Source organism: Aythya marila, assembly GCF_965140915.1.
Source record: "Aythya marila genome assembly, chromosome: 13".
Lineage (NCBI taxonomy): Eukaryota > Metazoa > Chordata > Aves > Anseriformes > Anatidae > Aythya > Aythya marila.
In genome coordinates this window covers 7,564,766-7,707,574 of record NC_139054.1, presented here as the reverse complement: position 1 = coordinate 7,707,574, position 142,809 = coordinate 7,564,766, and the positions used below count along the sequence as shown (strand labels likewise).

At 42.9% G+C, this 142,809-nt stretch overlaps 4 protein-coding genes across 10 annotated transcripts; 2 read left to right on the top strand and 2 right to left on the bottom strand.

Annotated features, from left to right (window-relative positions):
* Positions 1 to 2,332: 2,332 nt before the first annotated feature.
* On the top strand, positions 2,333 to 21,641 carry HPRT1 (hypoxanthine phosphoribosyltransferase 1). The gene is made up of 9 exons (XM_082771176.1): positions 2,333 to 2,477; positions 4,404 to 4,510; positions 5,947 to 6,130; positions 11,458 to 11,523; positions 12,552 to 12,569; positions 14,500 to 14,582; positions 16,725 to 16,771; positions 18,817 to 18,893; positions 19,534 to 21,641. Exons 1-9 carry the CDS (start codon positions 2,451 to 2,453, stop codon positions 19,579 to 19,581), a joined length of 657 nt encoding a protein of 218 aa, XP_082627302.1. The 5' UTR covers positions 2,333 to 2,450; the 3' UTR covers positions 19,582 to 21,641.
* A 50,922-nt stretch (positions 21,642 to 72,563) lies between these two features.
* LOC309883253 (PABIR family member 2-like) lies at positions 72,564 to 82,145 on the bottom strand. Of its 2 annotated transcripts, none has more exons than XM_082771175.1 (10): positions 81,638 to 82,145; positions 81,340 to 81,418; positions 79,956 to 80,012; positions 79,539 to 79,582; positions 79,406 to 79,460; positions 79,079 to 79,180; positions 77,738 to 77,826; positions 77,130 to 77,191; positions 74,419 to 74,515; positions 72,564 to 73,326 (listed from the first exon to the last, which is right to left on the bottom strand). In XM_082771175.1, the coding sequence occupies exons 1-10, from the start codon at positions 81,751 to 81,753 to the stop codon at positions 73,176 to 73,178; spliced, it is 852 nt and encodes a 283-aa protein (XP_082627301.1). In that variant the 5' UTR covers positions 81,754 to 82,145; the 3' UTR covers positions 72,564 to 73,175. The 2 variants fall into 2 exon arrangements, with proteins under 2 accessions (XP_082627301.1, XP_082627300.1); XM_082771174.1 differs by having other exon boundaries at positions 77,130 to 77,194; positions 81,638 to 82,141.
* A 2,442-nt stretch (positions 82,146 to 84,587) lies between these two features.
* LOC309882972 (P2R1A-PPP2R2A-interacting phosphatase regulator 1) lies at positions 84,588 to 102,209 on the top strand. 2 transcript variants are annotated; one of them, XM_082770547.1, is made up of 10 exons: positions 84,588 to 85,052; positions 88,163 to 88,241; positions 93,231 to 93,287; positions 95,166 to 95,209; positions 95,289 to 95,343; positions 95,765 to 95,857; positions 96,383 to 96,471; positions 97,170 to 97,231; positions 98,182 to 98,278; positions 99,453 to 102,209. In XM_082770547.1, exons 1-10 carry the CDS (start codon positions 84,937 to 84,939, stop codon positions 99,610 to 99,612), a joined length of 852 nt encoding a protein of 283 aa, XP_082626673.1. In that variant the 5' UTR covers positions 84,588 to 84,936; the 3' UTR covers positions 99,613 to 102,209. The 2 variants fall into 2 exon arrangements, with proteins under 2 accessions (XP_082626673.1, XP_082626672.1); XM_082770546.1 differs by having other exon boundaries at positions 84,592 to 85,052; positions 97,167 to 97,231.
* A 5,788-nt stretch (positions 102,210 to 107,997) lies between these two features.
* On the bottom strand, positions 107,998 to 122,192 carry MOSPD1 (motile sperm domain containing 1). 5 transcript variants are annotated; one of them, XM_082770798.1, is made up of 6 exons: positions 122,173 to 122,192; positions 116,513 to 116,770; positions 116,253 to 116,328; positions 112,808 to 113,037; positions 110,730 to 110,891; positions 107,998 to 108,335 (listed from the first exon to the last, which is right to left on the bottom strand). In XM_082770798.1, the coding sequence occupies exons 2-6, from the start codon at positions 116,664 to 116,666 to the stop codon at positions 108,304 to 108,306; spliced, it is 654 nt and encodes a 217-aa protein (XP_082626924.1). In that variant the 5' UTR covers positions 116,667 to 116,770; positions 122,173 to 122,192; the 3' UTR covers positions 107,998 to 108,303. The 5 variants fall into 5 exon arrangements, with proteins under 5 accessions (XP_082626924.1, XP_082626922.1, XP_082626925.1 ...); XM_082770796.1 differs by lacking the exon at positions 122,173 to 122,192 and adding an exon at positions 121,769 to 121,921; XM_082770799.1 differs by lacking the exon at positions 122,173 to 122,192 and adding an exon at positions 121,769 to 121,920 and having other exon boundaries at positions 112,811 to 113,037.
* Positions 122,193 to 142,809: the final 20,617 nt, after the last annotated feature.

Genomic DNA, 142,809 nt, shown 5'->3' with positions numbered 1-142,809 from the left:
TTGTCCCTGCCCTTTGTCCTGCTTTGCTTTTGCGAGGCAAATGTCATTTTGGTACACCTGGCTTCCTCTCCCATTTGAACCATAAGGCCAGAAAAATAACGTTGCACAGTTTCAATTACAAGTAAAAGTGGAGAGATTTCTCTGTGGCCGTGATGAAGACAGAACACTTGCACACTAAATTCATATTTTGATAAACACTATGTAACATCTAGTAAAATATTCCTTTCTGATTTTTCACTTGATTAAAAATGTCGGTGCTTATCTCAGGATCACAGTTTGATATTCCTTGAGTTCTCCATTTTTGCTCATTTTGTCTGCACAAACAAATCTCAGTTGTTAATCTGCTGAAAAATCATTGTGCTCTTTGCTTTTTTAGGAGGCTTGTCTTGTGGAAAAAAAAAAAAAAAGCACAGATAAATTCTGTTGATTCCTTCTTAGTCACCCATCAGCAATGGCAATGGTAGGAGAAAAAATGGGGTCACAGAGGGATTGATGAATGGACAGTGGGTGACCTGAAGATCTAACTCAAAGGACGCTACTTCAAGTGCAAGTGTCTCCATATGCTAAATGCTGAGTTGTTGTCTCCAGGTACCCCACTGTTGGGGTATCATGGATACCAAGCAAGGTTTTAGTAAGTCTTTTAAAAAAGTTACATACAGCCAACATTCATGCAGGCCATGATTTGCCAGGCCTGAGCTCTGAGGTATTCCTGGACGGTTAGAGAGGATAAAATAATTTAGAAATCAGGAAACCACTCAGAGACAAACCATTATTTATTAAATTATTTTGCCTTCTAAAAGCTGTGCGTTCCAGAGAAATCACAACGTTGGCTCTCCAACCTTTTTGCATCATCTAGCTAGAAAATGTGCAGCTTCCAGATACCGCCAGATCACCTCCCTTGACCCTGCCCTGGAAACATCAGTGGCTCCCATACCAGTAAGAACAAAACTGGTCATCTACTAAATCCATTGCTGATCTCAGCTAACAAACTTCCTGTAATATCAGCAAATATTTCTGCTTTTGTAAATCTGTTCTTCCTTCCATAATGGGGTGCCAGCAGGAATGCTTAGGATCCAGAAATGCGCTGGTTGGCAGGAAGAACAAAGAAATTGCTCACCCAGAAGGGCAAAAAAGGACTAATGCTTTCGTCCGCTTGGGAGAAGTTGCACAGAACTTATGCCAACAACTTTTGCACGCAATCAGAAAGATGCCACTGGATGTTACTTTTAATAGCAGACGTTAATATCAGTCATTAATTAGAAACGTCTTCAGTAACTAGAATAAAAGCAGATCCTGAAACACTCCTGTGGTTGAACAGTCTCTTGACAGATACTGCCCGCTGTCCAGTAATGTCAGGCGCTCTTTGAACTTGACAGGGCAGCTGCTGTTTTTCCCAGCCTTCTGGAAATAGGCCAGCTGTGACATGTTTCTGATACTAGCTGGGTGTATTTCATTCTGCTGCCCTAGGCAGTTTGATAAAGGCTCCTTCCTCCTGCTCCAGAGCTAACCCACCCAAACTGGAGCCGAGCACCTCGCTGCAACGAAACTGCACTCGCTAGGGTTCCTGCCTGTTTGCTTCATTAAGATCTGCTTAAATTGTTTCATACAAAGGAACACTCAAACTGATTTCTGAGCCCAAAGCAGCAATGCTAGGTGTACATCAGGAGTTGTTTGGCATGAAGAAACATTGCCATGGCACTGTATGAATAAAGTTATTTTTAAGAATCATTATCTTCCTTGATACCAAGTCTTTATGCAGCTGAAAAAAAAAACTTGGTCTCCACCCTTACAGAAAGCCTTCAGCTGATATGTTGCTTAAGCTAGAATAGTAGAAACCATGAATTTCTGTGTGCACTGCTGCATTGCCCTTCATTCCAGACCTACAGAAAAAAATGACACTTTTGTTACTATTTTTTTCCTTCCCATATGAGATCAGTGGAGCTATCCAGGCATTTCCATTCTTATAATTTGACTTCAAGATCAATTTTTCTCCAGGCAGTTAAAGGCAGCAGCACCTGGAGACCTCGCTCAGCCTCCCCCTCCATCCCACGGAGCTGCGTTCAGTGAGGAACCTCCCCTACCCACCCCGAGGCGACGGGCTGCAGGGGACCCCTTCCCACACGTGTCCCCGTCCCTTTTCTCGGTGCAAACGCCGCCACCACCGCCCAAACCCTAAACCCAGGGTCTGTGGGTTCCCCGCTCCCGTAGGCCGGCAGCAGGAGGGGGCCTTGCCCGCCGGCCGGGGGGCTCCTCACAGGGACCGGGCCCCGGGGCGGAGCGGGCGGCGGCGCCGCGGCCATGTTGAGGGCGGGGAGCGCGGAAGGCGGCGCCGGGGCCGCTGCGGGGCGCGGCGCCTCCCCGCTCCCCGCCGCTCCTCGCCGCCCGCAGCCGCACCGGCCCCGGCCCCGGCTCCGGCCCCGGCTCCGGCCCCGGCCCCGGCGGGCCGCGCCATGGCGACCCCCAGCCCCTGCATCGTGGTGAGTGCGGGCCCGGCGCTGCCTCCTCGGCCTCCCGCTGGGCCCCGGCGTGCGGGAACGGGGAGGGGGGAGGCGGCTGCGGGGAGCCGGCGGGGGCCGCCCGTCCCCGTGGGGCGCCCCGCGTGGAGTCACCTTGAGGAGCTCGGAGCTCCCGCTGCCCTGCACGGCCCTGCCCGGCCCCCAGCGCCCCTCCTCGGCTGCCGGCTCGGTCTCGCCTCCTGCCCGGTGTCCTGCCACAGGGCGAGGTGTTGGCAGTGCCGGGGCGCTGCTTGGGCGGCTCGCAGTTGGGAGAGCCGGGGGTGCCGCCTCAGAAAGCGCCCAGAAATAACTTCCACCAGAAATAACTTCCACCAGGCACCGACCCGGCGTGGCACAACTTCCTATTCCTGTTGCTCCTCAGAGCGCGCTCAGGAGATCATGCTCCGTGTACTAAAACCCGAACTGGGATGCCTTTTGGAGGAAGAACCCGCTGAGGGTGTATTTTTCATCATCACTGTGCTCTGCTAAGAATCCTTTTTTTATTATTATTTTTTTTAAACCCAGCCCCGGGTGCCGTGAGCGACAGCGGTAGCGTGACACGCATGTGGCGCCTCGCGGCCCACGGCCATGCCTGCCGTCAGGCTGTGCCTTTACTTTCTCGCTAAAAATCCATCTGTAAAACCCACCGAACAGCCCGCTCCGTACCAAACGTAACCTGCAAGGCTTAGTGGATGTGCTAGATGTAATTATGGGGCTGAACCGTAGGAAATTTCCGTAGCTGCTGAGAGGGACCCAGCTCCTGACACGCAGCAGATCACGGGCTTGGTGCCTGGCCTGCTGCGAGCACGGGCTGTGCAGGGGCTGCTGTGGCTGGGAGGGCAGGCCTGGCTCCCGGCCGAAATCCTCATTACTGCTTGCGCAACCAAAAAACATGTAAACAGCTGGCTGATCACAGGCAAGGTAAGTGCTTCCTTGGGCACTGAAATAGAAGAGTGACCTGCACGGGCAGTGGAGCTGAGGTGGATGCTTACCATGCCTGCCCTGCTGCGCTGCCAGCAGCAGGCTTCGGTGTTCCCTACAAACTTCTTTTTACACTGAGCAGCCTTCAGCTGCATAACCAACAAGTGAAGCGATTCAAAACATACTGTCATTTTCAAGTGGCAGTGGGGCTAAATTTCAGGGAGTTTTTCTTGGTGCTTTTGTGACAATATGCCCCGAACCGCAGCAGTGGTTGTATAATTACGTACATAGGCAAACCCCTTGTCCTAATTAATACACTCCTGCTAATGTTGCAAGCTGTTTCATGTGGAGAATCTGCCCGTGCGGAACAGGTTGCTGAAGCAGGGCTTTAATTTCTGATTCTGAAGATCTTGAACCTCCACTGTTTCCAGATCATGGTCAGAGAAGGCTTGTTTCATAGGCACATAACTTGTCCCATTAACGTAGCTGTCTTGTCTTGAATTGACAGCTGGCTCGTGTGTTTTGTTGTGATTCGGTGTTGTGGAGATTTGGAAGATGTCCCTGTTACAAGGTCTGCTTGCTTAGTTGCAAAGGCAGGTTTTGCATTACACTGCTGAAATCAGAGATGCTGAAAAGCTGAAAGCTGCTTGATTCTTGTTTATTTATTTATTTTTAAATGAAATAAGATTATTTGAGGTGTAGTAATTTCATTTTCCCCGCTCTCCAATGGGGGGAAATGTTGTTAGGGCTTGAAATCATTTCCCCTCCACATCGTGCTGAGCGACAGCTCATGTAGCATTTCAGACAACTCTTGTGAACTGTGGGTTCTGCAAGCTTCCACTTTGTGCTCTGTTCAGAAGGAAAATAAGGTGATCCCAACGAGTGTAATGGATTTGGTAGTTCATTGAGTAAAGCAAAGGATTGGCAGTTTCTCACTACAGGCTTTCTATAAGACTTTGTAGAAATCTCACCTTATTTCCTTTTCAGATTGGCGATGATGAACAAGGTTACGACCTGGACTTGTTCTGCATACCTAAACATTATGCAGATGATTTGGAAAAAGTCTATATTCCTCATGGGCTCATCATGGACAGGTTTGTTTGACTTCAGACAGCACACTGCTCCAGCTGATTCCATGACACTGGAAAAAACAATCTTCCAGTGATAGTTTTGCTGCCTGGTGACTGTCTAAACAGATTACATTTAATTAGAGACTAAGAAATACACATGTTAATTAACTGTTTCTTGTTTGGCTTCAAAGAGTTTGTACGTTTGCAGTTACGCTATTTTTTGGAAATTTGTCAATTCTCAAAGAAATTTGTGGTACGTAGCAGTCTGTGACTTTCTTTACAGTGTTTCTTTGATGTTTTACTTAAAGTAATTAGAACACACTATTTGTGCTAGTTCAATCTAAAAACAGTTATAGTCTCTCAAATATCTTTAGGATGTTAATAAAAGTAGATTATTAATCACATTATGATAAGACTTTTTCATGTTCATGTGGTAGATAACTAACACCCGATTTTCCCCTACTGTCTGCGAAAGACATTAGCCTTTGCCAATACCAATCTGTCACTTGTGGTTGCTGAAATGTGTGATTTTCTCTGGAAGTTTTATCTCGTGATGAGAAATGGGTACATGAACTTATAAGGTGTTTTTGTTTTACTTTGTGTTTGATACTTGCCTAATTCCTTTTAACAGAATGAGCAAATTCAGTGGAGGAGTTGCTGGAGACACAGAACCAATGAAAAGTGGTTCTGAGTAGATTTTGTGAATAGGAATGCTTCTAGATTTTGCATGGTGCTGTTTGATCAGATTATTACAGTATTTATAATAAAATGTTTTTTAACTTTACACTGAAAGACCCTATATAGGAAAAAATTGGACAAAGTACAGGTCATTAAGTAGCTGATGTAAAGTTTAAGATGGCAGGCGTTCTCTGAGAAACCTGCTGTCAGCTGCTACACTGTAAATACATACCATGCTTTCTGAAATAAATTGCAAGATAAATTTAGAAACAATGATCACTGAAAAACTGTTCAGTGTTCTCTTGCTCTGCTTTATTGGCATTATATTTTGCAGTCAGGACAAATTTATTCAGCAAAACATAAAGCTATAGTTGATAATTTGAGAGTTTTCTTGCTGTCTTTTTGGTTGTGCTGATTTATTTTGCTCTTTGCATGGAAGCTGAACCTATCTTTAGAAGAAGAAAACACCCTTATGTCTCTTATCTGACGGTAAAACAATTCAGGGTGTTCAGATTTGCTTTGGCTGAGTATGATGTATGAAAACAAAGAAGTTTGGCAGTGTTACTGTTAGATTAACCTTGGAAAGCAAAACTTTGTTGACCAATAGTGGGTTAAAGTGACTGAAGTGGTAGGCAAATATTTCCGAGCAAAATATGCTTCTGAGTTCGCATGTGTTTGCTGTTGTTGTTTGCAATACAAAATACTGCTGCCATAGTAAGCAAACTAAATGTGTTACAACAGCTAACTCTCTCTCTTTTTTTTTTTTTTTTTATTTTGTATAGGACAGAGAGACTGGCACGAGAAATTATGAAGGGCATGGGAGGACATCACATTGTAGCTCTCTGTGTACTCAAGGGTGGCTATAAATTTTTTGCTGATTTATTAGACTACATCAAAGCACTGAACAGAAACAGTGACAAATCAATCCCCATGACTGTAGACTTCATTAGGTTGAAGAGTTACTGTGTAAGTATCTCTGCAATACCGTGCAATTTTTCTGTAAATTTGACTAACTTCAACTTAACAACAGGGATGATTGAGTATTGTCACTAAATATTGCAAAAGTTTTGCCTAAGTACTGCCCAAATTGTGCTAATTTTATGCAAATAGTTAAGACAATTAAGAGGAAAACAGCGGTCACAAGCTAACTTGTTCTTTGTCTGTCTTATTTGATCTGGTTTCTTTCAGACTTTATCTCCTCAGCCCAGTAAAATCCAGAGCAAAGAGACCCTTTCCATGTCCTTTACTTCTTAAACAACTTCCTCTCTGCCCCCTGTCCCTCCTCTAAAACCGTGGTTCTAGAATAATACAGAGGATAGTCCTACAAATCTTATTACAAAAACTTAATTCTAGGAATTTTCATTTGGCTTAGACATCACTCACCAGATAGGAAGACTTGAAAACTGCGAGCATGGTTATAGTTGGGTTCCCTACCTCATCTTTTGTTTGGCTCAACTGAACAGTGTATGAAATGAATTGCATTTGGTCTTGAGGAAATACTAGATTCAGAAAAACAGATTTATGGTTAGCGGCCACTGAATATGGTGCTACCTTTTAAAGCCTAGGTCTAGGTTGCCTTGGCTTTATGCTTTTGGAAAAGAATTTATTTTCATTTTGAACACAAGTATTTAACTTTACAGGGAAATGGAGCATGAGGTTCTCTGTAAGATTTTTATAAGGGAAGCATTAGATTACATTGTGCAGGTCAAAGGAGGAAGCAGATGTATGTTAGTACTGTATGCTTCCCGACTCAGCAACAGCCTAGTCTCGTGTTTTCAAGACAGTATTTGTGGGTAATTTAGATTTCTTCCATAAGATCACCTGTAGTGTGGAAATAATTAAGTTTTTTGATTTCAATTTATGGTGTCAAAATAAATTGCTTCTTAAGGTCATGCTGTTAGTTCTGTGTCTCAATGACCATGTTTTCCAGTCAGTAGTATAAGCTACTTGTCGTGGTTGTGGAGGAGTGCCTGCTGCAGTAGAAAAAAATAGATTACTAAGTTGGAAACTCAACTGTATTCATTTAATTAAACCAGAGATAGGGGTACTTGCAGATTTAGGTTGGACTGTAGAAGAGCTTCAAAAATGTGCTGCTGCTGCTGAGCGATCTGTAAAAACTTCACCTCATTGAGTGGCAGAGCTCAGACCAGTCAGAGTTTGGCCAGGCCTGTTTGCAGAAGAGCTGTGCCAGCTCCCGAGGTGTGTGTGCAGTGATGTCCTGGGGCTACCTGGAAACCACCGTCATTTCTGCAGAGCGTGCTGCAGTGACTCAGCTGCACTCTTTTAAGAGAAGGCAAGGCCAGGCAGAAAGGGACATGCCAGCCTTTCGTTACATCTTGCAAGGGGAGAGCTGCTTGACACACTTTCTTTCTGCTCCCCACAAAAGAGTCAGGCTCCCTCTACCAGTCCATTCAACCACAAAGCCACTACGTGCCCACATACGCTGTCTGTAAAAGCCACAACAGAAAGGTGAATGCCTCTATTAGAGGATAGTATTTGAAAGAATAGGAAATAACTCCCACCTTTTTTGGCGAGGAAATTTGTATTTTCTGCTTTCTTCAAGGAACACATCCAATAACTTTGTTGATTTATTTAAAATATAAAGGACTACACCCTTTTGCTCTCTCCACCTTCCAAGTAATTAGGAAGAAACTATGGGATAAGTGTTGTGAAACACCTGGAAAAAATACTACATTGCAAAGCAAGGCTTATTGTACAGCATGTTTTCATTGTTCATCTTTATGCATTAGGCATGTATTGGTTCTGCTGCTTTTATTTTTTACACCGCCCCCCCAAACTGTAGTGCTTTTATATTAATAGGAAACTGAACAGCAAAATAATTATGGAAGTTTTAATTCTCTTTTTGCAGTAAGAAGGAGTAAACAAAGAGAAAAGCGGAGAAATGTACACAGAAAGGAGTGTAAGCAGAATGTGTTCCATGAGGTGTTGGCTTCAGGGTTTTGGTTTTGTCAGCCAATTCTGTAAAGGAATGTTTTCTTGTTCTATATGACCGAGGAGCTCCAGTTACTTGATGGCCCCGCTAGCAGATTATTACGAGCATTTCATTTCTGTCAACTCTCTTAGGTAGTTATTAATATCCAGACTTACGTTCTTTAGATTGCATAACTTGATAGACTGGGTAAGACTGTCCTAACACAAACATGCGTGTAATTGATTCACTTAGTTTTCCATTATTAATGGTGCTGGAATGTTAAATCTGCTCTGTAGTTTTCATTCGTGCTTTACTAAATGGAGGAGTCAGCATTCTTAGTGATGGGAAAACCATCACAAACCATAATGGACAGTTGAAAGTAGAGCTAGCTCTCTTGTGATTGTTTTTGGATGCAATTACTAGATCACGCTGCCTGCCTTTACAGCCTGGGTAAAAGATGTTAAAAATACCATCGTTGCATAAACAAAGCAGCTGAACTCGTATAATGGTTCTAAAATTGATGCGATTGATGTTCTATTCCTATTTGAAATTGATCATTTAATATTTTCAAGCTTATGGGTTGGGTTATTTGTTTCATAATGCAAAGTTCATACTATGATTGCACCCAAAAATAATTCTCTAAGAATACTGAGATGATGAAGCTGTGATTAAATGTTGCTTATAATTCCTGCTTTCGGAGTCCTTACAAATGAGTTTTAATGATCTGGCAAGCCGTTAAGAAATTGAAAGATAGTGTTTGTGAACAGAACCAGATCTCTGTATTCTTGACAAATAGTTTGTTTTTCTTGTCCTAGAAGAATGGCTTTTCACCAGTTTCCTGCATGTAAAGTTAGAGTTAAGCAAAAGTTGCTTATGTAGTCACAAAGGGCAGCCAAAAGACAATGGACGTGTTGCATTGTCACTCAGGAAAATCGGGCTTTTCGGAGGAGTACTGCAGCTTTAAGGCAAAATCTAGTTAGGCTGGTTGAGACAGTATTCTGAAAGATCTCCTGTTAACTGAGCCTTATAGCAAATACCATGAGGAACTTAAAATGCCTTGTCAGGGGTTACGATCTTGCAGCGCGTTATTATTTTCCAGCAATGACAATGAGGCAGTGAAAACAGATCTAAACAGTAAATCTCTAATGTGTTAAATCACAAAGCATTAAAGTCTTACCAGTACTGAAATCAGAAATAATGCTCCTGAAGATAATTAAAGTGTTGCTTAATTATTAAACAAAGTTCTTTCCAACGGAAATCTGGTTAAAACCAGTGTTGGAAATTCGTTAACCATTTTTGATCCTTTAATTGCTCAGAAACTCAGTACCTGCATAGGAATGTAGGTTTATATGCCAGTGAAGGTTTATGTTTTGTGTTAAAAAATGTAGCAATTTGTAGGGTGCTTGGTGGGAAGGAGAAGGGCAGATTTTGTTGGTTAGATTGTTTTTCTCTGCTGATCAGTATACTTGAGTATGCATAACCCACAAGGTTCTGTAGTGATCTGTAGTTCTGTGTTGTTATTGTTTGATTATAGCGTGTTGCTTTGTAGCCAGAGAGATCACCAGGAAACTGATCTGCATGCATGTACTGAGAGGACTGGTCTATCATCTGCGCGTGTTGTTTTAATGGAACAAATATCTGTAACATCTTTCTCCATCTTCCTTCTGTAAGAAATGGTGCTTTTTACATCCTTCCATGGAAAAAGGATGAAATTCTTCTTAGTGTAGGAATAGGTAAGAGAGAATCCTGCAACATGAACAAGGAAAAGCTTAAAGCTGTCATTTAAGATAATTTTAAGATATGATGAAACAGGAAATGCCCCTCAGCATTATAAACATGGTGCTTAACTGAATCCCATTTTCGTGATTAATCTAACCAGTATCTCTGGCATTCAGTAGCAGTCTGCTATTTACTGGGTCAAGCAGCAGACATTTTGGACATCCTATTTTTGTACTTTTTCAACACAGTGGTATTGGTTCTGTTCACTATAGTTTTCCTTAAAACATGGGGTAAAACTGTAAAGGCACTTTTTCTGCTTTGTGCTTGCCTTTTTTTTTTAGTGTTTTGTCATGGGAATCTAAAATAGAAAGTATCTGTTAGTCTCGTTATCTGCTTTTACATACCTAGAGCTGTCAGCACTTCTTTATCCTAGAGCATTGACGTCACTGTCCAAGGGATTTTAATACATTTTCTCTTTACTGTAATCCGAGTGTTACTTATGGTGTGCTCAGTGTGTGTTTCTCTCTAAACCATTTACCCCTTTTTTGTGTGATAACACTTCTACTTTTTGTCTACAACTTGTACAGTATGAATATGTGTGTCAGAGAAAACAGGAAGCTGTATGTGGCTGTCTGTTCCCCTGTGGTCTCCTCTCTATTGTATCTGCCATTTTGGGGCGTGGGGAAGGAACTGCTCTTTTGCTGCTTGTCTGCATGGTCATGCAGTAAGGTTGGGCTTCAGACTGAAGCGGCAAAATAATAAAGGTTTTCTAAAGGGAAGATATGAAGTAAAGAGCTGTGAGAATGAAGTTTGAAAAGTGGTATGACCCTTCAAATAAATGATTAACTTGTAGGATAATGACATCATCTGTAAGTAGCACAGTAATGAGTATAGCACAATTAATAAGAACTATGAGACAATGTCAAGGTTTAAAGTCAGCTGAATGACTTTAAATAAACTGCAGAGATCTGGAGGTACCCCAGGAGTTGTTTTTAACTTTCTTGTATAACAAACAGTTCACTGATGCTTACATCAAAGCCTAGTTTTACTAAAGCAAAATGCTGTACTTTAGTGATAGGATTGTGTAGCTGTGTCGCTGTTTAATTACCACCATGAGTAATTTATCACTATTTGTAAAATAGGCAAACCCAAGCTTTTCTGGCTATTCTTATAGCTTATATTTCTTGTTCTTAATCTGTGCCTTGTTTGCTGGCTATTTCATTGTTGTTATGATTGCTTATTTTTATTCAGAGTAAGGCTTTCTAAGGCATCAAAGTTTAAAATGTAAATTACCAGCTATATAGCAGCATACAGCTTGGAAACTTTTTTTTTCTTGTTTTCCATACCTTTAATGAATATGTAGGAAATAATATTTTTTTATATACACGTGTGTATATGTAATGGTCACAGATGAGAAGTGGTGACTGTATTTATGTAAATATTTTTTCAAACAATCTTTTATCTGAAATACCATCTTTCAGTTTGATTACTTATAATTTCTTAGTTAATAGATGTTGCTGGTGCAATGTTTCTGAAAGCCTTGGTATTTGTGGGTTATGTACTTTGCAGTTTTGATATTTATTAGAAGAAAAATTACTTTAATTCTGGTGATACTAATGCTTACCCTGCTCTTTCTTACTAGAATGATCAGTCAACTGGAGATATAAAAGTCATTGGTGGGGATGACCTTTCAACCTTGACTGGAAAGGTATGGCACATTTTTAAAAGTATGGCACTTACTAAAAAAAGTATTTTTAAAGGTATGGCAGAGTTTAAAGCAACCCCTTCCCCCCAAAAAAAAACAATCCTAAAAAAAACAAACAAAAAAATAATAATAATAATAATAAACTCCACCAAAGAACCAAATAATTAGAGTTTTAGAAAGGAAAAAAAAAAAAGAAAACTAATGTTTCATTTAAAATATTCACCATTGTAGAGTGGTGGGGTACATAAGCCCCACCAGAGCCATCTTTATGAAGCATTATGAAGCATATTTTATGAAGCATTATGATTTTCATAACATATGTGTGTATATTCACTGTCTTCAGTATAAGGAAGTGTTAGATTTGTTTTTCTACATTGCCTAAGAATAGTCTTGTCTTGGTTGTTGTTAACAAAGTACCTTTAAAAGAGAGTAGCGTTACTTATTCACTGTGTTGGTGTTTCATTGCAATAGTGAACGGAGTTGGTACTGTCTAGACATGTAACTTGCAGGTTAGGAAATAAGGGTCCTGTTACAGGCAATGAAGAGATGGAAATGCAGAGAATGTAAATTGGGAATCTGCTTTTCTTCAGTGGCTGTGTAGAGATCATTGAGCTAGATATCTGTGGGTGAAACATGGATGCCTCTTGTTCTGTCAGAACACATGGCTTTCCCCTTCTGATTACACTTAAACAGTCTCTGTCCCATTTCAGTGTAAGTGATGTAGGTGTGTACAAAACAGTACCTAACTTTATAGCATGACATTCTCTGCATTATAAGAATTTAAAGGCCACTTTGTACTCAGCATGAGTTGTTGAGGCAAGTCTCATTGTCAACTAATTGTCATTAGAGCATCAGAAATGTTAACTAAATAGTATTCACTGTTACATGTCCTAACATACATAAATCATGGTACAAATATTTAACTGCATTGAAAAATAAATTATTAAGTTATAGAAGACAATATATGTAAGAAATGCTGTATTCTTTAAATGCTAATTGATTCTTCTTTTTTTTTTTTTTCTTTCCACCAGAATGTTTTAATTGTAGAAGTAAGTATTATGTTTCACTTTGAAGTTCTAACGTGTGACTGGCAAAAGACCTCAAACAGAAGTTGGTTTTAAGTCAGAAATCCTACAGTTCCTAGTTTCAAGGTTTTTAGTTTCTGACTCTAGGCCTGAATTATGCAAGTGGTCTCTGAATTTGAAATGACCTGTGTTTTGAATTCTCGCATAGCATTCAACTATACCAAATTTAACAAGGAAAATATCTGTGTAAAATTGCTTGCTCTTTGCATTTGATTTCAGTTTTCTGTGATTCTGTCAATTCTTAAATGTCTTTTTTAAAAAAAAATAATCTTATTAAGAAGTAGCCTGAGCAAAGTGGTACTAAGTGTGTTATTGTTCTGAATTTATAACAGCAAACTAGGAAATTAAACTGGAGGGGTAGAAAGGAGTTCCTAGGAGGAATATCCTAAAATACATGGGAAAACAGAGCTAAGGCAAACATCTCTGTGTACAGTTTCTTTAGAGACATGGAGAATGTTGATTCCTAATTTGCATTTTGATAATGCTTAATTCCCATTTCTCTATCTTGTCATGGTTCTTTGATACGAGGTACAATACACTTCAATCTGATTTCCTAGTAGGTACTGTTGCTTAAATCTTGCTTCCATACCTCTTTGATGAACGATGTTGCTTACATTCAGTAAGTATGACTTTTACAAAGGATGATCTAGAATAAGATCGCTAACTTGAGGATGGCAAAGCAGAAGTACTAAACAGGAAAAATGATTGTATAGAAGTAATAATGTCTTCAGACTCCAAATAGTGGAAATGGCTTTGTTCATAAGCTATGGCAACTGATTCAGCCACCAAATGAAAGGATGTTTCCTTCTGTCATTAAATGTGTTTTTTTATGTACGTCTTTTTTTAATTTGAGAAGGTTATATTATTCCACAGGAAACACTTTTGAACTAAACTGTTTTAGTTCAGTTCTAAAACTCCTACCAAACTAGTATGTATACAGCAGTCATCTGTGTGACCGCTGGCGTCCTTTGAAGTGTATTTGCTTCAGATAGGCAGATGCATTTAATTATGTATCTGCTCCATTTCAGATGAATGTATGTCTTCAAAGTCCCAGGCAGCTAAGTAGGTTAGTTTCTCATCTGTTCAGTGAATCATCTCTCCAGTGCCTTATATTGTGCCTTATATATAATTATACATTGTCAAATATGAACCCTTTGACCAATCACCATTTTAACTGTCAAACAGTGGGGGAAAACAAACAAACAAACAAACAAAACCAAAAACCATTATTATAGGCACCAAAGCACTTAGGTTTTCCATACAGAATCCCTTTGATGTATAAAAACAAACAAACAAAAAAGAAGAAAAGAATCCCATCCCTTTCTGTGCAGGGGATGGGATTAAAATGGTGTGTCAAACATCATTTTAGTGTATATAAATAGAAACTTTAGAACTGCACCCAGATATTGCCAGTGCAGCTTCTTTGTCTTTGGATCTTTTTGGGTCTGTAATATAAGTTGCACTTCTTTTTCCTGTAATTGCATTGATGGATTGTTCTGAATATTTTCCCTTCTTATTTTCTTTCTGTTGTATACATCTCTCTCTGAGTTCAACTGCAAGACTAATGTTACATTTATAATACTGGAATTAAACAATGTTTGTCAAATAGCTACAAGGAACACAAGCCATAAACGCTTCAGAGGAAGCCTAGAAGGTCATAGTTCAGTAACTGCTTTCAAAGTAGTAGTTATCCACAGTTTTGACTGTTGTGATTACTTTATTGAGCATAATTGCTTAAGCACAATATAGCGTTATGTATCACCTGTATTTGATTATGAACATTATTTTGTCATACTTTTGTGCTATTACGGATGAGCAATTTCTGCAGTAAAAACTTGAAAATGCTACTCTGAAATTTTGAATATTCTCACTTACATGACACTTTTATTTTCAGGATATAATTGATACTGGTAAAACAATGAAAACATTGCTGTCTCTACTCAAGCAGTACAATCCAAAGATGGTGAAAGTAGCCAGGTAAACTTCTAAATGTGATTATTTGTGCTGTATTTCAACTTCAGAATGACACACAGTGAAATAAAAAGATAATATAGAATATATTCCCATAGAAGAGAAACAGGAAGGAACATTTCTACAGGAGTCATGTATGATGGAGTTCAGTATTTGTTTAAACTCAACTTCTGCTTGTTGTGGGAGCATACGTTCATTAAGGCTAACAGAAATGCTCTTCTTTCCAATCCTATTGCTTGAAAAATATCAGTGCATCAGAAAGGGATAGCTTGTGCCTGTTCAGTACATGTGTTGCCTTATATTCTAGTAATATTTATGGGGTTTTACCACTGATCTTTAACTTAGGTTTAAAAGTATATGGAAGAATTTAAATATTTTGGGCATAAAAAAAAAAACAACAACCTCTCAAGGTGGCAGGGGTATTTTCAACACAAATTTAGTTCATGAATATAAACTTTTACTAGAGATTGGGATTTAAAAAAAAAGTCAGTGGTTGACATCTATGGACGTACAGTATCTGAATGTGTTTCTGTTTGCAACTTCATTTTTTTTCAGTGGTGTATCTGTGCAATGGAGACCTTTGGTCTGCCAGCTTTAATTGTAGAATTAAATTAGTTTGCACTAAACATTACCGTTTATATAGAGTATATAGTGTAGCTGAGCCTCAGAGGTCATTCTGTGAGTCACCCAGCCATATGCTCTTTTAGGCTTTTCTACTTAGTTGCATCTTTAATCAGTTAGTTATGAAATATTTTCTAATTAAATAACTTACAATTAATAAGAAATGTTGAGGGTAATATTAACCAATATCAACATTCCTCCTACTTCTTTTTAAATTGCATCTTTTACGCTCCTATGCTGTGATTGTGTATTTTACAATAAAAGCATAATGATTGCTGGGGATTAGAGATAAACCAGAGCTGCGTGTAAAATCTAATCAGTTGTGTTGCCATAACAATGTCAAGGCAGTTGTTAGATGTACTAGAGCAGCTCTTCTTGATGATAATGTGGGGATGACCTGCTGAAGGTGAGGTTTTTGTTTTTTTTTCTCTGTGGCCTGCTTAAATGTACCAGATTTTAAATATTTGTCACTGAATAGTACCTTAACGCTACAGTGTACATCACAAGTAGAATACAGTATGAACAAAGCCTAGCTTCGAATTGTTTAAACCTGTTGCAGTTTGGGTCTGCCAAAGACCTGAGCATGCAAAACGTGATCATGCTGGATAGTTTTAAGTGTCATGCTCTTAGATAGTTCACTTGCCTTTCTTTTCTTAATTTTGTTTTCTTTCTCTCTGACAATTAAGCAGTTGTAGCAGGGAGATGTGAATTAATGCTAATGTGATTTTGGGTTGGTTTGATCAAGTCTTATGCCAATACTCAAATTAAGACTCTCAACTAGAAGTTTCAGAAACTGAATGTCTAAAGACAGAGAAATGTCAGGATGATGGGGTCATCTTCTAAAAGTGCGCAACTGAATAATGAGTGAGTCAAATTAAACTAGCAAGGTATTTCATTCTGCTACAGTACCTGCAACTCTGTATGTCTGTGCTTTTTACACCTCTGACTATTAATTCTGTGAAAGTGGAGCTGGTTTATATCAGCTTATGATCATCAAAACCAATTACATTTTCTGTATGGAGGTAATTAGTACTACCAGTGGAAAAACAGCTGAGGACATGTTGCACAAGTGCAATTGAGGTTACATTTAACCAGCTGAACTTTTGCTTCATAACACTAATGCTTTTGAAAAGAACTCAGCTGGTCTGGCTAGATCCCAAGTTGTCACCTCTTTACCTGCGAGCTAAACCGATTGCACATGAGGTTTCTAAAAACACATAAAACCTAATTAAGTCACTTCTGGCAATGAAAATCCTTCCAGTAAAATATCTTACAGCCTCTTTCCTGCAAACATTTTGTTTATCCCTTAGGCTGTAAACCATTCATGATTCTAGGAAGTTATGAGTTTGTCTATGTGATCAGCTGCACCTGCAAATGAATAATATGTTTAAAATGTATATAGTTATGCTGTCAATTATGCACATGTAGTCTCACTGAAGTGGAATTCAGCTAATCTTCGTAACTGTTTCATATAATTGAACCTGGTGTTTTTCCATGTTTCAGTTTTACATTGTTTTTATTTGACAGTTTGTTGGTAAAAAGAACTCCTCGAAGCGTGGGATATCGGCCAGACTGTAAGTGACTTTTTGACACCCATTATCAGTTTTTAAAAATATGTTGTATATATGTTGATGTATTGTGTACTATTTGGTCAAAGTCCAAGGGTGTTCCAAGTAAGTTTTCATGAATGTTTTTTGATTTATTTTGCTCTTATTTGGGAAGTTTAAATATTTGGAATGTATTTTGACAGAGTTAATACAGATTTGGTCTAGTCCTTTTTTTCTTAACTTTTTGTGGCATTTTATTATACAAAAAGGAAACTTTGATATTTTGGTCCAAGTTAATCCCTCTTCATATGGAAATTCTCCTAGCTTGCATGTTAATCAAATGGTTTGGTCAGCAGAATCTGCTGGATTCATCTTTGACACTTTGGGGAGTGTTCCAGGTCCCTAAACATAGCCACCCAGCGCCACTCGGATGTCCCCAGAAATGTAATGGGACCACACAGGGTAACAGATCTGATCAAAGTTTACAGTGGTAAGATGTTCAAAATAGCACAAACCCAATCTTGTTTAAGCATCTGGATTACTCCTGTCATGTCTTCTTGTCTGTCCCAAGACCGTAAAGGAAGGAATAGCATCCAAAGCACACGGGGGTGTCAGTGATAGCCCCTCTTGGCTTGGAAAGGGCCACGTGTGCTATCCCTGTGCCAGAGGTTGATTTCCTGTTCATGTGGACTGTGTGCTTTCACAATGGAAGTGAAGTGAGTTTAACAGAATTGCATCCTCTTCCCCCTCCTTTCCAAGTTTGCACAGTATTCTTAAATTGAAATTTCTCAGTGCCTTGAAAGCTTAATTCAGGTGTTTTCCTCACTCCAGGATGCCTCTCTTTCCTGAGATCTTATTATGGGTTTAGCTGGGTTAACAGTCTGCCTTTCTGAGCATCTTGCAGCAGATGACTTGTTTTGCCATCTGTCCAGAGACGACCTGTTCAGTGCAGAACCCGTGAGCTCTGAAGGCAAGAGACAACGCAGCAGTAGTGCTTGGGCCTGCCTTCTACCCTTGTATCATGAGGCCAAGTAGACTCTAAACATTGCCTTATTTTTTCCAGAAGCGTACACAGTCTTTCACTGGAATTGTGTGATTTATCTCCGTTTTTTTCGTTACTGAGCCTCGCTGTAACCAGGGAGAGAGAAACAGCACAGCTCGGGAGTCTTTCATTTTTAGCATGAGAGGAGAAAGCCTTCTGGAAACGTCCCTAGGTTGTCTTACAGTGTGTGTGGATGGCTTGGACTGATACTTCTTGACTATCCAAGGACTGTCCTGCTAGAGCCATGTCCACTTGGACAATCTATGGAACAGCTGATGCGTTTTTTTTAGGCAGCTTCTATGGGAAAAAAACTGAAACAAAACACAACAACAAAAAACCGCCGGCTTCTGAAAAGTGCAAGTGACACCATAAATAAGAGAGCGCCTTTTACCTTGTGGTCTTCACTATTCTCTATACCAAGGGCTTGGCACTTACAGCGTGCTGCTCTGCAGAGCTGTCCCGCAGTCAGAGTATGTCCTGGTACACCAGGTTGTTGTCCACGAGCAGCCAGAGGGGAGTGAGTTTTGTTTGGGCACTGCCTCAGAGACAAAGGACCGGTTCCCCTGCAGTAACTCCGGTTCCTCCCGGTGTTGATGTGTTCCATGCTTACTCTCCCAGCTCTTCACAAAGAGCCCTGTTGGACTGGCACATCTGTAGTTTTGAGGGAGCTCAGAGCTGAACCTACCTGCTCGTTATCCCAGAGGTGACCTTACTTATAGCCGTGCCCAAGGTGAGGGCGCACTCACACAGGTGCCGCCTTTTGAATGATACTGTGAGGGTGACAACAAAATAAAATGCTACTGCTTGGGAACCAGTAAGTAAATCTATTTCATTTTGTTTTAGTTGAATTAAATCAACAAATAAAGTTAGAACATTAACTAGATGGAATATTTATCTCGGGATACTTGAATGGAAGAAATGAAATATTATGCTTATATGTCTATAAAATTCTAGATTCTCTCTGTAAAAAGATCTAGTGAACTCTAGGATGTTCTTTTCTAACACACTGATGACTTACGTTCTTTTTCAGTTGTTGGATTTGAAGTGCCAGACAAATTTGTTGTGGGATACGCCCTAGATTACAATGAATACTTCAGAGATTTGAATGTAAGTAACTTTTCCCGTATGTTTTTGTCCATTTAAAACTAGGGAGGAGGAAGGAAGGGAAGTCTCCTTGCATCACTCTTTCTTCTCTGTGTTAATCACAGCTCATGTGCAAGCCTGTTCCGTTAGTGATGCAACGACGAGAGCAAAGGCTAGACCAGCACAACAGTGTTTCGGAGCTCATATGAAACTAACTTTTGTTTTGCTTCATGCAGAATGGAGGCTACGCATCTCCTGTCAGCTTTGAAATAATGTGGCAGTTTGTATGAAGTTTCTTATCTTACCAGATACATCTGCAAGAAATAAGTGCATTTCCTTAGTTACATCAAAATTAGAGAGGAGAGACCTTGGATGTTGAGATGTTTGCATTTTATGCTAGGTCATTATTAATTTTTCATCTGGGTCTCACTAACCTTATAACAGACATTGGGTAGGAGAGAGAGGAAGTCCAGTGTTGAGATCTGTAGACAAAAAAAAAAAAAGAAGCTGTGATATTGTTTATGCAGAAAAACTTCAATGCTCTTCGGTACTGAAATGTGTATAGCATGCTTTTATTTTTTTCAGAAGTGCATTATTGAATACATCTGTAAACATCATCCTACATGACTTTCTAACAGGAGCTTTTTATTTTGTTTTGTTTCAGCATATCTGTGTGATCAGTGAGACGGGGAAGCAGAAATACAAAGCATGAAAGCATAGTTCAAGTGCTCTGATAGCAGAGCTTTGAAATGTTTTGTTTACTGAGTCCTATCTTTCACAGGCTTCAACTCTGGTACACCAGCTAAAATTGTAGAATTATCCACCCCCATTGTCATATGCTTACTATAACTTATTGCATGTACAATATACAAATCTTGTCTTGTTCATTTATATTTTAGAAATGTAAACAATTAGTGCAATTCTGCACTCCTTATTTTGATTTGCACTATGACTCTACCGACTATTGCTGCCCCTGGTTGGGTTGTGCTGTTTGTGAGCTCCGGAGTCTAACTCTTGCAGTGGTAAATTGCTTAAACCTCATCAACCCAGAACTGAAATAGTTCAAGTACTGTAAATGTAAAACACTTTATGATAGGGAAGTCTATTAGTAATATTTTTAAAATCTGTAATTTAAGTTTTATATTTTCATGCACAAATGTGATTGTGATTAATGGATAGTTGCACCTTTGGGTGTTATAAAACATGAGGAGCAGCCAGTTACAGTATCTGTAATCTCCAAGGAGCTGATTCAAGTCTCCTGGAGTTGCCTTATCACTGTAAAAGTCCGGGTAAAAAAAATCTTTTTTTAAATTTTTTTATTTTTTGAGCTAAAAGGAGATGGAATGACAAAGCAGAATGTTTAAAATCTAGTTTAAGTTGAGCTGTTCATTTCTTTTGGATTTTTTTCTTTAAAAATACCCATCAGACAGTGAAATTGCCTTTTAAATTTAAACAATTATAATATATTTTTGAAAAAGTATTGTAATGTTTACTTTATAAGATCTACAAAACAAAGTACTTTAAATAAAGGCTGTCTCTTTAAAATAAGCCCCATACATCTATGCCACTCATTCTGTATATTAAAGTGCTCTTGAAATTTTCTTAGTAATATTTTTCATAAGTGTTTCTGACAGTGAAGGCAGACTCTACATTTGTTATCTTTGTAGAGCCTTTAGTCAGTATTGTGCCATCTACAAGAGATGATAAAGGCCCGAGGGAAAGCTATCGAAATACTTGCATATTCTATAACCAAACTGGATTTCAGAGAAAATGCACTAAGTAGTGTCTCGTGTTCTGTTTTGGCAAAAATGAAGAGTGAAGAATATGTTCATTTAAATAATATACAGGGGTGGGAGGGAACACAACCATTTTGTAAGTAATCTTTTGGGTTTGTTTTATTAACATCTTGTTCATGCTGAGTTTAATTCTAAACACGGCAGCCCACCTTGCACATTTTCCTTCTGCCATGGTGTTCCATCCCTTAGCTTACACAGTACCTGTACTTCTGCACGTGGGTTCTTCCACTGCGTGCTAGGATTCAATGCTGGTCAGTGCTTAATACATAACGACAGCCTGTTTTTTTTGACAGCCTGTTTTTAAGATGTTTTCTGGTTTTGAAGTTTGGGTTGTGCTTTTGTACTTTTCCAAGTACTGCACATCATTCTCTCTCCATGGTGTATTCAGTTACAACTGTAGTAGTTTGCAGCAGACCTGAAATATGAATAATTTACATGATGTAATTGAGACCAAATGACCGTGATGTGTTGGAGATGTAAATTTGTATTTGTAACTCAAAGTTCTCATTAACAAATATGATAACACTGGTTGTGATTATACTATACTTCTGCAATGATCCAGGTTAAGGTTAATGTTCCAAAGAGCTTTTCTGAAAGCACTACAAAGACTGTATTTCTCAATGTTTGTGTGTATGCTTATCAACCTGCGCTGTACCTGGGAATCCCTTCTGGAAAATATATGGTGCATGTCTAAGAAGAGGAAGCACAAAAGCAACACAGAAAAATATAAATCCACTTAAGAATTCTTACATCCATTAAGTTTTCATTAGGTGGGGTTGAACTTAAGGTCTAATTATAAAAAAGTACTGTTTTCTCCTGCCTTCTTAATAGTTCCTACTTCACAGTGGATTTCAAAATTGATTGATGTCATCTACACATTACACCAGAGAGGTGGCATAAATGTACCTATTCACATGTGAAACGGTAAGAATTGATGATGTTCAATATCTTTTAAGACTAAACCCTTACGTGAGTTTGTCCTGTAAGTTTTCCTATCTTGGTTAAGACCAATTCAAATGCTGTGATTTGGGAAAAGCAGGAGAGGTTGAGTTAGTCATAACAAGGGGTTTATCTTCCAAAACATAACTGGACGAGGGAAACTACCAGCCTTTTGGGGTAAGGGTTCAAACTGCATGAACTTGCAGATGGCGTAGTCACAGCTTGAACGCTGGCAAGATATTCCAGTGGGACCTCTTGAGCCACACTAACCACAGGAGTGAGACTGCAGGATACAGGATTGTCTTCTAACAACATTGGCTGTGTCTGATAGAAAAGTTAGATACTCCAGAAAAAAAAAAAAATACTGTCACCCCAGAGGGTTTCCTTATTCAACAGCTTTTATTATTGCCTATGAAGATTATTCGGAAAAGAAATATCCCCCTCTCCTGCCCTTGCTAGAATAGTCCTAACCTGTTGCAGCCTTTTACAGAAAATGTCTCTGTACTACATGAAGATGAATTTTCACATGAAAAAAAAAGTTGAAAATGCAATTGTTACTTCTTATTCAGTAATTTTGGTTAAAAGACTGGGGTTTTGGTCATACCTTTGCAAGTTAAATGCAAGCTTTTTGCAGCCCAGACGTATATTGTTAAAACATTATGAAAGCACGGAGAAAATCTTGTATTTGAATATTTATGTGGTATTTGAAGCTCATTATAGTTCCACATTTTATGAATCACAAATGTACACTGGAAAAGTAATTTTGATTATTTATAGGCTTTAATATACTGTTTTACCCTGTGGCATCTGGAATTTCTGCATGTTTTGATTCTAGTCCGTCACAGACCATTAACGCTGACTGACGCGGCACCGAAGTGTGTAGCTTTGGTCAGAGCATTCATCCTCCTTGCTGTACATTTGCACAGATCCAAATCTAAGGGACTCGAGGCAGAGCTTGGAGATGTGGGAAAAAGGTTTTTATGCAAACTGTGCTGACAGTTCGCTTTTGGGCGGGTTGTTTTGGGTTAAAGAGAAATCCCATTGTGGAAAATGTAGACAAATGAGGATCTTTACATTGCCTTGTAAACGTATGTCGTGGCTGATGGTGTGTTGGTGGTGTCCCGTTGTCTATTACGCTCTGGAAATCCTGTCAAGCATGCCTTGATCCAGCAGTGAAGACCTGGCACTACATACGGGGAGCTGGTTACATTAAAGGACTGCTTTTGCTGTGTCCGACTGGTTTTAATTCCCATTCAGGTTGCACCTTGCAAGATCAGATCTCACCTGTATACGAGTACCTTATAGCAGATGAGATGTCATGGTATGTTTTTTTTTCTTCTTGTAGCATTTGAGCGCTTGAAATTTTTAATTTTTGCAAGCAGCTTTAGTTCAGTAACTATTCTGATGGGGAAACAGTAGCTTAACTCTGTAACGTGCCAGTCCCCAGCAGGTTATCTGTGCAGACACAAAGTGAAGAGGCCAGGGCAAAAAAAGCACGAAGGTTCAGCATGGCCTTGGCAGTGAGTTCGGCCTCTAGAAAGGGTCCACAGTAGCAACTGCCAGGTGATAAAAGCTGGTGCAAGGTCTGGGGAGGGGAAGGGGGTATATTTGAATGGCTGCAAGTGCTACTTCTGAAAACACTTCCCTCCCATCTGTTCTGCTCTTAAAACACCAACTGGTGGATGGAAACAGAAGGTGAAAATGATTACAGAGCCGCTAGGAGAGGCAGGCCTGTTACGGTGAGTAAAACGAGGCAGGTATTTATCTAACATGATTATTGGGGGTGTCTTGTTTCTAGAAACTTAATTTAGAGCTTAGTTCTCCCACAATATTTTGCTATGCATGGCAGCAAAGAAAGCCTATTGCACTGGTTCCACCCCTGCCTCACCTGAGGCTGCTGATGCTGGTGTGGCTCTGGGTTTGCTCCCTGAGCCCTGGGACCCAGCAGGGAAAGTGGCCGCGAGCCCTGGTGTGGTGTCTGCATGAGCACCAGGTGTCGGCTGGATTCCCCTGCGGTGCTGAGGGCTAACACCCTTCTCCCTGGGAATGGGGTTCCTGGGTACTGGTGCAGCTGGGTGCTGGCACTGCCTCACCTGCTCTGCCATCGGGGTGGCCGCCAGGTCCGGGAAGGGTCCGAGCAGTGATGCTGATGCTGCTTGTTCCTTTGGCTGCTGCCTACCGGAGGAGCTGGGATGTGATAAAACCAATCTTATGGTGAGGGGGAGGTGGGGCGGGGTGTCTGTGTGTACGTGTACAGCTCCTTTCCCTTAAATGCCTTGCCCATTTTCTCTTCCATTCACAAACTGCGACACACCAAGCAGAGAAGATAAACTGCAGCAGAAATACACGTTTCAGTGTAAGCTCGTTATGCTTGCAATTAGAAAACCAGATTGTGCTTTCTAGTAAAGGAATAACCACCAAAAAAAAACCACTTTGCTTGTGGCAGCTGTGTCTGTCTGCCATACAACCTAGTCTCCTCCTTGCCTTCACTTATTTCCTAGCAGTTGGGCACACTCAGATAAATTTTTTCAGTATGAGGAAACTGTTTCCTCTCATCAAGCATAAGCCGTGAGAACTCCCGCTCTGCAGTTTATAAATGAATGTGTGCTCAATGTGAATTGTATTTTGAGTAACCGTCAGTAGTCTGTTACTTGAAGAGAACATAAGGATGATTTTACGTGAGAAATTCCAGCGAGCAGTGTAGTGTTATACTTTGCTTCAGAAATGAATGGATTGGAAATAGCATTTGTCTTCCATTTGGTGAGCTTGTTGCCAAGAGCCCCTGAGTCATCAGGGCACCAGAGCCATCGTTTGCTCTGCTTGTTGCACGCCTGCTTCAGCAACCTCACCGCAGAGCAGGTGAGCAGGGCTTGGTTTGCCAGGTGCTTGGGACCTTTCTTGTTTAATTTAACCCGAGATTTTGTCCTTCTTGTGCCTTTGAATCACAGGTACTGGATACTTCCCACTGCGTGACATACACTGTGTACATGGTTAGCATCACCTTAGTCAGTTACTCTTGATAAAGGAGACACACAAAGCATTTCCTCCCTCATGGTGCAAAGAGCAAGACCTGAACTTATTAACATTTAGCACTGGGAGTTGCTGTTGTGCAAGGCACTGCACAAACACGTACTGAAGCCAGTCCTGGCTCAAAGCACGCTGGAGGAAAGATGAGGAAAAGCAGATGAGGTGGGTGGGCAAGAAGTGCAAGGAAAGCAAGATAATACTGGATACCACAATGAGCTGCTAACCTCTGCCAAAATTCCTTTTGCATCAAAGGAGGTGAGCAGGAAAACGCTGAAGGTAGATAAGGTGGCTTTTCGGGTTGCTTTTTCAGTGTTTACAGGAATCTGCAACACCTCATTTGGCTCCCACCATGCTGCCTCTCTAATGGCAGTACCTGGTACTGAGTACCCTCACCCTGACTGCGTGGGAGGGTTTCGGTCTGGGGGAAATTAAAGAGACTGGCGTAGAGGCGTGTGATTAATGAGCTTCTCTAGCATCTGCCTCCTAAACCCAGCGGCCACACAGAGGTGCGACGTGCTGCATAGATTTACCTACCACAAGGAGCTGCAGCCTCTCAGCTTGCTTGTAAAATCCCACCAAAACCAGTAAGGAAACCCAAAAGCTTTTCCTTAGCAGTGGTCACAGATGGTCCTGCTGCAGCAGAGTTCATGTTTTAAAAATCCTACATCTCGCTTTGCCCAGTGCAAACAGAGGAGCTGCTGAGCGTGCTGCTGCACCACGGCGTGTCCGCACACCTGTACCTGAGCTGCCTGCGGTGGGACGAGGGCCTCGTTGCCTCAGCTGATGACGCTCTGCAAGCGCTTCTGGGGCTCACCAGCAAGCGGGTTGTGCTCAGCTGTAGCCTCACGTCGACCTGCGAACACCTGGAAGACAAACTTTTACATCAAGAGGAAGAAAATCACAGGGGCTCCCCCAGCCCCTTGCCCTGGGCTGTCCGCATCCACAACCAGCACCATCCCGAGGCTCCCAGCGCAGAGCAGCCAGGGGCTCCCGAAGCACCGCTGGGAGCCACCGTCACCGCCACCGGGAGCATCCCCAGCCCCTTCCCCACCACCCCGGCAGACGCCCCGTTGGCTCGGCGTGGCTTCTCGTTTTGGTGCTCGCCCGCTGCGCCGCGCTTCTGCTCTCCTGGGGCTGCTGCTCGGCTCCTGGCGAGCCTGAAAGCAGCGTTTGAGCAGGAGCCCCCCCCCCGGCAATGGGGTGGAAGCCTCTTTTTGCAGCCGAGTAAAAGCAATCCGGACACGACAGAGGTCTAAAAAGGAGTAAACCTGATTTTAAACTCTTGCACTCTGCACAGAAAATGCTAACGATGTGAAACTTTTTTTAATCACGTTAAATATCGGATGTAAAATTAATAGAAGTAGAGAGACACAAAGTAATCACTTCACTGACCAGTCGCCCTGCAGAACCAGTTACTCATTAAGTTGTTAGCCACTGCTCCTGAGGGAACGCAGTATTTTACACGGTGATTAAGGGCTCGACTTGTAGAAAGCAGGAACCAAGCGTTTTACAGATGCAAGTGAGGGAACACAGATGCCCGACGTGAAGCGGGCTACTTGTATGTGCAATCGTTCTGACTCCCACCCGCTTGCAGGCACCAGCACCAGGGGAACAGGTCCCACAGAGGGTTTTGAAGGCTGCTCATAACCCCGCTCCCCTCACACCTTCACTGCGCCAGGCGCGGTATTTACGTGGTGGCGGAGAGCTTGTGCCGATCTCCCAGAGGTGTCAGCGCCCACTGCACAGAGCAGGAGCCACCGTTAAGCTGTAAATCAGCAGGTGTGCATTCCCCTGCCGTCCCCCTGCCCTTAACTGTGATTTATTAATTCCTAAAAATAGTTGAAAAAACGATGTTCTGGGATACACAGGCACCAGCACTCCTGATAGCACAGAATTGGAGCTATTTTTTCCACCATCACCTCTGGGATGTGCGATCCCATTCCCACTGCAGCACATGGATGCCTCAGCAGGAGGGGACAGTCCCAAGAGGACCCCGCAGAGCTCACCCTGACTGCCCCTTGCTGCCAAAAGGGCTAGGGAGCTCAGGGTGTTAACCGCCAAGGACAGAGCTGGGGAAAACTCCTTTTTCCTGGGGCTCGGCTCCCTCCAGAAGATCTCTCTGCTACAGGAACACCTCTGTGCCACCCACCAAACACTTCCCCCAATGGCCCAAGTGCCACCAGGCACCGCAGGGAGCACTGAGCCCAGCTTTCTGCAGGGCAGGGACAGCTCCCCCCACCTGCGACTTCCCCCCCGGGAGCCCCAATGCTGGGGAAGGCATTGCAGGGGGCTGAGTGGCTTCCCCGCGAGCACCTTTGTTCCCCCCCTTGTCAAACCTTCAGCTTCCCTCCACCCCAAGGTGGTTGCCAGCCCTTGTATCCCTCCCCCAGCTGCCAGAGGCAAGCACCCAGGCCCAGCATTATCCCTTGTCCCTCTCCAGCCACCCCCAGGCCTCCCTTACTCCCCCTGTGAGCAGAGGGGTGCCAGGCGTGGCCCCCTCCCCCTGCACAGCCCCAGTAACGACACCAAGCCCTCGTTCGTCGCTGCCTCCGCAGTGGTTTATTGGTGTGGGAGATGGGAGCCCCCCCAGCAGCAGGGTGGAGGCACGGGGAGCGGTGCCAGGGAGGCACCCCAGGAGCCAGGGACCGATTTCCAGCCTCACTAAAGCAGCAATGCAATACTGGAGAGCAACAGGCAATCCCAAACTCCAGTATTTACGTGCTGCTAGAGCACTGCTGACAGCTTTTCCATCCTAGCACCTCTCCACGGCCTCCAGATCCACCCCCTCCCTCCCAGGACCCCCAAAAACTATGGGGGAGAGTACCTGGCCAATCCTTTTGCTGGGGCAAAGGCTGAAGAGCAGGAGCATTACCTTGAGCAGGGCTTGAGGGGTAACACGGCAGCCGGAGGCATTATGCTCAAGCCAAGATCAAGCCATCCCCGCCCCGAAGAACAAAAGGAGCTGCGAGTCCTTCTGCCTGCAGGGCCAGCCCCACTGAGACACACAAATGCAGACTCACACGGCAGGTATTTGTAGCTGCAAAGATGTGCACGTCAGCACCGAGAAGACTTATCTACACATACCTGTTCAACTGAACTAAAGAGATACATGGGAATGCGTTAGCTTCCACATCTATGATAACCAGAAGCTCACTTTCTTGTCTTATCCTTGAGGTAATGAGGCAGCCCAGAATGGTCTGTATCTCCTTGTCCCTACAAACCATGATGTGCTGCTACATCTCCTCAAAGCCCACTGAATGTTGACATTCCAAATGGTATTTTGATTTTTTTTTTTTTTTAAACATAATATAAGGTACTGAAGAACACTCTACAATGAAGACATTTAACGTGCATGCATTACCACCACGGGACTTTTTTTTTTTTTTCCTTCACAGGTGCTACCATAAAGTCTGTAACTATAAAGAACAAGCAGTTACACAGTGCAAACAAACAAACAGAAATCAGCCATCCCTCCCACCCCCCAACAACACAACACTTGGGTCTTGGCAAATCTACACTTTCCGATCTAGATCTGCTGCTTTTGCTGCTGTAAAGATCCTGCAGACCTTTCCGGCCCTTCCAAACACTTTCTCTGGAGATGTCACACTGTACCTTCCTCTTAGCAGCTGCTGAACATTGTGTGTTTTCCAGGAGTTGCAATGCTGGTATTTAAATACACGTTCCAACAGGGCAAACCTGTTAAAATCTCCTTAAACTACTTTGACTTTTGAGAAATACCCTCCCCCCCCTTTTTTTTTTTTAATTAAAAAACCACTATATTATGCTCATTTACTATTTGAATGGATAAATCGTATGCAGCCAGAAATTAAAGATACTCTGAAGCTTCATCACCTCCCCTCCCTGTACCTGAGCAGAAACCTGACAGCGCAGGGCAGAGAGCAGCTCTAACTCTGAAGCACGGAGCCGCCAGAGGCCCTTGCAAGTACCCATACAGAAGCCGTGCAGATAGCCTGACATTTTTGTGTTTCCTTTTGACTTTTTTTCCAGTTATGTGACAACTTCCTTCAATTCATTTTCTTAAAAAGCAGCATCACAAAAAAAGAGAACAATGTCAGAAATGACGCAATTAGTTCAAATCCTCGTGCCGTCCCTTGCAGTAAGCACGCTGGTTATCTGAGTTCCAGTTTGTCCACCTCTCAGTAGTCCCTGCCTTTTTAGCAAACTTAAAAATAGGAATTTCAAAAGGTTTCAGGACCTGTGCCAAATTATTTCAAATTTTAAATTAAATATTTGCCAATGCAATTTTTTGCCAACAACTCTTTTTTCACCCACTTCAGTGTCCTCAATACTGATAGCACTAGTTCCAACTCTATAAAGAGCAACCGCTATTTACTGCAAAGCAGCTAACAAGTACCCAAAGTCAGACCTGTACAAGCCAATACAAAACAACCCCCCACATAATTTTACCTTTTTTTCTTTAACACTTTGACATGACCGTACCTGTGTAGTCTTATTTCTTTCATCTCTTCAAGGGGCTCAAAAAAACAAAAAGCAATAGTAAACAAGTTCAGTTTTAGTATTTCTTTTGACTGTGTTTGGGGTTCACCTTTTAACAAATTTCTATTTATATATATATAAACACACACAAAATAAAATACACATGTATACATACACATGTATACATATATAGACAAAAATAAGAAAGTTTCTAGTCTAGTTTGACAAGATGGTGCAAGAGCTCTTCAAGTAAGGATGAGTTTCCCCAGGTGAGGTTTCAATACATGCCCAAAGACGAGCAACACACACTGAGCACCTGGAAATTTGGGACAGGCAATGAAATATGTATCTGAGAAAATGTGTGCGTTTTTGCCATGACAGAATAATGACATGAAGCAATACTAAGCTCCGTGTTTGAATCACCTCATCTCACGCTTGAGCTTTTTTTCAGAATGTTTCAAGCTTGCTTTGTGTTCTGGGTTCTCACTATTATGTCAGGACGGCAGCCGACTGGAGTTTCACCTTGACCTCTCCCAGAGGACCTGCGCTGACCCAGAGGGAGGCGGATGCTGCGAGTGCCTCTCAGCGGGCCAGGCATGGGTGCTGGCACTTACCTTCCCTACTCACCTGTGAGTGCTGACACCTCAACTGCTTCTGCAGGGCAGTCACTGCTCCAGCAGGAGCTGGAAAGCAACACAAAAGGTTTACGAAATGCTCATGCAAGTGCCGTGCGTCGGGTGGGGGCACCAGGCTGTGGCTGTCACCTCACTGAGGTCACCTCGCCACATGAACACAGCAAAGGTTTGGGTGGGCACAAAGTTAGGGGGAAAAACAAACAAACAGACACCAAACAAACAGTTCTCCACCTCCAGAGTTGCAAGGAGTGTTCTTCTTGGAGACTGCACACAAAGTGCACTAATGACCCCAATGCTGCAGGGACACGGGTGACACCAGCCCTGCCCTGCTGTGCTGGCAGCCCCAAACACCAAGGGAATCACCCCCAAACGCTGCATCTCAATGCAAAGCCATCGTAACATCTCTGCGCCTGCAGTTCACGCGCCAGCTATTTCTAGAAATCAAGACTTCTACCTGTCAAATATGTAAGCCTGCCACCTACGGAAGTTTAATTAAATCTTCCAAATAACTGGGAAAATTGAACATGCAGAAATCTATTAACGCAGTTCACAAAACAATGCAATTTCTGCTTGCCAAAATATATTGGGCAATTAAGTAAAAAGCCCCCCCCTCCCCCCCCAAAAAATAAAAAAATCCTAAGCTCAAACACACAGAGATTCACCCTGAAATACAGGGATCCCTTGAAATGTAGTTTAAACCTTCCTTACAACACTAACAAAATAAGAAAAAAAGAAAAAAAAGAAAGAAAAAAAAGAGTGTGAAAGAGCACCAGGGGAAAGGAAAGGAAATAAATATATGAGCCCACGACAGGACAGATTTGCATACATGCCCTCACTGACTCACACCCTCTCCAGGGCTAGGTAAGCTCAGAGACACGTAAATGTTAAATATTTCCTATATACACACTAAGGACAGAAAAAAAATAAAATAATAAAAAAAAAACAACTGCTATTCAACACTTTTTTCAGGAGACATGTACAAATAAATACTGAAATCATTGTTCTCACTTAAAAAAAAAAATAAAAAAGCATTTACTATTTTACAAAAAAAAAAATAAAATAAATCATCTCGTTACAGCTGAAGGTCCCAACCATTGATTAGTGAGATGCTCACAATTATAGTAACAAGATGAAAACAAGGCGGCGAGTAGCACCGCTGAAACACTTCGTATCTGACTGGATCTGAAAAATCACACCACTTTCATTCCTGCCTTCGTTTGAACAATGAAATTTAAACAAAGTCACGTCTTAATATTTACAGATGTGGCTAATAGCTGGAATCGGACCCGCCGTTTGACCGACAGCCACCACATGTTTCCAGCTATTACGTTTCCGATACAACCCGACTCACAGAGCAGCCGAAGCGGAGCTAAGGCTGCGTGAAGAGCGACGACGACCAGGCAGCACGAGCAGCCAGACGCGGGAGCTGCACGCAGCGAGGTTACTTTCATTTGTACGGGTGCCTACAGCGCATCTCCTCTCCCGGGTGCACAAATGCCACATGAAAATCCCTGCTACAGGTGTTTTGCTCAGCTAAGACTTCTTACTGGGCCACAAAAAAAAAAAAAGCATAAAATATATACATTTTAACCAACGTTCACGTGTCAAACCTGGATGAGAGCGGGTGATTTCTCATGCACTTTATTTAAATTATTTTTCCCCTCACTGATCTGCTCAGAAAAAGGGTCAGAGAAGCAGCTTGCATTTCATCTGAATTACAGCCTAGGAGAGCCACACGTGAGCTCCAGCAGCACGTACCTCTCGTGTCAGCCCGCGCCGCTTCGACGCGCCCTTGCTCAGGGCAGAACACCCGGAGCCACGCTGCAGCTACACCGGGTGAATTCAGTCCATGCAAAAAACAAATTCGTTAATTTTACTCGACCCGAAACTTGACCCAAACTCTGTTCCTAGCAGGACTGACCGCGTTTACCAAGACGGGCCTGGTAACAGGAGGGAAAGCTCCTGGTGCTCGCAAAGGCCTGCAGGATCCGACTTCAACTTACAGTGCTCCAGAAAACCAGTAAAATCCACAGTAAAATTCCAGGATCCACAGTTTTTTCTCAGCACTGCTGAGGAGAAGAAAAGTATGATGCTTCTTGTTACTCCCAGTTTTTGCATTGTCATCTCATCCAGTTTTAAACAACAAGGGACAGATCTGGAAGCACGATTCCTATAAAGTTTATTTGTTAAGAACAGAAAAAAAAATAAAATTGTTTTGTCAGATGGACATTAATTCAAAACATAACAAGCACACAGTAAGTTAACTTTTTTTTTTTTTTGGAAAAAAAAAAAAAATTGGTTCATTTTGCCTGAAGCATTACTTAAACCTTCCCTCTCGTACTTCATGAACGTTTACTGCCTCAGCAGCTCAGTTTTGCTGCATTTTACCCCAAAACGGATTAGCCGAGCGCAGGCTCCCGCAGCTGACGGCGAGCCGTGGAGCTCTTTGGGTTCCTTCAGCGCACGAGCTGATGAAACTTGGCAGAGGGTCCCTCACCTACCTACAGCCACGCACGGCACGCGAGCACGACTTCTCATTGATTTTTTGAGCCGCTTGTGTTTCAGCCTCAGAAAGATAAAAAAATATATATATAAAAAAAATAAAAAACAACAGCAAAAAAAGCCCAAAGCCATCTCCCAGCCCGCCCAAACGGCGCGGGGCGGCTGAGGGAGCAACGGCCGGGACATCCCAACGGCCGGACAAAGCCGGGTGCAAGAAGGGAAAAAGTTATAAAAAAAAAATAGAGAAAAAGGAAAAGCTGGGTCCTATTTTTTGGGCTCATTTCACATCGGTTCGATGAATTCCTTTCAACTCGTGTCACCGGTATTTTAACCGTTTCTCCGTGTTTTAGCACTTCAGGCTGCTCCTCACGTGCGGCCGCTCGCGCTTCAGCCCCCACCCGAGCCCCGACGGGGAGAACCGGGGGGGGGGGCTTTTCCTTCACCCCCCCCAGCCCCGAGCAACCCCCACCGGGCACACAACTAAGAAGGGGGGAACCGGGGGGTGATTTTGGTGCCCGGAGGGGGGATTTTGGGTACCGGGGGGGAGAATTTGTGTGCCGGGGGGGGGCTGTCAGGGCCGGCCGGGGCGGGCCGGGCGCGCTCCCGCCCTAACGGTCCTGAGGCGGAGTGGGGGGGGGGGGGCGCCGCCCCGCCCCCCGCTGTCACTGCCCCGCTGCGTCACGGCCCCCCCCCAACCCCCCCCTCCTCCCGTGACCCCCCCCCCCCCCCCTCCCTTCCCTTCCCCATTGCCTTTGTGCGGCGCCGCCCGCGGGAGGATGGCTCCGGGTGGTAGGGTGGGGGGGGGGGCGCTGTTTGGTGCCGTTAAAAAAATTAAATAAAAAGTTTTTTTCCGCCCCCCCCCCCCCCGCCTCAAAGCGGCGCGGCCCCCGGTGCCACATGGGGGGGTGGGAGTGAGGGGGGGCAGCGCCCCGTTGTTGCAAACCCACCCCCCGGTTTCTGCTCGCTGCCCCCCCCCCCCCCCCCACCCCGCAGCCAACGCGCCCCGGTTCCCCCCCCCCTCGCTGCTGTGCCCCCCCCCCCCCCCACCGGGTTGAGCCGTCGGGGGGAGGGGGGGGGGAGCGGGCAGCAGGAGGGAGGAGGAGGAGGAGGAGGAGGAAGGGGGGGTGCAGGGGCTCCCCCCGCGGCGCCCCGTCCCCGCACGCCCTGCCCGCCCTCCCTCCTCACCTCCGAGTCCACTCGAAAATGGCGCCGAAACCGAAAAAACTTCGCAAATTTCATTGTAGGCGTTTGCAAGGGCTGCTGGGAGCGGGGGCGGCGGCAGGCACCGCCCGACGGGGCGGCACCGGGCGGGACGGGGCGGCGCGGCCACGGCACCCGGAGCCGCTCGGGGAGGGGGGAAACCGACAGAAACCCCCCCAAAACCTTCCCCAAAGACCCCCTCAGAGCCCTCCCTTGGCCGGCTGGGCACCGCATCCCGCAGGGCTCGGGGGCTGGGGGCAGAGCCCCGCGGTGGTCGCCCCGCTGCCGCAGGTGAAGGGGAAGCCTGGGGAAGGAAACGCCATCGCCATCAAGGAGCCTTTAAACAACCCGTGTTTGTCCTGTGGGGTGTGCGCTGTTATTTTCTTAATTATTCCTGGAGTTCTGCCTGCCCCGTCCACCTAAGGGTTTTCTCAGATGGCAGAAACAATTGGTCCCTTTTTTATTATTATTATTATGCTACTAGATACACATCCCTCGTAAAAAGGCTCCGTGCATCCCATAAACCCAAACGGGACGCGTCCCGCCAACAATCACACCTCTTCAGCCAGGCATCCTCGCTGCTGTGCTCTCTGCCCCTCTCCCCGGTGTCACTGTTCACTACCGCCGCTCGGCCTTGCTGCCTGACTGCGTTTCGGTGTCAAAGCGAGAGGGATCGAGGCAGTTTTTTAGCACCGAAGCCCTCCCACTCACCCCCAGCGAGTACGCAGAGGTCTGAGCAGATGTGGCAGGGAATGAATGAGCGGGGAGATTCACCTACCTCTCACATCTGCTTGTGGGTGGCCTCTAATTAATTTGGCTTCCAGGCTCAGCCGCGAGGTAGATGAGTTAGGAAGTCTGGCCAGGAGTTGTCTGTTTGAATCACACCTATTCTACAGAGAGCTTCAATGTGCAGCTTTGTCCGACCCGCACCCTTGCACGAATTAATTAAAAAAAAAAAAAAAAAAAGAGCCCCACACTTATTGGAATGTCAAATATAAATGTCAGCATTTCAAATGAAATGGTATCTTGGGAGGCTCCTGCACATTTAATCAGCCGGTTGCACCATCTATATCGGGGACTAAAAAGCAACAGCGAGAACCACGAAAGGCACTGGCTTAACATCAGCAAAAGTGTTTGCCAAGCTTGGATTATGTCACTGCTTTATGATCTCGCTTTGTAAAGGGAGAATACTCTTGGGGAGAAAGGACTCGGCATGCCGGATCTACAGCAAGAGCAAAGAATGAACGCTGCTCGCGGGGACCGGGGGGGAGGGAGAGGGATTGCGTTTGCTGTGGTATTTCTGCAGATGGATGCTCTGCGCCCGCCTTCGTGAAGCAGAGATGCACCCTGCAGATCACTCAGGCTGAGAGCAGAGCCCGAATTACCCGGCGAAGCTGCGAGCTGCTTCCCCCAGCTGCCCTCCTATGTGCGCACCTGCCCGGGTGCTGCCGCCGTCAGCCCCGCGGTGGTTTTGCTCAGCAGAAGGTGACAACCCGCCAGCAGGCCCGGTGGCTTCCCCTCGCCCACAGGGTACACGTACCCAGTGGGGCTGCAGCTTGCCGAGCAGTCAGGAATCGCCGGGGTGCCTTTGTGGAGGTGGCAGCTACGGAAAGCGGGCGTCCCGGTGCTGCAACGCGGCAGGACTTGTGCTCCCAGCAGTGGGATGAGCCATGGGCACCTCTGCTGTGCTGCCACGGGCTCATGGCAAAGGCAAGAAGCTTTCTTTGGAGAGACCAGCTCTGTGTCTCTGGTACCAGCCCAAATAACAGGCTCACCTTTGCTGTTTTGCAAATGGGAGAAAAATAAAGCGGAAAATTCAGATGTTGCACACCCTTCAAGGACTGCTGGTGTTGCGTGCAAAAAAATACACTGCCCACCTTGAGCTCTCTGCTTCCTTCTTCCATAAGCTTCTTCCTCCAGTGTTTTGGTCCCTTGCAGCCAGACTGAGGGGTTTCTTTGCGCGTCTCCTCCAAACGTTGTTTTCCTCTGACTGGTGGCCTTTTGCACCAGCCTTGGCGTTTTGCAATTCCCCAGCTTCGTGCATGGTGTGGCATCGTAACCCCAGCCTTCCGTGCGCTGTCAGTGTTTGTGGCGGCCTCGGCTGCGAGCAGCAGTGTGCAAAATGGGTGTGGTGGCTGTGCCGACGGCTTTTTGGCAGCAACTCCTTCCTTTGCTTGGCTCTGAGGGTGCCCGGAGCGCAGCCCTGTCTGGACAGGGATTTCGTTACCCGCCATGCAGACTGCCAGCACAACCTTGTCATTGCAATTTGTCACACATACTTGCTATGTGTTTAGTATCTCGCTGAGGGCTCGTTCATCTAATCGCTACTTGTCTGGTGCAAGGAGCGGCTTCACGTTCGCTGGGTCCTCAGCCACCTGGCCCCGTGCCATGCTGTCACCTCGCCCCGTGCTGTGCAGTGCCATGCCGTGCCATGCCGCCGGGCCGTACTGCACTCTTGAAGGCAGTGCTGGCCTTGCATTGCAGTGAGGTGTGACCCGGCAGAGCAAGGTTTGCTACCATCACCCTCCCGTTTTCCACTAGAGGGGGTTTAATTTTTATAGAAAATGCCTATTTTTGTCAAAGCAGTAATTTTAAGAGATTTTTGTTGTTGTTCAGGGACAGCCTCTGGAAACCTTTTGCGAAGGCACCAACTCCTCATTCCTTCTCCCCATGTCATTTTAGTTATTTGCTCTATTTATTTACTGCAAAATTTGCTGTTTTGCCTGACATTTTTCGGTTATCAAAATATTTTGATTATGTGCAGGGGAGGGGGCGGGTTGATGGTGCAGCCGACATTTCGGTAGAAAATTGCCTGTAGCTAATAGCTAAACTCAGGGCAGGGAAGAGTGAGAAACTCCAGCCTGCCCTTGACAAACCCACAGCATCACAGCTCCAGCCTGGGCCCACACAGAGCCCCAGGGAAGCCTGGACCCATTTCCCTCAATATTTGCCCCTTTTGGGTCTGAGTGCCCAGCAGGAGCGGGAACATCAAGTACAGCGAGCGCGAGGAGAGGCTCAGCAGAGGACACAGCACTGCGTGAGACGAGACCCGAAACTGCTGCGGAGGCTTTGCGGCAGCGTGAGACGGGACAGACGCAGGATACAAAAAGCAGAGCTCGGCGGGGCGGGAGGGGAGCTGCGCGTCAAGGTCGCTCCGAAAAGGGCTGGCGTGCTTTCTGCTTTGTTTCCTCTCTCTGTGAGAAGCAGAAGTGCTTCTCCAGAGGGCAGATGTGCCAGCGCGTTGGCTGTGGAAATGGCTCCTGCCTGCACCTAGTGCCAGGCAGCTTTCTGCCCTGCCAGGGGAGACCGGGCTGGGGCTTTGCCTGCCCTGAGGCAGAGCCGGTGCTCGCTGCAGCGCTGTGGGCCCTGCTCCACGGGCACCCAGCCGTTCGCCCAGATCCTTCCCCTGCAGGTCTGGGTCTGCCCTGCTCAATCCCCTCGCTGCTGCCAAACCTGCACCATCTGGGCAAATTTCAGCAGCTTGGGCACAAAAATAAAATAGATCGAGAAGATCTTGGCAAGTGCCGTCGGCGGAAGATGGGCTGACCATGAATGAAGTGCAACCTGAAAGCAAAGCGATTCTCATGCAGCCCAAATAGCACTGTGAGATTATCTACTACAGCATCTCAGGCTTCTGGATACAAAGCTGTTAACGGTTTTGAAGATCAATATTTATTCAACTGGCCTGTGATAACTTTGTCTGCTATTGCAATTTTCCTGTGTCTAAACAGTCTCGTGTTATTTCCCTAAAGCCGGCAGGTTTAAAACTATTTCTGACTTGTGTTACCAAACTTGTAATTTGTCATTAATATGGCATTCTGTCAGAAAAGCAGTACTGTGGGCATGTGTGTGTAAATATTGTGCTCTCCTGGCAAAGCAAAACGTTGTGATAGCATGATATGTTATTTAATACAGAGCTGCAGATTAGGCAGGAACATTTGCAATACAAATCAGTCCTGACATCAGGCATTTGCAAAAGTCCTTGTTATGCTGATACAGTAGGAAAACTGATATTTTCAGTTGAATATTTTTTTTTGTCGTGCTCCTTGACCATCCCATGGACCGCTGCCATATGACACATACTATTAAATTATACCATCCAAGAGTTATGTTGTACAACTCAAGGCAATAGCCCCAGGAGGCAGCCCTTAGACACGTAAAGAGTCTGTGAAATGGTAAGTTAGTGGTTGTCTTTTGATGCCTTGGCTCTCCTCACAGGAAAGACAGCTTGGCTCCTGGCTTTTTACCTGGAAGACATTAATTCCTAAACACCAGGTCCGAGGACTTGTGAAAAGAAAACCCAAGCAGCAAAGACGTGCACCTCTGGTAGCTGGCATCCAACCAGCTATTAGGAAAACACGTTTCTCTGAGATGCTGCTCACCCCATGGACTGCTCCTGGCCAGGTGCTTCCAGGAGATCCAGCTCCATTTCCAAAGCAAACAGGTCCGTGGCCAACCCAGGAGCACCAGGAGGGAGCTGAGGAGGCTCCTGGGCAGGCCCTGCCCCCCAACATTAGCTAGCATTTGTGGAGACCAAAACCTCCGTGTGGCTTAGAGAGGGGCCGCACTACATACTGCCTTGTGAACACACTTACAGCAGCACCGTTTGGGACAGAAGACCAGACACTTGCCTGCCACATCTGGCCTATCTCCAGTGAAATCTAATAGCAGCTTCATGCTTTCCATCAAAACTGCAAACAGCAGCATTATTTGTAGAGGAAGAAGTAGCATGAGGAAGCAGTTGCTTAACACCATCCCTGGGTGTCTATCCTTGAAAGCCGCGGTCATTTCTGGGACCTGCCGGGGCAGCTGCTGCCGAGCCCCCCGGCAGAGACGGCTGTAGGTGCCGGGGAAGGAGAGCCGGGAGGGAATGCAGCAGAGAGGGAAGCGGCAGCAAAACCCGTCTCACCCAAAAGGCAGGGCGCCAAAACGAGACCACCCAGAACATGTTTAATTAGTGCTTTTCCTAAATGAGTGCTGCTCCCTGCTCTCAGCACAACATCAAGTTGAATGGGTGCGGTAACGTTGCTCTTGCTGCGAGTGTGAGAAAGAAATACATGCAGGCAGCCGGGAAAGGACGCGGGCAGCAGCTGTGAGCTGTGTCCACGGTGTAGGGTTGATCCAGCCCTGCAGAAACAAGGCCACACATGCATTGACAGCCATGCTGGACACCTGGGTCCTGGGGCTGGCAGGGCAGGCAAGGTGACGTCCTCTCTGTTTTCCAGCCTGTAATGAGGGAGAGGTGGCAATGGGATGGTCTGCCTGAGCCACCACGTTTTGTTTGGTCCTTTTGCAAGACTGCGTCTGGCAAAATATTTCAATTTAAAAACAACAACAGAAAGACTTCAGAATCTGGCTTCTGGAAACAGGATCTACATTTCTGCACTCCTTATAGAAAAGAAATCCAATTTTGTTTTAAAGAAAGAGTAGTTTTAGCCTCTTGGGGAAAATACCTAACTGTAAAAAGGCAGAAGAGAAAGCCCAAATTAGTTTCATGATGTCAGTAAATGATACCATGAATTGAGAAATCCATGAGTTTCGCTGAAACCAGTCACGGTTTCCACCTCCCCCTGCCTCTCATCTGCTCAGCAACACTTTGCTCAGGCCTGGGGGGTGGAGGGAGCCAGAGGAGTGCAGGGGTAGCTAAATATTTCCACATCTGGTTTGGGGAAGATTTGGAAAAATAATTTCACCATAGAATTAGCTGCAGTAATGAAGTTTATTTGTTTCTCTTGCTGTACTGCAACATCTCACAGCTTAGCTGTAGCCACACTCCTGCTTGCAGAAGGCAGAGTGCCAGGGGCTGCCAGGCCTGATGCTGCGAACTCACCTGCACCTCGGAGAGGAACAGGGTTTGCTTCCTGAAGAGATAACGGGGCTATTCACAGCCATGGAAAAACTTCTGCTGTTCCGTTTTATCAGCCTCTCGCTGGGAAGGTTTTGCCATCCAAGCCCGAGTTCTTCTGCACTTTCACTTACTGCAACACTGTGGTTTCTTGTGCTGAAAGGAAAGCAGCTGTTGGTGATACCAAAGAAAGTTAACATGGGAGACAACTGCATGTGTTTAACCATTTATTTGCGTCTACAAAAATGCTCCAAGAAAGCAGAGAGATCTGTTCTTGAACAATGAGGGATTTCTCTCAGGAGTGTACTTCGCCTAATGAGCTGTGCAAAGCCAAGGGGCGTATGACGACTCTTCACCTTCAAAAAGTCCCATGGTGTGGGTTGCCAGGTGCACCCATATCGTCTGCTAAGACTCTACACAGGTCACTCGGATGCAGCATTTTATCTCTGCAGGGGCATTGGCCAGTTTGCAAAATGCATAAGCAGCGAGTTCCTGCGGCTGTGATGCTCAGGGGCCGAGGGGTGAATGCTGCTGGGTGCCTCTTCCGAGCCTCCTGCGGGCCTTTCCCTGGGAAAGGCCATGCCGAGGGAAGGCATCAGCACACTACGAGACTTCTGGGCAGGTTTTGTTTTTTTCCAGCAGTTGCCGTCTGCAAGCTGGAGCCAGAGCTCACCTCCTCGCTGCCGCCTCTGCGTCCCCCGGGGAGGGCTGTGGGCAGGGAGCCACCGCACTCAGGAAGAGGCTTTGTTGCGGACGGAGCTCGGCCATTGAATTCAGCTGGTCACAGAGAACCCCACACTTGTTTTCAAGATTTATTGTTTGCTCTGGAAAGCAGCTCTGAGCCTGTGCACCCTGGGCTGGACCTGGACCCGAGGTGGAGATGTCCAGATGCTGGGGTGGTGGCGGAGAGGCCTGGTGTAGTGTGGGGCGTCCTGGGGTGCCGAGGTGGTGGCAGGAAGCAGAAGGAGGCTGCATGCAAAGAGCGACAGCATCCTTTTTATCTGTTGCTACACCCCTTTGTGTCCTCTCCCCCTTCCCCTGCCTCCGAAGTGCCCCTTGCTTCAGGCTGCTCTCTCCCCAGGCACGTTGTGTGCATGGCCTACTGGCACCAGTGAGCAGGGCAGCCTGCAGGGACAGGGATGGGGATGGGACCTGGGGCTCTGAGCTGGGGCAGGGGCTGCGTGGCCCCGTCCTGAACCAGGTCCCCTCCTGGGATGTCTGGGGGAGGAGGCCTGCGCCATAAGCAGGCTTTACAGGGCCTCCGAGAGGTGCCTTGGCAGCTGTCATGTGCTCGGCGTGGAGCGCAGCTCTCCCACCTCCCTCCCTCCCTGGCAATAACTGTTAGAAAGCAGCCTTGAAACAGCAAACGGCTTTCTAATAAAGCTGGCAAGTACTGCGAAGACAGAAAGCGTCAGAGAACTGCATGTGATCACGGAGAGCAGCCTGAGCTGCCCTCACACCAGGCCTTGCACTGCAATGCTTCGGTGGCACGTCGCCGCTGGTGGTGGTGGCCTGTTGCATGGGTACTGTGGAGGTGTTGGTGCAAAAAGCTGCACTTTGCCTTCTTAAAAAGGAGTTAACTGATAGAGTGGCCTGTCTGTGCCCATGTGTGCCTATTTAATAAAGTGATCCATGCAGCACCAGTCCTGTTTGCTCACTCTTCATCATTGTTTTGTTGTTAGCATCACTCTCAGTAGCGTTATTTTAAGCTTTTATTTTGGAGGGAAGTTTCCGAGGCTGCTCCTGAGAACGTGTGGATCCCATCTGGACCTGGCCCTGCTCTGCCCAGTGCAAGCCCAGCAGCACTCCTCTGTCTGGCCAGCAACGGGGACCTCTCCCTCACTGCAGGTGGGGTCTGAGATGTGCCCTGGGGTGCTGCTGCCCCCGGGGAGCAGGGGTGGCCCGAGGTTTTGGCAGCACTGGAGCGGTGCTGGAGCAGTGCGGGTGCGATGCTGGAGCGGTGCCGAAGTGGTGCTGGCCGTGCCAGGCTGAGGACCAGCAGAGGGAGCACAAGAGTGCAAAAATCCCACCTGGGAGCTGGGGGGAGAGAAGGGCTCAAGCTGCACTGGTGTGCACTGGTCCACTGCTCTGCCCTGTGGGTGGCAAATCGCTGCTCCCCGGGTCAGCGGGCACAGTGGGACCTACAGGGACAGCACCTAGCAGCAGCGGCGATGCTGCAGGCTCGTTAGGGCACATTTCAGGTCAGATTTTCTGCCCCCCCTGAAATTCCAGCTCGCTCTTCTGCAAGTCACTGCAGCAAGCAAACCCAAAGCTGTGCCAGGTGCTGGGGTGGTGGCAGGGCAGCTGGTGCCCCCTGGGCTGTGCACAGAAGCTTTCAGCATCGCTGAACCTACTTGCTTTTGGAGCCCGCTCTGTGAAAAAGACACCGTGGTGAAGTTCACAGGGTTATTTTTGATGGAAAAATGTATTTGAATGAAAACAGAGCAGCTATCCAATTGCAGTCAAAGGATATGGCAATATCTGTGCTGTGGGCTGGTGCTGCCTTTCTTGCTGCAATTCTCTTTCTCACGGAGCCAAAGATACCACGAGGCTATGGTTTACACCGGGGCATCTGCTCTCAGTTAGTATTTGCATCCTTCCTGCCTTCATGCAATAGAAGTCTCTGGCTGCTTTCACATCACAATTCCTGCTTCTTCAGTATTTCTATGTGGTGAATCCACCTGGGAGTGGAAGCAGGAAGAGGGCAGCGATGGAAACAGGCCATCACAGGAGCTCAGGAAGGAAAAAGGCAAGTAACGTCTAATGCATCACTGCTGGGGTACGGCTCTGAGGACTTGTTTCACTTGCTTACTGAAGAAGAGCGGTGCTGGGCAGAGCTGCCCTGAGCCAGCGCCACAATCCCAGCTGGGAGAATTCACCCCTCGTCTGTGCTAATATTAAAAACATGCTGGATGGTTCAGTTTTAAGCCCGGTTATCTTTCTCACTGCATAGTTTGACACAATTGCGTGGCAGGATGTCTGCAGAGGTCAGATGGGAATAATAGAGGTGTTAGTCACTCCAGAAAAGGAATTAAATTGTGCCAGCGTTCTTGCATGGTTACTTCTGGTGCTGCTGTGGGGCAAGTTGCTAGGTCTTGTCTTGCGAAAGTTTCTGCATTTTCACAGGAAAGGATAGCTGACATTTTTTACATTTTCATCTGCCTTTCATAGCCGGGCAGCACGCCTGGGCCGCAGCTGCTGTGAGAAGGGCGATGCCCGCTTGCACAGATGGAAAATAGGAGCACAGTCCCTGGGCTGTGTGTGCAGGTGACACCATGCAGGCAAAGAAAGAGGGACTGAGGATGTCCTCAGCGTGAAACAAGCTGCAGAGCAGGGCACGCAGGCTCACCCTCACACGTCCACCCGAAGCTGCTATGGAAGGAAGGGACCGAGCTGACGCCGGCAGAAGGGAATGGCAGTTCTGGAAATGTGTGAGTCATGCTTGGGTTTGACATTCAGGGTAGAAAGGCTGTGATGCGCAGGCTGGGCTGGTTTCCTCCGTGGCTCCTCAGCGGGCGAGGGGGCTCCAGTGGGTGCATCCTCGGGGGCCCGGCCCCACCACCCTGGGGCAGCCACACACACAAGAGCAATTGTGGCTTTCTCGCTGTTGGGCAATGAACGGGGCCTGAATATTGTTGTGGATTTCAATAGAAAATGCTTTCGGATTGAAATGACCTTGATTACAGCTGGTTGTATAATTTGTTGTGAATAAGGTTCTGTGCAAAGTTTGCCATTTTTTGTTTTCATTGCATAATAATTAGTGATTACATTTTTCCAGTATTTATCCCGTGCTAATCTTGATAGGAGCCTGAAATGCCAGCAGTGAGATGACATGAGCCAGCATCCACGCAAACCAAGCCATTATTTGCTTTCGATAGGCCAGGAACAGCAAGCAACCTAGAATTGCTTCCCTCTCATAAACATACATCTCACTCATGTCCAGTTGGTTATTTTTAATTTTATTAAGGGATCTGCAAGTCCCCCTTGGGGGACAGAAGCAAAAGGAGAGATGAATTAAACTTAGCTGTGCACTCTGTGAACAAAAACTTTCAGCAAACATGTATTTCCTTGTAAACCAGTTCATTCTCACAGTGTTCCTTGCCATCACTATGGGATCATGGTGTTAGTAATGAAAATAAAGATGCGTTGTCCTTGGTGTTTATACTGACCACTTCTAGAACCAACCAGAATGTCTTTCCTTCTATGCAATTTCTGGAAGAAAAAAAAATAATAATAAAGTCAACAGAATTATTTGACAGAATAATAATAAAATACATTTTGTAGAAATTTCTTTTAGATTCAGTGCATCTTTCTGCACTGAAGCATGACTGTAAGGGCACATCTGGAATTGCACTGATTAACAATGCAAACTCTAAACTGGAACAAAAAACGAGATGAGCCCCACTAGGCCTTGTACTAAGCTGGAATATGCCTAAGTTAAATTGTTTGGGAGGGGGGTTTAAATAAGCCACAAGAAAGCCTACTTTAAAGCAACATGGTCGTGCCTGTACAGGAAGTTGCACCAGTGTATTTGAGCCAATGCAAATTTGTGCGCAGACAAATCCTGCGGGGAGGGAACGGCTGCGTGTGGCGCGTCCTCACGGAGGTTCACACTTCTGGCTTGCAGCATGCTCCACCTTTTGTGCCGACTGCAAGCCAGGTGAGCAACGACAGCTACGGCAGGAGCTTGAAAAAATGGGAGGCCATAAAGATTTGCCTGTGGAGATCAGTGGATGCGGGACAAAGAAGTTACTCCAATAAGTCAGCTGCAGTGAATTCACTGGCATTTGTGTGCTGTTCTGCCTCCTGCGCTGGGTCTCACTGAACAGCAGTATTTGTGGGAACGTTATTATTTTACGTTTATAGGAACTTTATTTTTTTAGGTGAAACATGATTTCTTTGAAGGATAACTGAGCTGCTGTAGATAACGCCAGTAACTTCAATTCCTTGCTCATGCTGGCAGGTTGGCTGACACAAAGCTGAGCCTGCTGGGCTCTGTATGTGATCAGTCTGTTGTAAGGCACCAACAGGGCTCTGCCTCCTGCTGCTGCTCCGAACCCAGCAATGCAGAGGGCTCCAAGTAGACTTAGGAATGGAGCGCGGAGACGTTGGAGCATCTCCAAGGGGTTTCTCCAACAGGGCATCTCCAGCAGGGCATTTCCCAGGGGCTGTGCTGGGTGCTGTGCTCCTGCTGTCCCAGCACATGCACGCACAAATACACATTCAGAGCTGGACAGAGGGCTTGCAGCAGCCCAAGAGGAGGGCTCGTCCCACGCAGGGCTGAGGGACCAGACCCAGCCGGCTTCTCCAGCCCAGGGCCCAGGGGAGTGCAGGCCTCTCAGCTGTAAATGTTATTGTATATTTATAAACAAGACCAGACTGGAGGGATGACATGGCTCTATTTACCCCAGTGGCATGTAAAAGTAAACAGCCCGATGAGTTGATCATTAACTCGCCTCCCCTGCTTTGCTTTCATGCCTTCTTATATGAATAGAAACATCTCTCCCCCCCCAACTCCTTTTGCTCTGTCTTTGTTTGCCCTATCTCCATGAACGCTAGTTTAATAGCCCTCCTTGAACTCGGAGAAGGCTATCGTTTGCTTGCAGATCAAAACAACGCTGCAATGCTGGCTGCCTTATATCAGAATCCCCCCTAAATTCTGCTTTACAACTGAGATTAAAAAAAAAAAAAAAAAAAAAAAAAAAAAGAAACACAACTTGCTCTCAGTTTCAGCAAACAAACAAGCAGTGAAACTTTGTGTGGTTCGGGACAGTCCCATGAAAACAGAGACTTTACTGAGAGCTTGGCAGCAAGCCAATTTGATGCATTAATCTAAAGAAATAAATCACATGAATTGGAGATAAGCACATGTTTCCCCCAAGCAAATAGAGGCCACTTGGCTGTGAAAGGCATGTCTTGCTCAAATAATGAGTGGGAGACTCTAATTTCTTGCTTGCAGTTGGTGTTTCTTAAGGGGCTTGCAGGCTGCGAGCAGAGGAGTAGCTGAGCGTTATCAGCCATCTACTGAAAAGCTGTGTGTCTCACACAGCTCACATAGCTAGCAGAAAAGTCAGCGTAGACTATTTTCCCACCCACACACTTTCACAAGGAGTGAACGGCGCCACTACTGCACAGGTCTTGTAAAGGGTCAAGGATTTATTTTTCTTGAGTGAGCAACAGGCTGCTTTTCCACCAGCAATAATATTTTGTGACAGCGAGGCACCATCCCGAGGAAACAGTAGTCTCCGATGCAACGGGTGCCAGAAGTGCAGGCGTGCAGCTGCTCGAGGTCCTGGACCTCCGTGGCACGCACAGACCTCCCCTTTGCACCAGGTTAGGTTTTGAGGACGTGCTTGTAAGGTAGAAACCACCTGAACTGCTGCTCATGAAGGTGTAACCTGCCTCCCTCACGTCTCATCGCACGAGCCTGTGGGCTAGGGCCTGGGCAACTGCTGGCTCTGCAGGCAGCTGTGGGGATGCTGCTTGGGGTGAGGGACAGGGACAGAGAGGGGCAGGAGGGCAAATTAGGCTATCAGTGTTACTTTACATCAACCTTCAGTTGCTTTTCTCCTTTGGGCAGTGAAAACCCACAGGTTTGGAGAAGTCACGCGGGTGAGGTCTGCTGCAGACTTCATCCACAGGCCTGAGCATTGATACCTGGCGTCAGCAGCTGCAGCAGTGTGCTCTGGTTAATCTGGAGTTTGGCTCTTGTGGCTCAGGAATTAGTTTCATGAAAACCTGAAGCAGCCCAACCAAACCTGTGTAAGTTCCATAAGCGCCTGGTTGGGTACCCACAAGCTTTCTAGCTTAACTGAGGCAGCATGAAGTGCCCTGAGATGAGCACCTCTTCTCTTTGCCCATGCACCAGCAGACGGCAGTGCTGCCACCACACACCTTCCTTGGATGCTGAGAGCAGCACAGGGATGTCCCTGGCCGCTTCGTGGGTACCTGCACGGCTGTGGGGTTTGGGAGAGGAGACAAGTGCTGCGTGGTGCCTGGGGAGCCATTAATTTGGCAGAGAAGAAGCCGCTCAACCCCGCTGCCTCGCCTCTCCTTCCCCCAGCTCTCTTCTTCGAGGCCACATTGGCAGCTGGCTCGACTCTTGCAGAGCTACCAAACCACATTTCATGAAGATTGATCACAGAAGCCATTGTTGTCCCGTGTTAAGCCATTTATTTGCTGGTGAGTCCCCAGGGTCCCTCCGGAGGGAGAGGGGGAAAGTGGACAATAACGAGAGCAGAGGGACCCTGCCCGGCGCAGGCTTTCTCAGAGATGTGAGCCCCCAGCTAACCGCAGAGTGCTTCCACCCAGACACCCAGCTATTTTTAGCCTAACATCCAGGCTGGGTTGCTGCTCACAGCCCCAGCGTGCTCTTGGCAGCTGGCTGAGCCGCGCAGCGATGGCGAGCAGCCCGAGGATGCGAAATCGGGGTAACGGGGCAGGCAGGAGGCAGGTCCCACGGCCTCACACACAGAGCGCTCTTCAGGGCATCCTCTGGTAAGGCTGCCCTGCTGCACGTTGTTCTTGTGCACAGATCACGCCTGCTTTGTGTGGATATCAAGGGCAAACCAAGGATATACGGGGAAAAACAAGGGCCTGAAGAACGGCGCGGCCTCACTTTGCTCTGCATGGCCTCTCCTCCTGCTCTTCACAGGACGATGCTTTGACCCCTTGCTCAGCGGAGCAGGCCCAGCCCCAAACCCAGTGCTGCTGGTGGCCGTGCCCCAGAAATTATTGGCTGCTGGTCCCGGGACACAATCACATCCTCCAGGGTAAACGGAAGAAGATAGAGAATAAATGCTCCATTATAGTGATTGTCAATGGAGACAGAGGTAATAACCATAACGAATGGAGTCTCCTCGGGGGGAAGAGGAGAGTTTCTGGGCAGAGCTGGGTTTCCTTCAGATGCTGGCTATCCACCGAGTGGGCTGGGCTGGGCAGTGCTCCCTGCCAGGGCGCTGCTGGTGGACTTTGCTGCGGGTGCTCGCTGCACTGTTTGTGTGCCTGGCTGTCTGGGCACATGGCATTTATTTCTGCTCCTGGACTGGGAACATATTAAACAGGAGACTGGAGAGCAGCAAATAATGAATACCACACTCTGGTCTGAGCTCTTGGATGAATAATCATTGGTGTTGAAATATATGAGACTCTGTGAGTCTGGGATCCAAGTATTTTCACCAGTACCCAGCAGTTGTCCAAATACAAACAATGAATAAAATGAACCACAGCAAACTCAGATTGGGGAAGGGGAGTGCTGATTTTGCTCTCTCTCCCCTCTCTGTCACCAAGTGATGGGACAAAATAGGCAAAAGTCATCCCTTCCAGACTTGCTGAGGCCGTGGCATGTCCGAGCCATGCAATGGACTTTTTGTGCCAGGCACCTCTCCCCGTGCTGCTGACGGGCTGTGAATGTGCCAGCTGATGCCAAGGGCTGCTCCTCCCTGGGCTGGCCAGCAGGTACAGGGATGGTTTGGCCCTGCCATCGCCTGGGGCCACCACAGTAAGCGAGCTCTGCTCTATGGTGCCCACTCCCTCTCTCAAGCCTATCTGCGGCAGAAAAGGCACACAAGCAGAAATGCCCGGGGTCAGGAGTCACTGGCATGTCGTTTTTAAATAGTTTGGCTATTTTAAATGCTGACAGTGTTTGTTTGTGAGGCCACAAGCTTTTCACAGCCTCCCCCTAAAGCCACCTGAAGCAGAGCAGCTGGACACTGGCATGGGCAGCTCTGCTGTGGCCCAGCAGTGTCCAGTGGCTGCCAGGGACAGGAGCCATCCCCATCCACAGCGAGGAGCAAGCAGAGGCACGGAGAGATCTCAGCCAGAGATCTCTGTGAACTGCTGCCAGGTAGGAGCCTCTGTGCAAGAAGTTGCTATTTTATACAGTCCAGGGTGACTCCTGGCTGTGTTTTTCTTGCCTGTGCTCGAACTAATGTTTTGTGCCAGTCGATATTTCTCTAGGTAGCTGTTCTGTGTGATTTCAGCTTATCCAGCAAACTTTTTGTTCAAACATCAGCTGTACTAAATTTGTGCAAAGCAATTCTCATGCTGTCCAGATGCCACTGCTTCTAAAAATAGTCCGGTCTAGTCCATTTTCCCAGCTTCTTGCCTTTTATCAGTAATACTTTTAATAGTCTTTGCCATATTTCAAGAAGAGGAGTCATTTGTCCATGTCAGGCCAGCAATTACTGGGAACAAGAGTCCTTCCCAGTTCCCCCATACTCCCATTCATGCTCTTACACACACAAAAAAAAAAAAGACCAAGACAAAACTGGGAGTTTCAGAAGCTGTTTTTGCACTGGAAAACAGAAGCTTTTGGTGCACACTGGGTGGGAGCTGCACCACGTTGGGCTGAGCCCAGGCCTTCTTTGCAGAGTTCAAAAACTGCTGTGGGTCCCTTTCTTGGGGCTGAGGCAGCACCTGGAGTGGGTGTGGGACATCCCCGAGGTGCCCTGGCATGGTGGGATGCTGTCCGAGTATGGCCAGGAGATGGAGAACCGTGGGGTGGGATTGGGATGGGACGAGGTGGGATGGGGTGTGGTGTCAGGGCAGCGGCAGCTCCCTCCTGCTGCCAGCTCAGTGGAAAGGCTGCAGCGCACGCCCGTGCCTCAGTTTCCCCATCTCCCAGCGGTGGGACTGCACCGTCTGAGAACACGGAAGCTTTGTGGCCAGAGGTCACTGCATCAGCAACGCTTTTATGAGTGCCAGAGACAGATACTGTCTGTGATGTTATCTTGCTTGCTGATATTTTATTTCATGAAAAATTTATGCCATTTCAGAAACATTTCTGCAAACACAAGCAGCTTTTAAGGACATTGGCATCTTTTAACTATCCAGCAACGTTCTTGAACGTTGTGGCTTTTCCTGTGTTTATTTTTCCTCCTCCTGGACATTTTGCTCAACAGACAGGCTGTTTTTTTTTTTTTTTTTCCTTTTGGCTCTTCTTGCCCACAGCCAGTGTCCCAGGAGGTGCAGCACTGGTGGAGCCTGCGTGGGGCTGTGTTGAAAGCCCCAGGGTGGTCATGGGGCTGCTGCAGGGACCGGGAGGAGACACGTGTGCTGAGGCAGCCAGCAGTCCTGCTCACACCAGCAGCAGAAACAGAAACGCAGTTTTCCTTGGTGTTAAAGCCCCTCTGGCAGTGTCAGGGTCTGCCCTTTTCCAGGGCTGCTTTGCACTTTGGGGTCTCTGTGTGCCCTGCAGCCCTCCCGGCAGGCAACCGGGGTGAAACAGCCCCAGGAAATTACAGACAGCCAGCCTGGAAAATCCCAGGGAGCTTGATTTACTCACAGAACATGTTTGTGTAACAATACAATGGGGGAGCCCTATTTTTGGTACAATGCCTCGCTCTGCATGCCAAGACGTGCTGATGCTCCCTGGTGCTGGCAGGCACCGGTGCAGCAGCGCTGGGGCTGTGCTTGGCTGCCCCTGCTTGCCCTGCAGCCCCTGGATGAAGAGCACAGCCCAGCGGGCTGGGGGTGCAGAGGGGTGCCCCTGCCCTGAAAGCACCAATGCTGCTGCCTGCAGGGCTGCTCACTGCCCCTGTTCGGGCTGAGAAACCTTGCAAGCAAAAGTTAATGGCAGCCCAGGTCTGGGGAATGTTTCTGAGCCAGCCTTCTGGGGGTAAGTCTGAAGAGATCATTAAAAAACATCAAATAGTTCTTTGCTAGCAAACAGAGGGAAGTGGTGTGAAATATTGCTCAGTCTGCAGGGAGGACTCTGTTGGGCTCTGCCTTGTAGGGAACTCCATTGGGTTTGAAATGCTCCACGTGGCTGCACTATTTGCACCTACTTTTGCTTGAATCACGTTTGGAGATGATGCAGAAAAGAGTTTTGCAGCACCCAGCATGGGTTTGTGAGGCAGTGCCACGGGGAGAGGATGGGGAGCACAGTGGGTGTCCCACTCCAGCTGCCACCCAGCTCCTCTGCAGCTGTCCCAAGGCAAGGCTCCTTCCCGGAGACGCTGAGGCTAACCGCAGGGCTAATTTCAAGGACAGGTGGCTAATGAGCATGCAGATCTGCCCCCACCACCTCTGGGATGACCCCATAATGTCCTCAGCCAGGGGACACAGCCAGCTTCAGCCCCTTGGCATTCCAAAGCATGACAGACCAGAGCAGTGCCCGGTCCATGCTCACAGGCTGTGGCATGCACTAGCAGCCTGTCTGTGGCTGCTGCTGCCTGGGGACATGGCAGGAGACCCGTCCTCCTGCACTGGCTGCCTTGGGCTTATTTGGGCTTATTTGGACCATTCCTGGGAGATGCAGCATAGGCGCACCTGGAGAGGTGGGCTGGGAGAGGAACACTGGCACTCCTCTGAATGTGGCCACTTTGCTTTGGCTTTGCAGCTGCACTGGGCTTGCCGTGGGGCCAATGGATGCCACTACCCACCCAGCTGCCTGCCACCCAGGTTAAAAACCAACCACCTTCCCCTGCACCAAGCCGGGATGTGCCCCTGCCCGCCCTCTCTGCACCCACAGTATCCCAGCCCTGGCACCGGTGGCACCAGTGCTGTGCCATGGCTATGCTCTGGGCCATTTTGGGGATGTGGACAGGGCTCTCCAAGCCCCGTCCAGACTCAGCCTGCTGGGTCAGCTCGTGTGTGCACCAGCAGTGCCTCTCTGTGGGGAGACGTGCAGCTCCCCTGCTGGTGCTCGTCCTGCGGGACCCCTGCTGTGCCGCGGGAGCCGGCTCCCGCACGCTGCCCTTTATTCTGCTTCTTCCCGGCGGCTGCTGGGAAGACACGGAACAAACAAACTGGTCGAACAATGCTTTCCAGGAACCGCTCGCTTCCTCCCGGAGTGCCGAGGTCGGGGTTATGAGCGCCAGAGGAGCACCCGCGCTCCAAGTGCCGCCGCGCTGGAGAGGTGAGCGGCACCCTGAGCTGTCCTGCGGGCGTCTTTGTGGAAAAGCAACGAGTTGTGCCTCATCCCCCATCCCCCCGAAGGAGCATTTCTGATTTCCAGCAGCCCGCGGGGGGGGTGCCGGCTGCGAGGAACAGAGCACTTGCGCTTTTGCACGTTGGCGTTTCGGGGAAGGCTCAGGAAGTGCTGATGAAGCATTTGTGCGCTGGGTCTTACAAGCTGGAGGGGAACATGCGTGGTGAGAGGCTTGTTCCCATAGCTCCTCCAAAAAAATCTTTGCAAGGGTGCGTTTGTGAAGTGGGCTGCATGTAAATTACCCATAAATAAGCTTAACGTTACTGAGCAGGTGGAACAGGGCAGGGTTCAGGAAATTATGCAAAGAGAGGAGACAAAGGGCCGGGCTGCAATTGCCCTTTGTTTAGGGGACCCAGGCTCACTTTCTGCAGTCACAATGCGTTAGCGCAGGGCACAAAGGCAGGCAATTTCAGATTTGATTAAACTGTTTGACAGCATTCATATGTTAAATGATTATGTGCTGCTATCTACTGCTACAGTGTGCATATCTCAGGAGAATCACAAATGAACCCATTGAGGCCAGAGTGTGGTGTAACAGGAGATGTAATTAATAAACTAAACAAGAGGGGGAAAAAAGCAAATTTGTTGTGGTTTTACCCAGTGACCAGGCATGACAAGTCAGGAACAAATGAGTAATACAGACGAACACAGATGCATGTTCTGGCATTTCAGAGCCTAATCCGGATGCAAATATTTTAGGCAGGATCCCGTCTCCCATCTCCAAACCTTTAGACACACATGGGGGCTGTGTGGCATCCCCTGTGCTGGCAGATGCCTGCGGAGTCAGGTCGTGGCTGTTCAAAGGCATTCCCAGCAGAAGGATTATTTTGCTTTTATGCTTGCTGCCCATTCAGCCTTTTATGAGATGCCACGAGGAATCGAGTGAAATTCAAAGCAGGAGTGAGGATTAGAAACCCCCCTGTCAGCCGCACAATGTCTGGGCGGAGGAGCCGGGCGGGCTCTGTGGGCAGAGGCGATGCGCACCCGGACATCCCCTTCTCCTCAGGATGGGGACAGGAGGGATATCGCAGCCCAGGTGCGCTGCCTCCAACCCCACTTTTCCCCAGCCCTGAAGAGTTAGCTCTGAAACACGTTCCTTCCCTGTGCAACTTCTGGTCAGCAGCCCCAGCCTACGGGAGAGGTGCTCAGAGACGGCTCCTGCAAACACTGCCAGTCAGTGCATTTCCCGCTCTCGTTAGGCTGATTGGCAGCTGCCAGACTTAAGTTGCCTGCAGAGGCATTATATGCATCCCCAGCTGGCTTAGAAATACCTGTGCCCACGCACAGAGTAGTGTCCTGCAGTGTCACTGTGCCCAGCTCCAGGCAGCCTGTTATGCTGCTGCAGCGCATCGGCATGCTCAGGACAATATTCTCCCCATAGCTTTTAATACCCACTCTGCTGTTGCCAGCAACCTTTTCCACTTCCCTCCAAAATATTAAAAAAAAAAAAAAAAGAAGCCAAAAGTGGTGTAACGATGTTTCTCTGGAGGTGAGGGCCCTCGGAGGGCGGCTGGGCGGCAAAGGGAGCTCGCAGCACTCCCAGTGCACCAGATTGCAATGAAAGCTTTTATTGCCCACTCATCTAGCCTGTATCAGTCAACTATTTGGCTGAGGGAGAGGCGTCCATTCAAAGCCAGTTTACAGCACAGTCTTTATTTTTATTTTAAAAGCATCTGGAAATTAAAAATCCCCTTTGGCACTTGTCCACTTTGGAGAGAGAGCCAGCCCTGTCGTCTGGCCAAGCAGCCCAGCTCTGGCTGCGTTGGGTGGATCCAGCACTGGGACGTTTTTCTAACTGGAGCAGACACGGGCTGCTGGCTTCCTTCCAGCAGCTCAACAAACTTCCCACGCCGAGCGCCGGGTCGGTCCTCACGCCGTGAGCGCGACACCACGGGCATGTCACTCAGAGCCACTCAGGGTGTGCCGTGCCCAGCCGTGGGCTTTCCCAGCCCAGGGACATCCATCAGGAGATGCTTTCACCCAGACAAAGAGCTACAATCTGGCTGGTGCACATAGGGTTTTCCCCAGGTGAACCGACACCAAGCATGCACTATTTGTTCCCATTTTGTTGTGGCTGCAGGTCTGGCAGGTGTTGGCCGTCCCCAGAAAACTGTCCCCATCAGGGGGACACATCGTCGCTGCCTGCTCAGCAGCGTGGCAGGAGGTGACGGTACCTAGGGCTGTCCGAACCTGGTGGCACAGCTGTGCTGGGTTCACAGCAGAGCCCTGGGAAGTTCTCCATGAGCAGCGCTCTGCCCCGAGATGCAGCACGTTTCGATGAAGGCCTTCCTCGGCAGGCTGGTAAAGCCCAGCTGGGTCAGCCCTGGGGTACCGGTGTGTTTTGGAAAAAGGAAGAAAGTAAAAACACGGTTATGTGCAGGTGTGGTTACGTGGACCTGGTTTTCATCCTGCGGGAAGCTGCAGGCACTGGAAATCCCCAGCCAGCACCTCTGGCTGCCCGGCCCCAGACATCCCCTCGCTGCGTCTCTGCAGTGGGAAGGCAGAGGACAGAGTAACAACAAGGATTTATCTTCTCTGTGCTACAGAAGGGAAATTGAGCAGCCCCTGCCCGGCAGCTTGAGATTGCCACTGCAGAGCATTGAACCTGCCGGGCACATCAGCTGCAACCCGAGACAGCATCTTTTATCCAAAAAGAGCATTCAGGCACCGTGCCGACATTTGGCTCCTTGTTACCTTTTGCAAGGTCTACAGAGCCTGGGGCTGCCCTCATCCTCTCCTCCCCTCACGGCTGGCAGACCTCGACCCAGGATGGCCGCAGCAGCAGCCTGTTATCCTGCCTGCATCCGTGCCTGGAGGAAATAGGGATTATTGCTCGCAAGTGTTTGCTGGGGGGAGAGGGAGGCAACGCACCATCAAGCTGGGGAGAGGGAGGAAAGCCCAATTACACCCCTCACGAGGGCCAGGCATCGGGAGATGCGAGCAGAGGCTCTCTTCTAATCTTAGCTAAGCTCTCGCAAAGCCCTGCTGCACATGCACAAACTAGAATTTTTCAAAGGCTCGTAAAACCGAAACAACCGTGGTCAGATCCTTATGGCAATGGCAATGCGCCCGTCTTTAGCACAAAGCTGATCTTCCCCCACTGGAATTCAAGTCCTTCTTTCAAAGTATGGAAGCATTCGATCTCTCCAAAGAAAGGATTTCCTGAATTATTTTAACACTGAAATAAATAAATAAATAAATAAATAAATAAATAAATAAATAAATAAATAAATAGTGTATTCTTCTCTGGCCTGGCTCTTGCAGGCAGTTGAACTACTTGGCTGAAATTTTCTCAAAAAAAAAGAAAAAGCCGGAGTCATGACATCAGAACAGGATCCTGCACTCAGAAGGGACAAGCAACCTCCAGTGCAGGCTGTGCTACCAACTCTGCCTCCAGTAATATCTGCCAACTTTGTGTGCATCATGCATTGTTTAAATAACCTAATCAAGTTATATATTCCTTTTGAAGTCAGACAACTTTGATTTAAACATGGCTTCAGAGCTTTGAAAACCCAAATCTTTTCTAGTTTGTCTTCCATGATGGTTCCTTACCTGTCTCCCATCATTGAATAAATCATTATAAACATAAACCAGATGCTTGATGCTAACAATAACTTTAGAGGGCCCTGCTTCCCCTACGCTCTATGGGCAATGACTAACACACTTTTAGCCTCCAGACTTAATTTAAAGCATTCTGAAATTGTGCACTGGTGAGACGAAGGCTGCCCGAGACAATAACTTTTACATTAAAAATAATCTGTCTGTAACAGCAACGAAGTGAAGGTTGTCCTCCTTCAGCCCCAGCGTGCCTGCTATGGGCACTGCAAGCCATGGATTGCACTTACATGAATTGGTGCATGAAGACATTGGGAAGGGAAGACTTTGCAAGCACCTTAAAGAAAATGAGGTGTCTGTGGTTACATGCACATGAGCAGGGGCTTGCAGTGAGCGTGCAGCAGCCAAGCACAGCTCCTTGCAGCGACATCTGCAGTATTTTCCTCTGGGATGTGACAAGGGAAAGTGCTGAGTCTCCAGGTTATGGGCATGATGGCACTCTGGCAGGAGCAGCAAGTGGTTGAGTTGACCTCAGCCTCTGCACTGCAACCAGACACTGAGCTAAAGCGCTTTGAAAACTGGAATTCACCTTGCCTGGAGATAGATTATCAATTCATGGAGCGGCGGGGCGGTGTGGTGGTGCAAGATAGAGCATTTCTGACCCAGAGACGTCAGCCTGCAGAAAGTCTGGAGCTAACAGCTGCTCCAGAGCTGCTCTGTAGGGAATATATTGCTTAGCAGAGGAACACACTTAAATGCATTACTAGTACAGCTAAATCAGTGTCTGGAGATTGAGCGCTGGCAATGAAACAAAGTTTTGAAAGCTTAGTTCAATATTCTTTCACTTTTCTAAGCCTGCACACATTTAGCCCACAGGTCAGTTAATCCTGCAATTTAATTTACACATTTTTGTCATCCCTTATTTACATACTTTGCTGTCTTATTCACTTGAAGCAATAACCCAAAAGTGGAGAGAAGAAGGAAATTTCGTTATTTTAATGAAGCATTTTCAGTTCTCACTGCAACACACCAGGAGCACAGATTCACAGTGGTGGGATGGTGCAGCCATGCGTGGTGGCCATGGCTATACTGGGGTCACAGTGGGGGACCGGGGGCCATCTTCTGTCCTCCTGCCCCCCATCAGTACCTGGGCTGCTCTCTCCTGGCCCTCTCCACACTCTGTGCAGGTTTGTCTCATCCAAGTGGTGGTCAATGAGGATGAGGAGCAATCCTGACCAGGAGAACAAGTGCTTTGTTCCTGGTTGTCCCCAAGGAGAAGGCCCCCAGACCTGCCCTCCCATGAAATCTGGCCAGAGAACCACGTACTCCAGAACTTATTCATCCTGCAGGTTTTGGGGGCTGCTTCTGTGCCAGGTGCCCCTTGTGTGAGGCTGATGTTACCTTTGCACCACAGACTGGCTTTTCCTGATTGCCAGTTGCCTGCACAGACCTTCATCCTCCTCCCTGGCTCTCCCCTCACTGTGCCCTGCCTGCTCCTCTGCTACAGATGGCACCAGCTCTAACCCTGGATTTTTTTCCATTCCAATTTCTGAATGAGAGAGCTCACCAAACTCTATGGCATAGTGAATGAGAAGAAGCACAGAGTGGCATGAAGGTGGTACAGGCTCTGGTCCCAGCCTCTCCCAGGAAGCTTTTGCCACCTGCTTCACTTTCTAGCTACGGTGCGACAGCCGGGGTGCTCCTTGCCAAAGCAGCCCCTGCTGGCTATCCAGCCATGCTTGCAGCAGCGCCAAATCCATCTCCAGAGGATGTTACTAGAGCACTAGCATATAAAAATCCATAATTTATGCATTTCAAGCCATGTTTTTGATTATGTCAAATGGTGAGCAAAACCTGAAAAGTCTCTTTTATAGAAAATGTTAATTCCTCATGACGTTTTTTTCCTTATAAAGAATGATTTACCTGTCCCTTGGGTTACGGTCTTTGTACAACACAGCATGTGTCTGTTCTGGTTCCTCACATCTGAGATACAGATCCCAGGCAAGCAGCTGTCCCATGGTATGGTGGGTTTTTCATGATGAATGGGAATCCTTTACAGGCAGCTTTCATTTTCTCATCTGAAAGTCCCAATACATTAGGAGTTGCCAGAGTCTTCTGAACGTTCATATCTATTATGCCATCACCACTATAAATGCTTTCAAATTAACAACCAGACAGATTTCCTTTCCTTGACCAAGCAGGGAAATAAAGAGAAAAGACAGAAATCATTACCTTACAGACTATCTTCTCCTCCATCCTCCTTAGCCATCGTTTTGCAAAGTGATATGAAAGGTTATTTACATTTGGATATGTCTAAGGGGATGGATAGGACCAAATGCTCCAGAAAGGATCACAGCTGTTTCCTTTCTTGCCCTTGCCTGTCTCTGGCACTGAGCAATCAGCCATGCTCAGATGAGATCCTGACGAAGGATGAAATACAAATAAAAATAGTTGGGAGAAACTGGTGGCAAATGGGCAGTTAAATAGCCTCATACATTCATTGCCTGTTTCATTTCCTTTTTAGCTCGCTATTTTTTTTCTATTCCTGTTTGGTTCCGGAGAGGGACATTTTCAGTCTCTGTGCAGGGATGAGAGCAGGCGTGCAGTGGACAGCAGCTCTGCTGTTGTGTGGGCAATGGCACTTCCCAGGCCAGCATTGCCAGCAGACTTCCAAACACACAAACACGGTGGGTTGTACAGCCAAAGACTGGAACTGCAGCCCAAGGCCTCTGCAGGGTAAGATGTCAGGATCCCAGGTGTCCATTTTGTGTGTCTGGCAAAAACATTGTACATCTAAAAATAATGAGTGAAGGTAAAAAAATGAGAAAATTGTCTTTCATGTGAAATCTCTTTTTCAATCCCTTCTCATGACTCTGAATTTTTCCTGTTAGTTACTGTGTCTTTTAAATGTGCCCTTTCAAGCCCTTCCCAATGGCCCTGTCTGCCTGGCCACCAGCAGTGGAGGCAGAGCTTTGCATGAGGACTTGCAGGGCTCTGAGACCTTCACTGGCTCCTGGTGGGAGATCACACTCAGACAACCCCGAGCACCCCCCTGCGCTGGCAGCCTATGGATAAAATCGGGGTGGGTGACTTAAGAGCCTCAAAAATTGCCATGGTGAGTAATCCTCCAAGATTTGAAGTTACTCGTGTAAACACAGGCTTGACAAATACTGTCTTTTACAAAAAATACAAATAAAAAATAATAAAAAAAAATCAAAGGATCACACTTGCTTTTAAAGTGATGTTTGGTCACAATACTCTGTTCTTCAGGTCAGCTGCATTGCAGAGAGTACACAACCACTTCAAAATAATTGATGCAGTATCTGTTCTGCTAGCTGGTGTGTTTTAAAAACTGTACATCCAACAAATGCCAATACGTGGTTCATATGTACCAGGTTCTATCCTGGAAACATGCACACACGCTTTATTTCTATCTTCACTGAGAATAGGACAGGATTTTGCATTCCTGTACTTTTCATAACTCTGTCCTCACCCTGCTATGGGTAGTGGCAAAACTTCCACAGCACATAGTCTCAAACAACTGTGGTGGAGGAGCTTTTATTGAGGGGACCCCAGGGGCTGCTGCTGTCTCCTTTATGCCACAGGTTGAGCAAAAAGGGACTGCCAGGGAGGAGGTTCAGCCCCAGTTAATGCAGAAATGTAGCAATGCACAGATCAGAAACATAACAAATTCCTTTATCCTGGTGCTTTTTGGGCAGACTGAGCATCTTGACATTTGATGCCTTGGGGACAAGACTGGCAGGGCTGTTTCTTCTTGTCATTCTTTCCTAGTAGCTTTTAGTGTTGCACGTAGGGAGATCACAGCAGAGGGAAAGGGAGACACAAACCTCTCAGACTCTTGGCTAAAACCCAAATATGTTAAACATTTCTGCTAGGAATTGATTCCTCACAGCAAATCTCCAAGCTCTTGTCTCTGACAGCTATAAACCCAGGGCTGTTTACATGAGATCAGCACATGCCCATGCTGCTGTACACTTCACAGCGTGTGCATTTCGTGTATCTATAGAAATAGGGAATCCATCCTAGCAAGCCCTCTAGCGGTCTCAGCTGGGGAGATGGGGCCAGATCCAGGCACTAAGGCTCCACACGGTGCAGGAGGACCAGCAAAATCTTCCCTAAAGCCTGAAGACCTCAGAAGATACGAACCGGCACTTGTGGGCAGCCAAACAGTGCAGCCGAAGACCCGTGTGACATTTCAGCTGTGCATAAGGCACCGAATAAACAGAAAATATTGGAAGCACGTTTCTAGAGAGTTTGCAGAAATGTTGTTTGGGTAGGGGAAAGGGAAGAGCTATGTTTTGCATCGCATCCCATCACACTGTGGTACTAGTCACAATTTTGTGATGGCTTTCCTTTTTATTTAGGGGGAAAGGGATAAAAAGCATGATGGAAGTCATGCAAGTGGTTAAATGGAAAGATCTGTTGATCTTGCAAGACCACTGGTAAATAATTTAACAAAGATCTTTAATGAGTATCACTCTACAGGGAAAAAATAGGTCCACTTTAAACACTGCTTTTCCAATTTGGATGTCTAAATCAGTACTGCAGTCCTTTAAAACAGCCAAACTCTGTAGGAATTGCCATGGAGAGTCAGACGCGGAGCTCTGGCTGCCAAGTGTAAAAGAGAAAAATGTGAGAAACTTCAGAACAGGCAAGCATGGGGCAATCTCCCTTCCCCCAGAAGAGCTCATCTGAGCCCTGGAGACTATGTGAAGCATTAAAGCAATAGGTTTTGCCCTACCCAAACCATGGCTGGCATGAACTCTCCAGTGATGGCTCTTCTCCAGAGGCAGATTCTGCAAAGCTTTCGATAATTTTATGGAAACACCTCATTGCATATTTTAAGTATTCCCGTTACCATCTCTCTCCCAGAAGGATTTTAACCTCTCCAATAAACTGCGACTAGACACATAACATCCTGTGGTCACTCTGGATACCTGCACACATGGAGAAGCCTTCACTGGCACGGCTGCTTCACAGCCGCAGGAGAAGCTCGTGTGAGGAGCGTGGGTTCCCCACTGGGAGACACCTGATTCCCAGGGAAGGGAGCGCAGGGCAATTAGTCACTGTAAAACAGCCTAATGAGGCTAAAGAATTAGGAATTGCCTAGGCCCCAATAAAACCCAGTGCTTTATACGACTCGAGATGCAGTTGGAGGAATCTGGCTAATCTTTTACTCTCCTAGTAAATCATTCATTGAGGCCATCTGTGAAACATGAGAAGAGCAGCTTCAACCCAAGATTCCCGCTTAGCAAAGCTCTCACTGGCTTGGCCGGAAAGAAGCTTTCCTGATAAAGCTGATAGCTGGTCCAAGCCCTCATGATTTCCAGCAGCACTAATCCTTCTGGGGAGATTAGAGGAGCAGCCCTCGACGGTCCTGGAGCATGGGTGTGCATGTTAGCACAGTTTAAGGGAAAAAAAAATCCACAGCACTTGCCAGGGGAGGGCCTGGCTCAGAGGTGCACCACTGGCTGCTTGCTTCTCCAGCAGCCTCTGCAGATGGGTCTGACATGCGGCCCCAGAAGAGCTGATCACAGCACCCTGGGGACAGGAAGCATCCATGGGGCACAGGGAGAGCATCCAGGGAGAAACCTGGTGCCTCGGTGGCACAGACTGAACCACAGTTTGGTTCAAGGTGAGGCACGGACGCCCATCTGGAAAGTGATGTTCAGCTGAACTCAGAACCCAAACTTCCCTGTGTCAGGAAAGTTCGTGTCTGGATCTAGTGAGTACGGTGTAGGGCTGTGTCTCCTGAGGAGGCAAAAGTCATCCAAAACATCCCCCCACTTTCCACGCTAGGCTGCTTGTGCATATCTGTGTCCTCCACCCAGATCTGATTCTGTTTTTTAAGGAGCAATTAGCCTCTCTCCACAGGCATTACTGCTAATCTGGGAATAGAAGAAAGTCCTCAGGCAAATACTTCATAGGGCAAAACAAATAAAATTTTAGCTTACAGGAGAAAAGGGCTGAACACCTAACCACAGCATTTGAGAACATGAGTTACAATCCACTTCCTCCATGAATTAAGACAATACATTTTTTTACTTTTTTTTTTTTTTTTTTTTTTTTTTTTTAAACCTTCTAGTTTCTGATGTTTTAGGAGCTGCAGTTCCCTGGTGGCTCAATTGCCAGAAGGAACAGAGTTTCAAAGAGAAAGATGAGATGCTCCAACTCCGGGAACCAAATGCTTAAAGGGAAGTGAAGGAAAAACCCAAAGAAGAGACAAAATGAGAGCAGAACAGGGCTGGAGGCACAAACCTGAAGTCTTACCTGGTGCTGGGCTCCCAGATGAGGCAAGGTGTGCAGGCTCTCCATATGATTTTACCCTCCTCCAACACGCAGAGCACAAGCACCAACTTTCCTGCCTAATGCGTAGCGTTGCCACCAACAGTCCCAGCTCAGAGCAGAAAGCAGAGCACAAGCAGACTGGCATGGTGGCCTGTTTCAGCCAGGGTGCCCAGGAGGCTGAGCAGGTCCCACCTTTAAGATCCATCAAACACATGTGCAAACCCAGATAGTTATACTGGTTTGGGGTGCCTTGCAGAAACACAGCTGGAGATGGGAAAATACAGCCTCTCCTTCCCCGTGCTTAAGCTAAGCAGTAACATGCTTGATTTAGAGCTGAAGTCTTCTGAAAGCCTTGGCCCAAAGTATAGTGCTCTTGATGACCAAGAGAAGTTTGGGAAGTGATTATGTCTTGGAGCAGCACATCTGACAAACAGTAGGAGCTGTAGTTCCTAGGAAGCCAGAGATCCTCTTTGCTATGTGAACTTTAACCAAGGTTTGGTGTGATAATCCCTCCGTGCTGTGGTTTGTAAGATTTAACTATTCCTACTGTTTTCCTTGGCTTTCTGGCATTTTCTCCACTGAGCCTTGAGGTCAGTAACTGCATAGAATGCATCATTTTTTCTGCCTTCTCTCTAAAACCTCCTCAGATCTAAGCAGAACAGCATCTCATCAATTTTTGCACCGACCAGCTTATTAATAGTGCATTTTCTGTCGTGGGGAAAATAAGTCAAAGCAAGTAGGATTGGAAATTGCTTTGCTTTATTTGTAAAAGCCAAGGGTCCTTCCTCCCCACTCACTAAGTGTATAACTGTATGAAGAAAACATGGAGAAGTGCTTCCTCCATCTCCAGCCACCCGTCACAAGCACTGTGAATGCCCCTTCTGCAGTGCTGCTTCCTTTCCTGGTGTATCTGCACCACCCTTGGGCAGTGACAGCCAGGGCAGCCTGCTGAGGTGGTGCACACTGCAGCCTGGACCCCTGCAAGAGGAGAGGTGTGGAGGGAGAGGCAGCAGGGAGGGCGGCCAGCACCCACACAGTGTCAGACGCAAAGCAGAGGGAAGGAGGATGACAGCCAAAGGGTATCAGAGAAGTGCCCAACCTCAGCAAGACCAGGGAGGTGCCAGAGCTGTGGCACTGTGCCTGAGCAGAGCTGCAGAGAGGCCCAGGACCCCCCAGCAGAGCAGAGCTGACACAAGAAGCACCAGCAGGGCCCAGCTGGGCAGAGAGATTTCCCCTCTGTTGGGCAGGGCTCAGGTTGCTCAGCAGCAGGCTGCTCTGGCCTCCCAACCATGGCAATCGTGGTGCATCTTCCACCCTCCAAGTCACACACAGCAGAGACTGCAGAAGCATCTGGTATAAATCCTCCTCTCTGGGCAAAAGCAGGAAGCACAACTTTCACAAGACTCTCTTAAATGGAGAAAATCATCCAGGCCTTTTCTTTGCAAGCAGTGCACCCCTCCTGGAGCCCTGTGTGATCTAAGTTGTTTAGGAAGTAAATGAAATAGAGTGAGCCAGAGAGATGTTAATGGTTATTTCTCCAGGAAAGAAAAGCTTAATTTTACCATGGGGATCTTGTCTCTGCTATGATCCTTTCAGCGGCTCACAGGAATGCAGGAGGAATTAACCGGCAGCAAGGACTGGTTTGCCCTTGCAGATCTGTGAGGAGTTTCATCTTTTCAAAAGAAATGCCCCCCACTCCTGAAAAAAAAAAAAAAAAGAAAAAAAAAAAAAAAAAAACAGACAAAGAACACTGACTCGGGTTGGTAACATGCAGTTTCACCATGGTCTGTAGCACTCTCTTTTTTTCCAACTAACCAAAACAGACCTAGAGCTTGTAAGTTCTTTGGAGACTTGGGCTGCAGCTGAGATGGTTGATGCACAAAGAGCAGGCAGCATTACATGAGTGGCAATGCTGGAGGAGCTGGCTCCAGGCAAGGTGAGAGGAAGGGGAAGCGGGAGGAGGATTTCCAGGCTCAGAGCCATTTGTCGCTTGCTCGTGGTTAGTATCTGTTAAGCTAACTGGCAATTGAGATCAACAACTAGGATTTTTCCATCCAACCTAAGCGAGCCAGCAGTTGGGTTTCATTCAAGTAATTGTTCTAATGGATAATAATGTATTATTATGACTAGAGGGCTTATTACTAGAATGTTGCACTAAATTCAATAACCCAAACTCACCATATATTGTCCCTCTTGTGGGGGCTTCAGTTGTTTGAGAAGGAGCCTTAGAGTTGCGTGATCATCCTTAAAACCTTCTCCCCTAAGTTCCAGCTTTGGAGAACAAGTTGTTCATCATATGCTGAATTCAGCCTTGGAGTAACTCCAGTGAAAACAAAAGGAGTAACAACAGGAATGGATTAGGCCCAATTGCTTTCACATTTCTCTAGCTTGAATTTCCAATTCCAATCCTAAAGGAGGAGTGAAAAAAAAAAAAAAAAAAAAAACACACAACAAAACACCACCATATGGCACAATGACAAATATACTTCAAAACGTAAATCTGCCTATGCCGGGAGCTCATGCCCTTTGGAAAATGCACCAAGGTGAGCTTCCAGGAGCTTACCCACAAACAAAATCCTGCTGTTATCTAGTAGAAGCAATATATTTTCCTACTTTTGCCAAAGTGTTGTAGTGATTTTTGTCACAAAATGGTCAAATCCATGACGCAGTTCTAGGTGGCTACACTTGAGACTACTGTCCTTACATACTTATGAAAAAAAACCCTAGTATTTGCCAAGCTCAGATATAAAATCAGGAGGATTTCATTTCACAAAAACATACTGTGTAAGATTAAATAGTGTATGTTCTGTACTAAACCCATTTTCCAGGGAGAGTTGTGCATGGTTTGGAAGCGGGCACAGTCTCACCTACAAACCTTTCTCTGGCAGACCGTCTCTTTGGGTATATGGATGTGAACCAACAGACAGTACATGGAATAAGGACTGAGATACAGGACTGCATGCTCCCCTGCTGGCTGTTGAACCATGCTTTCTCTTGACGTTTTCTGCACCACTCGCTCACCATCTTTAAAGTAAGTTACATCTAACTGTGACCTGCTGCTTCCTGCCCAGCCTGGTGAGCCACCAGCGTGGAGAAACTTCCTCTGGGCACGTTCTTCAGCGCACGCTTTCAGTGGCTGCCATGTGAAGTTAACCTAAGAAAAAAAATGTTGCCCTTCTGTTTTCACTGGAGCTATTCCCAGGCCAGATTCAGTGCATCACAACGGGGGTAACAGAGTTTTCCAGTGGTCAGGGAAGTGGGAAGTAAACTGCAAGTCAGAATTCCTGGGTTCCATTCCTAGCTCTTGTTAAACCAGTTCAGACCATCTGCTCCCTTTGTGCCTCCACACACTCGGTTGAGAGTTTTGTTAATAATGATGACACTCATTTAAAATTATTCCCCGACAAATAAGAAATGTATGAAACATCAGAGAAGCACAAAGCATTAAGTCTGAGACCGAGTTTGACCCACCAGCTTTACAGAATAAATGCAGAGCTTCATTCAGCTGCCACGCTGGAAACTGAGGAGTCCAGCTCAGCTGCTATCTAGCTCAGAAATCACTGCACATTGTTTGCAAACTTATCAGGAGTGACTTGAATTGTGAATTAGCTTCAGCAAGGCAGCTGGCAAGCTGCTGAAGCATACAATGCCTGCTGAATCTGCACTTCCTGTTGGAGACGTGCGAAGGAGAAGGCAAACTATGAAAGAGCAGAGAAACCGCTCCCAACTCAAGTCAAAGCTACGTGCAGCACAGTCACAACAGGGCCAGGCGCTGAGCGGGGGGAAAACCAGAACCCCCAGCAACAACGGTGCTGATGGTACTCAGCCCTCGCACGGCACTTGCTAGGGAGAGATTTCAAAGCACTTTGTGAAGATCAGGACCATCATCTCCCCCCACCTCCTCACCCGGCTGGGTTAGACTGCCGAGCTGGGAGGGCAGCAGCAGGACCTTTCCAGCCTGGTGCTGCAATCCTGTCGGCAGCTCTCCAGCACGCAGCCCAAGGCTGCTGCATGCTTATTGTCACATCTTGTTTTTCAGTAAAGAACCCAAGCTATGACAAAAGCAGCAGCAGACACCAAGATGTGCTCCAGCCAGCCTCAGCCAAGCACTCACCTGGACACAGCACCAGAGCACAGCTGTGCGGTCGGATGCTTGCTCCGTGCAGGCAGGCATTCCCCTTGCACTGTAGGTTACAAAGCTGAAGCTGCTGTAAATTCTCCAAGACCCAGGTCTGTATGTGCCCACATAGAGAAATAGCAGAAAGATGCTTGCTGCCTGCGGTCTGACGGGAATGCTGCAGCATCAGCACTTCAGGAGAAAGAACCCAGCTTGTACACTGCAATTCACTAAAACTAACTGAAATGTGCCACAGCATGCTTCTGAAAGACTTCCCAGGGCTGGGAAAACAGCCAATATGCAATATACTCCTAGAAAAGCTCTCTTGCTGTGAGTAGGGTCTTTCATTCATTTCAGGTTGTCAGTAAATTTGATCAAAGTCTCTCCTCTAGTATGAGAATGTGTCTTTCTTATAATCAGAGCTCCATCTTTTCATTTTTATCAGTTTTAATGTTATTAGTACAATGAAGTCCAAACCTGACTCTGGAAAGCTATCATTTATTTACACTGAAAGGAGGAGGTTACATTTGAGTGAAAAGAAAGAAAACAATAGAAGCTTCTAGCAACAGGGGTTGCAGGGTGAACTCAACTTAGGCGCACTTCAGCTAAAATAACTGCTGCTCATTAAATACCATCCCGTGCTTTGCAAGCCACGATACGCCATCCTGTGGTCATACAATAACCATTAACTTCTCACGTCTTCTGGTCCAAAGTGCCCAACGCAGTCAGATGCACAGTGCGTGTGCTGGCACTTATGCTTCAGTATCATTCACGCTAGGTTTCTTGTTGTGAATGCAAAGCAAGGATGAAAAACTTCAGATACTCTCCAAAAAATAAGCCCTGATGTGCACAAGTTGCAAGATGTGTGGCTGGCTTGCTGTCTGCATACAGGTGTAACACAGCCCTTCAGCACGAGCCTTCTGCTGGCCAGGAGCGTAGCCAGGACAGCCCACAGCAGAGCCATCGCTTCCCCCATGCCACGCAGGTGTACCAGCTCCTGCCCTGCTCTCTTCTTCCTGCTGGGTGGCATTCTTCTTTCTGCTCCACTGGGCTGCTCTCTCTGCACTGCCTGGTCCTGCCAGGTCCCCCCTGCTTTTCAGTCTGCTCTTTGGGCATCTCTGTCCCATTGAGATGTAGGAACACCCTCGGCCTCCCTCTCATCTCCCCCCCCCCCCCCCACTAACACCTAGGACGTACCCTCTCCTGTTGGAAGCTGGCAGTCCCATTTGGTAACTGCTCCTAGACAAGTTGAACATCCAGCTTTGCTTCAGCCAGCCAACAAACACAACTGCAACCTTCAAGGCTGGTGCAAACTCAGCGTGAAGCGGGGTGATGGGGAGCTGTGGCAGCACACAAACCCAGAGCTCCCTCTGTACCCCTCTTGGTGCCCACCTGGCCCAACCTACCCAGGCTGCTCCTTGCTCATGTTGCCAGGTTTTAACAGGAAAAAAAGTGACCAGCAGCAGTAAGAGTCCTCAAAAGGCAACTGTTTCCCATTACAGTACTAGTTCTTTCAAGCTCTTTGATGTTGCTTCTCCCACACAAACAAAGCTGTTTCTTTCACAGTCTGTTCTTGCACACGAACAAGATGTTACACGTACTATACGTAGCACATCCTCGACTTATTTAAAGCACATTTGTCCCAACTCACTGTACTTTGTTCTCTATCATTTTTCAAACCAGTACTCATGCATCATAGGCACAGAGACATTTTATTTTACTTCTCCCTGTCACAGTGATTTGTCTTCCAAATTCTGGAAAGTTCTGATCACAGTAGAGAAATTTCAGCCCTTAGGTAGGGTTGAGACTGAGCTGTTAAATTCATGGCATTAGCTGAATTTTTCCCTAAATTTTAGGTGTTCAGAGAGCAGAGTTTGCTTTGCGAGAGGCCTTTTACAAAATTTCAATTTGGATTCTGGACTAGTTAACTTTGGTTGCATTCTTAATCATACTTCTGCCCACAGTTTGCGATACCACCCGTTTCTTACCTGTGCAGATTCCAGCTTTTCCACACTGGAAGAATTGTTGATCGTGCACTGCATTGATAAACTATTACAGTTCTCATGACAAATTTAAATTGCAAATTATTTGGGGCAAGGAAAGTCTTTTTGTTCTAGCACAATAGGATTTTCGTAATCTGCATTATAAACTACCCCAATACAAATAATAGCCTGGCACTTCTGCCAACTCATTTTATTTTGGGGAAAGTTCCCAAGTGGTGGAGACTGCCGCAGAATGCAGGAGATTTGATTAGGTGATGCAAGGGTTAATCCAGTCAACTTCTGACAAAACAAATGCGTGTCATTGTCTCCAAGATTCATTTGACTCATGTTGTTAAATATGAGTTACTTTTATACAGACTTCTGCATAAACTATAACCAAATGCCTTGCAAAATTAAAACACAATGGATAATTCTTCCAGAAGACACACATTTCATTATCTGAAAAATAATCAAAAATCCCAAACTCTGTTATACCCCAAAATGAGGGACAAACAAGCACCCACAAAGTCCACCAGGAATTTTACCACAGCTATTTGGTGAGAAAGTCAACGTATGGCAATTAACAGCAAATGATAATTGTGTTTGTATAAGAGGTAAAATCTGATGCTCCTCAGAAATAAAATAAGAGAGACTAAGGATGTCAGACTCATCATTATAGCTGAAAATGATGCTTTTTTTGGATGGTTCAGACAGGAACGCTAGACAGCCTGGTGTCAGCAATGGGCCTGCTGAATCATAGGGGATTGTTACCACAGCGCTATTCAGAGACCTGAGGCAGGCCATGCCCTCCGTCTGTTGTAAATGAACAAAACTTGTGGTCTTTCAGCACTCAGTTCCTCTTCACAGGACAGAGAAGCATTTGGGGGTGAAAGCATGCTGGATGTTGTTGCTGTGTTACTAAGGATATGTTCAAAACACTACTTCCTACGTTTAAAGAGAGAGAGAGAGAGACTGCTATCAAACCAGCCAAATTGGTTTACTAAAAATAGGTATTTCTTTGTTCTGTGTTTTTAGCTTTTATTTCTTTTAAAACACCAGTCTTTCATGATCGCTAAAGCTAACACGCATTCCTCGTTAATAGCAAGAGCCTGCCTACCTACTCTGCATTTCCAGACTTGACAATGTAAGAACAAAACAAATTGCTCCATGTTTGAAAAGGAAACACTGGCCCTGGCACACTTGTCACAGTCAAGACTCAAAACCGAGGCCCAATAGGCCCCTTATCAAAAGGCTTTCAGATCTAAAAGCAAGTAATAAAAAGCAGCTTTAATGCAAAATGGTTTGGACTGAAACAAGAGACTTCCGCTAAGTGCCCAGCACGCTAATAAAAGGATAGCCTTGAGGCACATGTACAAGTTAAAAGTGGAAGTTGTGTGCCTTTGTATTTATGGGAATGGTAGTGCCCAGCCAGCAGCCCCGGTCATTATAACCTGCTTACATGAAGACTCTTCATTTGTAGCAGGAAATAAGTACCGGCTCTCATGCTTCAACCAGCTCTGCAGCCTATTTACTTCCTCAGAAAGCAGGCCTGCCCTAAAATAACATCTACTTTTGGTTTAATCTTGATGACAAAGGTCTTAGTCATGAATTAGATAACCAGTCCTTAAAGAAGCTTGATCACCAATCCCACGTCCTCTCCAAAGATGGCCATAAAAGTAGGAGAAGGGCTAACCGAATTTTGATGGGCAGGCATAGCTTTCTTTTGGGAATGGATTGAACAAAAAAGTCCTAGATTTGACAAGGAGCCTTTTCCTTTAAGTTTGAATAGCCTGTACCCTCATAGAAGTCTCAGCTGCTTGCAATACTTGTTTTTTATTTGAAAATTAGTTGGATAAAGCAGGTCTAAGTTTGTGGCTAAGATTCTAATTTTTGGTCAAAGGAGTCGGTACAGCCTTCGGCAGCTCACTGGATCATCTGGTACTTTAAATAATCCATTTCACAATCATCACCAAATTTGCTAAGAAATATTTATTAAATCTCAAGACTGAAATATTGAATAGTAGGCAAATCCCTTCACTCTTAATAAGGACTGTTGCCATTTATATAATAACTTTGGAATACAAGAGGCAGTCTGTATAGCTCCGAAAATATTTCTTGGCCTTTAGTCCAAAAAAGCAAATGAAACTGTCCAATGACTTCATGAAATATTTGAACAAATATTAACGCAAAGCTTTGTTGTTGTTGTTGTTATGAAACTACCAGGAATATTTTATGCAGATGAAATTCCTCCATGAAAAAGAAGTTTTCATCTTTGTTGTCACACAGTATATTATTCAGATCTGCAGATAAGAATGTGGATATTTGCAAAAAATAATTTCCCAAGAGTTATCTATTCCAGTACACACAGAGTCCTGAATCTGCCTAAGCCTGTTCAAGTTAACCTCTGCATACAGTCCCCAACATGGTTCTGCCTAGAGTTGTAGTCTTATATTTAAAATGCCTTCAGCATTTCCAGTCATTAAAATGAGTATTTTTATGAAATTTAAAAAAATTCCACTTTACCAATTTTATATAGTATAGCTTTCCTTGTGCATTTCAAGATGACTTTTCCAATAAAGTCTGCAGGACTCAGATTTACATCCTCACCCACTGACAGTTTAATTAATTTAATTGTAGGAGAAAGTATTTAATCACATACAGTCAGAAAAACAGCCCCTTAAACACAGGCTTTTGGGCCCAATATGAAATTCAATGAATTAGAATGAAACATGCATACTGCAATCCATTTCCTGATTCAGAACACTTGATATTATCAAAACACAGTTCCACAGTTGACTTTTTTTTCTTTCTTTTTTAACCTCTCTAAACAACTTGTAAAATCCTTTCACCATTTTAAGCCTGGTAAAAGAGGAGTCAGTATACTTCAGGTATAAAGGCAGTGCTAGTCTAGTTGTAATGAACTGTACAAACACCAACATCATAATGCTGTGCTAGTTAACATATCAAAAATATGCCATCTAAAATGCTGCTTGAATGACACAGATATCTGCTAGTATCCTAACTTTCTTTCCAATAGTTACAACATTAGAAGGAATCATCACTGGTGATTCTCAGCAGTACATACACATTAATGATTTATTTCAAAAAAGAAAAAAAAAAAGAAGGTGAAGAAAGACAGGAATTCTCATATTCCTGTTTAACTCATTATGGCAATTCAGCACAAGTAAGTCTGATGAAGTAAAAAAAAAACAACAAAAAAAAAACAAACAGTGCTGTGTCAGTGGTTATCTGTTAAAGCTGACTACCAGCACCAGCTGGTGTTCTTCCCCAAAGTGATATCTAATTAGTTACAGACAAGACAGTTAATAAATCCAGAAATGCAACTTTTCAGTTTTAGTCAGATTGTGCTGTACTAGCCTTTACACTGCAATAAAGATCAATTCTGTAAGCAGCAAAAACTCACATGCAGTTAGGTGCAAATATCAACTATTAGAGTATTAGAAGACTTCATCTGTTTAGTTTTAAAATGAGCAAGTGGTATTACAGTTGTGTTAAATACGGTCCTAGAAGGGACCTATTACGATTACAAAAAGAAGACATTTAATCCTGAAACAACAGAAAAAGCATGTGTGTATTATATATATGCATATATTTTATAAAAGAGCAATGCTTTCTGAAGAGTGGAGAATAGCCAGAACACTAAAACAATGCTGTAACAAGAGCCATTATTTGTGCGTTTGCTTTATGAAGCTTACATTCTAATGTTTACAAAGGGCAGCACTTATATAAGACTCTCCACTAACAAACAAATCTGGGATACATCAATTGTACAGGTAAGTCAGCCAAAAATAAGCGATAGCTATGTTCTTCTCAGTTTTAAGAAAGCATGCAATAGGTTTGCCCCTTCCACCACCCCTTGTTCAGATTTGTAGATCACAGAACCAGTAAAAGGACAGTATAATGAAACCGGGGCACAGATAACAGATTGAATTTTATCACAGACTGTTTATCAATATTTTTGCAAATGTAAAAGCAGCCTTCTTTCAGCATCAAAAAGGCAGAGAAGATACAAGCATGAATAAAAAAATAATTAAGCAATTTAAGACATCAAAAGTTCAAGAAATAGCACTGTGCATATACAAATAAAATTAACATTCAATACTGTAGAGCTCGTTTAAAAATGGCACCAATGGACAATATTTTACAATATGCACATTTATTTGAGGTGGGGAACTAATGCTCCACAGGTGAAGATGATAATACAAATGATAGTGCCACTGTTGGCCCATTATGGTACTTCTTACAATTTAATGAAAACACTTTAGAAAATAATCTGGTATGTACATGTCTTCTGGAAACTCAATGGCTTCTTCAGAACAGAAAAAACTATGGTTCTCCCCCTCCCCTTTTTAGCCAGACAATATTGCCAGAGATTGTGCTCACTCTTAAAGCACATACTCTTACTTTAAATTCAGTGCTATTTTCTTTCAAAAAGATCAGAAGTTGTACTTTCAGATAACAAAAGCAATTATGTTACAAACATTCAAAAATGGAAGCTTATGATTCTGGCAGACAATGTTGCGTATTAAATACAAACCAGCCAGCAATTACCGAACATAAAAAACTTATTCAATCATAAAAAAATACTATAATTCATCACCACAGACTTTTTACATAGTTATAAATAATAAATAGCATAACACAGTAGATTACAAACGGATTTATTTTGCCCCGTTAAAGTCTTTTAAAAGTTAAATCTCTATTGTCTTTCCTCAGACTGACCAAAGTACTGTATCAAGACTAGTCATAGTCCAAATATAACTCCTTAGCCAAACAAATTTGCAGAGCTTGTATTCAATCTAAATTTTAAGGTCTCTCCTTACAAATCGAATGTTCGCTCTGTCATTTGCCCTGCTTATTACGAAGGCATAAACGCTGTATATAGCAGCTTCAGAAGTCACTATGTAGGCTGCCATCTCACAGCACGGTTGGACTGCCCACAGCACCTTGCAACGGAGCACACACCTTGGAAAGGAACGCTAAGGAAAGCAGCATTGACGACAGAATCTGGTAAGCACTCTATAAACAAGCTGTACACAAAGGACTTCCCTCCCCCCCACCCCGGTTTACATTCCATAATTCTGTAACAATGTCCCCTAAGGCACAAAAATACCTGTGACCTCAATGCCACAGGAGACATTGATGGTGCCATACATGTTCTCCTACACAGTAGTTTAAATAACTTAGTTATCTGCACTGTATGTCTTAGATCGAGGCATGGATTAATTTTCCTTGGCCAAATGTTGCTGATTATTGACCGTATTTTCATATAGTCCGTAGGACGAAGGGTCTGGGGAGAAAACTATGCAGCTATTTCAATCACGTTCATTCGTAGAATATTATTTCTTCACCAATGGCAAAAGTGGCAGTCGTTAGTTGTTTTTTGTTTTTTGTTTTTTTTTTTAATGTAATAGAGTGAGATTTCCAGACCCATTGTGGTCTCCTGTAACAAAAGCGACTAGCAGCACTAAGAAAAATTTGTTTTCTCCCTTCTGCAAAAAGGATTTGAGGCTAGTGACTAAAGAAAAAAAAAAAAAAAAAAAAAAAAAAGCAGGAATAGTTTTACTTAATGGTTGAAGTGCCAGACAATAAATTAGTATTTTCAAATCCTTGCGAACCAAATTATTTCCCTAGACATAGTGACCACGATAATAATAGAAGTATTTTCCTAAAAATTGCAACACTAATAGGTAGATACCTATCTTGGAATCAAAAAGTGTATGCAAGTTCTTGAAAGCAAGAAGTTAGTATAATCTGAGCAGACATCTTGTTTAAAAAATAAATCCGCAAAACCAGACATTAATATGGTCTACAATGTCCATTAAATGGATAAATCAAAATCACTGGAAAGTTGCCAAGGATTACAGTTACACTAATTTTCCGTGTAACAATCCTCATGTTAACGGTTCAAGGATCAGAGTTCATTTCTCTGTACGAGTGTACAGTAAGGGAACAGCACAGCCAAACACTGACTCGGAACTCATTAAGTCACTTAGGTGAGAGATCATCCATCAAAATGAATGAAGAGCATGAATTTGAACACGTTACTGGAGACTCTGTGGTTATGCTGCCTTTAGTCAGTGAATCAGATGAAGAGCCAACACTGCTGCTACTCCCATCAAGTATGTCTGAAGACAGGCTGAGGAAAAAGAAAATGGTTATTTAGTAACACAGGCATCATGAATTTGTCTACAAAGCTAATGTACTTTTTCTCCTTCGTAGGAAAGATGTAGGAGACATATACTACCACTCAGTCTTTACTTCAAGACTGGCAGCCCTGAAGACTCCTTGTTTTCTGTAGCATGTTATTTGTATATTCATGCTCCTTAAGGGAATGAGGAGCAGAATTTTTTTTTTTTTTTTTTTAACATGCAGAATAAATTACTACTCTGATTTTAATCAGTTATAGAAAGGAGATCACAACTAACAAGCAAAATCTTAAAAAGGTTACAGGAAAGAAAGAATAAGAATCTAATCAGCAATGCAGCATAGACGTCGTTAATTAGCTATTATGTTTTTAAAATGTTACACTACTCAAAGCAAGATTATGAAATGCGTTTTTCCTTCTTAAGTAAGGAATTACTCTGTTTGGATTCTGAAGTCTTGATACATGATTCCAGACAGCTTGTAAAAAAGATGCTTTTGTAATTTAGCTGGAAGTAAAATGAACGAAATATTTCTAGGTCCCAATTCCATAGGTATATTGAAATTACAGTAATACGGAGTTGATATTTTAGAATACTTAGTATCTGACTTCTGACTATATATTCAGCTTTTTATGATCATAATCGTAAAGGAGACATAAATCAGAAAAGAGACAAACTTAACACTAAAAATCTTGAACTTGTCAATATGAACTATGTGACTGCAGCAACCATTCACATACACATTATTTAGGTATTCAGGTAAGTGCCACAGATACTACACAGTCACTGCCTACAAAATACTGAAATGATGAAGCATCTTCAGATGAAGGAACTTTGCTAATGAACTAATCATGATTTGTAATGACTATATTCTGAATGACAGTTCTGATACACAAAGTCTAGGCTAGTGTCTGCTCAGGAAGAACTGATCAAATGGACAGGAACATTATCATACTACACTATCACAGAATTCCCAGTAATACGTATATGCAAGCTATAAGCAAAATATTTTTTTCTGAAGAATGGAAAGATTTGTATGGATGCACATTCCCTGGTTTGGCAATTTAGGGCACGCAATATTTTACCATGAACTGAGATCTGTCAGATGTGTAACATCTGGAGAAAGCATGTTGGTTGTTCCTTGAAAAAGTCTCTTTGGCTGACTTTCAGTTTCCATTTCACCTGAAGAAAATAGTGCAAATAATCAAACTTATTCGAGTCTCTGGAATGTCCATTTAATATTTGTCTATTGTAAGAGAGAAGTTTGTCCCATAATAGAGCAAGCTGGCATTTATGACATGGTAAGTCTGCTAATTCAGTCAACCAAGCACTCAGATAAGACATTAATTTTATGCTAGCTGTTGTTTAATCATCTAGTCCATTCTTTAACTAATGCTCTGGCAGTATCTGACAGGCTACAGTGAAAGATCTCAAAGACACAAAAACAGGCACTTGCTAAGCTAAGTTCAGACTACAATCAAACAAAATAATCTAAAGCAAACTAATTACTGTGGCTTAATTTTAAGTGAGCAGTTGAGATAAGGCAACAGACATATCCCAAAATCTCAAGATTAAAGTTATTAGTGATTACAGAAATAGAAATGCCAGCTTGGTACACGGTTTCACTCTCCTGAGTACAACAAATACTTAAACGTATGTACACTTTTACATAAAAGCTGAATAGAAAAAAATGAGCATGTGTATGCATTTCCAATTACTCATCATGGATCAGACTTTGTACCTGTAATCATCTACTGACATTAAAAAGATTAAACATGATGGGGAGAATTCATAAGGTCTGTTTAGTATAATCCGCCCTGAGAATGAGCTAGCTCATTAATAGCTTCTGTATAATAGACATTTTGAAATACCAAGAACTTGCAGATAACAAGCTTAAAAGAAAACCCTCTCAGCTACAATATACTTCAATTTTCAGCTTGGCAGCAAAAACATAGGAAACGGAAATAACTTTGTCTTTTTACCTACCAGCAGCTGCAGTGTCAGTTTGAAAATCTGACAGAAGCTAAGCATTTCAGTTAAACAGTATATATTTATGATAGGCAACAGAATCCTACTACCATTCATTTTATGCAAGACTGATAACACCCCATATTTATTTCCTTTAGCACACAACCCCCCACCCCCTCTTTTTTTTTTTTTTTAAGGGAAAGAATGACAACTTCCATCAAGCAAAATGGGAAAAAAAAAAAAAAGATATTCAATACTTGGCCTTACACGTAAGTGAAAAAAATGCAAAACAACAATTAAAGTAACACTTGCAACACTTGAAACTTCACAAAGCTGCACTGCACAGTGCAATTAGTATTAATTCCCTATTGCAGTGAAATGTTCTCAAATGCATGAAGCATTTAGGAAAATAAATTAGGTTCATTTATATGGATTAGATATTTTAAAATTAGGTAACATTTTGAACTATTTCTTGATATGTCCAGTAAAAACTTGTATCTCCACTTTGTAGAAGATGCTCCACCAGAGCACACAGACAGGGTGAGGAAAGCCTGCCCTTTTTGTTCTGTTTTTAATACATTTTACAATTGTACACAAGCTATTTTAAGTAAAACATCACAGCATGAATATCTATTCCCTGTTCATCACTGAGCTTCATACATTTTTGTACATTTTTTAATGATTCTAAAATTCACAGAAATTCATAATTGTTCTAGGATGTAGTTTGAATATCCTTAACGCAGACTACTTTCAATAAAGAATGCAGTTCTCCTCATTCAGGAGGAAACGCTCTTGAAATTCAACAAAGGCAAGTAAATGCAGCATTCTGCACCTGGGAAGAATACTCTCTCCCCCAGCCCCAAAGCACCAGTACAAGCTGGGGGTGGAAAGCAGCTTTGCAGAGAGGGATCTGGGAGTCCTGGCAGCCAGCAGGCTGACCACGAGTCAGCAATGGGCCCTTGTGGCCAAGAGTATCCTGGAGGGCATTGGGAAGAGCACTGCCAGCAGGTCAAGAGAGGTGTTTCTCCCCCTCTACTCAGCAAAAGGTGAGGCCTCTGGAGTGCTCTGTCCAGTTCTAGGTTCCTCAGTACAAGAGAGACGTGGAGCTCCTGATGCAAGTCCAGCTAAGGGCTACTAAAGTTATACGGAACTGAAGCATCTATAAGGAAAGACTGAGGGAGCCAGGTCTGTTCAGCCTGGAGAAGGCTTCACATTTTTACTGTGAGGGTGACAGCACTGGAACAGGATGTCCAGGGAAGGTGTGGAGTCTCCTGCCCTGGAGACCATACAAAAGCCATCTGGACACAACCCTGGGTAATGTGCTCTAGGGGATCCTGCTTCAGCACAGGGGTTAGACTATACCTTCTCCAGCGGTCCCTTCCCACCTCAACCATCCCGTGATTCTGTAAAATAACACTGATCTGCCCTGCACTCATCTCTCTCTCACCTTCTGAACTTTCAGAGTAAAAACAAACATTCAGTACTAAGTTTAGAAGATACTGCATGATAAGCAACATTCCTTGGATGATCTGAAGGGTGTGCACCGCACAGTGGTAACTCTTAGGAATGCCAGGGCTCACAAATATTCACAAACATTTAATTTGACGTGGAATAAAGTTTGCCTCTTTCAAGCAGTAGCTGTTCTAATGTTTTTCATTCTTGTATTTTAGACTAGCTACTTTACATTGTATTTGTAAATTACAATTGGTAAATTCCAGTTCACCATGGATACAAGCACATTATATATACAGGAAAACAACAAAAAATGTATCTTTCTGCTGCAAACCTACATCCATACTAAAGCATCTGACAATGTAAATACACGTACCTTTTCTTTTAATGGGGCCAAGAACACTAGGCCTGATACAGTTGATTGGACTTTGACTCCTCCTGCTAGAGAAAATATTGATAGTAAAAGTTCCAAGTTTGAACACCACCATACTTAGCATCAAATCAACACAACCATATATCAAATGTTTGTTAAAGCTATTCCTGTACAACTGGAATGCTTAGGGAATCTGAATACGCAAAGAAGTGCTGCCTATTAGAGCAAATTATCTGCCACAGAAAATTTGTTAAGTTTTCTAGGGTCTTCTCCTTCTCTTAGTACATGCTCACTTCAAGCCATTTTTATCTTCAGTATAATATTTGTATGAAATTGATACAGCGACAAATTAATCAAGTTCACTGGAAGGACCAAGGAATTTCCTCACAAGATACAAAGTCTAGTTGAAAGTCGACACAGATTCTTGTAAGAACACTCATGTAAAGCTACCATTGGTAAAAAATAAACCTGCAAAGCATTTTTACATGGCAATGCTTCAGCTATTCTAAAAATGAAGCCTCTTTTAATGCTTTGGCATCAGCTTTAACCATCTTTATGCTAGCCTTGGAATTTAAGCCAATGTATACCTGTTGCTTTCAGAAGTTACTTACTTGGAGAATCGCCTTGTTGGACTGGGAATAGGACTTGGAGGTAATCCATTACTGCTCACAAACATTTGCAATGATGGTGAAAAACACTGCTGCAGAATAAATTACAAAAACATGATTCAGAATTCCCTTTCAAATACTGAAGTGTCACTCCCCCAATCAAAATACCCCCACTTAAAGAAAACTTAGTAACAGAATAAGGCAGAAATGATTAAACAGAATCTTGGAGGAATTAAAACTCAACTTGCAAAAAATACACTGGCTAATGCAATACTGCTCAGATTAATCTGAAATTCAAAACCATATGAAATCCAAAATTTAAATAGACTGTTTTCTAAATAAAACTGTTGTTTCTGTTCTTCCCAGTACAGTTAGAAATAGCAGTACAGTACTCAGGACTTACTTTTTTCCAACACATTTGTTATGCAAACCAGCTGAGTTTACTCAAGGTACCTGAAAATTTAATACAATCTGCCAGAGCAGAACAGACTATTTAGCTCTGTGATACTGTAGCTCATTTGATCTTAGCCTGTGAATACCCAAAGCTAAGCACACAAATATTTCTCTCAAGCTCACTACTACTATACAGTTCCTATTCCAAAGGTACAGCATGAGCTTTCAGCACTAGTGTTATACTAGGAACAGCACTGCAATAAAACATTAGCAGTACAAAAGCAGAACCACAAAAAAAGGCTGAGAACAAGGTCAGGCAGCCCACCTTTAAACACAGTTACCATTTTTTCTGTGCTAACATTTCAGTTTTCCCATCCTTACTGAAAAAAAAAGTAGTTTACCCAAGATTCACCTTTTTCCTTTTCCAGCATTCGCTATCAGTCTTCAGTGCAAATTAAGCATGCCCAAATTTGAGCTGAGTCCTTCAGTGAGTTTATGCCTTCCTTTCCATAACTGACGGACATGTATTACTCCTCCTCACCACACAGATCTGCAGCTTCTGCTGTTTGCCTAATCTCTTCCTCTCCACATACAATACATTCAGATTTTGGTGCTTCTTCCCCAGCACGCCCCAATTATGCGGTTGAAGATCATGTCTGTATACGATTACTACAGTGACCTCTTCTAACTTCCCTGGAACCAGAATCCTAACCACCCAAACATTACGCAAATAGAAGCAAGTGAAAACATGCAGTGTGAAAGAATTAGCACACGGCTTAAACTCTACAGGCTCTAAGATAAGCATCTGATTATTAGAAAACAGTAATATGTGGATTTGGGTTGGGTTTTGTCATTGCTGGTTCTTAAATCTGTGAAGTTTCACATTTTAGAATTTTCAGTGAAGGTGAACTGTAAAGATTTGTTTTCTGTTTGGTGTTTCACTTATCCTACCTTTCCTATTCCTCTTGTAGGTGAAGGTGCCGGCGAAACTGGAATGAAGTCTATTCTCTTTGGGGAGGAAGATTTCTCAGACTTGTCCAAGTCATTGTCACTCTGTAAATACAAAAGTTTCAAACTTCACAGTTGCACAAGACATTACCTTAGAATCCAAGCTACAACCTTCCATGGAAAGTTGTTAGGCCAAGTACGCAAAAGAGCTAAAACAGATGAACTTCAGTTTATCTGAGATTATTTCCACAGTTACTCCTCTCTTTCCCTTAAATTCATCAGTTGAGCGTAGAAGTGGAATTAAATATGAAACATCTATAAAGAGATTACCAGGCTCAAGCTTTCCTCCCATGATTGGCTTATCTGCATTGCTGTTTGCACTTCCCTAGAATACAAAAAATCCCATCAGTAGCTACAAAGAGGATAACTGACTATTTTATCATCTTGTTTCCATAACACTCACCTTTCGTGTGCTGTTTCTCTGTTCATTAAATCCACTCCTTCTTCCTGCAGGAGATAAACATTTTAAGTTTTTATGTAACATCTGTTCATCACAGGTACTTATACTACTACTCATGATTCAGTAATTTGCTTTTAGAATTGAAATATGGACAATAGAAGCTCTCCAGAAAGAAAAACTGCTATAAGCCTACCTCAGCATTTCTCTTAAGGAAACAGCACTCCAAAAATGCAAGGTAGTTGAAACATGACAACAATAAGCCTTGCAACCACACTTCCGTGTTGAAATTAAATCTTTTTTAGCTCTGTTTACTCTAATACTTGAAAAATTCAATAGGAAAGAAACTCACATTATGTATTTCAGTATTATATAAATGCTTTTCATTCTGTTACTAAATATATAGTTAAAAACCTCACTTACCCTTCTGATCTGATGAAGTCGACTACTAGGAATACGAATGGGAGATGATGACAGCAACTGAAAAAAAGTGACAGCCACCACGATTAAATCGCAAACCAACAGCCTGCATCCACCCATACACCTACATTTTTGTTGAATTAAAAATGAGCTGTACAACTTCATGTGGATGACTCAAATAATGTTGCAAAATGAAAACACTGACCTTCAAAAGACTAGTTTTACTACTTACAAATTCATTCTGTCACTCTGCAAGCAGTGCTGATCTCAGAGTTGCATGCTCTTAGTATCTCAAGTGCACAAACAGCTGTATGTGCCATTTAAGCAAGAGAGGGATTATAAATGAAACTGAGAATATTATCTAATTCCCTAATGTCTAGAATAAGACGACAGACCCCTGTACTAACTTACTCAACCAGCTTACTTTTATAGAGCATTTCAGCTCCATCTTGAAGAGCATTCTGTAAACCTTTACTTTTGCAATTGCAAAGTATCTTATACATCTAATCCCTCTGAACCTTTGGCTAGTGCCACATACAGCCAACAGTTCTCACTCAGGATGCCCACGTGTCTGCCTACATGACACCTACTATTTGAGTTCCAAAGTTTTGCAGTCTGTCTTTAAACATACCTCATAACAAAAGACTTTGAACTAAAACTCCACTGCATTTTTTCTGAACAAGATAAAAAACACAGAAGTAACACATATTTTAGGACTTCACATTCCACAGGTTTTGAGAAAAACAATTTAATCTTCACTACCCTTGGATGAGAAAGAAAAAAAAAAATAGCAGAAAAGAGCACATGGCTCAGCATAAGCTGACAATAAAGACAGAGAGAAAAATGAAACGTAACATCTTTGAAAAATCAAGTAAGTTCACTACTGTATGCTAACAGATTTATATAACAAGAGGCAGAATATCACCCAGGATATAAAACTCTTCTTCATATGATTCTCTGATGTCTAGTGTTCAGCCTTTGAAAAAAAAAAAAAAAAAAAAAAAAAGCCCCATGAAAAAAACAGGTCAATGGAGCATTGCAAATCCCTCTCTTCCGTTTTTACAACAAATTAAAAGAACCATTCAAGACTTTCAATCGTGATAGCAGTTTTCTCTTCCTATCTGTGTTCAGGTCCAAATTAACATTAAGATAGTACTTAATACCAGAAATCAATCCTGGCTCCCGATATTGTTCCGTTCTTGGGGATACGCAGCTAATGCATAAGCATTGTTTTATTGTAGGCAGCAGCTGCAGGTGAAAAATGCATATTCTGCAGTCTGGAATCTCGCTCTGACGCTCAGCGCAAGCACAAATCAAGTTTAACTTCATTTCTCCAGCCCAATTACTTCTTGCTAGGTGTAAACAAAACATGCTTGAGATTCCTTACCATACTGTGACGGCTCATAACTGTTGTACTGTTCCTGCGAGTTCGCAACACATAAGGCTGAAAAACCTGCGAGTTGTCACTGCAGGGAGAAAAAAACGAAAAGGCTTTGTGAGCAGCCTGCTGAGGTATGCTTAGAACCACACTTTCCTTAGAACCACACGGTGCCACTGCACATACTTCCATCTCCAGCGCATGGAAAGCACCCATTTGACTTCCACAGCTTTACCGAAGGCCCCAGCCGAGGGCTCCGGGCCCGGCCCTGCCGAGGGCTCTGCGGGCCGGGCCGGGCCGCGCTCACCTGAGCCCGTGGATGAGGGGGGCGCTGTTGGATCTCCTCAGGCCGCCCCCGTCGCTCGGGGCCGCGGCGCTCCCCGGCGGCAGCTCCAGGTCCAGCTCCATTTTCTCCTGAGCCATCGCGGCCCCGGCCCCGGCCCCGGCCCCGCCTGCGCCTGCGGCTCGTCCCGCTCCGCCGCGACGCCCATTCACTGCCGCCGGCCGCCGCGGCTCCTCCTCATCCCGCGCCGCCGCCGCCGCCGCTCCCCAGGGCGCGGGGCGCTGCGGCCGCCCCTACAGGCCCCGCGGGCGGCGCCGCGGGCAGGGGCCGGGGGCGCGCCGGGCCCGCCGAGGGGGGCGGCCCCAGCAGCGCCCCATGCCCCTACAGCAGCCCCTACAGGCCCCTTCCCGGCCCCGCGCCTCCCGGGGCCGCCGCCTGCGCACGGGGCGGGACGGGACGGGACGGGACGGGACGGGCGCGGAGGCCGCGGGACGGGACCGGGACGGGAGCGGAGCGAGCGCCTCAGGCCCGACGCCCCCCGCCGCCGCCAGCCCCGGCGCCGCCACCCAGCGCGCATGCGCGGGAGGCAAGGCGGAGGCGCGGCCCGCAGCTAACCGCCCGCCGCGGCGCACGCGCCCTTGCCGCCGCCCAGCCGCTACCGCGCATGCCCGCGGGAGCCGCGTCGGGCCCGAGCGCCGGCTTCGGCTCCGCTCGGGCTCCCGAGAGCCTCCGAGGCGGGGGCGCGCGCCGATTGGGCGCCGCGGCGGGGCGTGTGTTTGAAATGGGCCAATGGGAGGCGGGGTGGCGGCTGCGGCACGCGGGAACGTGGTGTGCGGGGGGCCGCGGGTTCGAGTCCGGCACTGCCATTGAGTTCAGACCACTCAATGCCAAGAGATTAAAATATTTCAAATTATTTAATTAAAAATATTTGTGTTTTCTCATTTTTTTTTTTATTTTTTACATATCCATCTATAGTAACAGCTGCAATATACATGTTTTTCTCTTACATTCAGGGGTTCTTCAGGGTCCTTAGCAGCATCACATTTCAAAAAGTTTTTATTTTCTGGGAAATGGCTGTTGTTTTTTCAAGAGCATTAAGCACAGAAAACGTTGGCATGGAAAACTTTAACTTCTTGCTATTTCAACTTTTTTTTAAGTGGAAATATAGCTGCATAAATTATTCCACAACTTGAAAAAGACTGAATGTAGATGACCTTAGATAACGGAGTAGAACTGCCCATAGCATGCTACTCATTGTGTACCTGCTTGCCTTTTTTGTTAATCAAGACTGAATCAAATGTTTTCCATTGTTCTATGCTCAATGTAGGACTCTAATCAACTTTTTTGTTGAAGTTCAGTATTTCTTGCATTACACTGACACTATTGAAGAACTTTGTGCCTGCTGTGTATCTAAGATGACTTAACAGGGCCCATGCATAGTACATTTAAAATATTTTCAAGCTTTATCAATATGTGTTTATATTGAAAAACCTGGAGACAAACTTCCCTGCCTTGTACTATTGCAGAAGGAAAACCTTTTACAATGTTATTGCATTGCTTACACCATGGTATATTGTAGCCAGTAATGATGCGTTTCTTTGAGATGATACAGAATCCCTATCTATTCTGGGGGGAAAAAAAACAACTAACAAAAAAAAAAAAAAAAAAAAAAAAAAAAAAAACTAAAGCCTTATTGTGCTTGATTTCTGGTAATTATGGTCAGTCTGCTTAACTGGAAAAATAGGATCTAGTACTTTAAGAGGAAAAAAAAAAAAGCTATTAATCACGTCTTACTGCCACCATTCACTAAAAGCAACACCATATTTTTAAGCTTTAATAAAAGATCTTGCCCCATTCTCCTTGTCTAGTGCTTCAGCACAAGTGCTTTGTCAGCTGAAGAGTGCCAAAAAGCCAATTTGAGTGAAAACATCTAGCCTGGAATGGAAATATATTCACACATAGGTTGGCTCTGTTAATATAAAAAACACCTGCAAAATGTGACTGCATCACGCAACTATGTGGATTTTACTAGACAGCAAAAAGCTTCAAATGCTACATACCTGGAAAAAGTCAACAGCATCCAAAATGTGGCTGAGAGCTCAAAAACACCTGCTTCACGGACTCAGATTTTGTTGGTGCCTGGCACTTACACAACAACCTGCTACCTGAGCGGGGCTTTACTATAACCCAGAGAACCACAAGGGGAACATACATGAAAGAAAGCGGTGACTGTCCAGGAGGCCAGCTGAGGCCTGGGAAAAGAAGGGTAACGAGGCAGAGGAAAGGGGATGTGGCTGTGGAAGAGCTGTGCTATGGAACAGAATGAGATCAATGACTGAAATGAGGAAATCACAAAGATCTGAGTAAGAGAAACAGGGCAAATTACCATGGGAACAGGGATTAAGAAGGGAAAGAGTATGTTAAACAGAGCCTGGGGAGGATGCAGGTGAATGACGGAAATTCAGAGTGGGGAAGCAGGGACTGGGGGAAAGAGCAATGATGCAGAGGGACGAGCGGGCACGAAGACTTATGGCATGGGTGATAAAATGGGAATATTTTAAAATACCAGGGAAATATCCCAATGGGTGGAATACACCCAGCCGGCTGATGTTACGAAATGCTATCTTAGGCATTGGATTTATGGAAAAAATATTGCTTATGTATAATCTGCCTTTCTTCTCTGGTGACTTTTGTTGGGAAATGCTGCCTGAGAATCCCACCTGCAATACAAACCGCAGCAGAGACAGCTGAGCTTGCAAAGACCAGCAAAAAGCCAAAACCACGATCCCAAATCCCAAACTCTAACCCCTAAACCCTCGATCCCAAACCCAGCCCCGCTCCCCGCGGCCCCCCGGGGGGCTCGGCGCAGGCGCGGGCCCCGTGCTCGGGGCTCCGTGCGGGGCTCCCGGCGGCGCATGCGCGGGGCTGGCGGCGGCGGCGGGGGGCGTCGGGCCTGAGGCGCTCGCTCCGCTCCCGTCCCGCTCCCGTCCCGCGGCCTCCGCGCCCGTCCCGTCCCGTCCCGTCCCGCGCGCAGGCGGCGGCCCCGGGAGGCGCGGGGCCGGGAAGGGGCCTGTAGGGGCTGCTGTAGGGGCATGGGGCGCTGCTGGGGCCGCCCCCCTCGGCGGGCCCGGCGCGCCCCCGGCCCCTGCCCGCGGCGCCGCCCGCGGGGCCTGTAGGGGCGGCCGCAGCGCCCCGCGCCCTGGGGAGCGGCGGCGGCGCGGGATGAGGAGGAGCCGCGGCGGCCGGCGGCAGTGAATGGGCGTCGCGGCGGAGCGGGACGAGCCGCAGGCGCAGGCGGGGCCGGGGCCGGGGCCGGGGCCGCGATGGCTCAGGAGAAAATGGAGCTGGACCTGGAGCTGCCGCCGGGGAGCGCCGCGGCCCCGAGCGACGGGGGCGGCCTGAGGAGATCCAACAGCGCCCCCCTCATCCACGGGCTCAGGTGAGCGCAGCGCGGCCCGGCCCGGCCCGCAGAGCCCTCGGCCGGGGCCTGAGGGGGACCCTGAGCGTTACACGAGGTGCTCTGCCAGTGTCAGGTTGTCCTGTGGCTGCTCCCGGTTTTGTTATTGTGCAATGCTGGGAGAAGCACACGGAGCTGGGTGGGTGGTTTTGTTTGGGCATTGCCATTAGCCTAACAGCAGCTGGCGTTTGCAGGGGGGGTGAGTTTTTGCAGGGTGTTCTCTGTCAAGCTCTCCTCGGCTGATACACAGGCAAGGGCTAAGAGCAAAGCTCTCAGGTGTGCAGGTCTGTGGGGTGCTTTTTTTGACGCTGGACCGGGTTGCCTTAGAGAAGCTGTGGATGCCTCATCCCTGGAAATGTTCAAGGCCAGGTTGGATAGGGCTTTGAGCAACCTGGCTTGGTGGAACTGGGTGATCTCTGGTCTCTTCCAACTTGACCCAGTCTACGATTATATAATTTTGTGTTTGGGTAACTTTATAACTCAAAGTACCGTTTCCTGCCTCTTTGGGGCAGTTTGTGAAGTTGGGGGATGCCCCCATGTCTCTTAGATGATGTCAGTAACATCTAACTTCAGGGTGGGCTATGTGCATCTACTAGCAGTATGTCCACAGATGGGAGAGCATATTGACACTAAACTTTTGTAAAAGATAGCATAATATATAAGTACTTTGTTTTTTCTCCCTCCTCTTAAACTTCATGTTTCTGTAAAGAAATAGATATCAATTGATGAATAAATCTCTCATAAATGTTGTACCAAAACAACTGACTCTGCATAGCAATTCAGAGAAAATATTAGTGCTTTTATTACTCAGTCGTGATTTAATTTTTAGTAAACATTGCATTTCTTTTATGTAATTGCAGTGAAGCCGCTATCATTTTACAGTTTGATGCGGTACAGAGGTATTGTGAGTGGTAGTTGTTCCTCGGGCAGATTTCTGAGCAGGTAAACTAATTATGTAACCGAGACATAGGTGTTCTTATAAGCTTAGCCTTATAAGTTGTTCCTTATGAACTCTGAGATGCTCTGCTTTTTAAAAATACAAAGCAGCCAAGTGAACGAAACAGCCCAGCATCTGATAATCATGCTGCAAACACACTGTTTAGGTCAAATTCTGGGCATATAGCCTGAGTTTTTGCCTTAAAACGGCGTGTATACTACACTAGGTGTTTATAGAGATTAAACTGAAATCCCGCTGAACTAATTTCAGGTGGTTGCAGTGGTTTGCCTGTTAGTTAGGAATTTTCCAGCAGAAAACTGTTTTTGCAAGATTACAGCTCTTGGCAAGAAACTTCATTTTTTTCCCAGAACGGCTTTGTTGGGTAAACTGAAACAAAAGCTCTTGCTCTTGGACAGATTGCTCTTTCTGCTCCGTCACTGCCTACCGACTTGATTTCCTCGTTAACAGATTTAGTAAGAAGCTTAGAGAAAAAGGTACTGTAAAGCCAGAGAACATCTCAAGGTGAATGTTTTAGATCAAAGAACGTACCTTTCACAGAACTTTTGATTCCTGTTCTCATGCTAAATCAATATTATTATTTTTTTATTTGGAACTATAAGAATTTTCTGTGAAAGGTAAGTCTGAGATCTGACCAGTTCTCTAGTGTTTTTGCAAGGGAAAATAAAGGTAAGGATATTTATATTTCCTTCCTCTCCCTTTCTTCTCTTCTAGTCAGCACCGAATATTGGATTCAGCCTCTGATAACGTATTGCAGAATCCTTCAAACCTGTTTTTTTTTCCATTCAAAACCTGGATTTCAGCATGCACCATTTATGCTCTGCTGTGCGTTGGTGTATCAGCCAGTACACTTACACTAAAAAGAAGTTGTAGTTGTTGGCCTAGGCCAGTAAATCTCATCTCTAAATGTCAAATCACGACCTCTTTGAATTCCTCCTGTTCTACTTCCTGTCAAAGGGCAAATGTTTGATTTCTTGTGGGTGTAAATTGAGTGAAATGTCTTTGACTGGACATCAGTTACTTTTTTCATTGTTGTATTTGATGTTTTAGAGGCAACACGTTCTTCTTGGTGAAAGCACAGTGCTTATAACAGTTGCTATTGACTCTTACTTCCGAGTAAAGCTTTGTTAGCATTCATCAAGCTCAGAATAAAAATGATCTAAAACTTGTGTCCTACCGGTGTATTTTATAGTGGAGGATTCTGTTTGACGTGTCTTTAAAGTGCATTATGATTATCAGCCTTTAGAACACACTAATACTCTTGGTCAGATTAGTTTTAAGAGACCGTATTTTTGTCGTAGCTGAGACAAAAAGGTACAACCCAGTGAATTCCTGTTATTTGGATCTTATTACAACCTTACGTATGGATCTGTTGGCTTATGCAATTCCTCAGTGATTTTTAGGCATGAGGATTACAGGGTCGTGGCTCTAAATTTTATATTCTAGTGATCGTTATTTCTTTTCTTCAGTCTCATTCGTTAAGTACACTAAATAACATTAGTGATGACCAGAGAAACTTACTTTAGGAATCAATAGAAACAAAGTTGCCTTGAGAAAGGAACACAGCTTATGGCAAATAATGAACCCAGTGCTATTAAATTGATGTGCTGTTTCCTGATTACAGACGTGACTGGGGTCAAAAGTCTTAGGACTTTTTAAACTGCTTTCACAGTATGCTTAATTTAACCTCTGCTGAAAAAGAGTTGAGAACTTATTAAATGTTCGTAGTGATAAGTGTTATCGAGATGCTGGATTTTTTGCTCTGCTGGCACTCAAGCTAGTTTCCAGTTACTGTTTATGTGCTGTTACAAATTTGTTCTGTTGAATGATGTCTGAAGCCTGTAGCTGTTCCAAACACGACAAATTCCCACAGAAATGATCAGTCTTAATTTTTCAGTAGTTCTGCAGTCTCAGTGTGATTAATTAAAATCATTAATTAAAGTAGTTGAGACTTGGGTGGAAAGCAATTTGGATTCCATTCAGCCAACATGCCAGAAGTGTTCTTACATAGGTGTCTCTCAGGCGCTTTGTCTTGAAACAAATGCTGTCGTAACATTTGAAACTCAGCTTATAATAAGAGGTACTGTTTGATGGGAAGGAAATGGCTTTTGCATTTGACAAGTGTTTCTTTTCACAGTGATAATTCACAGGTGTTCCAGGCTAACGTGTTGCGAACCCGCAGGAACAGTACCACGGTTATGAATCGTCACAGCCTGGTAAGAGAACTATTAGACAACCACGTTAGGCCCAAAGCAGAAGTGTGCAAACAGGAGGAAAGAATAAAATGAGGCTGTAATGTGTGAAACTAATACCACATATTTTCAGAAACAAGGCTCTGCACTGACACTAACATGCTGTAGCTATAGGGAAATGTTATTTGTAGGCCATTTGACCATGGAGAGTACTTGCATTTCATTGTCATCATAACTTTGTTTATAAAATACAAGCTGATTTTCTAAGATGGAGTAAGAAAGGTAGTTAGCAAAGAAAAACAATTGTATAGATGTATTATTATTTCTGAAGTTTAAAAAATAAATGCAGTGATGTTCCAATTTTAAATTACTTGTTATATAAAAGTCAGAACAGAGTGTTGTAATCAACAGCTGATATAACAAAATACAATGGCTGATGGAAAATGGAGCTTGAGACCCCCAGAATGAATAATTCCTCCTATTAGAAACATTAATTTGTGATTTCAAATTTTATCACACTTCTGTTTCTACAGCTCCCCAAAATCTGAATCTTTAAACTATTAATCTGAAAATACAGAGCTTCAACCCAGAGAAAATGTAGCGTATCTTGTGGTTTTAGCACCTTATGAATTGTGATAGGAGGGTGTGATTTTGGCCAATTGAGAACACCTGCACAGGATTTCATAGATTGGTTTGGTAACCCTTATCGAAAGGACCAGGGTACATTGGGTAGTTATTTCCTCTTACTAAAAGGAATTTTTTGTCAAAGTTTCATGCAGCTTTTCCTCTAAGACAGCCTTAGGAAACAGGTAGACTTGGGATAACATCTAGCTGCATTCAGCAAGTTTTGGAAAAAATGAGCTATGTTCAGGCAGGAGTGGAGTAGCATTAATTTTTTAATTAAAATTATTTCACAAAATAATTCTACCATATTGGTTTCTGTGCATTTTGATTTGTGGATATCCATAATTTATTTATTTTTTTTTAAAGCTGTAGTCCCCTGTAAACCTGATGGTAGTTATCCTGTTTCTTTAGATACCTTTTGACAATCCTTTAGAAATAATCTGTTAGCCTCGTGTTAATAGATGAAGAATGCTACTCTCATATTTTCTTGATTGCTGCCTCTTCAGTAAATTTCTGCTTTAAAGTTAGGCCAGACAAGTACTTCAGCAAGGGCTTGTGTCTGTAACAAAACCAGGATACTTATTTAAAGCTTCAGAAAGATTATTAGAACTCACTTTTTCCTGCTAAGAAATAAAGTGTTATAGACTGTATTGTGGTCAAGAATTCTTAAACAACAGTCTGTTTTTTCATGTATTTTCTAGGGTTGCAGCTTAGGGTAAGTTTGTTTGTGCTTGTGGACAGACTAAAGGAAAAACAAAGGTGAAAGCTCAGTTTACTAGGTTTACTTCTTGAATATCTTCAGTTGTTGGGGGAAAAAATATGCTAATTTGGGAAGCATTGCCTGTAAGTTGTCGTGAAGCAGTACTAGTTCTGGTATGGCTGTACCAGAAACAGATATTGCAGTCTTCTGGATTTTGTAACTATTCTGGTTTCAGTAGTAGATGAGAAGTAGTTCTGACTCAGTGACCAAGGAATAGATTCCTTAAAAACGAACAAAAAGTTGAATGTCAAAGAGAACTAATACGTGTCAATGGACAGTTTTTCTAGCATTAAGAATAAAAATATTCTAGAAAATGAGATATGCTCTTCTGTTAAGAGAGGAAAGCTGAGTGCGGTACTTAAGAAAAAAAATTGTCTTAGAGATAACAAAGGAATTTTCAGGAACAATTTTCAGTTTGTATTTTTGGGTTGTCATGCCTGAAGTAGAAAAGGTTTTCAGGGAAGAGAGTGTGGGTCCCAAAACTGGCGAGCAGCATCTCAAGGCCGAGAGGTGAAAGGTAGGATAGGTCTCTTCCCTGTCTTTTCCCTACCATACATTTTCCTGTATATGAAGAGCTTTTTCTCTGTTTTTTCTTGCACCTGGAGCTATATAGGATCCTGTCCTTCCAACCCCTTTTGGGGGACACATCAGAGACTGGAAGCAAATACTAGCACCCATGAAGATGTATCCCTGTGGTCTTGTGGATTTCTTAGAGTTGTAATTCGTCTTCGCTCCCTGCTGCACAGGTGCTGACAAAATACAGTTGAAACTTATGCTCAAAATCAGATGCTTCATTGGCTGCTATATCAATGCCTTGTCTGCTTTGAAACAGTTCTTTGAGTTGGGCTGTTTTATGTTTCTGTTGAGGATGGCAAGCAGCGTGGAAATGAAAAGGAATTTAGAGATTATCCTATACTTCTCTTGTCTTAAACCAGGATCAACTATAGCTAAGCAATTTTCAGAAAAATAATCTTCAGCATTAAGGACCCTAAGCAACTTCACCTGGTATTCTTTTTAGAGCAAGTGTAAATTTCTGACCTTAGAGAATATCCCGAGATGCTGGATGACATCTGCTTTGATAAATTTAATTTTGCAGTAGGTAAGTGATACGGTATACTTCAAAACATTTTTTTTTTTTGTTTTCAAAAAAACTGTTTTACTAGAGTGTGAGCAGTAATAAGGAGGTTTAAAAGGTTCAGTAACTGAATCAAACTGTTAACATAAACAGTTTGTTTAAACAGTTATGAGTTCACCTAACATTTTATGTTAAACTTGTGAAAAAATGATGATCATTTTTCTGATCTGTTGTTACCTCTCATGGGAACAATGGGAGTTGTTAAAAATGCTTCAGTAACTGAAGGTCATATTCTAGCACCATCTTCAGGGCTGTTGTGGTGGCTGTCCTAGTTGCTCAACTACATTCTAAAATCTTTTTTTTTTTTTTTTTTTTTTTTTAAATAACATTTCCAAGTCTCAGACTCCAGCTCTTTTCTAATGACAACTACAGGGTCTGCTATGCAATTTTGTGTGGTTCTTAATCTGCAGTTTTCTGGTAAATACATGTAATTGCCAAGAAAGGATCATCTGTACTCAGAATCTATTGTTTATTTCCTTCCAGACCCTCAGTGGCACCTAGTGAGTAAATTTTTTTTTTTTTCTTTTAAGGCAAAACATTTTTAGTCTGTGGTTAGATGTTCAGCTGCTATTTCAGCAAAGGTTTTGTTTTGGTTTGTCTCTTTTTCTTCTTTTTTGTTAGGTAAGTTCCCTGTTACGGTTCACTGCGTGGCCCCATAGTTGCTTGTGTTGGCAGAAGAGAGGTGGCAGTGCAGGGCCAGAAATGGAAGGGTAGTGGCACCAGGGGCAGCTGACTGCTTATTTTGGGAGTGCTGCCTGCCAAACTGGTGCTAGTGAAACTTTACCTTCAGTGAAAAAGATTATAAAACATTGGAAAAGGAAAAAAGCAGAAGGTGTTTCTTTTCCATGTTGGTAATTTAGTCTTAATAGTTGGTTATTTGTTTATGATAAGTCAGCACAAAGCTTAATAAATAATTTTAACAGATGGATTCAGGCTGCTTTAGCAAGTATCATTTTAAAGTGACTTGGGCTTCTGATAGTCTCTTTTCATAAGAAGTAGTACTACAAACAGGGAAAAAGTGGATTTTGAGCACAGAGTGAAGATCATGACTTGTTAGAGATGGGATGTAGGATTAGTCAAATCTGCATCAGATCCTGTTGAGGAGTGCCTAGCAGAGTTTTTTCTCTCTCTCTCTATATATATATTTTACTATACACTGGGACCCACTGATTTGATATACATGCATGTTCTATTAATGTTAAACCTTAAAATACTTGGATCAAAGTAATAAAACCAGAATGTAATGAGTGGAACAAATGCATTTCTACTAGGGAGTGACCGAGTGAACAGGCAGGAATGCACTATTGTCCAGATCCTTTTCTGTGCCACAATCAAGGTCTACTCAAGGTCCACATTGGTTCGTCACATTTGGAGGAAATTTTAGTAGGTATATAGGATTTTTGGGAGCCTGGTATAAGAGTAAAGTTGACTTAAACTAGACTGAAGTAGCTAATTGTAAGCACAGGACATCAGTAGTGTGTGTTGTGGTGACTACATTCTGCTATGAGCATTAAACGTCCTCTGTGTTTGAGTGAGACTAAAATCTTCTGCAAGAAAAAGGGCTTGATGTTTGTTTAGAGGGAGGATTCTGGATATATGAAGCCTTAGTAATCTGTCATAACTTACCATAGCTTTTTGTTTAGGACAGCAAAATCTTTGCATTCTTCATGACAATGATCAGAAGATGTTGCAGTACCTGGTTAACAGAATGAGTATTAGTTCTCTGACCAGTTTTGTGAAGCTGATGAGGCCTCATACTGCATGAAATATGACAAACGCTTAGTGATAGTACAAACCTTACTGAAGACATCCATTTTAAAAAAGATGCCTTGTATTTTGAAGGGGTTTGAAGTTAAACCTCTCTGACTAAAACTTTGGGGTTTTGATCCCTGGTTCAGTTATGACAAAAGCCAACTGATGGTCAAATGTTCGAGGGACAGGAAATATATGAAAGGAAGTGATATTTTGAGAAAACAAGTGCTTTAATTACTTTGTTTTCGAGTATGCAGTTTTAGATCATAGTGTTCCAGGGAGATCTTGATGCAAAGCTTGATAGAATTAAGAGCATTTTTAGTGACATCCTCTCCAATTTCAATTTTTGTCACCCATATATGTGAAGATCTTGAGAAACCTGAAAGGAACTATTTAACTCTTTGATAGCCTTCCAATAGATGATTTTATTTTCATCTGTCAAAGTAGTTATTTGTAGGCAGGCAACAATCCAGAAGTTTTTTTCACCATGTGTAGTTTTGGCTTTATATTTTTAAGGATCTACTGGGGAGCCTGCTGGATGAAAATATTTGTGCAACCATATATACATGTATGAAAGGTAGCAGTGTTCTAGTTAAAAGCAGCATCATTCTGTAGAGAAGACAGTAGAGAGAGTTTAGGATAGTGCTATAAAGTAGTTATTAACATTTTTGCACCTTTCCCTCCCTTCTCCCCTTGTTCGTTTTTTTTAAGTGTTTCAGTTGTATGTTGTTTTGTTCTGCAGTTTGTGCCATCATCTCCTATACGTATTCCTAGCAGCCGTCTTCATCAAATCAAACAGGTAAGAACAGATTGCAATTCTTTTCAAATATTGTTTATAGGTGGTTAGCTTTTTTGCAGTCAATGTGTGATGGCCTTCAAATAACTATAAATTTTGCTATGAAACAGTAGACTGCTGCATACTGTATATCACTGCTTCAAGGTGTATTCAAAACTAAAGGTTGTATCTTGTTTGCAGAGTTCCAAATTTTATTAAAAAAAACCAAAACAAAACAAAAAAAAAAAACAACAATTCTTATAGTAAAGAGAAGATTTGAGAAAGAAGAAAATATCTTAAAATGGACATTTTAGAAAAGAGACCTTTAAATGTAAACCCTTAGGGTAAAATTTCACTGAGTTTTTGGCAGTAGAGCCAGCATAAGTATTCAGGGGCAGTGACAAAGTATTCCTCAACTTGTGCTGGCACAAGACTGTGTAGCCATAAAAAGAACTGGATAAGGAAGCAATTTTGAAAAAAAAAGAACAGTTCAAATGCATTTGGCTGGGCTGTTTTTCATCTGTATAATATTCTTATCCAGATCATTACTTGTGCTGTTATGGCATGAGGGGAAGGACGTAAGAGCAAATACTTAGGAAAGGAGAGGGGTGTGGTGAATATCTGAAGCCTAAATAGCAGCATCACCAGACAACAGACCACAGTCTAAAGACTCAAATTTTAAAATCAACAAGCTGAACCTCTTGTGGCTCTTCCATTTTAAATTTGACTTTTTGACAGTAGAATGATAAAACTGGCCTTAAGATGTTTGATTTTTTTTTTTTTCCTGCAAGCTTGCAATGGATAGACTTGTTTTCTCTCTTTTTTGTAAAACTAATTGAATGCTTCAGACAGCATTTTTTGGGATATGATTTCTGAAGTGATGTAAGGTGCTTCTGCTTCCTGCCTTGGATATTTAAGGTGCATGCATAGTAACCCTGAAGAAAATAACTGCTTGTGTTTACTAAGCAAACAATGTACTGGCTTGAACAGATTCTGAAACACTCAAGTCAGTTTTAGAGCTGAGAACATGAATGACTCTTGTTTTGTTGCTATTAGTACATGAAATAAAGTTTGATAATTCAAATTGTTTGAAAACACTTTTGTATTCAAAATTATTCCATACATTTATTAAGCTGAACACAGACACTTCCTAATTTGCATTTGATAGCTGAATTCAGAAATTGAAATTCTCAGCACTCTATTCTTACCAGCACAAATGGGAACAGTGTGCTCTAATTCTGAGGTCTTTCAAATCTTAGCAAACCACACAATTGAACTAAGTTAGACTCTCCCTACGTATAATGATGGTTGTGAAGATATTTAGTTACACTTTTATGCTTGAACTGAATTATGGAATCTCTTCATTCACTCAACAGACTGATAGTATTCAGTTGAACATTTTAAGGAATTGTTCATAGTCAAGAGGAGAATGGATCAACTTTTTACTTGGTGTGAAAGTTTATTTAATTACACTTCTGATCCATTTTAATAGTATTTTATGATTGTTTTAGAAAAAATACCTTATCCCAGATGCTGACAGTGTCTAGTTAGTTACACAGAGTAAGGTGTATTCCTTATTCTGTGGATCCATACTTTCTAGCGTATTACTTATGCTAGAAACTACTTTATAAAATAATGTTATGCAAGAGTGCATAAAGATACTCTGTCATGGGCAGAAATTTTCATTTGTATGAACATTATTCAGTTCTGTAACTACCTCTTGGATAACAGTGAATGTGAAAAGAAAAAGCTTCTTGAGAAACAGCCACCTCCCATTAACACTTATTATGGGATGGTCTGTCTTGAAATGTTGCTTTTCTTTTCTCTCCCATTCTCTTCTTCTTCTCTGACTTGCTGTAGCAGATCTTTTTTATCTTAATTTTTCATTTCCTACTCTTATAGGAAGAAGGAATGAATTTGATGAACAGAGAAACAGTACGTGAAAGGTAAACATTAAGGCAAACTAAAATACTTAATGCAATTTTTTGTGGGTGTAGGACAATACGTTTGTTTTCTTCTTTGTAGAGAAGTGCAAGTAGCAATGCAGATGAGCCAGTCATGGGAGGAGAGCTTGAGCCTGGTAATGAATTCATGCTTTTATTTGTATTTCTATTATCAGCATCAAGACACTCGCATGTCAACATTTTCTTTTATATTTTGACTTCCTGTTAAGGTGTTGATATATTGCTGCTTTTGATCAGCAATTTTTCACGCAGTAAGGCATAGAATTATCAGTTTTTCATGGATACATGTCAGTTCCTTGGACTGGTGTGTCACAAAAAATAACATGAATGTTTGCGTGTCCAAATATTCTTCCATGTTTTGGTACTCCACAAGTAATGTTTAAGGCTTTTTTTTTTACAGAGCTATGTAAATGTGTGTGTGTATATATATATGAATAAGAAGGGGGTAACTTTGGAGTCTTGCTCAATTCCACATGAAGCAGTCCTTTTCATGTTAAGATAGTTGCTCATAAGGTTAATTGTACGTCCTATTTACAGAGTGACAATGATTTTGAAAAATCATCATCACCAAAGCAAGTAGACTTTATCCCAGTCTCTCCAGCTCCTTCACCTACCAGAGGAATAGGGAAGGTGAGCAAAATGCAGTAATAAAGCTTTTGTATTAAGTAGTGCTAACTAAATTCAATTAACTTAGCAGCAAAAGATTTAACCACCTGCTCCTTTCTACCTCAGCTGCAAACCAGAAACTAGAGTAAACAAACAAACAAAAAAAACACTTACCCTGAAACTCCAAAACAGAAACCACCATCTGAATTTTTATGGAGTGTTCTGCTGCTAATCTGTGGTCGATAAAACTTAATTTACATTGAAAGCAAATGAAAAATAAGAAGAGGGGGCATACATTCTTATTTTATGAACTGTTTAACCAGACTATGGTGAAATAAATGCTTGCCAACTTGCATGTGTTTTATGTAACAATTGAATCTGTCCAATTTTTTTTTTCCTCAGTAACCAAAAGTGATATCTTGGTATACCCAGCCAGATTGGTTGCTTTAAATTAATATTGGATTACTCATTTACCTGTGATAAGGATCAGTTTTTACCATGTGTGGTACAGTATTTATATGTAAATAACTCAAACTGTTTTGCTCTCAGCAATGTTTCTCACCGTCTTTGCAAAGTTTGGTTAGTAGCAGTGGATTACCTCCAAGTCCTAGCCCAAGTCCAACAAGGAGATTTTCAAGGTAAGTATCGGATCACATCAGTAATAGGAAATTGGCATAACTAGTTCGCAGTAAGCTTTTGAAATACAAGGACTTATTATATAAATAATTAAAATTGATATCTGATTACAAATGAACTTCATACATTCATCCTGACATTAGATTTTACAGTGCCTTAAAATATTGGTTAAAATTATTGTGTCAGAACATCAGGAAAGTGGGCTGCACTTCAGCATGTCTTTGCCATATAATCTTTATATTGCTCTTAATCACTTTTTAAGTAATTCTGCTAAGAGAAAGCACACATCAGTTTTACAGATTCTGGTTTTAGTTTTATTGGATGTTGTTTTGAGTTATGTGGGAATAAAGCAATTAAATTTCATTGGGCCATAACACTTCAGCAAAGTATTGCCTGTCAGCTGAGCAATAGTCACTACCTAGAACGTGAGCTTTTAGTCTGCCCCAGTTGTGAAATAGTGTGACCTAACCTTTTCTGTTAAGGTCTATGCTTCCTGGTACTTCTTTTAAATAAATTAATAAACGAAAATAAAACAACAGAAGTATTTCTGGTAGGCTGTTTTAATGGCTATTTTCTTAGTGTTTTCTGAAACAGTGTTTTCTGTTTTCTTTGTTATCTGAATATCTTTTGATTCTTTACATGTTTTCAGGCTTCCTCTGTTAATGGTGATATCAGTATAGCATCTGCCTTCTTTTAGCAGGAGAAGCCAGAGTCCAATTAACTGCATTCGACCAAGTGTTCTTGGGTCAATAAAAAGAAAAGGTACAGTATTTATTTTTGGCTAACATGATAAATTGTTACTTTTAAAGTAATTCATATAACTTTCTTCCTAATTCTATCCAGCTGGCTGATGCTTTGAGAGACAAGAAATAGTTGACCAAAATAGAGAGACTAGAAATAGTGCTACAGTTGACCAAATAAATTGAACTGTTTGTAGTGATAAAACAGTCAAATTGATAAATATATACTTAATTTCACAAAAATCTTTTAAAGTCCTGACTAATTGAAGTACGCAAATACTGTATATTTGAAGTCACTCTTCAAAAACAAACTGATCCATAGACCTGGTAGACACCTTACAGCTTTTTATTCTCTCATCCTATGTTGTTGTTTTTTTTTCTCGAGTTTAGCATAACGTTATTTTATTGCATCTGTTCTTAAATATATCTTCTGCTTCATCTTTGTAACAGATCACTTCCGACTCTGAGACAGATTTTTAAAATGCTTTTCTCTTTGTTCTTACATAGTCTATTTAAGCATACATCTGCTGTCCTTTCTTTTGGTGTATTTGGAAGTCAAATTCAATATGTAAGTTTAATGATAATTCTGAACCACCTTTATTAATTGCAACAGGAAAACCACCTTTCCTTATTCTCAGCTTCTCTGCTTTGATGCAGCTAGTCAGTGAACTGATTAGCTGAATAAACTAAAATGAAAATTAGATTTTCCTCTACTGAAGAATAATTATCTGATATGTAAACCTCAGTCTAAACTCATTAAATTCTCCTAAATTTTAGGCTAAAAAATTTGCAAGCAATTGTCTTTAAAATTTCAGCATCAAACTCCTATGTTTTAAATATTACAGTCTGGTGAGTGCTATATTATGAGTTTGGACTTCTATTTTGTTTGCTCTTGGAAGTACATTGCATGTAGATTTTAGTTCAATTGAGAAATGTTATTTATTTTTATCCCTCCTTTGTCTCATACTGAAGGGGTAACAGAGATGGAAGATCATCCAAAAAGATTATTCCAAGGATCCATGAACATGCTTACTCCTGAAGTTTCACATCACACGGACAGTGTGGGATGGTAAATGCCATACTATTTATTTGTGTGAATTTCATCAGAAGCACTGCAAGAAGTTTTTTTTTTTTTTTTCTTTTATTATTAATACAGACATCCTGTATTTTTGAAGCACTGAAAGTATCATAGTAAATCGGCAGTAAAATTCACTACAATTTTAGAATTTCTTGGACTGACTGATAACCTTTATTAACATATTTCATGTATATGGGCATTGAGCATGTTTAGGAAAAGACACCTTATGGCTGGCAATTTTTGGAATCCAGTTTCAACTTGCAATCAAATGTGAACGTTAATGATTGTGGGTGTTGTGTTTTTTTTTTTGTTTGTTTTTGTTTTTTGTTTTTTTAAATTTATTCCCTTGCTGTTAATCACATCAGAAAATTAGTCTGACCCTCCCTGCTGGGAGGAGATAAAAAAAAAAAAAAAAAGCAGTACATGGAAAAAAAATCATAATGACTTGAAATAGCAAGGTAACTTGATTTGGTATTGTAGTTTTGTAGGCGTACCATATGTATTACTACCTTCTTGACTATCAGGAAAGCATTTTTTACAGTGTACCTCTGGCCTCTGTGCCTCCTAGCTAAAGTACAAAGCTGTGCACAAGCTTTGAGCCTGTTGCAGTGGAGATAGTAAAATGGATTTGTTTTAAGGATATTTTAAAAACATGTATTTTTTCACATTCTATTCACAGTATGCATAGCAGTGCAAGTTTAGTTTGCTGCTACTTGTTTTAGGAGGTGGCAATTTTTAAAAATGGTTTGATGCTATCACTGGTGATAGAACATCTACAATTAAAATTTTGCATCCTATAAGACATGTAGTGAATGGTAAATGTGCTATTCATTAAATCCCTTGGCAAAAGGCATCTGGATACATTGGGTCCTTGTTAGGACATGGGGTGAAGCTTGCAATGAATTTTTCAGCTTGATGCCTCTGAATCTCTAAACAGTTTCTGGGTAAGCTGAAGGAGAAAATTATCAGAATGCTATCTCTGTGTTTGGAAGAGACTACAAGGTGTTTTGCTACAGATTTATTTAAAATACAGTGTTTACTGTTCCTTCAAAGATGTAGATTTGCTTTTAAAATGGGTTTATAATGAATGGGAAGCTAGTATTTGAAATTTTAAGAAATATTAGAATACTTAATTTCTCATATCTTGATGTTGCTGTGTTTTCAGTTTGTCGTCACATGCGCTTGATGACAATAGAAGCAGTGCAGGCTCTTCTTGCGACTCACCAGCTGAAGTTAGCACCAACACAGACTCTCCAGTCTCACTGTCTGACTCCAGATCTCCGTTTTTACCAGTAGATCTTACAGCTAAGTTACCTATTGATTGAGAAGCACAAGTCTGCTAATGGGACGCCAAGAAACAGGCTGGATATCAATAAGACTTTCTCTTGTGTGTAACTGAGTCTTTTATGTGATTCTGTTCCTCATAGGAACTTCCAGAAATGTCATTATTTCTAGAAAACTTCCAGAATAGTTCCTTGAGGAGGAATTCACGTTTCTAGTGATTTGTATGACATTTACTAGTAGTACAGTAAGCATTTGAATTGCAAACATATTTGATGCTAACCTGAGTGTACAAGCTATGGATTTCTCATGGATATATTCTTGGTGTAAGTTACAAATACTGTATATACCTTCTGCTTGTGGACATTGGCTTTCCAACAGCCAAAAGGTGGTGTCCTCACTAATAGAAAGTGGTGCTCTATGTGGTAAAAGAAAACTGTCATGTTTGTCCTGTCTTAAACCAATGAAGCAGCTTACTTAATTTGTTTTTATTCCTGGAGTGTTAGGTATTTATAATTTCTGTTTTCATGTGAAAGAGAGAATATTGAGGGGGAAAAAGAATTGAATCTTGTGTTCTAATTGACTGTTAATCAATTCTGTGTTCTAAGTAGATACCAAAAGAACAAGTTGGTGAATCATCGTCTTAAATTTACATGCTGGATTTTACTCATGATCATGACTGCTGTTGTGACTAAATCCAAAGTTAGTGTGGAACTTTCTGGGGTTTCATACTTTTCTTGTTCCCCATTTAGATGATGTATTAGAGTGGTAGATGCTCTGTTAATCTTTTAATGGGGAAAAGTAGTAATAATGTTTGGAACAGAACATTAAATTGTGAGATTTTAGTATCTAGTACTTCAGAAGTACATTATCTTAACAGATAGTGTTTGTCCTCATATATGACTTTTGATGGACAGAAACAATGAGGGACCATGAATGCTTTTATACAGGCTGAGGTGATCAAATGTGCCTAATCAGTATTTAATCTCCTGATGTCACTTTCCCCCAAATACTGACATCAAGTTACTTCTGCTATTGTAACATTCAGATGCTCATTGGAAGTCTAGAATTCAGTAGTCTGATGTGTTTCCAGATTCTTATACTGTGTTTGAAAAGTCAGTAGGTTGAAGCATCCTTATTTCAACTCTGAAATTCCCCAAACAAGAGGACAAATCTGCAAACCATCATAGAGAGCTGTTTCAAAATTTCCAGTGGCAACCTCATTTTTGGTTGTTGACTCCTGTTATGCAATTGAACTTCCCCATGCTGGGTCCCCATTTGTATGTGTGTATGCATCTTTACTGTGTGGTTTTAAGCCTTCTCTCCAGAGAAGTCAATAATGAAGCAAAATGTTTTGCTTTTAAACACTAAATCTTTGTGATGTGTAATAAAATGAGAAAAGTTCGGAAACTTCCTCAAGTAGGAGAGAAGCCCACTCTGAACTCTGCTGTGGAAGATTCCCATGGATGAAGCTTTGACTGAGAGCAGCCATAAAAAAGTAGAAATGGATGACAGCGTGAGGACCTGGTGATCTGAGGAGGACCAACAACCAGTTATTCTTATTGTAGAAAGAAAATAGAACCTATTTAATAGTTTTACTCAGTTCAATCAAGGTATGTCGTAGTTTACTTCTGACTTCATTCCTCTTAAATTATTGCAATAGTCAACTTCCTAGTTGCGGATTCCTTTTTTTTTTTTTTTTTTTTTTTAAGTTCAGACTGCCCTTTGCCCCTGTGGCCGATGGACAAACTTGTCGTTAATGTCTGTTTGCTTGTCATTTAATATGGCATAGTTTCATTTTGCAGTTTCAGATACATGCCAAAGAGTTGCTGTGCATTCACTCTTTTGTGGTGAGGGCAAGACTGTTGTGTTTTGTTTTTTTTTAATCTTGCTTATTTCTTAAGAATGAGCCTCTTGGTGTCTGTCCCAGTCTTTTAAAAAAGATGCATCAATAGAGGGTTTTAATAGTTGCATGTGGGTCAACTTGTCTTTTTTCTGTTGAATATTTATGCTATTTTTCAAATAAGTGCCAATAAATGGAAACATAAATGTTTTTCTGTTTCTGCGCTTTGTTAGAGAGGTAACTATATTACATTATTACTTTAATCTGTGATTATTATTATTTTTTTTAATCAGAATATCTATTTTAACACACTTCTACCCAGTCTGGTTTGCAGTGAAGTTGGCCCTAAATTCTGCAGCACGCTTTTCTTTTTTGTGGTGCAATGTTATCTTAAATTTCTGTGACAACTCTAGGAAAACTGAAGAATAAAAATGAACATTTTCAAATGATGGTCTTTGTGGTTTGCCTTTGTAGGGCAATGTATGTGGTTGGAGCAAGGAGAAATATTTATGTATTTGCAGTTGCTCTTTCTCTGTCTTTTGTAAGAGAGAAATCACTTTAAACTTGTAGAATAAGGCATCCCAATTTCTTGTCCATCTGTGTCATCAACTAGCTGTGGTTTTGTGCCCTGGAGTCAAGAGGCATCTACAGGATTTTCCACTGAAATACAAGAGTGACTTTTGGAATTAAACTATGCTGCAAAATGTATGTATCAGAGGTTGGGGAATTAGGATCTTATACAATGTACATAATTGACCCTTGACAGCACAAGCTACTCCATGTGTTAGTATTACCTGCATTTTACTAATTATTCATTTACTTGAGAACAATGAATGTTGAAGCTGTGCTTGCACTGTGACATGGTTACAGTAGTACTGCATACGATGTTTCTTAAACGATCTGAGTGTATTACAAGTGTTTTTGTCTTTGTCATCCTCTGAGAAATGCATCTTTCTCGTCTATATGATGGTCCTATATATAGTGTATATGTTAAGTATTATATACAAACTGGTTCGTTTGGGCCATCTCGCTGTTTCTCTCCAGGATTCTGCCATTCCTCTCGAAAGACACCCTTCTGCAGTCATGCTCATGATCGGCGTTTGATAGCTCTGTTTGAAAGCTGCCCCTGTAGGATTTGTTGGCAGTTAAATTGGGTCTTGGGCCAATGTGTCTTCCTTGCTAACTGATAGGTGTTTGTCTTCTTTCCACCTTCTCCAGACTTGACATAGTTGCCGAGGGAACACTGATAACCGTGCCAGTGCTCAGGGGAACTGTATTTTTGGAATGAGCACTTACTGCATTTAGCAGAGGGATAGATACTTCATGTTAGAAGAGTGATACAAATGCCAGGAAAAATGAGCCTGTGCATCAGCCAGATTAATTTGCTAGGGTCTTCTCTGTGTTGTCAGCAAGCCAATTGATCTGAATGCTCTACAGCTGTCCTCGGTCCTCCTGAAGATTAATATGAGAACTTAATCCCAAATCTGTCCTTTTTGCCTTTCTTCAGAAGACTTATCTGTAAATGAATGTTAACCTGTACAAACAAAACGGATATGCAAAGTCTTGCATGTTCTTGTGAGGCCAGGATATCTTGATTTATAAACGTTTGTGATTCTCAGGTCAGCGTTGTGAGTCCAGTCCTGCTTTTGTGAGGTTATTTGCTAGTGAAATAACTAAAGATAGGAGTAACCACTGGAGCTCCATCAGCTAGCTTCAAGCTGGGAAGCAGCTTGTACGTTTCGTAGCAGTAGTCACTTAATGTTGTTCACTTCATGTTGTTGTGTTCTTGCATATGTTGCAGTTGTAACTTGTTTGCTTAAAATAGGCTCAGGAGTCATAATTAGAACGTGTGAGCTCTTTGTACCCTGTTTTAAGCAACCTTTCTCATCACCAACTGGCAGATGGAGTTTTAGTTGATCCCTCTTCTCACAAGCATAGAGTTAAAATATTTGTAAATGGAGCTGAATGTCTACAGCTGCAATACCATAATTATCAACCTTATCAATCCACAGAGGAGCACTTGGCTTGCAAGAATCCTTTATAATAACTACACGCAAAAAAAAAATTGTCACCTCATGTTTTTTTGTGCGGTGTCTGTTTCCAGGTTGTCTTTTAACCTGTAACAGGACAGTCTTCCCCTTTCTTTGCACTTGGTATGCACTTTTTGAAAATGAGCATCCTTGTTTGATCTCAGCACTCCTGTGATGGACTCAGGCCCAGGCAACAGGCAGGTAAGGGCTTGGTCAGGGAGATGCTGTTCCTGTCACAGTGGGCTCCATGCAGACAGATACCCTACAACCATGACAGACCCCACGCTCATGCTGGAAGGGCAAGATTGCTTTCCTTTTTGGGGTTCTATGGTAGAAGGGGGAGAGATACAAATAAACTAAAGGAGAATAACCTTGTTTAACTTTTAGTAGTTTTTTTTAAGTGGAAATATGGATTTAAGTTCCACTACGAGCTCCTAGTTCTTTATTCTGTGTCTTTGATATGCAATTTATCAGTCATTTGAGTACCTTCTTAGTATCTCGTGAATGCGCGAGGATCAGGATGACTGGAATTACGTGTGTTTGAATTTATGTTCCACAACACAGGTATTAAAGGGAGATGTAACTCAGGTGGGCCACCTTGTTAGCTTTTTCTTCATAGGGACATCGGCCGTCGCTTTGATTGTGCTACTGGAAGCATGATTGTGCTCTTGCTTAAAATACTCCTTTGCTTATTTATTTTCTGCTACTTCAAAGACCAGAATGCATTACTTTGTCTGCATGTAATTCCCCAGTTTATTGTCAGTGTGGTTATAGAGCTTTGTAAATTTTCAAGAGCGGGTACACCCTAGCTGCAGTTTATCATATAAAGTAAACAGCTGGTTAGCTTTCAGCAGCGAGCTCCTGCAGGTTGTGTTCTATAGAAGACAAAAATAGACCAAAAAGCGAGTGTATCCCCTTACTTGGCTTTAGTTGTTACACTGTGCTGCCTCCCTGCCTGTGTTCCTACCTCCGTTACTTGTTTTTTGAGGATACACAGATTCTCTAGGCTGCTTTCATTTATATGTTTGGTATTTTTAAAGGGCTCTTAATAGACTGTGTGACAATGGTTTCCGAATTCTTGCTAGCTTATGTGGAGCAGTACTGTGCAAGTGCTATGCTGCTGGCAATGGCATTCTTTATTTTCCTTCAGTGGTTTCAGTCTTAATTTGTATTACGGTCCGTTCCCTTAGTACTTCACTAGTATTTTAGGCCAGAAGAGACCTCACAGAAGTTCAGAGAAAAAGCACGAGTTGCTCTGACCAAGACTCATCCTGGCAGAGAGGATGATTAAAGTTTTTAAGACCTCCTACACAGCTTGGTCCCTGAATTTTGAGGTTGCCCTAAATCACCACAGAACACATGAAATGTGTCAATTGGCACCTGATAACTTCGTCCTGTAAACAAAGTATTCTAGGATGGGGTCTACGCGCCCTGACAAGTTCCCATCTGTAGCATCCCCACCAGTGGGACAGATTGCCAGTGCACATCAGAAGGAGAAGGTGTTGGGTGATTAAGTGTGAGATTCATACAGCTGACAAAGGAAACAGGTGATGGGATTTGGCATTTATAAGGAAAGCCAGGCAAAAGCCGGGCATGTTCAGTATACATTGAAAAACAAGGACTGAAATGTGGTGACTTATTGCCAAACCTACTTGGCAGCCTCTCTCTAGTTTAGGCTTGTTGGTTATCAGATACTTGCTACATACGAAGATAAAATGAAATAATATACAGCTGACTGGAAATTCTTAACAAGTTGATTCCAGAAAGAATTTATTTGCTTTGCTGTTGAAAGCACACTTCTATGCAGGGACTTCTCTTTGAGCTGCCACAAATACCACCGTTAAGCTCTTAAAATAAGAGCAGGGCCTGTTACCATCTGGTATCATGTTTGGTTTTGTTCCTCAGGTGTGTTTTGAGAAATATGGCCACTGTCTCTTCTCGGGTGATTCCCACGTAAGGTTGCTTGACCCAGTCTCGGGGCACCCATCAGCTGCGCTCCCTGCTGGAATGAACTGGTTGTCTGACAGCCCTGTCTGTCCCTGCAACTCTGAAACAGTTACATGGGGTCCATTATAGTTGTAAGCGTTCTGTGATTGACTTCTGCAGAGCAAAAAGGGCAATCTAAGCATTTTCTGATCCAGACAAGTGTAAACACCTAGAGAAGATCATGTACCAAGCCTGTAGCTACTGGGAGTGACACTACTGAAAATGATCTTAACAGCACTCTCACTTCCTGCATGCCAACATTGCTTGTTTGGGGTATCAGTGCCATAGCAAGCCCTGGGTAAACAAGATGATTGTTTCTGCTGGATGATCTTAAGGCACTCCTGTCTGCTCAAAATACTTTTTCAAGGAAATGACTGTTTTGTTTGTCTTTAAGAGTCAGGAATGGGAAATGACGTGAACACTTAACTGTTTTTCCCTGTGTTTTAAGAGGAAGCGTATTCACTGTCTCAGGTCTTATTTCCACAGGCATTCTGTGTTTTCAACAACCTTATTAAGTAAGCCTCAAGGTACCAGAGGTACACGTGCATACATATGTACCTATAGGCATCAGAAAACGTTACAAACCTTGTTTATTTTTGTATATCCACATAGAAAAACGTATTACTATCTCCCTGTGACTACGCTGTTACATGAGTTGATACATTCCTCCTTACCATTATGAACTGAAGGAGTTCTCAGGTCTCTGGAATAAATTTGTGATTTGGCAGTGCTCTGTAATCGCTCTGAAATAGAAAAGGCAAATTCACACTTTCATGCTAATGCTGCCCAAGCACCAGTTTTATCTACAGCTGCTAAATTACACTGTGCATTTAATCTTTATCTGTGTATTGCTCCTTGCTTGACCTTGAAAAAGAAATGTTCCAGTGTTTTAGTTTTTTTTTTAGTTGCTGATAACTCTTTGTTACTGATTTCTTTGGTCAAGGTGTTTTTTGAAACCAATCGCTTCTCTTTAACTTCTGTGAAAAAGCACATTGGCAATAGAGGTCTCTGTTGTCCTCCATTCTCACTTCTGAAGTCCTGTGTGTGCACTGTGCAGGAGTGAGAATGCTGCCGGTGTGAGACGTGGTGATAATGACTCTGGGATTCAGGGGGGGGGTCTCTCTTCTGTACTTCTGCAAGTGCTTGGCAAGCGCTGGCCTGTGACTGCCACTTCGGGGATATGGGAAAAAGGCATTTAGGGCTATGGCTGAATTGAGTCCTGCTACTATTGCCCACGGACAAATGTACATGTACATGTATTAATATGTTACAGCCAGGCTATTAAGTCCGTTTTATCTCCCTAAACTCTGTTCAATTCTCTTGCCTTTCCTCAGGAAGAGGCAGGCTAAAGCACCTCATGAAACTCAGAATTAACAGGGTAGGTGCTTAAGAATAAAAGCAAAACTACAAGAAGGCAGCTCTGCAGTGGCAGGAAAACACTTCGACCCAAACAAGATCTGTGTTTGTAACTGGGAGGGAGCATTGTCTGTAGCATGGGCTCTGGAACACCAAGTTCTCAAACCAGTTAATAACTTTTTTTTTTTTTTTTTTAGAAATGTTAATGTTTGACTGTCTCTTTATCATCTGATGCTGATAGATGACACGACCCCAGTTCTTCTGGGAATCAAGTTAAAGTAACATTTTTATTGCCCTTTAGAGACTTAGTGCATTATATGTAACAAAAACATAGTGATTAATAATAATATAAAAAAGGTTAAATTAAACAGTCACGTGCATGGTTTCTTTGTGCTTCCATGCATAAAAAGTGGCACACAACATGCAGGCAGTGGGAAGGCTTAATTTCAAAAATGTTTTTTTAATAGACTTTTATAAAGATTTGTGTGTATGAGCCAAATACACCAATAGTGGGTCCTCAGTAGGAATCAGCTTTGTAGAAATAAGATTTTAAAACTAAACAGCTCTAAAATGAAATGTTAAATGAAGGGACATACTTGTTACATGAACCCTAACTGTTCACCTAGAATATAAAACTGAACTTTGAGCAGGAGTTTCTGCTACAAAAGAAATCTACTGCCTTAGCTGTAAGGGATGGTGGTGGGAAAGTGTTGACAAATGCCTTTGCTGCTATACTTAGTTTGGTCTCTAAAGTAGAAAAGAATGCTGAGTCTTGTATTAGCGTGCAGTTTAACTTCTGTTAATGCCATTTAATTCAACTTCTGTTAATGCCCCTTAGTTCACATATTGCATGCATCCCTAAGAAATGAAAGGATCTGATTACAGAACTTGTTTTTATTGTCTACAATTGTGATACAAAACAGTTGTTGAAGAAATTATTTCCCCAGGTATGAAAATGAGCACTCAGTGATATATTTGTAATGATGAAGTAAGGAATTTGAGAATTACTTCTTCACCTAAATTTAATGGTTTATTTCATAGTTTCAACTGATGAATTTTTTCATTTTCTTCAATGATTAGCCATGACTCTCACCCTTCTTCTGGTATGTATACAGAAGTGTTAGGCACCAGCCTCAGCATGTACAACCACAAACCAAATAAATGTTTTACATAAGACAGTTTGCTTTTATAGTGATCACACACTAATGTGAACATAGACTAAAAATAACAAATGTCGCTTTAATAAGGATTTTTTTACAGTAGGCGTAAATATAAAAGTTTTTCAAATTATTTTCACAGGTATCACTGAACATTTCATAGCTGTCTGTTACAGAAGCACCTAAAAGTGCTTTGAGTCTTTCATTTATTATACATAGTTAAAATATATTACACTTCTGAAGGTATCTTAAATCACTGAACAGTTTTGCTAGCATCTTGATGAGCCAAATGGGAATAAAAGGCAGTCCACATTCATGATGTGAATATACAGTAAGGTGTTTGACATCCTATTAAGTCATTGCTCATGTTCTCAAAATAACCATGGTGATGAGACCTGAAAGACAAGAATTAAGAACTAGACGTTTTAATTTCACTGAGTAAAACATTCAAAATAGAGATAAGATAGGTATCCTGACATTGGCCAAGAAAAAATGGTAAAAATGCGTATGTGCAAGCAGAATGAATTTATATACACCCATCACTTAAATACCAGAAGTGTTGCTCCAAATTTTGATGTAGATAAAAATTAGTGTATAAACTTACACTCAAGTGCTATCGAGTAACTACACTTCAAAGAAGCTATAACCATTCCAAACAATTATCAAACTCAAGGCTGGAAATCTTAATACTGAGATTTTGACTTGGATAAGTATAACATTAGCACACAAACCCCTGGTTTTGATGTGGGCTAGCTATGGGTAGTATAATTTAAATGCTGAATTATCAGTAAAACAGATTAGCTGAAAGCTCCAAGCCATTTTTTATTCTGCTCTGTGGACAATAACATCGTTGTCAAAAACTAGTCTTTGATCAGTCTGCATAGGGAGCTTTCTGCAGACTTCGTTGTGACCTTTAAAAGGAGAAGGAAAAGTGGAATTGCTCTGACGGAGGTAAAAATATAAAAATAAGAAGCAGAAGCTCCAGGGATGAAAGGAAAAAATACATGGTTAGTAAACTACTCATGCCACGCTGAAGAGTTCACTTTAATTATGTGCTGATACAAGGGAAAAAAAAAGTACAAGTCTGCAAGTTCTTACTCATAAGTTTATATAGTACAAGGTAAAGAGGTATATGGAAAAACATTAGGGCTCCCAGAATCCCACCCTCATGTAACATCAAAATAGTAATTTATCAGTTCTTAGGCAATCTTATTTTCTTTCAGGCTTGGAAGATGTTCTTCACAGCGGAGATCTTAGCTAAAGTCTAGAGATCTCACTAGAGACAAAGAAATTGCTGAGACTATTTTTGTTATCCTGCTGCTACATACTGATTTAACTTTATAAAGACATTAAAGATAAAAGTATGATAGAACAGAGTTGTAACGCTGCCTTCCATTAGATAAGCATTTTATCCATTAAAGAGGAATTACAGTTCAGCTGTTTGTTAAGGTCTGCTCTACCTCAGACAATCACTACCACCAGTACTGCTGCAGGCCCTAATTTGGATCATCTGAATCACTGCTGAAGTACCAGGCTTCTGGAAGGTGCTACAGGACAGCCCATACCACGTGTATATGCACTTTCAGGTAAGAAAGGGTTTAACTCATTTCTGTAAAGCAAATTCTCAATGTCACGTGGCCCAGTTGTCACGGTATATACCTCCTTTTTCAATTAAATGCTAAACAATCCAATTGTACTTCATTGGGGAAGAAAGGAGTTTCGTCATCTTAAGGCCAATCAACTTGTGTTCTAGATGAGCAAGCGTGCTATACACAAGACTCTTTTCCTGGGTATTAAGAACACTGCTACTGAAGGATCAAGATGTACAGGGACTTCATACTGCATCTATAAACAGGTAAGTTGTTGCAAATGGTTTAATACTACAGTTAGCAACAGCAGAAATTGGAATTTTTTTCAAAGCTAGAGGTAAAAATAAAGCAGGGATTACTGCAAGATCCTAATCTGAAAATACATTACCATCAGCTCAGATAGAGATGTAAGCTTCTGGTTAGTAACGGGTGAGTTTTAAAACCTTTTTAGCAGACTGACTCTCAGAAGTCAGTCATTAAACTGTGTGAGCGTTAACTACCAAGAACTTGCATCGCTTCTCATCACTACCTCACCTCTAGCTATCAGTTTGAAGCTGCCTAGCTCCTTTCCTTTAAATCCTCATTTCTGCCACGTAGTGGGACAGGAGAACTGAGCTTAGTGTGACTGCTCTTTGAATCTGAAAGTTATAGAAAAAGTCAAATTAAATGTGCAACTTAGCTATGCTTGCTAATTTAGGAGGAAGTTAGCAACAATCTGGAAGGGCTGTGGATGGCAGTGATCTCTTATCAAGTTTTTAGAACTATTTCTAAACATTTTAACTGCTTATCAAGAGGGTAGTAAATGGAGCCTTTCAGAACAGCTCATCTGGGTTGGAGAGAAGAGTTCTAGGTTCTGCAGTAGAGTAACTATGTCAATACAAGAGAAAGAAACAACAGTACATTCCATTCATTTTTGTTGGCTGATGATTATAGGTATTAGTAATTTGGCCAGTCACCAAATGAAGGTAAAATCAGCATGTAGGGGCCTGTATAATATTGAGTAAAATCTGGTCTAAAATAGTTACAATTACCACTTTCTCCTGATATCACTATGGCTGTAACTTAAACTATAAGTGGGGATGCAAAAGAAAACTGATGCGGTGCTTTGTCTCCATTAGGTTTCCTGAAGCCCTGACAAACACAGAAGTTTCTCAAATCAGAAGTTGCAATAAAATACATAACAAAATCCAAAATACTTACCTAAAACATAAGCAGCAACTAACTTTTGATTCACACTTAAATGGAGGTAGAGAGGCACCAGGGATTCCATTTCCCCCAATGTAGGTAGCATTAGTGCTGCAATACACACTATTCCCAGGAAGACTGTTAGTAAACTAGGTCCCGACGAGGCAGTTCTGTTTTCTGAAACACAAAATAGTACCACTTGTAAGGATTATCTACCCACTTTAAGTGTTAAATAATCTGCAGAAGTGTTTGCAGTACATCAGAGCTGCACTATCTCAAATTTTTCTTTTTCCCTCTGGAGTTTGGAGGGGATGGAAAACAACTCTTAAACCCACTTTCCTATGCCTTCCGCATGTTGCAGTGAAGAAGGCTGCTCCATGTTCCAGAGCTGATGCTGGAACTTGTTTTCACATGACTTTCCAAACCCCTCCCTTCTGGAGGAACAGAGCCTGCCAGGCTCAGTAGCTATATATACACACACTCATGACAGTTAGATGTTTCAGCAATGCTTGAGGTTTCACCATGCATCCTGACTCCTGACATTGATATGTTCCCTCAGCGATTAATAGTCAATTGGGAAAGAACACCTAGAGGAGGTGCACAGGCAGATAACTCTGCTTACACCTCCAGAACAAAACTTGGCTACAGCAAGAACACAAACTGTTCGGCCAGATAAGTTTCTCTTATTTCTTTTAGAGGAGGATTCAAGGCCTGCACCTGCCAGAACAAGCTTATGTGCCACAAAGGAGCAGCATTTCACATTTGCTGTAGAAACTGAGTGAACTGCCATGAGTCTAATATCACTTGAACAAGGAAATGCAAACTATAGATTAAATTGTCCTTCGTGCTCTTTACTGTGCTGGAGATTAATAGCTGGAACCTACTCAAAGACACTTTGTTGTTTGTTTGTTTTTTTTAAAGAGCTGTTCATGTGTTAGTTGAATATTTCTAACAAACTTCTTCAGACCCACTAGAAATTAGCAAGCGTTTTATCAAAGTTTTCTATCCTCACAGTGACTAGCAGTATATGTCCCATTTTAGTTCTACTAACCTAGTATTTCTAGGTTGCAGGTTACACACAAAGCCTGTACTTGCTCTGTTTATTATTTTTCTGTAAGCAAGCAATGTGATGTAGCTAACAATATTTTAAAGCAGTGAAATAGCATTTGGATTAAGACCAGTATCAGATTGTTCAGGATGGTTAAAACCCTCTGTACTGGAACAACTATCATAGTAACATTTTGTTCTGTGAGCCTTGAGAACTTGTAGGTTTAGTTTAACCACGTATCCTCCTACTATCCATCTTGAGGATTTTTTTAGTGTAAGGTATTTCACCAGCCAACAAACCATGTATAAATGCTGAAACTGTTTTATAACAGGAGGAACACTCTCAAGCAAGTTAATCTATTTTCTGGAAATTATTTTTGTTCTTGTCATGAAGAAGAAAGCAGCGACAAGAGTATTACACTATAAATCAGTAGACTGTCAAGTCAAGAATCAAATCAGATTCATTTCCAGTAAAACTTGATAATTTTTATCTCTCTCCCTACTACTTTGATTTAGCTGTTTGGTACAGGCTTTGCCCAAGACTGTTGATTTACTTCCCCATATATGAAATGCAGCATTCTCAGCTAGCAATTTTGATTTTTTGTACTTTTCAGACAAAGACGGCACAAAACAAGGAGCACTTTAGAAGGTGTTTTGGCAGTATTTCCTGATCATCAGGAAATGGAGGATTAAGGGTTTGGAACAAAATCAGAAGGGGCAAATGTTCTGAAAGAGACCAAGGAAAAAAGTAACTGATCTTTTTGCAGATAAATTCCCATTGGCAGTAACAGAACTGCTGCACCAGAAGAATATAGAGGGTACTCTCCAAGGTACAATAACCAAACTCGGGGCAGAAAAAAAAGTCATGATTACTCAAGACAGCACAAGCAGTACTGCCATAGTTTGGTTCTTGAGTGCTATCATCCCTCAGTGATTAATTCTTTATTTGCTGTAAGACTGATTTTTTTTTTGATTTCCATATACTCTTTCTAGTCACTTGAGCTATTCAAAATTGACAGAGGACAGGAGGGGTAAAAGATTTCAACTACCTGGTTGACACAAAGTCTGCTCAAAAAAGACACTTTCAGCCAGGTGTTCTTTTATTCGCTTTTCCTCCTCTTCCTTTTGTTGTGGTGGTTCCTTTGCAGATGGAAGTAGAGTAGCAATAACCTCCTTCCTCCCTAGTGCTTTCCTCTGGCTCTGCTCAGACACTTGCAGACGAAATTTATCTATCACACCATAGTGAGCAGCTCGAACATCCCTGTGACGAATCACACTGCAGAGGAAAACAGTATTTTCAAACAGAGAAACCAGTTTGTCTAGTCTTTGTGGAATTACAATCCCAATATTTCCCCTTTCTCCCCCCCCACACAGTTCAGATCCCCATTCCATCCTCCGTCACACAATGTTCTTGACAATTTGGTCTTGTCTTCTCTCTCCCCTCCCTACGTTCATTGTACTATGACGGTATTCTGGTTCCTTAACTGATACTCCAATTGGCTAGCCAAAAAGAATAGTTAATTCTTTATCTAAGAATACACCTTTGCCTCAATCTGGCACCTATCTGCCAATCTTCATGACACATTCATTATTTGAAAGATGCTTCCTCTTTTAGCAGACCTGTTTGATGCTGGCAAATGATTTCTAAGAGGTATAGGGGGAGCTGGGGTGGACAAGGAAGAAAAGGAAAGTAGGAGTGCCAAACACTTGGACGGACAAGATGATGGCAGAAGTCTAGCTTTTTGAGGAAAGCAGGCTCGAAGCTTTAAAATTATACTTTCCCAGAAGATAAACTCATTCTCTCTGTGGATGAGAGTCAGCTCCGGTAAAGGGATTTTTAAAATCAGAAACCCACTGGTTTAGAGCATGTAACTGCAGTCAAAATTACAGCTATGTATCTACATAAACATTTCTCACCTGTCTTTCAGTAAGCATGTTTGGATACAGAGATAGATAGTAGAGCTCTGTGCTGTTAGAGCCTTGTTCATCCATCCAGCAGCTACCTTGAGAATATTTGGCAGCACTGAAATGCTGTAGATACTTCACTAGCTAGAAAGACCTGGGCCAGGTTTATCTACCCAAGCTGCAATCACAACATAGACTGCAGTGTAGGCACACACTGAGTCATACCTGGACAGTCTGTGTTTTCCTTTATAAACTTTTATACTGTCCAGCAACCACTTTGAACCTGTTTTGAACAGGTTGACCAAGATGGCTCGATAGTAAGGTGGGGTGATAGTTGTTAATTGCTTCTAGTTTTACGTTATTTCATGGGAAAAATCATGCAGGACCTATAAAAGGCAGCTTTAAAATAACCCTGATCATAGTCAATACAGAACTCTGCACACTGTTCTGCTCACCTACCTCCTCTCTGCATTTATGATTCATTATGAAAATCCATATTTAGCACTAAAAAACTAGAACATTCAAGTTTTTAAGTCATATCAGCTCTTAAGGGTTAATACAGATTTTAAGTATTTTTCCAAAGTGAAGGACCTTTTTTTTTTTTTTTGGTGAAAGGCTATTCTAAATTTCTAAGATAATAATAGCTAACCTGGTAAAAATACCTATTTGTAAGTGATGTGACTTCAAGAAGGTTGCCATCTCCTGAGGGGAAAAAGTGATTTTCTCCTTAGTAATACAGGATAGCGCTCTTAAAATTGTTTCAAAAAAATCTTTGTGATAACATACATGATTAAAATGCTGCAAAAAATAGATTCTTGTTTCAGACTTAAGTTAAAGGAGTTGTGTCACCTGAAGTGATCTACAATCACAAACAGAGAAAATGGTAAAATAATTGATACCTGGTTTGAACAGTCTATTTAACAAGGAAACAGAAACTACGTCATCCTAAGCTAGAAAGGTACAGGAACGTTTGTGGTATTACATCACTTCAGAAGCTAAAAAGTGTGCTTATGACAGGCTTTCAGGAAGCTGAGTGTTGGCCTTCACTGAAACAAAAGGCTCTTTTCCTGATAATCCTAATTCATACAACTCTGAGCGTATCGGAACAGCAGATTCAACTCTGTTTCTTTGAGACTTCCTTCTTATTTTTTTTCTCTCCTCTTAGTATCATAGTGCCAATTAACCTAAACAGAATCTTTATGTAACACTGTGCTATGAGAACATGCATCTGCTGCCAAGCAAAGAGATGTTTTCTGCAGACCCTTATAAACAGATACATTCTCCTGTTTCTTTTTAGAGACCATTGCATAATTAGAAGCTCTGTAGAATATCTGTTTATCTGGCAAATGGCCATACTTACATAGTACTGCTCATATCTTAGAAGTAAACACTGCCCTTAGACAACAACCAGCGGAATGAGATGGGTTTCCTGCCACACAAAAACTCTCTTGGCTACATGGATACACCTTATTTTTCTTTATTTAGTAGAAGACATTTGAGACGAACAAATGTCATCAAGATTGTGTGTCTACTAAAGACTAGGGTAGTTTACAGACAGATACATTGGTATATTAATTTTGTTCTGATTTTAGGATTATTGCCCCTGCCCAATTAAACTTTTTAGTTCCATGTTTTAAACCCCCTTTTTGTTTGGTGAGTCCTTGGAATTTTCCAAATCACACCCAAGGAAACCAGCCTACAGGGAAGAGCCATTCCCCAAGCACCTTATTATTGATTTGACAAAAGACAAATCATTCAATAGCAGGGTTTTTTGTTTATGGACATTAAATGACCAGAGGTTCCTGGTGTTTTACAGTTGACAAATTTCTAGTCAGAAAGCTGTGTACTCTTCTAGGCATGTCATCCTTTCTTTAGCTGTACTTATACATCAACATGGAAATAACAGGGCAAATAAATGATGAAAGAAGTTGGGCTATTCTGGCTTATCTAACTACTGCTTCCTCCAGTTTGAATTATAGCAGCCTACAGGCCCTACACGTTATTGTGGTAACTTAGCCAGGGTTCATCTTCCCTCTGTTACTGGGTTGGGACCTGAATGGAGAAACAAGGGGAGGGAAGAGGGGAACAGAGAGAGAAAGGAAGAACAAGAGAGGTGGTCAGGGTGAAAGGTGGGCAAAAGTACCTTTATTAAGTATGTCCCAGGAAAAGTGTGTTCAGTAGAACTTCATACATTTTTGCTTTGTCAGTCTGCGAACAAATATTTCTCACAAAGAAATCCCAACCCTGGGGGTCTTGCTTTTCTTGTTAGAAATAACACAAAAGTACTCGGAGGCTTGGATTAGTCTCACTGACGGTCTAAACAGTATACTACAGGATGCATTTACTAGCATTTTATTTATGCTTAAAGACAAAATCAAAGAAGGAAGTATCTCAAAATAACTGTTACCTCTGTCCTACAGTAAAAGGATGGCAAAGATGGAGTGGCCAAAAGAGACTAGGAAAACATAATATTTATAGAATTTAATTTATACTATGCATGCTGTCATTTACTACCTCTTAATAAAAGGAATTAAGCTTATGAAATATCCTACTATTAGGAAAAAAAAACCACACACTTTTACTTACATATCAACACAGCACTGAGGCTTCACTGTACCAGCAGCATCAGCCACCACATATTTATTTGGAGTTGTACAAAGAACTGCAAAAAAAAAGGACAGTAGTGGTAACAAGTCATGAATTATTACCTCATTAATTTCATCAACAGATTTACGTAAAGACAGAATTTTGGTTTTGCCACAAATATAATTTGTTACATGAATTAAAACTGGACTTTTCAAGATCACCAACTAATCCTTAAGTAGAACTTAACCTAAGAAACCCACCTTTGAATTTTAAGGCAAACTCATAGGGGTTATATAGAGTCAACACCTGCTTGTGTGTTGACTGGTCATCTGCATAAAATATAAGTTCTGTAGGAAAAACAAAAACAGGAAGATTTCCTTCCACTAACTCTGGTTGTCTTCTTTGTTGCTGCATTGGCACTGAATCCTCCTTGCTGCTTCTTGTGTTCTTATGATTTTTGTATCTTCGGGGACTTCAGTTTTTGAATCGTTTAAGAATTCCAAAGCATTTTGGCAATTCTGAAGAAAAAAATGAGAAAAAAAAAAAACAAATAAATAAGATTATTTCCACAAATCTATACTAAATGGAGACAGACAGCAAATGTGTAAAAATATAAAACTTGATACTTGGATATATATCTACCTATACTTAAATTCTTTAAAAACATGGAAATAGGAAAAAAATGAATTAGATATATATCTATTTAAGAAACTGCTATAAAATAAATGGATAAGCACTTCTTCAGTGTATAACAGATTCCAGGGGCCCAGTCTATGACTGGGGTTGCTTATAACGGACAAACATTTGCAACACAAACCAAACAACAAAAAAATAAATGCCGTTCTTGCCTTGGATAACTAACACTTGAGAAAAGAGCAGAAATGAGGAAACAGAGGTGTAAGGCAGCAGTAGGCACCATTTGGGCAAGAATCTCTCTGCAGTGGTGACCTACTCAGAACGTTCCTGGATGAGGCATAACAACTTAGGTATCTGCTCGCATAGGCACTGAGGTATGTCAAATCCTACAGATTCAGAACAAAGGAATGGGGAACATCTTCATGCTTTGTTTAAACTAAGGTCTTGTTATGCTTGCATGGTAGCTACTGGCAATGAACTGAAAAATAACTGGGATGATTAACACCAAATAGACTTTGGATTTACTATTTGGTTAAAAAATAAGAAACATTTTCTACCACCACTGTCTCTAAACAAAGTATAACCACCATAATTCTCCTTCTACCAGCCCCGCAGTTTTGTTTTAGTTTGAGTGGCATTCCAGAACTAAAACCAGAACCTATGACCTGATCAAGCAACAATCCCTAATGCAATTCATAAAATAAAATTAAGGCCAAATTCCTCAGCATGCATGTCACTGACTTTACATGCTACAGGCAAAACCAAGTGAAATAGCTACATATATATTTTCCTCAAGGATGTCATATTTTACTGTACCTCCTATAGGTTAGGTATCAAACTAAAGGTGTCATCTGAGGCTTAACTTTATTCTACAGTAGAAAACATCAGAAGAACAAAAAGTTCCCACTGACTTATTAGCTATAATTTCCACTTCCAATGATGCTTTATAAAACATCCGTTTAAACTGTTCTCCAGGCTAATAATCTGATCTCGTTGCAACATAAGACATTTAGTTTTTGAAATTTCTAGCAGTGAATTGCCTTAGCATTAAGAACAAACAAAAAATAAATGCTTATTTTTCACATTCTAGATATCATGCTGTTCACTCCGCCAAACACCAGATACATGCTTCATACTTGAAACATGACACAAATTTAGTTGTTTACTAGAACATTACCTAGACTATTTTAGTAGTCCCTGTCATATCTTCAGACTTACAGGTTATGATTCTTATTCACAAACTAAGCTTCTCAATTTCTTTATTTTTAAAAAAACAACTCATCCTTGGAGAACTTAAATTTATGGTTCTTACTGGAAAGTCTTCCCCCCAGATCCAGCTTCTTTTCAGAGCAGAGGTTTATTTCCACCTCACTGAAATGCTACTAATAATATTCTGAAAACAAATCCCCAATGATAGTGTTCCAAGTTGATGTCCTGCTACCTTATTAAGAAGGGTCTAGAAAAAGAAATAGATCTGTAAGTGGCCATTTGAGTTCTACAGTGCTTTTGGAATTTTGGTAAATCTGTTTTGTTTCACAAGAATTAACATAATCTAAAATCACTTTGTGCAGCAACTGTAAGTATTATTTATTGAACAATTTTATGTACTATTGCAAAGTGAGATTCATTGTTCCATTCAAATATGAAGACTATACGAAGATGTAATGTGAAAAAAGCTGCCAAATCACAGGCACACAAAATCATTTTTTCTTTCTCGTAGGCAGAAGAATTGTTTTATTTAATTATTTATTTTACTAAAGTTAGCTTAATGCAATATACAGAAAGCACATGCAAGAACCACTGGTTCTCATACGTATCTATACTGCATAAATGCTGTATAACAGAAATATCAGCCATCTTCTGAAATTAACTTCTTTTTCCCTAACTAGTGTTTTAAACTCCCATAGAACCAGTATCAAACTACTGCTAGATATTTTAATGTGACTAGATTTAATCAAAAATACAAACAGTTATTTCTAATAATTAATGCAATTTTGATGCTTTTTTATTTAAACATTGCACAGGTTTCATTCTGATCCCTGTTATCACACCACAACTCTTGTTTCTTCAGTTCAGCCAACAGCAGGAGTTCGGGTGTCCAAAACCCCACAAATGACAATGTCAGTGGAACAATGGATCAGCAAGCCTACCAGCAGTCTTGTTTTTCTTACACATCCATTGATAAGACAGCGCACAAACCTCCCAGGAATCCACAAACTTGTAGGCTGAAAGCCACCAATCTTAAAAGAGTATATCCCATTATTGCTTCCTTGTCTTGTCCAGCCAAGATAAATAAGAAGTTGCCACTCCAAATTGGCAGAAGTAACACCTGGCAAACCCAGGTCTATGGTAGATACATTTGCTGACACAGCGGTGTCATTCAGGATGTAAATTTCTAGGTTTCTAAGCAAGCAACAAACATCCTTTTTGAGAGAATTATTTTGGCTTAGAAGTCGCCTTGCTGGGATACCCCACCAAGTAATGTCAGTAAAACATTCTTCCCAAAGACTGCACTATAACTTGTACAGACACTGGGGAGATTTGATGATTTAGTATTAGCGATAGCACATCTTTCACACAGCACTCATCAATAAGAAGCTGTAAATATTTTTACAGAGAATGTCTGTAATCAGAACTTCTTTACGTAGTTCAAGCCTAAAGAAGCTCTCCTCTAAATGTTCAGAATAAAGCTACAAAGCTGGCACCCCAGCCAGTTCATTTAAAAGAAACTTGTCCATCACTCTTCTACGAGGTGGTGCACTGTGAGCAGCAGATTTTTTTGGACAGTCAGTGGTAACCACAATTACTTCAGAACATAAAGGGAAGCACAAAGAGTTCTTTACAAAACTGAGACCTGTGGTCTTAATCTGTGACCGTCTGTGCAGATGGACTTCTAGTACCACCAATGAAATTCCACGCAGCTGCAGTCATCTGTCAAATGCAATGCTCATTACAGGACAGGGGCTGAAGTGTAACACCTGAATAATGCCAGCTTGCTTTCCAACACTCTCTGAAGCCCAGACAAACCATTTCCACTGATATTTTCTTCAGCTCAGTAAGGATCTTTTCTCCCTTCTCCTCCCTGAAGTTACTAAATATATAACGCTTGTGTCACAATAGCACAGATCTGCCAGCATTTCCTGTGAAATCCCTTTCTTCATAAATTTAACCTGACAGAAAAAAAAACACACCATGAAGTGAAATGTAACTTCTCTCCAGGCTCAGAAATAACACCAGTTCTGATTTGTTTTTATTTAACAAGTATTCACTGAAAAAATAAATCAAGTGGAGAAATTTTTTGTTCCACTTTAACTTCCAACAGCATCATCACCATGTATGCATGTATGGATGTATACATCTATAGTTATTTCTGTCAAATAACTTGACAGAACATCATCTGGTAAACACTTTAATCAGAAGATAACCTCTTTACAGTCAGCCTCCACATTCTCCTATTAAAAATGTGTAATTACAGTGTAATCTTTGTTTGTTCTCTCATAATCTACCCCCTAAATCCACACAAAAAGCTTTTCTACACTGCATAACCTCAATAAATTCATGACTGAGGTACATATGCCTTTTGAGCACATATTTACAAAATAAGCCATGAAGTCTTCTTCAAAATTCCTCCCCATACCAAGCAGAGCAATTATCTTACCTTTAAACTACACGCAAATAGACCACATGATCTGAAGCAGATCTATTAACATTTTGTCTCTCCAAAAGTTTTTGAAGGCCTCAAAATGCACTTACGCAATCCAATGTTTAAACTACCTGCAATTACTTGGGAGAGTCATCCAATGATTAGAGCACGGCCCCAGCACTCAGGTCGGCTGAGTTCCATTACTGCTAGCTCCGTCACTGCCTCTATGACCTTGAGCAGTTGGTTAACCTCACCTCAATTTGCTCATCTACGAAGGCACACATTCTGCAAAGTATTTAAGTGGGCGGACAGTCACATTCGAACTGGCAGAACCACTCTGAGACCCTGCAGAGCCTTGGATGAAGCACGCTACTGTCCACCTCCTGACAGGGCGATGAGGAATGTAATTGGTAACTGTCTTCAGGATGCTGTAAAATGAAGTAGTCCCAGAGCGTTACCTATTACAGCGGATGACTACAACACGCATAAATCATGCTGATGCTAACAGCAAGGCTCATTAGGTCTGCATTATATTTTCCTCTTTATTTTTTTCAAGTGCTGAAAAGGTGACAATAACATAAGTGTTACTGCAATACAACTAAGGGGCACGTGAGATCAGGGAAATCTGGCCTAACAGCCGGGCATTGTTCCTGATCCATCCTACCCCATGGCTCAGAAGAGTCCTGCGGAAGGCTTTCAAGGGCACATCTGCCCCACTCTGCATCTTCTCCCTTTCAGGCTGCGTTTAACGTGACCGAACCGCTCCTTAAACACCTCCTGCGCCCATCAGCGCTACGCGGCCGCTCTCCCTGTCTCCGGCCAGGCTCCAACACTCAGCCCACACGCCAGGACGAGAGATTATCTGAGGAAAACACCCCTTAAGGGCAGCGCGGGCAGCGAGACAGCACCCACTGAGGCAGAGAGACGCGGCCGGCTGCCCCCAGCTCGCCTCACGCCCTTTGTTATCCGCCGGGCCGAGCTCAAGGCGCTCTAACGGCCTCCCTCGCTGCCCTGCCCTGCCCTGGCGGCGGCGATAAGCAGCCGGCCCCCCACCGGCCCTGCTCGGCCCCCCGGGGCACCCTCAGCGCTGCCCCGGCCCCGCCTCAGCCCCCGGCCCGGCCCGGCCGCCCCTCACGGCCCCGCTGAGGCGAGCGGCGCCTGACGGGGCCGGGGGAGGAAGCGGGTGGCTGTGGGGGGGGTGCCCGCTCCCCCGCGTCGCCCCCCGGCCCGCACTCACCCCTCGGGGCCGCTGGGTGCGGGCTCCTGGCGGCGCCCCCTTTGTCCGGCCGCCCCCCCGGGGCTGCTCCCGTCCCCGCCGGTAGCGTCGTCGCTATGGCTGCCGGGACGGGGCCGGGATGGCGGCCGCCTGCCTCCCGCCGCAGCCATCGCGAGAAGGCGCCGCGCTCCGCCCCGCCCCGCCGCCATGGCCGGGGCAGCGGCACCTCACGGCCCCGGGCAGGGCCCTCAGGGGGCTCCCCTCAGCAGCACGCCTGAGGGATGGGGAGCAGCCGGCTCCCTTCTTCCCTCTGTTGGCTGTTGTCTAAAAAAGAATCCATTTTCATAATAATCCTCACGGCTTTGCGGCCTCACGCCCTCCCCACAGCGTCCCTCAGCCCCCCGGTGCCCTCGCTGCTGCCTTACCCTGTCATGGGCTTCTCCGCGTGGTGCAACGCAAAAAAAATGCAGCCCTGCAATCACCACGTGAGATCGTGGAGATTAACGCTGCAATATTTTATTATTATTATTATTTTTCAAGCCAGGTGAATAATTAAGATTTATATTAAGCCTTCCAGCCAGCAGGATTGCAAAAGCCTTTTAGCCATTACCAGACTTGCCCCAGCAGTGGAACGAGCACACGTCTGTGGGGAAACAAACACAGCGGCCATTAGTATTTCACAACACCATCATGAAACAATCCAGGACAGGAAGTCACATATTTTGTCTATTTAAAATCATGGAAGATGCTTAACAAAATTACTCATTTTGCAACTTAGCCAGGATGTGTGTGTGTTAGCGCTGATCTTCCAAATACTTCCTTCTGAAGGTCTTCGAGTTGCTGGGAGTTCATGAGCAGTTTTAGTTTTATGGCTACAAATTATTCAATACTACAGTTAAAATATAGAGGAATTATAATCCTGTCAGAGTTTCTGAAAATCTATTCAGTAAAAACTGGTAATTTGTTTGTTTCTTGACTAGTTTCAATTGGCTAATAGTAGTATTTCTGAATGTTAATAAATAAACCGGAATTACTGTTTCAAACAGACTTGCAGACTTGAGTCTTCAGGATACAGTTAGAAAATTACAATGTTTTTACTGAGTATTAAAAGGGTGTTGCTGATTTTGGAAACCTGTCTCAGGAAAGGCTCCTAGTGCAGCAGACATAAACATGCTTCAGAGATATTCAAATCAATAATAAACAAGATGATCAAATTAGAAAAAAAAAATAACACACCATAATTTAAAATAGCTAGAATGGGAAGCACATTAGTTAGCCAAAATGATATTTTCCAGTTTGTCCAGCTCATTTGCAAAGAAAGTTCAGAATCTGTAAGAGTACTTTAGATCTCCATTTGTAAGTTTCCTAGGATTCAACGTTGGTTTCTCTCTTTTTTTATCTAACACATATAAGAACACATTTACTGACCACTTGTTGAAAATCAGGAATCACGCTGGACTCCTTTCTCTTCCACCCACCTATCACAGTGGTTTCTTTCTGGCTTATTTGGGTATTTTAAAAGCCCTGTGTTGACTCCAGTGCAATGTGGAAACTATTGTATATATCTGAGCAGCAGCCATGTTCTTCTGTCCTGGTTTCTTATGCCTGATGCATCAGCACAAACTCCACATCATTGACAATTTTGCCTTGAGAGAGATTGTGCCCCATACCAGGCATTATTAAAGGGATGTATGTGCCATCACCATTTAACCAGCATATGCAAAAATATTATGGAGCTGCTTGATAAACTCGCTGATGCTGAGCTTCTTGGCATGGAGCATGCACAAAGCCCGGATTGGTACAGTCCTGACGCTCTCCTCGCTGCCTTGCCAGCAACACCCAGTACTTCAGATGGATGAAAAAAATATTGAAGTGAGTATACAGCTGTGCCCATAGGCCATGTGCTGTGGTAGACTGCTCATCTGACATGTGGAAGATGGAGACTACTGCCATGCGTGGCAGTAACTAGAATTATGTCAGATGTGTGGGAAGTTCTCTTTATTATTAGGCTATTATTTCTTTTACTTTCTCCCCACATTACTTTATTTTGCCTGAATAATTATTTCTGGGATCAGAAGCAGGCTGAGGTTGCAGTCCTTGTGACAATGTTGGTAAGGCAGGGAAAAGAGAAGAAAAAAATGTGGATGAGGAGGAAATCAGAAAGACAGTCCCAAAGGAGTAGAGACATAAAATGCAGGAGAGAATCTGCGACAAGTTTGTCAGGTCACTTTAAGCTTAATCTGAGTAAAAAGATTCAGTTTCTGTAGCTTATGTTTGGCCTCTTAATTTTTTACCTACCGTGGAAACCAGTGTGAGTTACCTAAAATCATTGGCTAGCCTTCTGTTACATAAAATATGGCCTACTTGCAGCCAGAAACCTGAGACTGGAGTCTGCAAATGCAGAATGCTCCTGAATGACTTCTGTGGAAGTGTTTTTGGTTGCTGTGGTGATTATCCATCTGTTTAAATACTTTATATGGGAGATTCTCAACTCATTTATCGAGGAGAAGATTTTCTTAAGTTGTGAGAAACACAGCATTATGCCTGATTCCTGTAGTTTTCACACTTGTGTAGCAAAAAACTCTACGTTAACTGTCATGGCAGAAAGATAATTGTATTTACTGCTAGTCTGGTATGCCTGTAACACTGGCAAATGTGTTTCTGTTGTGCAGTTGGACAGGCTCACTGAATACAGTTTATGAGGGGGCCTCCTTTAATGAATTCTCAGTCTGAAGCAGTTACACTAAATAAATTGTAATTTTACAAAGTCTGATAGGAAAAGAACTGGTGTGCAGACAGGAGTGCAGCACATTTAATGTATCTTTGTCTTACCCATAGCTTGTAATACATTTAATTCTTAATAATGAATAGTTTTGTTTTTAAAGGATCGTGCTTCCTCCAAGCAAACTGTAATACCTCTGTTTTTGAAATAATTGGTATAACCCTAGTGAATTTTGTTTTTCTTGACAGTTGCCTTCGCCATGGCACAGTAGTGAAAATCCACTTCGCCTTTCAAATACCTCAGGAAATGAGGTGACGTATCTGTATTATTTGCATTCACACCCATGTTATGTTTTTATCTTGTCTTTCTGTAGAAAATGATTTGATTTTTTTTTATAATTAATACCTATTTATTAAAACAAACAAACAAAACTTCATACTTTTTTTTTCCTTTTAAAAGACTATCAAATAAAGAAAATACTGTATTCAACCTACCACCTTAAAGCAGCGTACACGTTGTGATTTACAATAGAAGCAAGAATTGTTCAGCCTAACTGTCCAAGCAGTTCTCTTGCCTTCAATTCACCTATTAAAACTTGTGGTTTGTTTTTCGCCTTGCTTCTGTGGCAACTTTTCAAATTTCCACCCCCCAGTGGCAGCATGTTGCATTCCCATTTTACGTCACTTGGGACTTCAACATACTAGCGTGTATTTTTTTGTGTCAGGGGTTAGACTGTTTGTTTTTATGACTAATAATGTGGACCTTGGGAGCCAGATATCTAAGTGCCATTGAGGAAATATCTAAACCTCTGTTAAAGTGTAATCCTTTTCAGGACGTGTCTATACAAGAGAGTAAAGACAACTCAAAGCTCCCACTGCCCATGCTGCAGACTGTCTGGAAGCAAGCCAGTTCCAGCTTAGAAGTCCTTTACCTTAGCTCTGTGCCCCTACTAATGGCCCCTGAGACATGCCTATTGTGAGTACAGCATGCCAGAAAACCATATTTGCTGCAGAATAGATAAAATGATTTGGAAAAGTATAGCCTAAAGCATAGCTCAGTTTAAAATACTAAACAAGGGCAGGTTTCATGCACGATCATTTCTTGAGAATAAGGCCAGTGTGAGATCTAAGCATTCGTTTGTCTGGCTCATGTCTTATACTGAGTGAATTTTGCACAAAGTATACTTGTATTGTACTTCAGACAGGTACCAGGGTTCACTTCTTTCCACTTTGTGTCTGGGCTTATGGTTATTCATGTAGGAGTTCTTGACATATGCTTTGTTCTGTGAAGCTGTATAAAAGAAGCCATAATTGGGTCTTAGACATCACAGTATTTATAATCATTTAGAAACCTCAGAGAGAGCAAACGTTCAGAGTTTTATAGACAGTCATCATCTTTATGAAGTGTAGGATCTATTTCTGCGTTGTCTGTAGGACCCTGCTGAGAATCTTCATTGTCCTGCTCATCGAAAAGCTGCAAACTCAGCATGGTCTCTGCTTCTTTCGAGGATGTGCGCACACATCTCTCGGAAATAGGCAGTTAACGGTTGTTTCATTAGACCTCTAATAACATCTCTATTTCATTTTCCTTCCAAACATGTTTACTTCAGTTTTGACACTTATTAATAATGTCATCTCAAAAGTAAGAGGTCAGCCTGACAGATTTACGGCTATTATAAAATACGATGCTATCTGCAGACAAATGGACAAGTAGGAGCCTCACAGTGATTTTCCCTATTATTACTGCCTAAGGAAGCAATAAAACTTTAACATTTACCATTGGGAAACACCTGCAGAGATTAAATTAAAACTAGATTATACGCTTATCAGTTAAATGTTACAAAAGCAAACTCTTCAGAGATTAACATAAAAATTATTGTTATCAAAATCTTATTAAAGGCTTCACTCAGTACAATCCATTTTGCACCTCTGCTGCTCAAGCGTTCTACATGTGCAAATTATTAAGTCTTTGTGCAGCTATACAGAGGGGAGACAGGGCAGCCTTACTGAGGACTTTGCTACTTTGCTAGCCAATACCTATGTTTAGATTTGACTTTAAAAGTTGACCACAAGTACCATTTGTCCTTCTCTTTCTGATCCTGCCTCCTCTCTGAAGGACTCTTTACATTGCATGCTCTGTTTCTTGAGCATGGCGCCAAGACCTGCTCTAGGCTCCCTCATGGAATTCTGCTGGGAATTACTCTGGAAGCCACTCGTCCTTCCTGTTGTACTCGTTCCTTATTATGGCCAGCAGGACAAAGACAAAGGATTTTCAAAAAACCAGGAGCTGAGAACAAGCAGGTGTTATTGCTGCTGGCAGATTTTCTTTGTGCAGCCTTTGGTACTTTGCAAACACATTGCAGTAAAAAAGAAATCTGGGAGGCATGTGGGCCAGAGTTGATCTCTGACCTGGCAATTCAAAAAGCTTTGGATTTGGGCTTTACTGCCTCCAGTAATTGAAGAGTTTACAGTGTAGGTAATCTGCAGGCACTGACTTGAACATGACACCATCAGCACAGGTACTACCAGTACCTGGATTACATACACAGAGGTTAGAGTTTATTTCTCCATCTGGTATTACTGATTCCTTTGACTCCAAGGCATTAGAAGCAAGCTGCCTTTGACATATTCTGAACTGTGTATGGGAGGGTACAACTCAGCAATAGCCACATCCTGAATTACTTAGATGAAGGCCCAGGCCTGAAAAAAACTTTGTGGAGATCAGACTGAGTGGTGGATCTGGAGAGCATGATGCTAATAAGAGATTGAGATTGTAAATGAGGTGATTGTAAAACAAGTCACATAGGTTCCAGAGGACAAATTCAGAAGGGGATTACAGGGTATCAGGCCATGGTTCTACAAACATTTCTTCTGGAGACAAATTTGATGTAGGAACCTCATGGCCATTTTTTCCAGCCACTTGCCATCACCTCCATTGTGTCAGCACAGACCTTAACATTCAGTTAAGCAAATCGGGCATGGTGTGAATCCAACTTAGAAACAAAACAAAATAAAAGCAAACAAAAAAAAAGCAATTTAAGTTTATAAAAATCCAGGAAATAGTGCATAGATCAAGGGGGGAGGCGGGTGTGGGGGGGAGATGCAGAGGTTGAAAAGCATAGCCAAAGACTGGGGAGTAGAAATAGCTGGAGCTTGCTTTGCAGGGAAGCAAAAATGTCTGTGCAACCGTGGCCTAACATTTGAAGTAATAAGGGTTCGTTGGCCCAGCTGATAATCACTGAAATAGGTTAGGGAGTGTTAGAACGAGTATATCCGGATCAGAGGGGTGGTAACCTGTTGCAGGGCAATGCTCACAAGCCCCTGGGCAGACTGGGGGAGGACTCTTGTGTCAACACAGCTGGATTTGGGAGGAGATAGGTGTCCACAGACAGACTCCCGGCACTGTCACGGTGCAAATCAGTCTTGCTTTACACCTCCCTCTCAAGTGTAATGTGTCTTCCAGCACTGCTGTAGCGTCCAGTTTGCCCTCCCCTGTGCCTGAAGGGACAAACTGTACATTAGCATTTTTATGACAAACTTTCTTTTGAGAGTAGGTAATGGACATATCTGGTAACTTAAGCAGAAGTCATAGGCACATCCAAATAGGGTGTGAGTCTGTGTTCTGTCATTTTATTTGGACAAATTACAGTATTTAACTTGGAAAGGCCTACTCATGTCTCTTGCTTGACTGTCAGGCTTTGAGCTGTGTGAATTACCGACATGGGGATTTAAGATTTCATTTTTCAAAAGTGACGTACGTTTTTGTGTGTACATACCTATATCCAAGATGTAGAAACTACTTAACCGTAGTCCGAATTTTCCAGTCATTATACTAAGTAATTCACTTCTACTGCCACTAGAGGTATAACATTCACTTGAGCAAATACCAAAGGAAACATTTAGTTGGAAGCCTTGCCCGTATTAATATTTCATTTTTCAAATAATGCTTTTGATCTGTTTTTTTTTTTTTTTTTTTTTTTTTTTTTTTTTTTTTGTGTGTGTGTTTTTTTGAGGCCTCATCCTACTTTGCCTGTTCCTGTTGGGCACTCTTTCTTTTATTGAACTACAGCTGACTACTTATGAGATGAAATGCCACCTTGTGATTAAAGGGCACGGAATTGAGTGCTCATTTAAGCTGCATAAAAAGCTAAATTATAGTGTCAGTCATCATATCAATCATCTGCAACTGGCTCATGTGCCAGCTTGTACCAGCACATTTGTAAATCTCATTTCACATTGCTTGTTGTTCTGGTGCAAAATTATGCTTATTCTGAAATGCAAACCTAACAAAATCTGATATTAAATTAATTTAATTTGTGTATGTGTGTGATGACCAGCTGCCACTCAGATGGAATAACCTTTTGGAAACGCATGCAAATGTCAGCGGGGACAAGGAAAAGCTTGCAAAGCAGCAAAGCTCCCATGTCCCCACTGGGAGTGGCAGGAGAATTGCGGTGTACCCTGGGGTTTAATCATGGACCTGCAGCGTCTGCACAGTTTGAGTGCAACGTAGGGGACGGTTCTGCACTGAGATGTTTTCTTTTTTTTTTTTGTGGGGAGGCAGAGGTTGGCCGCATTAGGACTAGCTGCAGCCCTGTTGGAGCGTAATCTCCATCTGTTTGAAGTTGGTAACCTTTCTTGCAGAATTTCCGACATGCTCAGCAGCAGCCTGCCAGCTCGGTGCTGCCTGCGCAGAGGCGGCCGGGAGCTGCGGGTTGCTGTGGGAACTGCCCGCTGTGCCACTGCAGAGCTGAGGCCTCGGCAGCTCTCCCACTGCAGCCGCGCAGCCTGGCATTGCCACATGCTGCTTTTCACCTCCTCCTCCTCAGTTTTGCCCGATGAGCACGCTGACGGCAGCTGAGAAGGATGAGAGCGTGCCAGCTCGAGAGCGAGCGTGGTGCAAGTTAGGTGACTTGAGCTCTAGCCTGAGCTGCAAATGTCTCCCATCGCAGCGAGCCCACAAGCAGTCTTCCTGCCGTGTTCTCCTTGCAGGACTGCGCCCACCCAACTCCTGGCTCAGCACAGAGAAAAGGAAAAACAGGAAATTCCGTGATGCATACTGGAAGAAGAGATCTCGTCCGAGTTTTGTGAAATTTAGTTTGTTATTTGCAGCGAAATTGAAGCTTTCAGAAAATGTGTGTTACGGATCGATTTAAACTTCTGTTTTAATTTAGTCTCTATTGTACTGTAATATGATGTATCGTACTGTAGTATTTGTAGGCACTATGCTGCCTGGTCCAGTACTGAAAAATTATTTTGAAGGGAAAACATTGAAATGACACCAAGTGGTCTCAGAATTTTTGCTATTCCCCTAAAATTAATTTTTCACAAAGTTACTGTTTTCTTGAAGCATTTAATTACAGTAAAAGAGGGCTTATGATGAGAAAGGTGTTTTCAGCATAACTGATGCACAGATCCTCATGAAACTTCTGGTCTAGTGCAGCATTTGGGTTGCTCCTTTCCCAAATATAATGCTAACAACACAGTTCAATACAGACAACATAGATACAGCACTTGGTGTATTCTTGGTATGTCTTCTATTTTAGTTTCTTTGTGCTTCTTGTAGTAATAATGATACATTCAATGTAGTTTTACTATACTCAAAAGAGATTTTTGACTAGGAGAAACAGTCTATAAGTGGGGATATTTTGGATTATATTAGCATAAAAGTCAATAAAGTAATACCACTGAAATTACAGCAAGGCGAGATATAAAGTGGATCCATTGAATTTACTGAATACAACAGCACTGCTATCTGACCCTACTTTTACCCTATGTACAATCATTAGCAAGGCTCTGCTGTTTATCTACAGCTTCCCCCTGTAGCACACAATCGTAGGCAGAAAAATTGATAGCAAAAGTGTTTTGAGTGTAGTTCACTGGAGCAACTGTGTTTAGAATAATGTTAAAACATCTTGTCTCCCCAAAATCAAGAGAATGGGTGACGATCTGTTAAGCTTTTTCCACAATTTTGATAATTCTTCCAAATGATACAGTTCAGTGTCAAGTTGACCTTTATGTTTTTTTCACAGCTAAGGGAACAGTTACATAAAAAGGATGAATGAGCAACAACAAAAGAGGAAGGCTGGGATCATATAATCTGAAAACTGGAACTGCCTGCATTTATGGTTTCTTATTTCAGTAAGGGAGGCAGCACTGAAGAGTGGTTAGAGCTCATGATTTATAAGTAAGAAAATAGAGGTTCTGTTCTCATTTCTGCCATATACTCAGTGTCTGGCCCTGCATAAGTCATTTAAGACCAGACTGCAATTGTCACTTAATTCAACTTAAAAAGGCAGTAAGTGTAAAAGTTCTGAAAAAAAAAAAAAAATCAAACATAACCAATAGTCAAAATTATGCCTTCTTTACTGGTGAAGAAAATGAGGCACACAGCAGTCAACTGTGATTTTCAGTAACAAAAATGCCTTTGACTCATACTAATTTGACTTTAATTTCTCCCTCAGTGAATGAGAATAAAACACTTAAACCATTTGAAGTACGTTGGATGTGAGTTAGTTTGTATGACTGTTAACAGTTGGGATTAATATTTGGCACTAAGCCAAATTATTGGCACGAACACAAGTAATACAAAAGTATCATTGATTCTCAGTCTTGCTGGTCATTTATGTTTACCTCTTTTGTTTTTGATAAGATACCGAATGCTTGACTTTCACGCAAATTAGTAATTTGTCAACTAGAGCTCTATGACATGCCTGTAACCATGGTTGGGCAGAAGAGTTTCACTTTGTTAAAATCCCAAACCAAATCTGAGCTCATCCAGAGAGCTTCTTCCAGTCTGCCCATAATGGGAATGGGATAATGTCAAACCCAGGCTAGGTGTTTGACATTTTCCCAGGATTTTGGGGTGGACATCTGGCATGGCTCGAGCCACTGGATAAAGGTCTGGTCCTCTTGAGGGAGTAGCAAATAGCCCCTACACCTTGAAACCAGAAATTCTTACACTTTCTCCACTGAGATCCCTGAAAACGGTCATGTTTATTTCCCCCGTCCAAGTTTCAAATAGCTAGGGAACCTGTTGGAGAAGCCACAGGTTATCCTCAATGCCACAAAGATCACTGAATTTTTGTTCAGCTGCTATATTTGAGGCTCATCTACTTTTGATCTTAATCATTTTTCAGGTATCTTCAGAACTAACAATGCAGAGTATTGACACATGTAAATTTATGGGGTCTGCTAAAGCAGTTCGCTTATAGTTTCATCAACCTTGGCAGCAATAAACAATAGTGTTTTCAAAGGGAGGACTGAGTTTCTGTCATGCTAGTTCATGATTCAGGATTTTTTTCGCTATTGTCTGTTAAAATTTGGTTTATGGCCTGCCTGACACAGTGACTGATACCGAAATCCTTCGATGTCTTTTGGAAATGCAACAGAGGCAATTTCCAGCCCATGATGCAGGAAACTCCTCTGTGCCAATAAATAAAAATTAACATGAAAGCAGGGTCTGTGGAAAGACCTGGCTGTGACAGAATTGTTTCTGCCTGCTTTCTTGGTTGGACAGCAGTCGCAAAGTGAGGATTTTTACTGAGCCTGTTTAGATCCCCAGAAGTGGATTTTGGCAGGAGGCAGGATGTGGCCACTGCCAGCTGCCAGTTGAGCACGTGTATGTTCTATACCTCTGTGAAACTAATGATTAGACTATGATGAAAAAAATAGATCTCAGTAGGAAAGAACAGCTAGCAAAAACCTAAAGCTTGTAAGTCATTCATTAACCTCAGTCTCATTTCTTAGATGGACTTTTTTCATTTTAATGAAGTTAGGGGAAAATTCCATTTTGAGACAGAAACCATAGTGTAGCCCTGGTCTATGAAATTAGATAGCACTCTTTTGACTATCTACTGGGAAAAGGAACAGCTGAATATAATGCTTGTACACAGACAGCTCTGTATAGTGTTTCAAGAAAAGCTTTGAAAAAGATAAGATTCTCATTTTGTACTTCAGGAAAGAGGTGTGCTGACTGCAAAAGTTTATGTTATACTTGCACTGAGCACAGCAGTTTTCCGTAATGTTGCTCTAGCGCTGCCCTTCCTCGTTTTACTGCCCTCCCTGTTTGCCACATCACCAGCTGCTGGTATCCTGGGGTGCTGTGGGTGTGCTGGTACCAGAGCCTGGGTGCAGGGCCAAGGGACAGCCTTCTGAGTCTCTGCAAGTGAGCTGCAGCTTTGTGAGACAGGAAGTAAGAGTTCAGCTTGATAACAGATACCCTCTGCTGCTTTTGTTTTGGAAATAGTAAATGAGCAAGAAAAATATTATCATTTTATCTGGTACGCAGCAAGACTTTAAATCTGAGTTTACTCACCTTCTAAGCTCTCCGTGTATCCCTTGTTTGACCATAGGTTTTCAAACATAGCCACAGGAGGGTTATAGGGATAATTGGCTGGCAGCCTAGGGATTGTATTTAATTAATGAGGAATGCCCCAGCCATAGCAGCATTCCTTGCAGGAGCCACAACCCACATAGCTACAGGTGCTGTCCTGCTCTCTCTTCAGGCCCAGGGACTGCTCTTCTTCGTGCTGGAGTGCTGTGTGTTGCAACTTGTGCCACATTTGGAAAATAATATGCTCAGTGGTGGGTATCACTGTCAGAGCAATAGCCTTGCTATTTATTACTCTGCCAGAGGTACAGAGGGTGTCCTTGGATCTTAGGGTCCTGCTGTTGCTGCTCTTTTAGCCTTACTACAGATGAATCTCCAGCTGTCAAAGCTTTGGTGGATTCACATTTTTATATGCCTCTGATTAACCATTTCAGGGCAGCTGGTCCTGATCCTGTTGGGTTCATCTGGAGCTTCAAGTGACTGATACCTCTGAGAATTAAGCTCAAAGTGCACCAGGATAAACTGCCTAGAGCAAAAATGCCCCCAGACAAAGCCCATTAACTGAAGTATCTATTTCACTGAAATTCTTTTTGGGAGACTGAGGTTACTTTTTCCTTAGTTGCTGTAGGTCTGAAGTGGTGTGCTTTAATACTCTTTAATATGTTATTAATTTTTGTGTTAAGTAATCTGATAGCTAAAAATATATATATTGGTGATAATTCTTAAATTAAGAAAGTTATTAAGTTAAGAATGTTATCTTCTACCTTTATACTCGTTTTAGATTTATAAGGTGACTGTGGGTGCTTGCTGCATAACAGGAACTTACCTGAAGCATGAGTATCAAAGGGTAATTTATGGTTTCAGTTGAATAATTTATATATTTTGTGTAGTTCTGTCTCTCTAAAAAATAGGAGTCTCATTAGAACTGTGCTTCTTTCTGTGCTTGTTTACCTTCTGATCTATGTTTTTCAGAACTACTTTTTCAAGTGTTTTCCCCTGTTTTACTTTTCACTTAGTTCTGTTTTCCTGCAGTTTTACTTTCTTTTCTGTCTGTGTTGCTTAATGCAAGCAGGAACTGAGGAGAGGGACAACAGGGCTGTGTGGTCCTGGTAGGAATACCCAAGTCATTGGCACTGAGATACTAACCCATAAAAGGCCCAGTCCAGTACTGGCAATTTTCTTCCCAGGGGAACCAAGTTTGTAGTAGCACTGGGCAACTACTTAGGACCCCCCTGCCTTAGTGCAAGTACCACTTGCTTTGTACTTTTTGTTTAGTGTGCTCCAAAGCTGAGAATACAAGTGCTATGGAAACCTTGAGTCATCAGCGGCTCATCGGGTATTTCTGCTGTGCTGGACCATCACTAGGCTTTTGTGGTCTTCCCCTTGAATTTTCAATCCTCTCTTGTGTATGCGTAAAGTCTGTGCCCAGCACCGATCACCCACCATGTCCTGTTCCCTCCCCCTTTCTCTGCTGCTTTCTTCTCTATTTCCTTTCTGCCCTGCTGCTGGATGATAAAATGAGGGAGCAGGAGGAATATGGGTTGGGAGGAAGGGGAGATTGAAGGGGGCAGCAGTAGGGCAGCTGGGGGGTAAGGGACAAGCTGCCTGCCCTTGGCACGGGCAGGCTGTAGAGTAAGTGTTGCGCAAAGCTGGAGAAGTGTTGGGGTGACAAATGAGCATGTTGTGACATGGGAAATAGCTGGCACAAAGTCGCAGTTCAGTCGGACTTTCCTTGCAAACACAATAGATTTAGCTGAATAGGGAATAATTAAAGTTTGAAAATGTTTCTGACTGTTCTGAAGTTGTTTGGAAGAGAATTGGCATTATTACAGCTTTTTAAAAAAAGCTGGGCATAATCATAATTGTAAATTCTTGTCTCATAAATAGTGAATATAAAATCTTTTATTAAAGTTACTTTTTAAAAATGAAACTGAGTAACTTCAGCGTGGTAATTTCTTTTTTTCTTTTGTTTGTATTTTTCCTCGTCTTTTTGCTGTCTGAGGTAAATTGTTACTTTCACTTGATTATGGAGAGCTGTTGTTTGATGGCCTTAATTTGTCTCTACTGTTTTGTGGAGAGTATCAAATCATTACTGGGGACTGGGGAGCTTTTTGACCAAGAATGGAGGACAGCTGCGTTTTCTACCCTTTGAAAACTCAATATGAGCTACAGAGGCTACAATTAAATATGAAAACATAGAATTACATTTTTCATTTTTTTTTTAATCTGAAATTTGCACTTAACTAGAAAGAGTGAGTGCAATATTCTCTCTCTGCACAATTATTAGTATGGTTGCAGCAGGGAAAATGGGAGGAGGGTTGGATTGTGAAGCTCTGCCAAAAGTATTTCCTACCCTAGGAGGAAGCCTGCCAGAAGATAAAGAAGAGCCAAGCAGGAGAATGCAGAGAACCGTTCACTGCTCATTACTGATGTGCAACACTCGTCCTTGTAGCTCTGCGCTGAGTAACAGGAACTGCCACGCTGTTTCCAGGATCAGCCAGTGGCAGATGGTTAGAGGTGAGGAAAAAGTATACATGTAAAATAATCTTGGCTTGGTGTATCCTCTTGGCTTTCAGAAATCAGCAGGATAAGGATTTGAAAACCCCAACATTTCATCTTAGCTATTTTATTTCCTATTGATCACACTGTCCCCCATGAATTTACGTAATGTCTTTTAAAATCCATTTTCAGTCTCCACAGTCTCTTAAGGCAATGACTGCCACTATGCAATTATGGGCGGGATGAAAGAATACTTCCTTTTGGGTGTTTGTTTTAAACCTGCTGCTTAATGACTTTGTTGGATGCCCCCTCAGCTTTTATACTGTAAGAGAATGTGAACAATTATTTTGTATATACCTTCTCCATTCAGGATTTTATAGCTATCGTTTCCCTCTGCAGTCATCTTTTTTTTTTTTTTTTTTTTTTTTTTTCCCAACCTGAAGAACTCTTGCCTATTTAATTTCTTCTTGTAGTGAAGCTGTTCTGTATCTCAAAAAGATAAATGTGGGCTTTTTATTACTACTCTTTCTTCCTTCTCTCAGACAAAAGTGTCAAGGAAACCTTATACAGGAATGCCATAGTTAAAAGATTCTTTGGTGCCTCTTTGTGCCAAAATAATTAGCTTTCAGCTCTTAGAATTTGCCAAAAGCTTCTGAAAGGAAGTGAAAACTCTGTTCTTGTAAGCCTCTCCAGTTTGAGGTTGCATTCATATCCAAAAGTAGATAAGAGCACACAGCAAGTAAACAGGAGAAGTGTCTGGATTTGAAGTTCTCCTTTGCTGCCAGCAAACCTTCAGACTTAACACACACACAAATTGCGCGAGTGCAAGGAAGTGACAAAATCGGGACCTGAGAGATCAGGAAGTGCAGCAATTCAGGCTGTACTGAGCAAGGTCAGCAGGGCTGAACAGGAACAGAGAGGGCAGAATATTTATTTATTTATTTTGGTTTGGTTTTCCTCCACTTAGTCCAGAATAAGTACAGTATCTTCTGTCATGGATAAATCTTAAAAGACAGAAAAGAGAAATTACATAAAGAATCGGTATCTCATCTATATTCCTATCTGGCATAAACACCCAATTTGACAGAGGCAAATGCAATTATCTTCAGACCCAGGGGCAAGCACCTGCTGGGAAACACCTTGCTGCCCTTTCAGTCACACAGGCTTTCCACCTTGTGCCCTTTTTTTTGTTCCTTACTCCATCAGATTCAAGCTGACTCTTCAAGACTCTGCAGACCTATTTCTTGCTTGCTGCTGTGTCTCAGTTCTTTGAATTTCCCATCCGGTCTGTCCTGCTGGCAATTCTGCTGCACTGCACTGTCTGTTCCTGCCGTCTCCTTTTTTCATGTAACACTGCACAGAGCTAGCTGGTCTAGCAAGACAAAGGTTGTATCCCTGCCTAGTAAGTTCTTTCTGGAAACTCGTTTCTTCCAAACACCTACCAGATACCTAAGTGTTTGCTTCCCCTTCCTTGTCTTGTATGCGTGTAAACAAAATACCATGTTATTGAAGAATGAAAGGATCTTTGTTTTATTCTCTCTTGCACTTGCTCTTTGCTCAGTTTCCTTCTAATAGCAACAGCGCTGCTTGGGCCTTTCTCTCCTGTCCTGCCTTGCTGTATTGTTACCACCCACTCATTACATCATGTCTGAAATTAGCTTGAGAGAACTACAGGGCAGGGTTGATTTCTCTTGCCTCCTTAGTGAGGGCTTGGCACAGTTTTGACTGGCTTTGGGACTGGGGGTGGGGGGAGGAATGACAACAACAAAATAAGCCCTTGCGCAGCTTGGGGAAACCAAGGCAGGAAGGCCAGGTGAATATAGATGATGCTGGTGAAGGTCTGTAGCAGGGATGGTGAGAGCTCACATGGCACTGAAGCTTGGGTTCCAAGTAGATGATTCTTTCTGCTTCTGTAACTGTCTTCAGTAAAGAATGGCCATTAGTATTAAGCTTTGAATTTTTCAGGGGGGGGAAAATAATTTTGCGAAGGTGTTATATTTAACTGTAAGCATTTTTCATTGCAGGATGTTTTCTGATGATAAATGTATTTATTGATTGCCTGAAAGAGTTCAGTTCCAGCAAGGTGATAATAATGACCTATTAAAGTAATGTTGGAAGTGTTAATATATCAGATTTCCAGTTCAAGAACAGTAATTCTCAAGTCAAGACGCACTAAGTACAGAGTTAACATCCCATGCTGTAGTGTTCCTACGTATTTTGGAGAATGTCCCTATCTTTTTTTCTAAGACACTACCCTCTTGCCACGACACCATGCTACCTGGAGACAGTGGGTGTTCCCCCATGGACTGAAATGATGCTGAGGGCTGAAGGGTGACTTACAGAGCCCAAACTGGAGAATCATGGGCCTGGATGAGGTTTGAGACTCCCTGACTCACAGTAGGGTCTGGTCCGCTTTGGATCAGGCGCAAGCAGGATGTGGAGTGCACGGTCAGGTTAGGTAAACTTTCTCTGCGGGAGATACTTTGAACTCTGTAAGGGAGAACTTCTGTTGCAGGCAAGCCATGTATATAGTGGAAAGTCATAACTGTGTCCAGAAATGAAACAGGCTGGACTCTACCTTCATGATGAGAGCTGTTGGTTCAGAGCAGATCTCTAACCTACATGGGTACTCTTTGTCATAAATGCCGACTGATAATAGATGAAGTGGTGTTCACTTCTTGGTAGCACAGATCTGTATATGCTATCTGAGGAAAACGACTTTCAGAGCCATTCCCTGTTGGCTCTAGTCTATTAAAAAATGTGTGTTTTCAGGTGTCAGTTTTGGTAATGATACACTGCGTTAATGACTCTTCCTCTTAGAAACCCAGGCAGAAAGATGTAGTTTTCCTCACATGGAGCAATTCTTTAGTCTGTCTTTATATTTTGCCTAGTAAAATGTAATAAAAAACAAATCCTGCTACTTTGCACATTCATTTAATTCATATTGTTGCTTTCCACATGGGTAATACTCTGGATTTTTTTATAATGCCTTTCATCCAAAGATCCCAAGCTGATTTGGCCCGGTTCCCAGGTACAGCTTAGCAACACTTAGCATAAGACCAGTAAAAGGAAGTAACAGGGAATTTCACGCAGTTCTTGGCTGGCTGTCAACTCAAATGCACCTACAGGTTAGAGCATCCCCAGGGCTCCTGTACTCCAGCCTCTGAGCCCCCATTTTCTGTGACTGTGACTGCCTGGCACACATAGCTCCTGCCTCAGACGGCCAGAAATCCTTCTCCCATTCCTTTCTCCTCCCCAGAATAAGCTCTGTTGTCTCCCAGCATGTATGAGAGAGAGAGAATAGTTTTGTGGGGAAAACGCAGTGAGAGATACAGGGTCTTTTGGTTTTGTATCTCTCTGCATATGTATAGGTATGTCCAGTATTTTAATTTCTTTTTCTCATCTTCGAATTTATAGCAACTCATTTCTCCAGCTTCCTAAATTTACTGAATTTTGACTACTAAGTTTAACTAAGTTTTTACTACTTTTTGCAGTAGTCAGAACATTTGTTGTTATTGTTTTGTTTTTTCAAACTTTGAGTGTTGTTTCTTCCCTAGAGAGACTCTTGGACTTTGAAACCAGCTCTTGCATGGAAAGCTTTGCCTGTCTGGAAATTTGTTCCAGCTTGTTTTGCTGTTCAAAGTGCTGCTTCATGGATTTATTTTATGTCTTCTCGCAGACATTTTGTTAGAATTTTGCTTATCTACCATTATTGCAAAATGATCCACCATCTTAGGCAACCAATCACTTCCTCATAGCCTTTGTGTTATTTTTTTAAAGCAAAATAGAAATTAAACCATGCCTGCTGTTACGCAGGCTGTGGTGATCTGTCTTTCACCTTTGGACTGTGGGCACTATTAGCTGTGCTCACATGAAAGCCTTTCCAAGGTACTTGGGAGCCCTTTGGGCTGTGATACGCTTTGGTGGAAGCATCTGGCAGCCCTGCAAGGGCCTGGAGGTTGTGGTTTCTTTCCTGGCTTTGAAAGAGCCAAGAACGGGGCAGTTACAGTCTGTTTTGTGGAGCTGTGCTTGTGCGTTGTCGCTGCCCTCACATTGTACCCTACTGGCAGCAGCTTTCTAGGAACTGGAGATTCACATCTCTCCTTAGCATGGTACCAGCTGGACTGATGTGCACGCTCACCCCACCTCCTCAGGCTCTGTCAGGCATGGCAAAGGCTTAACCCATGTGGTGGGGAGAGGAGAGAAAACGATGTTGGCTGCACTTCACCCCTTCAGTAATAGGCCTCATTTGCTGAAGTACGTGGAAGAGATGACAAGACTTAATGAAATTCTCAGATGTTCCTTGAATTACTTTCCTAAGCATACAGCTTTCTCTTTTTGTGGTTAAAAATGACAATTACACTGTCGTATTTATGTACAGTCAGTAAATCAGCAGAAAATGTGCTGCAGTCAGGGCATGTATTTGTTGTCTGTTCCTTACACTGAAAATGGAATTTTTGAATTCACAGAAGTCTGTGAAAATGTGAAATTCGTGCAAAGCTGGGAGGCCCACAGCAATATGGGATTTGCACCTTAGTTACAGTTACGTTCCTCTAACTTGCAAACCCAAACTCCTGGAAGGCAGAGGGGAGTTGGCTGCTATTAAGGCAAGTTTTGGTTCAGGCTCTCAAACTCTTTGTTGTCTTTAGTGGAATGATTACAGAAAGTGTATGGAGCAGGTGAAGGGGGAAGAAATCTATAAGGGCTGAGTTACAGTCCTGTGGAAGTTTGTAGTGTAGTTACAAAATCACACACACAATGGTGGCTGCTGAGCAATATCCTGGAACATACTGGTCTGCTTTTGTTGTGGCTGGCTTGTTTATTTGTTTTGTTGTTTGTTTGTTTTTTCCTCTTTTCAGAAGGGGCCCTGTGAGACTGGCAGAAGCAGCCTGTCCTGTTCTACTGTCTGGCTTAAGAGTGGCTAACTGCTGATGGGTGAGAATATTTAGCCCTGATACAGCACAAAATATCAAAGGGCTTGAATTTGCTCAGCTTCTGCCATCTCAAATAAAATTCTGTATTCTCACTCTGCTGTGTAGTTACTGGAGCTGTGGAAAGAGGAAGTTACCTAGTACATTTTTTTTTACCTTTCATACTGCACATTAATTCTTAATGGAAATGAGAGATTTCATCTTTCTGACAGGGACAGTATAGACTTATGGCTGGCTAAGAGCTAAGCACCTGTGAAATCTCACTGTGGTACTGAAACTTTTATCTCGCGTGGTAGTGAGTAAGCCCTGGTGGCAACTGCTTTCCTGTATAACAGGGCTTATACTTCTCACCTCGCTAAGTGAATTAATCAGTATTTTTACCGTGATGGAATGGTTGCTGCTTCTGCTCTGGCTTGAAGCTTTTTAAATCAAGCAGGAAAGTCATCAGGGCAGCTGTATTACAAGGCCGAGATAGAGAGCCACAGATGTGGAGGGAGGAGTGCAGGATTTAGCTGTTGATCCAGATTTCCAGTAGATATTTTCTGACTAAGGTATCAAGCATGTCCCAAATTCAGATGGCTAATTGGTGCTGAAGCTGACGTCCTTTAGTGCCTAAAGGAGCATGCCTAGAGTCTCACAGGTATATTACTTGTTCAAGGCAGAAAATAGCTAAGTGAGAAAAAAAGTAACAGATGAAGGAATACAAAAGTGTTAAGAAGTAAGATTGTTAGAGCTAAAATCCTGTTAGTGCCAACAGCTTAGATGTTAAGCTGTCTAGGACAAGGAACAGAAAAATAATAACTTATCAGCACAACAGGGAAAAATACAACTCATCTGTTTGGTCAGAAATTGACGGAAAACATTCTTATAGAATAACATTCCTATTTACTGTGGGATAGAACTTTGAGGCAGGAGTGATTTCAAAATACTTAATTGTAGGAGAGCTTAATCTGCAGTAGCTGTTCTGATTAATTTCCCCATAGAGAAAATTTCTTTAACTATCACAGCTGAAGAAATTAAGATGAGTGTAATTTCAATTGAAAATCAAGAATAGTTTGAACTTTATAGATGTAGCAAATGTCTGTCACCATAGCTGCCAGGTAGTCAGCAGTGCAAACACAGCTTGTATAGAATAGCTGTAAAGAACCACTCTAACTGCATTCATGCACATTAGCAACCATGGTGTCCATTATTTTCAGGAATAAAGAAAGTCTCGTTAAATTAAGTAGATGTCTTGTGTTGTGCCCAGAAAATTGCTAGACTTCAGCTCTTGTGGTGTCCAGCAGGAGCAAGCTCCAAAAGCTAAAACTCTCAACAGAGGAGAGTATGTGAACATTGCCTGCTGCTGCCCTTGGAAAGGTCAGCCTCTGAAACTGGAAACAAGAGAGTTTTGTCTTGACCTTTAAATATTATGTTTGGATGGGAGAGAACTGGCTTTTAGGTTTCTTGCAGTCTGGAGTTAAAATAAAAAAAAATGGTGAAAGTATGAGCTTTTAATTGTTTAGCATTTCATACAGCCTGACTTGAGGACACTGTAGGACGTGGGGCCTCTAGGTTGCCAGTTTGAATTGGCTGAGGTCAGCTGGAATCAAAAGTTAGTCTCTGACCTCATCTCGTTGATGTGAGAGAAATGCATAGGTGGCCTCATCAAGTTCTCAGCGCAGGGACCTAGCGGTATTAGCTGGCACCTTGTACCAATAGTTTATTTTCCATTCAGTCCTTAGCAAATCTATTCATATCTAGGAACTGTCTTTACAGACAGACATGCAGCAGTATAAAAACAAAACAAACAAACCAAAACCACATGGTATCTGTGTTTTTTGTCTTATGTGTAGAGATTGAAGCCCCGATTCTTACAGTCTGGTTCCATCGGTGTGCACTAATACATAAAATTATTTATCCCTTTTGGAGTTTCTGCTATGATTTCTAACATTCAAAAACTTTAATCGCAGTTGCATTTACAGATACACAACTCAGAGAGGGGGCCTAGATAATGGCATGGAGAGTCTCCAAGTTTGATAGTATTTGTTTTCAAAATGAGCTGCTTCTTAACTAGTAATTTCTCCACTTACGGTGCACTGCAATTAAATAATTTCATAATAGTATATTAAATATTTGCAGAGGCTTAAAAAAACCAAAAACCTACCACAAATGTCTTTCTAAAAACAATATGGAGACTTGCCACTGTCCTGTATTTGGATTTTTTTTTTTTTTAATGACAAAAGGGATAAGTATGTCCCTGAATTAAATGGATTTACATTTCTGGATATTTTGGTCAAGGTAGGTAATGGTCTTTACAAACGTTTGCATTTTGCAATGGTTTGTTACGGGGATTTGGGAATTTACCTGTGGCGTTGTGAAGCAACAGCATTGCCCCAATAATTCTAAGTACGGGAGCGAAAGCTGCCTCTGGGCCTATTGTTCAAATTGGGGGGCGGGTGGGGAAGTGTGGAAAGAGCCTTCGATTGTAAAAGCAGTGGAGAATGCTATGAGCTCCTTAATTATTATTGTTAACTAAGATACGTGTTGACAGTGCTGCTTTTGTGTGCTTTGGATACGGTCCCGGAGGCAGCCGCAGC

Excerpts from the sequence above, each read along its gene's own strand:
- LOC309883253 (XM_082771174.1), bottom strand. The coding sequence starts at position 81,753 with ATGGCTCAGGAGAAAATGGAGCTGGACCTGGAGCTGCCGCCGGGGAGC. Across the intron at positions 81,419-81,637 it reads CCCCTCATCCACGGGCTCAG|TGACAACTCGCAGGTTTTTC; the intron begins GTGAGCGCGGCC and ends TTCTCCCTGCAG. Across the intron at positions 79,461-79,538 it reads AGAGAAACAGCACACGAAAG|GGAAGTGCAAACAGCAATGC; the intron begins GTGAGTGTTATG and ends TTTGTATTCTAG.
- MOSPD1 (XM_082770800.1), bottom strand. The coding sequence starts at position 116,666 with ATGCAGCAACAAAGAAGACAACCAGAGTTAGTGGAAGGAAATCTTCCT. Across the intron at positions 113,038-116,252 it reads CCTCAGTGCTGTGTTGATAT|TGTGATTCGTCACAGGGATG; the intron begins GTAAGTAAAAGT and ends TTTCCTCTGCAG. Across the intron at positions 110,168-110,729 it reads AGTTGCTGCTTATGTTTTAG|ATTCAAAGAGCAGTCACACT; the intron begins GTAAGTATTTTG and ends TATAACTTTCAG.
- HPRT1 (XM_082771176.1), top strand. The coding sequence starts at position 2,451 with ATGGCGACCCCCAGCCCCTGCATCGTG. Across the intron at positions 2,478-4,403 it reads CCCCCAGCCCCTGCATCGTG|ATTGGCGATGATGAACAAGG; the intron begins GTGAGTGCGGGC and ends TTTCCTTTTCAG. Across the intron at positions 6,131-11,457 it reads TTAGGTTGAAGAGTTACTGT|AATGATCAGTCAACTGGAGA; the intron begins GTAAGTATCTCT and ends CTTTCTTACTAG.
- LOC309882972 (XM_082770546.1), top strand. The coding sequence starts at position 84,937 with ATGGCTCAGGAGAAAATGGAGCTGGACCTGGAGCTGCCGCCGGGGAGC. Across the intron at positions 88,242-93,230 it reads TTATGAATCGTCACAGCCTG|TTTGTGCCATCATCTCCTAT; the intron begins GTAAGAGAACTA and ends TTTGTTCTGCAG. Across the intron at positions 95,210-95,288 it reads AGAGAAACAGTACGTGAAAG|AGAAGTGCAAGTAGCAATGC; the intron begins GTAAACATTAAG and ends TCTTCTTTGTAG.